Source organism: Malaya genurostris, chromosome 3 (assembly GCF_030247185.1).
Source record: "Malaya genurostris strain Urasoe2022 chromosome 3, Malgen_1.1, whole genome shotgun sequence".
Taxonomy (NCBI): Eukaryota; Metazoa; Arthropoda; class Insecta; order Diptera; family Culicidae; genus Malaya; species Malaya genurostris.
Genome location: NC_080572.1, coordinates 96,133,433 through 96,277,611, shown reverse-complemented (window position 1 = coordinate 96,277,611; position 144,179 = coordinate 96,133,433). Strand labels below are relative to the sequence as shown.

General features: G+C 36.9%; 3 protein-coding genes across 3 annotated transcripts; all 3 read left to right on the top strand.

The window, feature by feature from the left end:
- Nucleotides 1-5,846: 5,846 nt before the first annotated feature.
- Nucleotides 5,847-6,825, top strand: LOC131436605 (putative uncharacterized protein DDB_G0271606; the record flags this gene model as incomplete). Its single annotated transcript, XM_058605421.1, has 1 exon — nucleotides 5,847-6,825. A coding segment is annotated over one exon (969 nt), but the record flags the coding sequence as incomplete, so codon positions are not given.
- A 22,335-nt stretch (nucleotides 6,826-29,160) lies between these two features.
- Nucleotides 29,161-30,487, top strand: LOC131433893 (uncharacterized). The gene is made up of 2 exons (XM_058600500.1): nucleotides 29,161-29,193; nucleotides 29,282-30,487. Exons 1-2 carry the CDS (start codon nucleotides 29,161-29,163, stop codon nucleotides 30,485-30,487), a joined length of 1,239 nt encoding a protein of 412 aa, XP_058456483.1.
- Nucleotides 30,488-32,654: 2,167 nt separating this feature from the next.
- Nucleotides 32,655-97,806, top strand: LOC131433892 (craniofacial development protein 2-like). The gene is made up of 4 exons (XM_058600498.1): nucleotides 32,655-32,904; nucleotides 87,509-88,383; nucleotides 88,510-88,705; nucleotides 97,718-97,806. Exons 1-4 carry the CDS (start codon nucleotides 32,655-32,657, stop codon nucleotides 97,804-97,806), a joined length of 1,410 nt encoding a protein of 469 aa, XP_058456481.1.
- Nucleotides 97,807-144,179: the final 46,373 nt, after the last annotated feature.

The window sequence follows — 144,179 nt, the reverse complement described above, 5'->3', positions numbered from 1 at the left end:
CATTCTCAATGAGAGAATCCAATCCAACAGCCTCATTTTCAATATTTTACTGTCTCATTCGTAAATGACCGACACCAGAACAAACGAAGAGAGACGAAGCATTTTCGGTCTCATTGAAAAAATAGAGCGTATAATTGCCAACGTCACTCTTTCTTCTATGTCAAGACGAAACCAAACTAACGTCTGCAGGGAGCATCAACAGAATTTCAACTCTCATTCTTTCACCGATGTATTGAAAATCTGTGACGCTTGGCTATAAAAATTGACTAAAAGATGACAAATCGAGGTAATTACACCCCAGAACCTCTTTGGAAACCAAAACTACTACAGATTCGAGCACCAACAGGTAAAAGTCATTGTGAAACATTTTTCTGTCATTTTCGATTCTCAATTCTTTGGTTTAATATCGACACTGCAAATTATGGGATTTTCACTGAAAACCGCAAATGACTGAGAAGGCAAAAGAAAGAAAGAACACCATTTTGAAACTACTGTTCCACTTATATAATTGACTGGACATGGATTTCGTTCTCATAGTTTGCATGCAAAGCTGAGAGTGATATTAATTTCTCGTCATTTTCGTCGGTTTTAAGTAAACGAAAATTACTTTTACTAGCTCTGGTGTACACACTTCCGTATGATATCTTCAAGATATCAGTTATCTCACGCCATTTTTGATTTGCGGTTTTCAAAAACGACCTGATGGACGATTCTCACAGCTTTTGGCGCAATTACCTGATTTAAAGCGTTCAGAGCCATCAGTGTCAGTACGAGCACGTTCAAACTCAGCAAACCATTGACAAATGGTTCTGATATAGCAGAATCCCGCAGCACTTTTTAAGTCCTTTCTGAACTAGCAATGAGTTTTTTTTTCAGCTAAAACAATGAACAAAAAAAGAAACAAATTGTTTCGAATCCGTTGTATGAAGAATATTAAGACTAGCGTCACTTAAATCACTGTACCGCGTGGATCAAACATCGGAATGGTAAAAAATGTTGACAGTTACTCTCTGTGTATCAGTCTCGGAACTCCATTTAGATCCCATAACACTATAGTTGTTTTAACCTTGATTTTCGGAATACATACATTCCGTAGCTCCGTTCCGAAATACTATGGAACCGTTAGAACCAGATCAATTGTATAGGGGTTTTTCACGGTAGAAAAACAAGTCGGATTACTGGGATAAAGAACTGTAAAGTAACCAGCAGAGTGTTCATTATGAAGTATTTTTTCCATTACAGTTATTTTGCCTACAATTGCACTGAACATACTTTGAATTTAGGTCCCCTTTTACGAAACATGTCGGTCGATGTCTTGTAATTTGAAAGGCAAATATGCTTCAGCGGTAAAATAAATTCCATGAATTTCGTTTCCCACACTTTTGATAACTACAGTATTGAAAGAAGGTAAAACTAGATACTTGATTTACCGTTGGACAAAAATGACAACTCCATCACCCATTCCTATAAACCTGTCAACATTTGGTTTAAGAAATATTTCTGTCACAATAGCAATACGAATTTCGCGAACGTTAAGAATATTAAAGAATTCATCTTCACTCGATTTTCAACATCGAGCATTCCAATTTAAAAAAGTCAATAATTAATTAACATCATTGTTAAATTTTAAATTCATTATAATATAATTGGCAAATTACCCTCCAACTTGAAATGCTGCAAAAAGTGATGAAGTCGAATTCATTCGGATGATCATTTGAAAAAGCTGACTTTGTAAGTAGATCATTTTATTTTCCGGCAACTTCGCCTAAATCGACTTCGCTTAAAGAAGCAAATGGTATTGAAGGATTATTGGTAGGTAGTTGTCTACCTGTCACGATAGCGTAACTGTTGCCAGAAGAAGAAGATGACGTGACCGATCTAGCTGATAATAAACTGTTTTCGTTAGAAGACGAATTGGTAGCCGTACCTGTTTATTTACACTCGAAGAAATAAGTGCATTAAAAGACTTCGGCATTTGTACCGTTTTGCGATTTTCAGATATATTCTGTAAATTTAAGGTGATTCATTAGACTAAGCGAACGAGCGGGTAATTTTTTCCATGAATTACATTTCAGATAATTGATTTTATGATTTCCATCACAATTAGAACATGAAAATTTCTCATGGCCGGAGCCTTGGCAACGAATGACAATGTTTTTCAATACCATTATGTCGTTTATAATGTTCTCAATGAATTTCAATGTGGAACGTGAAACGCACTCGTTCGAAGTGTATTAGATAAAGTTTCTGGGAGATCCCAGAGCATGACTTAGAAATACCATAGGTATTACTTGGGAAGGGACAAAACTAAGCAATTATTTTAGTTCATTTTAGATTTCTTTAGTATTTTGATCATTTGATAAGCTTTTGATGACAGCCTTGAAAGGGCTATTGGATTTTATATCACATGAATAACGTCCGATTTTAAATTAGACTTTTACTTCCGGGAGAAAAATAGGAAGCTCAGTACGGTATGCTTTGAAGTTGGAGATCATCCCCGTCACTTAAGACATAGTTTGTTGTGTTTTCTCAGAACTAGCTGATTAAGAACATTGTCAGCTAACATAAAATAAATACAAATAACTAAAAAATGAGTTTTGATCATACTTTTCTCTACCAGAAGATGACATAACTTAATTCGAGGCTAGCAGCATAGTATGTTTAAGAAAGTTGTGTAGTTTTTAATGATAAAAAACTTTGTAAAACATGAAAAACTCATATAAATTGAAAATATATGTGTTTTCGTACAAAAACTGGTTTTAGGACACCCTTTTCAGAAAATACATTATATCATAAATTACATTCAAGTTACGGGAATAGTACGTTCCGCAAATTTGTTTGAAATAATGTTCTGAACAACTTTGCCGAAGTAACTTAGCTCCTATATTGACCCTGAGGTAAAATAATATTATTATCTCACTTTTAGGGCGATTAAAGTGATATTGGGCTTTTGAACCACTGTGCGGCGGTAGCTTTTGTTCGTTTGGTTCACTCATTTCGAGATCGTTCTATTGTTCACTACACAATACTGTACTTGGTTTCTTTCGTCCCGAACGTAAGCAGTTTTGTTTTATCGACTGACTTGGATGAAATGTGAAAGCAAACTGATCGTAGTAATTCTTGACATACCTCGCAACTTGGCAGCACATAAGAATTAACGGCTATCCGCATTATGCCGATCCGAGCTCTCCGGCGTTGACTTTTTCTCTGCTTCGGCTATGGCTGAGCTGCACATGCACACAGCTGCATGTGCAGCTCCGCCATAGCCGAAGCAGAAAAAAGGAGACGCCGGAGAGCTCGGATTGGTCGGATTGGCCTAATGCGGACAGCCTTTGAATATCTGCTTTTTTGTCTCTCTCTTTCTGAGAGAACCCCGCTAAATGGTAACACCGATGCAAGCCGCGTGAAATTTTCGAGGGCAGCCAACGCATGTCCACATGGTTGCGTCGACGGAGGTATCCAGTGCACAAATTTCGCAACTCATACTGATTACACAAACAAAAATAGTTAAAATAAACAAGCAAAAATATTTCGCGCGCGGCACTGGGAGCAAATGAATAACACTTGAGCTGAGCTAAATCGTATGGTTTATGAAATTCGGTCCTTCGGGCCTGGGTTGAAAAGTCGATTTTCACAGTGATTGCATAGCCTTTTTATATGAGAAAGGTAAAACAATATGTCTCCGAAGTGAGAGTCGCGTTTTCTTATAGATCGTTACGTTGACTGAATTCTATACATTGAAATTCGAATTCGCTAACATATCCACCATATTCGCCAGGTATTGCCCCTAGCGATTGTTTTCTGTTCTTAGATTAAACACAAATGTTTGCTGGAAATAGATTAGCATCGAATGATGTGGTCATCGAAGGGACTGAAATGTTTCTTTAAACTGAGGAAAAATCGTCGTATAAAATAGGCGTAGTTGACAGCCAATGCTCTTCAAGATGAATACAATGATGAATAAAATCGTCATTTGGAGTTTTGTTGTATATCGTGTAAATCAAAATGTCCGTGCAGTTGTTGATTGTTGACCTGGATAAAATAGCGCTAAAAACTGGAAAGTATGCTCTTTACTGGAATTTGAGTTGTTTCACGGCCCACTGCTGAAGGTTGATTTAACATCCAACGCTGATAATCGCATTGGCACTAATGCAACGAAAACCCCTCAGGAACGCACGGAATCGTCAGCAAATAGATATCTCCATAAAATACGATTCACTTTTTGACCCAGTTTCAATCAAAGCATTGAATTCATTCCTCGTTCTGCGAAGCTAAAACGGGTGGATCAACTTTTTCTGTAACGCTAAAAACTACGCGCCAACGGATGAAAAGTAAAGGTTACAATAAAAAGCTCACCAGTACTTTTATAATCCCATCCATCAATTCGATTCCGGCGTATTTCCGCCCTCGCGTCACCAAGAACCAGCTTGGATCTGCTCCAATGGAATGTAGATTTCATTTTTATTTGCTCCAAACCACGCTTCCGCTGCTTCGACACCGGCGGTGCTTCCTTCGGCACCGATGCATACATCGCCGAACTGTGCATGCAACATCTGGATCCTTCCTCGATTTCGCATTCCCACATCCGCTTTTATCCCGAATGCTTTGTCTCAATATTGGTTGAACCTTCCACCCGCATGGCTACCACCTTGAGAGGCGGAATAAAACACTAAATGGCATTATTCTCGACGGTTTTTCTGCTTGGCAGGGGAATAGCCGAGAAGCTGCACTTCGAAGTTTCGAACGTCGCTTGACGGAAACCGGCTTCCAATCGCACTTCTGGCACTGCTAGGTAGTTTCACGTGGAATGGTTTTTCACCGGCAGCCTGGCAGGAATCGCGATCCAGCAGATATCCGGCGAAGCTCGTTGGAGAGTATGTAAATTTTATAATGATATAAAATGGAAATCAATTCGGGTGCTGCTGTTTTATACTCTCACCCTGACTGGGGATGCGGATAGCGATCGGAAATGGACTGTTATATGTTTCTTTACCTATACAGTAGTTTGCACTTTACTTACCTTGAGCGAAAAAGTGTCTCATTGCTTGTTTTTTTTTCTTGTCTTCATCGTTTCGCTTTTTGCAGCTTGCAGACTTCCTTTCCAGTTGGCACTGGAGCCTGCCAGAAATTGGCGGGCGCAGCTGTTGCCGAGGTGCAATTTCGGGAAATGGTGTATTATTTCTTCATATTTTCTTGCAACAGTTTCGTCAGCTTGCTAGACAATATAAACGGAAAAGGTTTTCGAATGTATTCGTGCATGAACCTGTGTATCGTGACTAACAGGTAAAATTGGTTCTTTTGGATTTGATCCAATACGGAGCTGTTGCTCGGCTCTCTTAGTTTCAATGTAAACATTAATACATGCAACGCGGCCAGTAAAGTCATAAATCGCATTTCATCACTTTTGAATGAACGCGACGAAACTTTTTTAGCTGACATAAAAACCGCCAACAAGCAACTGTCCACTAGGACAGAAGTAAACCTTGAATAAGTGTTTACTTTTTTCGAAAACAAAATTGACGGCGTGCAAACAAATATTAATGAAATAAAAAGTATCGACCCACCATGCAGCTTATCATCGAAAGAATTTTTGGACGACATCAAAGCACTGTGCAATGAAGCAATAATGAAGAAAGAGCAAGTCCCTCAAGCTCATACATGTATTGCTGAAGAAATGGGAATCAGTGCCCAGTATGCTAAACCTTCACCGGAATTAAAAGCTGACTCGGAAGTCACGTCAGGCTGGCGCTTCATCGGCAGCAAAAAAATATGGAAATGCGACTGGAGCAAACCTCAGACGAAAACATCGGAAGCGGAAACAACAAAATAATACAAATTACAGTATACAACAACAACAACCACAACAACAACAACAACAACAACAACAACAACCACAACAACAACAACAACAACAACAACAACAACAACAACAACAACAACAACAACAACAACAACAACAACAACAACAACAACAACAACAACAACAACAACAACAACAACAACAACAACAACAACAACAACAACAACAACAACAACAACAACAACAACAACAACAACAACAACAACAACAACAACAACAACAACAACAACAACAACAACAACAACAACAACAACAACAACAACAACAACAACAACAACAACAACAACAACAACAACAACAACAACAACAACAACAACAACAACAACAACAACAACAACAACAACAACAACAACAACAACAACAACAACAACAACAACAACAACAACAACAACAACAACAACAACAACAACAACAACAACAACAACAACAACAACAACAACAACAACAACAACAACAACAACAACAACAACAACAACAACAACAACAACAACAACAACAACAACAACAACAACAACAACAACAACAACAACAACAACAACAACAACAACAACAACAACAACAACAACAACAACAACAACAACAACAACAACAACAACAACAACAACAACAACAACAACAACAACAACAACAACAACAACAACAACAACAACAACAACAACAACAACAACAACAACAACAACAACAACAACAACAACAACAACAACAACAACAACAACAACAACAACAACAACAACAACAACAACAACAACAACAACAACAACAACAACAACAACAACAACAACAACAACAACAACAACAACAACAACAACAACAACAACAACAACAACAACAACAACAACAACAACAACAACAACAACAACAACAACAACAACAACAACAACAACAACAACAACAACAACAACAACAACAACAACAACAACAACAACAACAACAACAACAACAACAACGACAATAATGTGCACTACAAAAGCAACTTGAACACTAATAGTAACAATACCTGCCACAACAATTACAATAATATGTCATTACAACATACCTTACCCTTGGACAAGGACTTACTAGCAGCTGCACGGGTTCAATTCTCCGGACATCCAGGCGCAGATATTGCCTCAAAATTCATAAATTTTCAAAAAGGTGAAACAATCAACCCTTACAAAGGAACAAAAAGTATTCAAAACAACACTACTCCGGTCTTAGGAAGTAATGACATCGAAGCTGCACCATCCACTAACTATGTGAACACATCTTCTATATCACAGAACATAAATACATCTACAGTATCACAGGACATGAGTACAGACAGCCAATTCGAAATTGATCCAATGCGTCCTCCAATTGTACGTCTTACTTCACAATCTGCAAATGGCGACGAACGCTTCTTAAAAGCAAGGCTTCGTGACCCGAAAATAATGCACGTCGTCCGTCTGTATTTGTCATACATGAAAAATCAACAACCTACAGTATGCATCGAGGGTATGACACCAACTAGTATAAAAATGCTATTAGCATCAGAAGGCCTTCCAACAACACCTGACCACCTCCTACGAATCTTCATCGAAGTGCATCAGGAATATGGAATGAAACCTAAGGATGCGCTGGCCGACCTGGACTCTTATGGGAAATTTTTGACAAGTGAACGTACCCGCCGACTCCAACTAATCCGGGAAGCCGAACACAATTTTACAAGGCCGAATTTTCGGAAATAACGACCCCCTTTGACGAAGGAATAGAAACAGGAATTAGTAATGTAAGTATTCCAGAATTCTCAAAAACTTCTTCGCTTCATAGACAAAATGTGACTGAAATTTTGGTCTATTGCCAAAATTTCAACCGCATGAAAAGCCCGGCCAAAATAAAAGAAATTCATCAAAATTTAATAACCTCCTCTTTCGACGTAATCCTTGGAACTGAAAGCAGCTGGGATGAAAGTGTTAGCAGCGAAGAAGTCTTTGGAAATAATTTTAACGTATTCCGGCACGACCGAAATTTATCTCTCCGTCAGACAAAATCTGGAGGTGGAGTCCTCATAGCCATAAACTCTTGCTTTCCTTCTGAAGAAATTATTACTCCTAAATATAAAGAATTTGAGCATGTATGGGCCAAAGTCTCAATATTGGGAGAAGAACATATTTACTGCTCTGTCTACTTCCCACCCGAAAATGCGAACAAATTCTCTTTTGAATTATTCTTTCAATCTTTAGACACAATTATTTCGAATATGGAACCTAAAGTAAAGCTTCATATTTTTGGCGACTTCAATCAACGTAATGCGGACTTCATTTCTGACATTGAAAATGAATCAATCTTACTTCCAGTCGTAGGAGAAAACGCAACATTGCATTACTTTTTCGACAAAATTTCTAATTTTGGCCTGCATCAAGTAAACTACGTAAAAAATCAACAAAATGCATATTTAGACCTTCTTTTCACAAATTGCACAGAAGACTTTTGTGTGAATGCATCAAACCTGCCTTTATGGAAAAATGAAGCATTTCACACCGCAATTGAATATTCATCATTTACACACAATGCATCCCTTCCCTACGACTTGGAATATGAGGAAGTGCCGGAATACAATAAAATTGACTTTGAAGAAGTCAAGTGTAGACTAAGTATAATAAATTGGCGGAACATACTGAGTACAGACGGAAATGTCGACGTCGAAGTAAACAAATTCGATCACATTATAAACAAAATATTAGCTGACACTTTGCCTACGAAAAGAAGAAGAAAAGAAGAATAACAGCAAATTACCTGTATGGTTCAATTCACAACTAAAACATTTGAAAAATAGGAAACAAGAAGCACACAAAACTTACAAACAAGAAAAAAGTGACGCTCATCTTCAAAATTACTTAAATCTATGCAATCAACTCAGAATAGCCATTAACACAGCACACGAAGAATACAACCGCAAAATTGAAAACGAAATAAAGGCTTGCCCTAAGAACTTTTTTAACTACACAAAAACTAAACTAAAAAGCAACAATTTTCCATCTCAAATGCACCTCGACGAACATGTAGGGAAAAATAGCACAGAAATCTGCAATCACTTTGCAAATTTTTTCCAAGAAGTATATACATCTTATTCAGAAATTGACCGTGATCGTGAATACTTCTCTTTCATACCTGCATTTTCCAACTCCATCTCTGTAAACTATCTATCAGAACATGACATTTCGACAGCACTGAAAAACTTAGACGCCTCAAAAGGGCCTGGACCTGACAGTATACCACCAATATTTTTAAAAAATCTTTCTGAAGAACTTAAACTACCACTACAACTACTTTTTAACTTATCACTAAATAAATGTACTTTTCCTAAAGCATGGAAATCTTCTTTTCTTGTATCAATATTTAAATCTGGTGCAAAATCTAACATTCGGAACTACCGTGGAATAGCCATTATCTCATGCATTCCAAATTATTTGAAAAAATTGTAAACGAAAAACTTTTTCATCAACTTAAAAATGTAATAACAAACAAACAACATGGCTTTTTTAAAGGCCGCTCAACTACAACAAATCTCTTAAAATTTATGACATTCACACTGAATGCAATGGACGCCGGCAACTACGTAGAAACTCTTTACACTGACTTTAGCAAAGCCTTCGACCGTATTGACATACCTTTACTTCTATACAAACTACAAAAATATGGCATAAAACATACTCTTCTGGAAATCATACTTAACGAATCGTGTACAGGTAGTCCGCTTCCAAAACATTCTGTCTGAACCAATTAATGTAACTTTTGGCGTACCTCAGGGTTCTCACTTAGGGCCTCTCCTTTTCATTTTACATATAAACGACATTTCCTTCATACTCAAAAATCTGAAAGTGCTTATATATGCAGACGACATGAAACTCTTCATGGAAATTAAAAATATCAACGACGCTGTAATATTCCAGAACGAAATCAATCTATTCCACATTTGGTGCTGCAAAAGTCTAATCCAACTCAATGTAAAAAAATGTAACTCAATAACTTTCAGTAGGAAAAAATGAAACTTTATCCACAAACATACATCTAGGAAATCAACTTGTAGAAAAATGTAAAATTGTACGAGATTTAGGCGTAATCTTAGACTCCAAGCTCACTTTTGTGGAGCACTACAATACCATAATCAATAAAGCTAATAGCATGCTGGGCTTTATTAAACGCTTCAGTCATAACTTTCAGGACCCATACGCAATTAAAATATTATACAGTACCAGAGATGTCTATCTCCTCTGTGTGACGAAGAGCAAGCAAAATTTCTCCCCTCGCACTGACAACTTCAACGAGAGCTCTTCTCTTTCACATTTATACACCACTGTTGTGTAAGTGTGCACGCATCATGAGTGCGTTTGTTTATTTCCTTTTACCTCTTCCACTGAATCGCACCAAAGTGCTAGAGCATTAGCTAATAAATTCTCTGAGGAGGATGCAGATACTTTCACAGAGGTGTATACGCCGATGAGCACTCTGCTGTATGGTTTTCGTAGATGAAGCGTGGACACGCAAAATCAGCAAAATAAAAAAAATTATCGTAAAATTTTCGGTTTTCCTTGCAAATTTTTCATAGCAAGGTCAGATCTACTCTCTATTAATTGAAGTTCACAGAAGTGTTCGCTCACAATCACGCGCCAGTGGTCACTTGGGTGTATTTAGACGAGAGCGCGTGTGAGCGATTCATGCGAAGAGAATGTGTTTCACTCGCGCCAGCTGCTTTAACCACAAGCACACACTCAAATGCTGTCTATTCGACACTGAGAAGAAGTGCGCTTTCCTCTTTGTGCGGTGCTTCGTTTTTTTCATCCTCGGTGTGGCAAAAATCTGACTCTAGCGTGTATAACTCTGGTGAAATGCCATCTCTGTACAGTACATATGTCAGACCTATTTTGGAATATTGCAGCCTAGTATGGAATCCATACAATATTACCCACGAAGAACGCATCGAATCTATTCAAAAACCAATTTCTTTTATATGCACTTCGTAAATTAAACTGGACAGCATTTCCTCTACCATCATATGAAGCACACTGCATGCTCATCAATATTCAAACACTTAAAGAACGCCGCGACCTTGCAATGCTTTATTTTATCAGCGACATTATTTCTCAACGCATTCAATCACCTTCTTTATTATCGCAACTAAATTTTTATACACCTAGCCGTCAATTACGAACCAGGAAATTATTTTTAGAAAGAAACACTAGAACAAATTATGCAAAATATACCCCAATCAATCGTATAATGCGCCACTACAATCAATATTGCGAACATCTTGACCTTGGTATGTCCAAAAATGAAATGAAATTCCAGCTTAGTCGTAGAAATAATGCGTAGTATCTAAGTGAACATTGTAAACCATTAATATGTAGTCTGCATTTGCTTGACGAAAATAAATAAATAAACCGAATAACCGACATCTGGGAACATTTGATCGAAAGGAAACTAACAAACTGAGCACTGTGATGGCATTATTGAATTTGAAACGGTAAATTAAATGATTTATTTTTACCTTTTTTTATTGATATAAAAAATAGGTATAGAATTCGCTCAAACTTTAGAAAATTTTTCCGAGGCCCGGAGGGCCGAATGACATATACCAATAGATTCAGCTCGACGAACTGAGCAAATGGCCGTGTGTGTGTGTGTGTGTTGTCAACTAAGAGGTCGAGATCTCAGAGATGGCTTGGATCGATTTTGATCAAACTAGTCGCAAATGAAAGGTCTTCCCGTCACCCAAAACGCTATTGAATGGTTTTGAGATCGGATGTTTACTTTTTGAGTTATACGAAGTTTTATGTAAAAATTTTCAGTTTTTTGACAATATCTGTCACAATTGACCTTGAAAACGGAATATGTTTTCAGACTTAGATTTCGCACGGTAATATCTATCCATCAAGCCATAGATTGTTAGAATCCATCCATTTTTAACGGAGATATCGATATTTTTGGGTAAGTGACTTTTTGCCTTATTCCAGTAGTAAGTGTTTTGAGCGCTGAATGACAAAGTAATGTTTGGGAGCAACGTGGAACACGATTTTTTATACAATTGTTTCGAAGTACATAATGACAAATAATTTCACTCAATTTTTTTCGGAGATGACTCAACCGTGTTCTACAAACTCAGATTCATATGAAAAGTCGTATGCTCCCTAATAAGGTTCCTGAATTACGTTTGGATCCGACTTCTGATTCCGGAGCTACAGGATGATATGTGAAACGAAATTAAAATAGTGTTACTCATTTTTCTCGTAGATGGCTAAACCGATTTAAGATTCATATGAAAGGTTTTAAGATCCTATTAAACATTAGTCAGATCCAACTTCCGGTTTCGGAGATACAGGGTGATTAGTATAAAAATATAATATATTTCACAGGTTTATTGGGTTTGTAGATTTGGATAGTCCATAACCAAATAAACTAATATCAGTTTTAGTGGCATTCGGCTTTCGATTCGAAAGGTATTTAAAAATTTAATTCGCGCTACGATTTTTCAAAGATGTTTACACTGATTTTTAAATATTTTGAATCAAATGTGAACTATACAGCTTCTCAGGTGAATTTAACTGACTTCGGCTACACCGATTTTTTAATTCCGGTTCCAGTACCCGAGCAAAGTCAAACATCAAAACGAGAGCAAATTGAAATCTTATTATGATAGCAACATCACATTGAAATCTTAATTTGATCTCAGCTCATCAATTTTTCAATTGATATCTCATTATGTTATCTGTTTGCTGTTACTTTTGAAATAAAAACTTGGTTTTTCAAAAGCAACAACTTAATAACTGCATCAAAATAGGATTAATTCCATTAGGCGATACCAAAATGCAAAAATAAATTTTAAAGGAACAATTATTCCTTTAATTCTATGTTGCGTTTTACAAAAATTCTTCCTCTGGCAGTTGTCCGGAACCATAACCGTGATCAAGGAAAAGATTTTTGTCAAAACTTTTGCTGCTTTTACACCAATAATCCTCTATATTTTTACTTGCGAGATTATTGTTGTAGCACCACACATCTGGAGGACATTGGCTAGGTTGGTGATCATTGGTGCCACGTTTATCTGAAGTTAGCGATCTCCTGGGCATTCTCATCTCGCTAATCGTCAGCCACAGAAAGACCGTCTTCAGGAACTTGATATCAAAAATACATTTGACGTCAACGGTTTCCTTCTAGTGGGATACGTTAAATATCAGATTCTCTAACAGTTTAGAGTTTAGTTAAAAAAAGATGTTAAATGTTCTGACTATTATTTTTGGTCGTTGTTTTGACCGTTATTGTCTGTGGTTCAGAAATCGACGAACGGCATTGCCAAAGTAATTGTTTTTCCGTGCATCAACTAACAAGTGCTTTGAATAATACGCTCTTCTTTATATCATACTAGCTGAATTACCCGGCGTTGCTCTGAAATGTTTCGTGAAGGCAAGGCCGCAAAAACAGTTTTAGAAATTGTTCTGACCATTGAAATACTCAGAGCGTAATAAAACACAACTTATTTCCACACAATTGCTCAAGATTTTGATAATGATTATTGGATCACGAAAGGCTGTTCATAACTACGTTAGATAACACTTTCGTTCTATAGAATAACGAGTCAGTTAATTCAAATGTTATCGTAAACTTATTTTCATCAGCTCGGTTCGACAGTTTTCTCAATTTACATGAAAAAAATGCACATTAATTTTATGATTTCTTCGTCAATTCAGATCAATTTTACCTCCCTTGGTTAGGAATGTTTATTCCCCCTGCCTCTTGTAAATATTTTTGTGACCCTCACTTAGTTACTAGAAATATGCAGTACTGGTCAAGAAGTACCATTTTTTTCGTAAAATCCGATCAATTCACTTTATACTTCCCATGTTTGGGGCACTTGCTACACTCCTTCCCTTTAATTTATTTTGATGTGAAGGTATTAATCTTTATTAATCAAGAAGTATCGTTTCTCGTTGAATGAATTTTACATTGAGCTCTCTGTTCTCTGAGGAATGTGAAAAGTATCTGTGCTCGTCCAAAAAAGAGAGAGCGAGGAGGGGGGGGGGGGGGGGGGTAATTAAAATTGATTTTCAAGACTCTTTTCTCCTAGTCTATATCCTCCCTCGTTTGTCGACGAATAAGATAAATTTAACAATAAACCTCTTTTTAGAGGCACTTGCTACAAACTCCAACCTTTTGTTCACCTGTGCAATGAATATCTGATCTCGACAAAAAAAAAATAGCTTTATTACCACCTCTGAATTGCAAAAAGTACCTCTGCCAAGTTTGGTGATAATTTACTGAGTTGTTATGGAATTATTCCGATATTTACAAACAATTCATCTGAGAGCTTCTTCAATAGACTTGCTATCTTTTCACGCGTATAAATATCCTAACGATCATATTTGTAACATTTTGCCTTAAATTCCCCCTGTTAGCAAACACCTACGGCAACCACCACCTATCCCACCCCCTCATCTTTAAAATATCTCTAATAAAAACCTATGAACAGCAAGAATTACTTGTGCCAAGATAGTTAATAATCTATTGAGTTGTTTTGGAGTTATGTTTGATCATATATACAATTTATCCTTTACATGTTTCAAACCAACAATTTCAAAAAGTCTTCAAAAAGTATCAATACTCATCCTTCAAAATGGTCTTCAAAAAGTATCGATACTCATCCAGTTAGATCATCTTTTTTATGATCTCCTGTTAAAGACCCTTGCTAGGCCCCCTTCCCCATAAAAATACACTTATAACCATCTCTGAAGAGCAAGAAGTATCTGTGCCAAAATTGATAGCAATCCGTTCAGTAGTTTCGGAGTTATACCGTTAGAAACATTACACCCACTTGCTGCATTCATTTTTTTTTTGGAATCGGAATAATATATGATTTGGGATTGCTTTTTGTCAGATTCCTAATTCACGTCTTCAGTGAGCCTTTGCTGTAAAAGACTTCACTCTGAAGCGCTCGCTCTTGTGAGCCTCGAAATTCGTATGTCAAAGTGATTATACACTCGAGTAGAATGAGATCAAATAAATAAATCAATTTGATATTATGATGTTCACATGCTACAGCTTCTGGGAGCGAGAAAAAAATGAGCACATTGTCATACCTGTCAAATAGCCGCACTGCCATATACGTCGGTTGCGGGACGGATGCGACGAAACGAGTGTACATCGGCTAAAACTACCTGTATACAGCTTTGCGAATCAACACTGCTTGTCATATGATCGAAAATTCTCCATCCGCTTACAGCTTAACGTCACAGTCCATAGCATTCGCAGAGAGTTCGAAATCCAAATCACCTAGGTTCGAAACCCAAGTCTCTCTCTGTGGAGGTGTTGTGCTTTTTGACGCTTTTTTATTGTTGCAAGTAATATCGCCTAAAGGTATACTATCCCGGGTCTGTTGCCCAATCTATTTTTAGCTTATGCTCGCGACTTGTTTGTTTTCAGTAATGTCTTTTTAAAGCAAATCAATAACTGATTATGCATTCCAGTTTTGTTTTCGTTATTTGATAATAACTTCAAATTGAGAACTAGTTTCGCTATCAACAAGAAAAATCTATATCTTATTTAGATTTCAGTTTGCTTTCGCTGTTAGCAAAAATAGTTTTCTGTTTGATATCATCGGAATATCTTTTTGCTTTCGATTTTGATGTTTTGCCACTTAAAACGACCAAAACATCAGCAAATTGAGTAATCGATAAATGCGAACATCACAACATCAAAATGAGTTTTCTATTTGATCTCACACTCTGCTCGGGTATCGAATCGTTTCTCAAAGCTCAATCGATTTCTCAAAAGAGGCCAAATCGAACTTCAAAAACAAAAATTCAAATTAAAGGATTTATGGTCCCATACAAAATTAATGAATTTTATCTGATTCTGGAATCACAGGGTGATGAGTTTTAAAAATTTATACTGATATAAAAGACGACAATCTGACAAGCTTCAAAGTTGGACTCAAAGCTATTGCAATGTATTCGTCATATTAATTTATGCCATACGAATAGTTTTCGATTATGCTGGTTTCTGAATACCAGTTTTGAGAGTACCGTAAATTACCGTACACTCTAAAGTGGAACTTATTTCGACATCTCATGGAATATTCAATCGATTGTTATTCGTTCAGTTTTTGAATTCAATTCGATTTGCAGTTTCGACACTACAGGATAATGAGTGATTAAAATCTGAAATTTGCGCTTGAAACAACGGTCATTAAAATAATGTCACGAAAACTGAAACACCGAAGAATATTCATGCAAAAAACACATGCGGATTGATAAAAAAATGTATCATCTCACTGCTAGGTGGGTTTAGCACGTTTTATATTGAGAAGCTGCCCGGTCCGATACAAAAATTGATTTTATTATATTCATTCGTTGCTTCAGAAACTTTACTAATTTAGAAATGAAAACTTGCACAGCAACTGTGTCATGCTTGAAGACATCTGATATAATATCTAAACTCAAACTTTTAATCGTGTTTGATTCTTTATAATATACAACAAATGGATGAATTCAGTTCGCTTTCACATCTCATCCAAGTCAGTCGATATAACAAAACCGTTTACGTTCGGGACGGAAGAAACCAAGTACAGTATTGTGTAGTGAACATTAGAACGACCTCGAAATGAGTGAACCAAACGAACAAAAGCTACCGCCGTCACGAAAGAATACAACTGTTGTTGACTTCAGGTCGAATTTTGCACTGCCTGAAGTCAACAACAATTGTATTTTTTCGTGACGGCGGTAGCTTTTGTTCGTTTGGTTCACTCATTTCGAGGTCGTTCTAATGTTCACTACACAATACTGTACTTGGTTTCTTCCGTCCCGAACGTAAACGGTTTTGTTATATCGACTGACTTGGATGAGATTTGAAAGCGACCTGAATTCATCCATTTGTTATATATTATAAAGAATCAGACACGATTAAAAGTTTGAGTTTAGATATTATATCAGATGTCTTGAAGCATGACACAATTGCTGTGCAAGTTTTCATTTCCAAATTAGTAAAGTTTCGATACGAGAACTTGAAGGTTTGCTTAAGGAGAAAATGCATCTTGACATTAAACGTGTGCATTTACTTCAATCCAATAAGACAAATGATGTTGCTTACATCCAGTTTTACGAAGAATTGGTTGCAATTCAATTCGCAAAAGACAATAGCAATGTGCATTATGTGGAGTACGAGAACATTAAGTACAACATTCCAATAAATATGGATGATAGTGCTATAGAAGTGCGTGTGCATGATCTTCCCTCAAGCGTCACCGATTCATATATTCGCAAAACTATGTCCCAATACGGAGAGATTCTCTCTATCGAAATAGAAAAGTGGAAGAATTTTTTCCCCGGTATTCTAAATGGCGTACGTTTGTTACGCATGCACTTAAAGAGGCCTGTACATTCTTATGTGACATTCGGTCAAGATACAAGAATTCCGTGCAAACCACTTGTTACCTATGACAATCAGATACAACCACACCAAAGGACAACGATGCTTTCTTCACACCAACCCCAAGCAACCCCAGTACACCTTTGACGGTTACCAACAACAGTGAAGCATCCCAACGAAACCATCCAACGTATCCCCTATAGAACAAAGTACACCAGCTGCAGTAAACAACTTACCCTCCAACCAACCAGCAATTGCAACCAATGTACAACAAGGTGCATCACAGCAACTCTCAACGAGCCCAAGACTACGATCAACAAGGACAACGACAAGAAAACGGAAATCACACACAACCAGTGCGGTAAAATTTCATTTTCAATCGAATAATTTAAGATGAGAATGAAATTTATGGCCGCTGACCGTCAGCATATCCCTACTAATTCATTTGACTTTTGCTGCCATTTTCAAGTGAAGTTCCCGGAATTCATCATCAGTTGATTAATCGTACCTAGTCATTTGAAGTTTTGCTTGCTCAGTTTCGAGTGCCAAGTAGTGTAGCTCCTTCATTGCCTTCGCTCTTGGTAGTAAGCAATTTCGAACGAATAGAATTATAAATAAAGTAAAGTGTAAAAAATGAAAACTTAAGGAGGAAGCAATTAATTTATGTGTATTCTGTGATTGATATTTCAGCTATCTGATTAGTTTTTTATCTATTATCTTGAACCAATTCGAATGTTTACATGAACCTCATTTGAAGGCCGCTCTCACACTATTGAAAGAGATATTTTGTTACTTCAAGAGATCAACTGACGGTGGTTAAACTGAGCCTCGATTGAAGAGAAACGATTGATGACTGAATGCTGCCCGTTCGGGCCGTCAGCAAACATTGTGTGTGTCAGAGAGTGAAGTTTACTGCATTCGAGAGATCGTCAATGTGTTCCACATTCAGTTTCAATTGAAATGAATGAAGTTTTACAGCACTGCACACAACACCGACGATGAAGCAATGGATGATGTGATGAGCCGCGGACGAAGTGACCCCCGATCCTCGTTGGATGGAAATGGAAACTCATCTCCCACTAGAAAAAGGGTGACAACGAGATCCAATAGCAAAAAAAAAAAATTAAGTAACAAAACTGTAAGCCAGTCGGCCACGTAAAGCTTTTACGCAAAAAGGGCAGAATAAAAATTGTATTACAAAACAAAAAATGGATGAATTGTTGTTGTTGTCTCCATATATCTCTTCTTTCTCAAGAGATGATCATTTTTTAGTAACGCGGTAGTTAAGTAAGCACTTTTCAAGTGGGATATAAATTAACACCTATTAGTTTTATATATGTTTCAGTAAAGTAATTATTTCAACCTCCTCTCAAACGTTAAATGGTAAATAGTAGATAAATTTTTCCGCTTCTTATCATCGAATCCTGAATCCTTTCCGACACACTTTTATCCAATCTTTCCTCAATGTTTTGACGTTCTACCTCAATCGGCACAACAACAGCGTTGGCTTTGCGTAATGGCACAATGCCAAATCTTGCCTAAACAGAGTGTCGCTATCTTCGGATCGGAGTAAATAGGCAGTAGGCGTTTCCTGGCGCTGGATTTGACTAACGTAGTCTGTTTAGCGGTTCGGTTAAGCGCCTTCCTCACTTTGAAGACTTGAAGTCCTGTCTATTTTATTGTCTGTTAGACGAACCAGAGGGAAGAATCGACTTCCTTGGCCACGTTCCGAGCGCTCTGAACACCTATCGAACGCCTGAGATTTTTTGTCACTGCGCTGCGCTGGGTCGTCTGAGTTTTCTTGAACCCAGAACCCGGTAGAATAGTCGATTACCATTTGTTGTGAGATACAACTGCGGGAACGATCTGAATTTTCAATAACTCATTCTTTTTTGGTCTAAACACTGCTTGCTTGGAAGTCATCACGAAAAACAACATTTTTCCCCAATTAACATTACATTTCAAACAGTACAATCATAAAACATGCTACATGTTAAAACTACGATCACACTATTGAAAATAAATTTATGGAGATCATAACCAATCAATTTTTGCTAAGATTTGATTTTTGCATAGAATTGATCGAATTTTGAATGTTTTAAAATTGTTTCAAGATTATCTGTGTTTGGTTATTATTTTATTCGATTTTCATTTCCAACAGTTAAGAGTCTCAGACAAATCCAACACAATGCCAACACGCAAAACATTATAATTAATCGATTTGTTTGTGGTATAAATAATTTTCAGAAAGGCTAAGATAAGAATGACAACGTGTACGTGTTCCGAATGGATTCCATTCCATCCAGTAGAAGCAACACCAAGCCGTTTTGTATCGAGAAGACAGTATTTATTTTTATATCCCTGGGCTTGGTCCATTCAGTTTCCATTATTGAATAGAGCTATCGAATAGCTCCTTGAAACCCATCACTGCAGAGCGGAATTCAATTTTCTAATCTAAATTGACCCAATTTAAATCTAGCACAAATCGTTCGCTCAGTAAATTATGCGGCACTGGCCCATAAACATAGAACCAATCCTCACCAGGGAGCGCATATTGAATTGAATTTGTTGTGGTCCTATCGTCGATCAGCCATTAAAGCCTGTGCTATTTGCAAACGGCGGCCGGGCCATCTTCTTCCCAGTCAGTCGGGCGCACTTTGCAAGCTGCCAGCAGCCGTACGAGTGTGAGTGTGAGAAAGAACCCAGAAGCATAATTCTTATCTGCAACTTCATCGCCCTAGCATCATCACATTCTCTTGCTCGGGCGGCTGGCTGGTGCTACGGAGCGCCCAGAGTTATGAAGTGTGTTGCAGCTTTATGCCGTAGGTTTCCTACAGGCCCGAATGCGGATACTGCCTCCCGATGACATATAGATATGGGCGCTTTTTTTTCTCGATATTCGAACACAACACACACTGCCTGTAGACAACCTGGCACCGTCGGATGCCTTCCTTTGCTCGTAGTCTTTGCAGTAAAATTTCCACATGGTTTGAGTACGGTACTCATACACTTGGAAATGCCAAGCATCAGAGAAAGTCTAAAGGCGGTGGAAAAATATTTATCACCTCCCATTGGCATCGAGGGACCTTTCGGCGAACCCGAAAGATTCCGACATTTGTGAAAAGGCACCGAGCCCAGAGGTTGAAAGTTGCCATAAACCGAAGTAAAGTTCAATTCAATTAAAACTCAATATCAACGGTGATATTTGTATATACATGGGAATGAAGTTGGAAACATTTTCTTTCTCTGAATTCCACGATTTAGATGATTTGCGACCTGTAAAAAAAAATTTTCTGTAGCTTTCAGCTTAGCTTCAATAATGCACTGTAAAAAAAGTCATTCAGTTGACTTGTTTTATTTACAAAAGATCTCTTCTCATTTCACCTAGTTGTGTGATTGTGTCTTATCTTTGCCACTCAAACAGCCTTATTAAATATATTTTTTCATTGTCCCTGACTCAAATTTGGGTTGGTTTTGGGCTCAAATTCATCCCGATTGATTCGGGTAGTTCACATAAACGTGTTCCAACGATTACGTTGCTTTTTTGATAACATTTCCGAAACTATAAGTATCAGTAATAATACAACGAGACGCATACGGTTTGTCGTTTACGTCAATTGTGCGATTATATCTAGAAAATCGGAAGTGTCAACCACACGATCTTCGAATTTGATTCATAACCTAAAAGTAGCTTTCAAACGTTTCTAAGCATGTTGAGTGCGTTTTACTTTGCTATTGTATCATTTTCACACATTCGATCTCGGAAGCCCTGTACGTAATACTCAAATATTTCGAAAATAGAAACTAGATGTTTTAATCCACCTAGTGATGCCTTTCACATGTCACTCATATTCTCATATATAGTACTGCAAATGTGGTAATAAAAAGCGACTTTTCCGGTTTAAAAATCTTTATGTGCGAAGATTCTAAATTACCTTAAATTACTGATTTTAGTACAGATAGTTCTAGATGTTTTAAAATCTTACGTTTAGTACCTTTAAGTAATGTAGCGTATTGTTAGCTTTAATTCCACATAAAGCGATTGTAGCTACAGTCTGTTACATAAGAAAATGAAGAGTCAACACAAAAATACTTTCGAATATTGTTTTATTAGATCAAATACTATGGAATGTATCGAAAATAAACTATCCACAAATTTTTCTTTCAAATTATGATAAAAACGATATTTTACACAAACTAAAAATTGATCCTTTACTATACGAGGTTAAACTTAAGTATAATGAAAACCGAATGAAATTAAAGTTATTCCTTCAAGAATTTTCGAACTTTTGATCGAACGCTCTTCATCAAGTTCCGGACAAGTGTTGCATCGCATTTTTTGGACGCTTGAGCCCAAATTTTTTTGAATTCTTGCATGTTTCTAGCTGCCTTACCATTCTTCTTGAAGACCCTCTTCACGATTGCCCAGTAACGTTCGATGGGTCGAAGCTGAGGGCAGTTTGGTGGATTGCTATTTTTCTCAACGAAATTTATACCCTTTTCCATAAGCCAATTGGCCAATTTGGCATAGTGAGCCGATGATAAAAACGGCTAAAACATTGGAGGTGTACTATGTTTCTTACATAAAGGCAGCAATCTCTTCTGGAGGCACTCATATCGATAGATTTCTGCATTCATAGTTCCGGTAGTGTAAAAAATGGTTGACTTCAAACCACAGGAACATACCTTATGATCAAAAAAGAACCGGAATTTTCATTTTAAAATTCCCGCGCTTGTCCAATCGATAAACTTTTATTCTCTCAACGTTGGCAACACTTTTATACACATTCTGTCAAATTTTGACGCATATCGTACGATTAGTTTTCGTTTGGCGTCTATACAAAGAAGTTGAAAAATTTTCGTGTGGCGATTTTTATAATGGATGGTTTCGGCTCGCCTTCGAAGCGCCATTCGGTCGATTGTTGTGCGGTGTCGACGTCATATTCATAGATCCACACCTCATCACCAGATATGATGCATTCGATGAATGTGTTTGCGTTGGAAATCATTTCTTTGGCCACATCAACACGACGCTGTTTTTGAATGAAATTCAGCTTTTTTGGCACCAGCCGAGAAGCGACGCGTTTCAAACCCAAAATATCAGTTAAAATGTGTTCGGCTGATCCATAAGAGATGCCAAACAACACAGCAATCTCTCTAATCGGTACAGAACGATTTTGCAACACGATTTGCTTCGCCGATTCAATGTTTTCTTCAGTAAGAGATGTTGTTGGGCGGCCAGGGATCTCATCATGATCCAAGCTTGTACGACCCCACCACCACGATTTACCAATGGCCTTTTCTAACATTTTCAACGTTTCGGAACACTTAAATCCATTTGCAACACAAAATTTGATGCACGCACGTTGTTCTAAATTTTCATCCATTATAAAAATCGCCACACGAAAATTTTTCAACTTCTTTGTTTAGACGCCAAACAAAAACTAATCGTACGATATGCGTCAAAATTTGACAGAATGTGTTTAAAATGTGTTTTAAAATGAAAATTCCGGTTCTTTTTGATAATAAGGTATTGCCATACCAGTATCTTTCGACCGAATTTCTCCACTTGAATCGGCCTGTCCTCATCGCTCACGTCCTCTCCAACGACGACAGTGAAGTGTTGTGGCCCTGGAAGGGTTTTTGAGTCCTCCTTTACATGAGTCTCATCATCCATCAAAACGCATGCATCCGGACACTGCAAAAGACGCTAATACTGCTCGCTTCTTCTGTTCTATACTTTGTTTCGATATTTTCTGCTTCTTGTAGGTCTTCAGGTGATTTCGCCTCTTGATAGACTACATCATTCCGACACTCTTTCCTGCTTTTTTGGTCAAATCACGTATTGTATAATACCCTTCTCACTGCGCCATGTGTCCAGAACCTTAATTTTCACTTCCTTTTCAATACGCGACATTTTGAAAACGCGGAATTTCAACCGCACAAACAAGTAAACAAACGAAAGCTAACAGCCAAACGCACAGCATGCTGTGATCTGAGCATAAATAACCATCACAAATACATGCGTACAACATAAATGTATGTGGATAGCTTATTTTCGATACACTCCTTAACATGCAAATACACTAAGGTCTTTTTTTATGCGACTTTTTTATGCGAATTTTCAGAGTTATGCGGTTTTTTTATGCGAAGTTTCAGAGTTATGCGGTTTTTTATGCGGTACGTAAGCTCGCAGAAAACAAGACTTCAGTGTACATTAATAGCAAGTCCAATCCCCTTCAGCGTTAATAATGGCATGACACCTTCAAGGCATACTTTGAGTGAGATTTTGCGCGTATTCTGCTGAAAACGACATCAAAATTTGTGAATTCGGCGAACAAGCTGTTTCAAATTGTGTGGTCGGTTTTTCACAAGCTTCATCTTCATTTGAGCCCAAACGTTCTCAATTGGATTGGCATCGGGTTTTGCGAAGTTCTTCGAACTTGCAAATTAATTGCGAACAGTTTCGTACGATGTATTTAAACATTTCTTGGTCAATTTTGAAGCACCTTCGCGTACAGTTAATGTCGGATTCTTCAAAAACAGTTTTTGAAATCACTTTTTCACCTTTTTAAAACGATTCACCCACTTACTCACAAACTGTTTCGAATTTTTCTTGTGTTTTGCCGCGGAAACTTGGATCATTTTGGGACCTTTCGGATGCGTGTTTTTTTATACTGCTTCGAAGCGCGTAGCGTACGCGGTACTCATTTTGGACAAATGCTGAAATCGAATTGTAAACAATAGTCAGCTGATTTATTCTCGCATTGCATCAAAGACACTACTGCCCTCTGTGTTAAAAAAAAAAAATATCACACCGTTTCACTTTACCGATCGCGAGTAATCGTGATCACGCTCTTATGCAACAGATTGTAAGTTAGATTTGAGCTACTCAAAATATTCGCATTCAATTCTATGTAACCTTTTGTCTATGAATGTACTCATGTACTCATCAAACTCGTTCCGAAAATAAAAATATTGTAAGGGTTTTCAAAGAATACCAATAAACCGGAAGTCGCCATCTTGGAATTCACAACCATCTCAAACATCGTTTTCCGACACCTACTCATCAAACCCGTTCCGAAAATACCCATATTGTTGTTATTTCCTTGAAATGTAAATGAGCCGGAAATGATTTTCCTAGTATGCAAAATCCGCTTTTTACAAAGTAGATTCGTAATAAATGTTTCCGGGATTTGGTTCGTAAAAAAAGATTACGCTAGTTGAGTGGCTGTCAACTGTATTTTACGTTCTGATCGATTGAGTTTGACATGTTACTAACACAATATTATTGCGTCGCTTCTTGCACTTGACGTTTCCCTTAAAAGTTCGAGTAAGAAATATTCTAAAATTTTTAACGATATGCAATATTTAGATTGGATATAAGTCACAAGAAGTGAGCATAGAAAAACAGTAGCGAACAGCTAAATACGAGAGTACATCGCTGTCTGAATCGGCCTTAAATAAATAAATTTTTCATCTAATGTTACCATCTACCATTGAACATAAAATCAATTGTAAAATTCAAAAAACATTTGCATTAATGATCCGAAAATTTGATCAGTTATTATTACGTATTATGTTCACATGCGTTTTATGTTCACATGCTCGAGTTTTCTTATAACGTGTTAATTTACTAATGATCAGTTTCCTTCATGTAAATTTAAACCGCAGCAGCATTCAAGTAAATTTCATATCGCACGTAATGTTTTGTTTTATATCATGGATGCTTTTTGTTATAGTTGTTTAAATGAAAATTCAATGTTTTTTTGGGACTGTGTAGTATACTCAATGGGTACAAAAAATAATCGAAATAGTGGACTTATCCGTATTTAACAATAGTAGGTCTTACTGTTAGCCCGGGTCGGCGGTTCAATGCATAGGACACTGGTCTCACAAGCCGGTTGTCGTGTGTTCGAGCCTCGACCTGGAAGGATTCTTAGTGTCAGTAGGATCCTAGCACTTGCCATGCAATGATTCTGTACGCTATGAATCGTCTGCGAACTCTGTTGAAACAGAAAGGCCAAATTCCACGAAAGGAATGTAATGCCAGGAAAAGAAGGTCTTACTGTTAGTTGTTAAAAATTCATGAAAGCGCATGCTGATGCAACATCTCTGATAGGATATTCATTGATGACCAAGAAAACTGATGTCATTTGGTCTTTACGAGTAAATGACATTTTAATTTCTTTTAAGAAAAACGCAAGACAAGGTATCTAACTGTAATTCATATTCACACATAGACTATTTTTCTTTAATAATAGTTCACAAACGACTTTAGATATCGAAAATAACCTTTAATAAAATGTCAATAAAATATAAATTCTCGATATTCGACCCTCAGCCTGTCTAGAAATAAGTGGAGATATCGCTCTGCTGTCGAGAAAGGCATATGCCATTCCGGTTTGCAGTAGCATTTATGCATCGTACAAAGGTTCCTGCAGGCGAAGTAAATTTGAACGATCTTCGGTGGTCGATAAGTGAAAATGTGTGAACAATTGGATGATGAATAGCGCCTAGGTTTGAAAATGAGTGTTTGCAATAAATCTTCGATTTGCGCCCGAAGCGATCCATCGATTATCAAACGGTGGAACGAAGAAGCTCGGCTTTTAAGGCAACTCAACGGCGATGCTGAGCTACCAGGGAATTGTTTTACTTCATTTCTTTGGAATGAACTACGGAAATGAAGGAAGATTTACGATAAACTCATGCAGCTATTATTCAAGTAAATATCTTGAAAAACAAATGGGATAGAATATCACGTCTGGCTTTGAAAGGTTGCAGATAAAAATAATGGTTTTGCTGTACTATCTTTGATGGAGCACTATATAATAGGTGAGACCGGAAAGAAAAATGTTTTCTGGGGCAATGTAGGTTAATGCACACCGCTCAACGACATGTAACCTTATTTCACCCGATTGGGTGCAAACTCTACTAAACCTTACTGAAAAAAGCTCGAGGCGCGAAAAGATTATTTATTTACTTTATAGTAATTGTAATTGTTTGTTTTTAGTTGATTTTTTTCCTCGACTGAACGTACGTTAATTTTCTACTCCTTATAACTTTTGAATTTTTCTTGAAAAAAAAAAAGATTTTCTAACTATCAGGGGCTGGGGTCTTTAGGAGATTGACATTCCTTAGACAATCTACGTTCGGGCCTGGCCGGCGCCGGTACTGATCAATGAATTTTGGGATTACCAGAAGATGTACATTAAAGGATGATTTACCAGTCCCAGTAACGGAGTAGCAACCAGGGGTGGTCGCTCAAGGTAAAGCTCAAGCTAAAAAAATGATTTTCTAACTATCAATTGTAGACGAAATATTTTCGCTATCAATATTCATAAATATTTGTTAATGTAAACGGCATTATAATGAGATTTCTTAAAGTACACCGTTTTACCCATGGCCAACAAAAAAAAGTTTAATCGTTCTAAACAATTACCTAACGTAACAAATATTTAAAATAAAGATAGTTTTCAGTCGGGTTACAAGTCACTAGAGACAGCGCAAATTTTTATACGCAACAAATATCTCATTTCAAAAGTGAAAACAATCATTAGAGAGGTCTAACGTCTTCAAAGAATCTGAATCTGCAGCAGATTCCATGCTAATGGACGAGTTTTGTTCGGGGTCAATCTGCGACAAATTCGGTTAAGAACTTTAAATGCTAAGAGATCTGATGGCGTTTGATTAATAAAATATAAAAATCATCTTTTTATCAACAATTTCCAACTTTTAATGATTCCCATTTCTTATTTCTTGTTTTAACAAAATTAATTTACTTGTATCAATATCGATTAACAAAAACAAAAGTAAAGTTAAACCGTGAACCGATTTACCGTTGTGTCGAGTTTTGAATACCTTTTTCGGTGGTACCACAATTTAGAAAATCGAATGCAAATTGATTCGCGTTACATTTGTAACAAAAAATATAGTTTATCAAGGATAGCTTTTATCGTATCAAAGAACGCTCACTAGCAACTCTTCACAAGATTCCATCAGTGCCATCAAAGAGAGACGGATATCATCGCAGCAACAAAAAACCAGCAAGGTTCATTTAACATAGAATAGACACCAGTGCGAGATCGAATTTCTCTCGGTGACCTGTCTGAGAATCAAAGGTTAGCTCGCTGCTGTGGGGATTCTCTCTAAAGCAACAAACGGTCGCTTATTCTCGTTTCGCGATCCGATTCTGTATGGGCAGTGGATAATTGCGATATAATCATTTTACTATTGCCGTTTATTCTAACTACACAGATAAAAATATTTTGTGGATTTACATTAATTTTCATGCACATATTTGGAGCAGGCTATTGAATGGAAAGTTTCTTTACAATTCTTGATTTTTCGATGTACTTTGAACGCAAAACTAAGCGTTTTTTGAAACATACAGTCATGTTTATTGACAAATCAATGCATTACAATTTAATTTCACATCAATCGTGGTTTTAAATCAGATTCTCGATTCAACTGATGTCTATTTCATAGTACTATTGAATTACATGTCGTTTAAATTTCATTATTTTTTCCTGTGTATGTGCATATAACCTCAGCATAAGTTTTGTCTATGAAAATGTATGTGAATACTCCACACAAGGGTTTTGAAATATTGCAACCTAGTATGAGAATCATCAAGTCGAATCATCGATTCGATTTTCTGCGATAATTGTCAACTTTTGGTAAATTCAACATAGCACCAATCATTAGCAGACTGTATTTTTTTAAAAAGACCATGAAATACTCAGAGTATGAAGTCAAGCGAAGAAATGTAGAAAAATTCTCTCGCGGTTTATGCATTGAGAGACTCGAGTTCTTGTAGTATCTTCTACCGGATTGAAAATGTTGTATACGAGTTTGAGCCTGTTCATAAGCTATTTGGCGTTAATTCGGATAAAGTTTTTATTGTTTTGGCGCCACATTGATTGTTAGAACCAGTACCTCTTCTTTTGTTCATTTACTTGCTGCTGTGTGTTTGGTGAACCAGAACAAAACAAAAATGGAAAAAAGCTTTGCGGAGAATGCCACTTGCTGATAAACGAATTGGAACCAGTGCGATGTGGTTTTTGTGATGCATTCTTTCACATCAGCCAGCAATGCTGTGGTTTTAATAACCGTTCAAACAGGGATCTGTTTACGCAAGGAAAAGCAATGTACGTTTGCTCCAAATGTAAAACTGAACTGAACGGCCGCAGTGTGTCTTCCTACATCAAGGATGTGCTAGGTTCAGAGCAGTCCCATCCAACGAATTTTGATAGTCTTTCTGCTCTTTCGATCTGATCGAAGCGCTTGGCAAGCAGGTCGAAAATTTAGCAAATAAGCGATCCTCTCCCAACTCTATGAACACAAGCGGCTGACCAAAATTAGGAGTAAAACGTCGCCGTGGAAACAATGGACAAGCCGTGCAAGATGCTGCTGTACATGGAACCAAATCTATCGATCTGAGCGATTTATCTGTTCCGTTCATTGTTTCTCCAGTAGCATCACACAAATTTTGGCTCTACTTATCTGGATTTCAACCATTGGTGACCGTTGAAGATGTGCAAAAAATTGTCTCTCGCTGTCTCGATGTATCTGACACTGTCGATGTCGTACGGCTTGTTCCAAAAGATGCGGATCCAACCAAATTGACGTTTATATCGTTTAAAGTCGGACTAGACCCATCTTTAAAAGAACAATCACTTGACGCATCGACTTGGCCCAGTGGACTTCTCTTTCGCGAATTTGTCGATCACGTTAAAGTGCGTACTGCTGAAAGAGGAGCACTTACGACCCCTTTAGACAACGGCACTCCTCAACCATCGTCGTCGCAGCCTCGGATCCGTGACACCCAGTAACAAGCACTAAGGAAGTCTCCCTACCACTCCACCCAGTCGTGCTCTCCGAAGACATCCATCATCGTCATCGTCCCGGTCCTGTGGTCGGTGATGGTAGAGAAGGCTTCCGACATGATACTCCAGGCGAGTATAATGAGCTACTAGAACCCGCTGTACTTGACCATTTTCCGCTAGTGTTACTTTTTCGAATGGTTTACGCATTTACTACCAGAACGTGCGTGGATTGAGGACAAAAATTGATGCATTCTTCCTAGCTGTTTCGGATGCCGAATACGACATTATCGTCCTAACGGAAACCTGGCTGAATGATCAAATTTTCTCTGTGCAACTCTTCGGTCACCTGTATGCTGTTTACAGGAGTGATCGCTCCCCGCTGAACAGCCACAAAACACGCGGAGGAGGCGTACTGATCGCAGTATCGAAAAAATTTAGCAGTTCAATTGATCAAACATTCATATCTGTATCCCTTGAGCAGTTATGGGTATTGGTTGAACTCCCACGAGATTCGCTTAACATCGAAGTAATCTACCTGCCCCCTGATCGTAAAATCGACTCGGTGAGTATCAATGAGCACATAGACTCCTTGAGTTCGATATCTTTCCGATTAAGCCCCCGCACTCCTGCGCTATTGTTCGGTGACTATAATCAATACGGTTTACGATGGTGTTTTCCTGAAGGCGGATTACCTTTAGTTGATCCACTGCTGTCGCAAATTCCGACTGCCTGCAGCGCTCTTCTCGATGGGTTCAACCTGAATGGATTTACCCAGATTAATACATTGCTGAATCGAAACGATCGTCTGTTAGATTTAATACTCGCAAATGATGTCGCTTTACCGGTCACAAACGTTTTCTCGCCAGTTGAGCCACTGATTGACCTTGACGCGGACCATCCCGCTCTAGGCGTTGAGTTTAGGATACCAACGCCAATTGAATACGACGAACCATCTATCTCACTCTCTCTTGACTTTCGTCGAGTCGATTATGCCGAACTGAACGATCTACCTTCCGTTATCGACTGGCGATTCATTGAAAGGACTGCTAATGTCAGTGACGCTGTTGAATGTTTCTGCGATGCTGTAGAAAGTGTTGTTTCTCACGCTGTTCCAGCTAGTCGTCCACCGCTAAAACCGCCGTGGTCTAATCCACGTTTACGTGCTCTTAAGCGAACACGTTCTGCCACCTTACGAAAATATTGTAACACTCGTTCGCAGTACATCAAACAACAACTGAATACAGTAACTAGACAGTATCGTCGTTACAACATTTTTCTATATCGTTGCTATATTAAACGTATTGGAATGAATCTTCGTCGAAACCCTAAACGTTTCTGGTCCTTCGTTAACTCAGAAAGGAGAGTGGCTGGCCTGCCGCCCTCTATGTACTTAACCGATGAAACGGCCCGCAACGAAAAGTAAAAGTGCGATTTATTTGCCCGTCATTTCAAACAAACATTCAACGAAAGTTCTGCTACACTGATGCAAATAGACGAAGCAGTCACAGATGTGCCTCGTGATATTTTTAATTTCAATATTCCGCTTGTAACCGAAGAAATGGTTAGAGTCGCATTGAACAAATTGAAGTTGTCGTTCGCTGCTGGACCCGACGGTATTCCCTCATCTGTGCTGAAGCGTTGTGCAGGCGCTCTCAGTTATCCACTAGCAAGACTGTTTAACCTTTCAACTCTACAATGAGAGTTTCCTTCACGATGGAAGTTCTCCTATCTGTTTCCTGTTCACAAAAAAGGTGATAAACGCAATGTCTCCAATTATCGAGGAATAACGTCTTTGTGTGCTTGCTCAAAGCTGTTCGAAATTATTGTGAACGATTCCCTCTTTGCCAGCTGTAGGAACTACATAGATAACGAGCAGCATGGGTTCTATCCGAAACGTTCGGTGTCATCTAATCTCATGTTGTTCACTTCGAAATGTGTGCAGAGTATGGAAGGCGGATGGCAAATCGACGCAGCATATATGGATCTCAAAGCAGCATATGACCGAGTGGATCACGGAATTCTTCTATCAAAATTGCAACGACTGGGAATCTCATCGATGAGCGTGAAATGGTTCAGATCCTACCTAACAAACCGTTATGACAGTGTAAAAATTGGCTCCTCGACTTCAGAAGTTTTCTCAAACCTGTCCGGAGTTCCGCAAGGCAGTAATCTTGGACCGCTGCTGTTTTCGATTTTCATGAACGATTTTCTGCTACTGTTACCACCGGAATGCAGACTCTCCTATGCCGATGACACAAAAATCTTTAAAGTTGTCAAATGTCTCCTGGATTGCATTGAGTTACAGGAAATAATTCAAACGTACGTTGAATGGTGATCAAAAAACTATTCATGTTTAGGTATCGAGAAATGCTGTATCATCTCCTTCCATCGTAAAACTGATCCTGTCATGTTCGATTATTTCATTGCGGGAAGATCCATGACACGAGTGGAGAATATAAAGGATCTTGGTGTCATTCTGGATCAAAAAATGACTTTTAGACTTCATTATGACGAAATTTTAGCCAAAGCCAATCGTCAACTCGGTTTCATCATGAAGATTGCCTCAGAGTTTCAGGATCCGTTGTGTTTGAGATCTTTGTATTGCTCACTTGTACGCTCTATACTCGAGTCAAACGCTGTGGTATGGTGTCCTTACCATGCTCTCTGGAAAACTAGGATTGAAGCTGTTCAACGAGAATTTGTGCGATACGCTCTGCGCCTGCTACCGTGGCGTGACCTCATGAATTTACCGCCCTATACCGATCGATGTCGTCTATTGAATCTTGAGCCATTGGAAACACGACGAATCATTGCTCAAGCTACATTTGCTGCTAAACTGCTTTTGGGGGATATTGAAATGGCGGCTATTTTTAGTTTTTTTATCCTTTTTTGCACATTCGTTGTCCCATGCAAAGTATTCCCCATTGACTGCAATACACTTATGCTAGCGCTTGATCCAATCCTCGAAACATTTTTTATATTCAATTTTCGGTATGGCCATCAGAGCCATCAGCGATTTACCCATAATTTCATCTCGGGCACTGCTACGCGTTCCACGGAGCGGTTTCTTGAGTCGTCACTATACAAACGTTACAATACAGATACGCGTATTTCGGAATGTTACTTACATCCTTCTTCAGTGTATCGGTTTTATAACGTTTGTAGCGTTTGTTATGCTTCATTAAAGTATAGTGACTTTGTGAAAGTGTAATAACGTGACAGTGAAATAGTGGAACTAAATGGTACATAAATAGTGCAACTATTGACAATATTCCGCTAACAGCTCCAGGTAAAAATAGTGTACTTTAATATTGTAAATATAGAGCAGATGAAATGTGCAATTTAAGTTGTAGTGGCTTCAATTCCCATGTACCTGTACTTAATTTCAAAGCTCGATTTACTAAATTAATCAGCAATCAAACCAATCCATCGTCATAACTTAACACATTACCGTGTCAAATTTCGGATTCTCAATATCAGATTACCATTCGAACCATTGTTCAAAAGTTTCCCTCTAGCTTTTATCTCTAAACCGTAAACCCGGCCAACACTTTCCCAAAAATCGGAACAATCGCCGCACGAGGATTCACATGCAAAACCGGAGCTCGGATGTGTCGAGCGAACTGCAAACGTTCGTGGTTTCCAGCAGTGCAAAATTGACTACCACCAAACGACCGCAAGCTAATTCTTCCGATCGATACGTGCAGGACTGCGCTGGCGAGCGGACGACGCCACATGCATTGATTAGTTGTTGGAATCGAAAATCACGCCTAACGGATCCGTTGGCAACCATCGCGAGTGAGGAATCGAAACGGGAAATCAGTTTCGGACATGTCACGGGTCAGTAGGCAGAACGTTCGAGACTTTGGCCATCGGATGAGTGCAGGTTTTGAGAGGTGGGATACAAACTAAATGTAGTGGGAAAATTCCTACCGCAGGTAGGATATCGTGCCAATAAATACTTTTCGCTTTTCAACGCCGCTTCGTAGTGATTGTGATATGTGTGCGACTCCGATTGTTTCTTTTTTCAATTGTGCGTAATAAAAGTAAAACTACTTTTAATTTTTCAGTTGTGATACCAGCGAACTATTAAAAACCCGCCGAACTCGAGTTTAACTGTGCGAAGAAAAAAAAAAAACCTTAGGCCCTTGCTTTACTGTAAAATTCCGCCATAAATTTATGCCAGAAAGAAAAATGCGTGTCGACGACGGCGCAAGTGAAATAACTCATTTTTTAATGATTCTGTCTTCGAAAAAATCGGCTCCCATTTTTAACGGCCTCAGTCGCCATCGTTTTATCCCGCAACCCGAGCTTGGTATACGTAAATGACTGCGTATGTACTGTGCTATCCTTTTTTCTTAATTCCGTCGTCGTTTTCTCTTTGCTTACCATTATTTATTTATAAATTTATAGTATCACAAATGGTAAAGATTAAAATCGGGGCACCCGACTACTGGCATGAAAGACCACACGCCGTGAGGGTCACGTAAAGGCTTTCGTATTTGCAGCCACCGATGGCTTCTTCAAGCTTTCAAGTTTTGCGAAAAAGGAACTGGTTGAACATGAAATTTTATTCGTTTTATTTTTGGGTTTGATTTATTACCTCGGGTACTTGCAAAAACAAAATAAAGAACATGAATCGATAGCGTTCTTTGTGCGACATGAAAATGGGTAATACCTTTCATGAGTTGAAGTAATTAATCAAGAAATCAATTTGCTTCTCATCGTCCTCTGGGGAAGGAAATAATTACACCGCCGTATGCCAGGGTGCTAAAATCGCCTCGGGTGATGAAATCAAATATTTGCAATGCCACAAAAGATGCCATTTCAGACCCGATCAATTTAGTTTATCGTTCAGCTTTCGTATCATGAAAGAGTATGAAATCAGCCTTAAAATTTGCTAGGAAAAAGTATGACTGTTCAAATTTTTGTAATTTACACGCTGACCCCCCCCCCCCCCCCCTGGAATTTTTCTCTCTACATTAGTCATAATCTTGGCCTCGTTAATAGTTAAAATAACAAAAATTATTACTCAATTTAACCTAGGTGATAACAAAATTGTTACAAACCTTGATATGTAAGTATCAATATTATATTTAAATTTGTTACAAATTTAGTACAACTTTTCAGCTGTTATTACCCATTTTTTTGGGGGGGAAAGGCTTTATCGTGCAAATCTAAAAATAGATTTAGATTGCATATCTTTAGGTGATTTGATTTGCGATAAAAAAACATGAACAGTTAAGCGACTGGTTTCGAACCGGGAAGTTTTGAGTATACGCTACGATTGCATCGAGGCATGAGAACCAACTGAGGTTGGGAGGATATATTGGCATCATATAATAACTAGTGTAATACCGCTGACAGACATGTGATTTCCGTACAATGATTTCTGTACAACGTTGTACGCGTACAACGTAGAGGTGACAGAGGTGTTTTGCGCACAGAATGAATATACTGTGAAACGTAACAACTTAAAATTTAGCCTAATTTCCCAGCTCCGATGATCGATAATATAGAAACCAAAAATTTTTGCTGTTTGAAGTGTATTCCTAGTAACTGATTTATAACAGATTTAATCAATGCCTTTCTGAATTATTAAACTAATTTTGTGTGTGAGTGTTCTTCGGATGACAGTTTCACTCATATCAAATTTTAGGGTACATTTATGACACGTTTTTTCTGGGATACCTTCATTATTTAAATGTAACTAGCATAAGGGAAAACTTGATGTCCATAATTTTGATGTTCTACCGAAAAATTCACTGACATTAAAAAAAAATAGAAAATGTAGGAAGCAAGGATGGCTTTTATCGTATCAAAGAACGCTCACTGGCAACTCTTCAACGATTGAATCAGTGCCAAAGAGATACGGATATCATCGCAACAACAAAAACCCGGCATGGCTCATTTAACATAGAATCGACACCAGTGCGAGATCGAATTTCTCTCGATGACATTTCTGAGATTCAAAGGTTAGCACGGTGCTGTGGGGATCCTCTCTGAAGCAACAAACGGTCGCTTATTCTCGTTTCGCGATCGGATTCTGTATGGACAGTTGATAATTGCGATAGAATCATTTTATTATTGCCGTTTATTCTAACTATGTGCATATAACCTTTGTATACGTTGTGTCTATGAAAAGGTCTGTGAATGCTCCACACAAGAGTTTTGAAATATTGCAACCTAGTATGAGAATCATCAAGCTGAACCATCGATTCGATTTTCTTTGATAATTGGCAACTTGCGATTCTTTTTTGGGAAATTCCACACAGCAACGATCATTATCAGACTGTAAATTTTTTAAGGGTGTGAAATACTCAGAGTATGAAGTAGGGCGAAGAAATGTAGCAAAATTCTCTCACGGTTCATGCATTGAGAGACTCGAGTTCTTGTAGCATCTTCTACCGGATTGAAAATGTTGTATACAATATAGATAGCAATATAGCAGCTTCTGTCAAATTATCGGCAATCACCACTGGGAGGAAGTATGAAAGACTTTTAGAACTAATTTTCGGAACACTAGCACTATTTTGTATGCAACGAAGCTGACTTCTACCAAAAAGGTGAAGAATCACCAAATTTTGTTTGTAAATCATGCCTGACTTTGCAAAATCCGCAAAAATTTCAAGTTGTTCAGTAATAATTTTTTTTTTACCCGCATATTCACAATAAAAATAAGAGCACATAAACTTTCAACATTGAGCCTCAAAATTGTATATTAATCTAAGATATTCTTAATATGTAACCATGTATGGCGCACACATATTACAAAAAAAAAGCTTTCAACGAAACAGTTTATTCATTACGAAATTTTTAACCTTCTTGAATTTGAAATCATTCCGAAATAGATTTGACATAGGTTTGATGCTTTATTTTGCTTCATAATGCTTATGTAAAATGGTCTACTAGGCTGTAATATAATCTCATAATCGTTTCATTAGGATTTTGAGGCGTTTAAAGTTGTGACTACATAATTAGTTTATTGATGCATTGGATATTTATCGTTTATTATTACCACATGTGCATTCAAAATATGAATCATTATGTGTTCTAAATCCATTTCAACAATAAATTCACTTGTTATTGAATAGAAAACAATAACTTAATAGTGCTGATTTTATGTACAAATATTAATATATTGTTTTCCTTATTTGTATTTCAAAACTTCACCAACATTTCTTTGTTTGGCTACTTTTTGGAAATAAGCTACAACGTTGATAAAGTGTAGTTTTATGCTGCTTGTTAGCATTTCACAGAGATTTTTTTTTTCAAAATAAAACGAAGGTTGTTTATTATTCAATACTCAGAAGAAGGAAATATTGTTTCGTGAGTTCACCATCGCTTGCCAATGGCGCTGATAGCAGTAAACAATGATGTGATTTTGTGCAGTACAACGATAAATGACCGTAGTACGGAAATCACCGTTGTATCATGATGCTCGCGTGATACCCACGTAATTTATGGTGACAGACATGTGATTTCACGGTGTACAGTGATTCCGATATCACATGTCTGTCATAAGCATAAGTTCATATTGCTACAAAAATAATCTATCGCTCTCCACCTCTTTCGTCGTTTCCTTCCAACCGGCATAGAACTGGCAAAGGAGCTATTTTAGAACTATGAGCAAGCTTTTTTTGGTACTGAAGAATAGTTGTAAATGAACGGAAATGATTAAATTCAGTGAAACAAAACTACCTTATAAAATCTGAGGAAATTAACTAATGAATGATAGTTTTTCAGTTTTTTCTTCTTTGTACCAAGATGGCCGAATCAGTTCAGTTGAAGTAGTGAATTGTCTGTACGTGTATGTATGTCGATTGGCGGGCATATTTGATTGAAATGTGCACTTAAGGTCTGAGGACATAGGGCCACGTATTGAGTTTTAAATCGAATACGTGGCTCGCTCAATTCCCTTTGCACATCGTAAGATTGAATGTCTGTGTGTTTGGCAGCCTTGTCGAGCCAATTTTACTACTCTCTCCTCTTTCAGAATGCTATCAGGAAACCAAAACGAAAAAAAATGGCGGATGCATTGAAACTGACTTTGTTTTACAGAAAAATATAAGACTTTATTTTTATCGCGATAACATATATGTTTTTATGTACTAATCGCATCTAAATTAAATTATCTAGACTTTGTCACGGTAGATTTATGATACAAGCCTTGAAAGCCGAGATATTCTATGAACAAATAAAGGTATGCATTTCCGAGCGTTCCAATTTTCAGCAGTTCTTCAGTCAGAAAAAAATACAACACGACCGCTAAACTCAATGAATCATTCTGAAAATTTCACAGAATATTCTCAATTAAATTTCGAAGACATTGTCAGGTGGGATTTTCTATATTCTGCACCGTTTCCAAGAAAATTTAATTTGAAACGGGAAAATATCAAAAACCTACCACTTTACGGTACTGTCCTCAGCCCTTAATTTTCTCGGAGATGGCTGAATCGATTTTCGTAAATTTAGATTAGAATAAAAATTCGTTTGAAAGTCAGTGAAAAAACAGAAGTGTATAGAACATCGATTCGAATAGCAAGTTTTTATGATTGATGACCAATCAAATGCCTATTAGTCACATTATTTTGCGATATCCGCAGCCAGAAGCCCCGCAAGTATTGTTCAAAAACCATCAAAATTGAACTTTCATTCCGGTTTGATTGTTTGATATCTACCTAGATTGACTCACAGAAAGATGATTCAAATGAAAAGTCTCATAATGCGGGTTGGTCGCTTTAAAATTTACATTGCAAATTTAGAATCCCAGCTGATGGTTCCGGATTGGAAGTAATCAAAATACTACGAAATGCGACTATCATAAATTTATCAGATATGGATAGATTGAACTTTAAAATCGAAGGTATTTAGTGCAATAAATCGTTTTTGTCTGATTCATGAATTTGAAAATGTTCATGCAATGATGTAGATGACAACGGGCAAAATTCGATATCTGCAATTCGTAGATCTTATAAATTGATGACCTGATGAACCAACTCATTTCGATTGTACTGATTTTTTATTCAAAAATTGTGAAAGTGATTCGATATTACTTCAGTCTGCTTTAGGCCATGATAACATCATCAGCACCACCAGTGAACATTTTTCAATGTTATATTAACAAAGTTTTTTTTATTTAGAACTACGTAGAAAATCTTCAGATCAACATAGTTTAAAGTACAGCAAGAACTAAACATAAATCAATACGAATTTTTTAAGATTTTTTTGTCGTGAATACGACTTACTTTACTATGGGGTGCCTTATCAAAATTTACCATCTGAGAGAGTGATAAGTTTTGATCGTGAATATCTCTTGGTGTATCTAACGAATCAACATAATTTTTGCTACATACCATCGGAAATATGATCACAATTTTATGATAAAATATTCAGTTTTGTGACATAATCTCAAATAATTCAAAATTAAACTTTTCTGGAATGTTTGGTATAAACGAGTATCAAAGAGGATAATTCATAAGGAGCGTTCGCTTTCTCGAATTTTCAAAGCTCGTAGCTCAGTGATCTGTGAAAGGACTTATATATTCTTTCTACCAATAGAATCGAAACTTTTCTACTTAAACGTGTTTAGCAACAGCATTGGAGTATTTCCATAGTACACTATTGAAAAACCTGTCTCATTTGACCCATGTCAACACCAGCCAATCAGAACGCGTTCTGAGGAAGAGAACAAAATATCTGCTGCTGTACAACAAATCGTTCGAAGAAAATGTTCCAAACAGTGCTTAATATCGTAGTGAGTTCCACAATTTGGTCCTTCTGAGAGGCATGAATGAATCCCGTACAGCATCCGGATAGTTTCTTTCAATGAAATGCAAATCCGAAATGAAATTTTTTTTTTTTCCATTAATACGTTTATTTCTTAAGGCAGTTTACATAAGTTTTTCTTCGCCGTAGCATCACTTTTACATAATATTCTTATCCTAATTTAATTCTAACATAGTCACAACGTTTTGAATTTATTAAAACATATTCTCTTATAGCTTAAATATCATCTTAGGTAACTCGTCATTAATTATGAAATCTACTCGGAAATATTATTTGAACCAAACGATTAACTTCTATAAATTATAAAAAAAAGCTGTTATTTTCAGACATTTTGTTGATAATTTCATAAACTGTTTCGAGTTTGTTTGTATCATTACATAATTTTTATTCTAATTTAGCTATTGGTTGAACTCATGGACGCAGCTGGGATCAGAACTAAGTCTTAAAAGGGGCCTTTATTAAATTGAAACTCCAATTTTCTTTATGAAATGATAAATAAGTTTCATGTATGAAAGGTCACGACAAGCAAGAATGTCTCGAACTGGGATATTGGATAGTCTACCTTGGGTACGCAAAGAATTTATTAGTTGAGATCTGACATCACGATACTCCACGCATGTCCAAACGACATGATCAATATCCCGATAACCTTCTCCGCAAGCACAATGATTAGTCTCGGAGAGCCCAATTCGAAAGAGATGTGCATCTAACGTGTAGTGATTGGACATGAGTCTGGACATCACACGAATGAAATCCCTACTCACATCCAGTCCCCTGAACCATGCCTTTGTCGATATTTTCGGAATAATTGAGTGCATCCACCGACCCAGATCATCTCTATCCCAAGATGCTTGCCAGCTGGCAAGTGTTCTTTGGCGAGACGAGCTATAGAATTCGTTGAAAGCAATCGGTCGCTCATAAATTTCACCCTCAATAGCACCACGTTTGGCTAAAATATCGGCTCTTTCATTGCCAGGAATGGAGCAATGAGCCGGGACCCAGACTATAGTGATTAGATAATTATTGTTCAATATGTCGTTCAGGCACTGTTTTATTTTGCCCAGGAAAAACGGTTCATTTTTGCCAGCAGCGTTTGAGCGAATGGCTTCAATTGCACTCAGACTATCTGTGAAGAGGAAATAATGGTTTGGAGATAATGTGACGATTACACTCAAACTATAATGAACTGCTGCTAGCTCTGCTGTATAAACAGATGCAGGTTCATGAAGCCTAAATGAGGCCGAAACATTATTGTTGAACATACCAAACCCTGTCGCTTCTTCAATTCGCGATCCGTCCGTATAAAACATTTTCTCAGAGTCAATATGCCTGAACTTACTTGAAAATATTTTTGGGATTTCCGTCGAGCGTAGATGATCCGGGATTCCATGCACTTCACGCTGCATGGATGTATCGAAAAATAAAGTTGAGTCAGGGGCACTTAGGATGCTGACACGGATAGGAATATATCTTGAAGGGTTGATTTCCTGTGACATATGGTTAAAATATACTGTCATAAATTTTGTTTGAGATCGAAGCTCGACTAGTCGTTCGAAATTATTAATTACCATGGGATTCAGCACCTCACATCTTATTAGCAGGCGTGATGAAAGCTCCCAAAATCGATCTTTTAATGGAAGAACTCCCGCCAGAACTTCAAGACTCATTGTATGTGTCGAATGCATGCAGCCTAAGGCAATTCGCAAACAACGGTACTGAATTCGCTCAAGTTTGATAATATGAGAGTTTGCAGCGGAACGAAAACAAACGCATCCATATTCCATCACTGAAAGTATCGTTGTTTGATACAATTTTATTAGATCTTGCGGATGAGCACCCCACCAAGACCCTGTTATTGTTCGAAGAAAATTTACTCTTTGTTGGCATTTCGTTATCAGATACCTAATGTGTCCTCCCCACGTGCATTTGGAATCAAACCACACCCCGAGGTATTTGAAAGTCAAAACCTGTTCGATTATTCTTCCCATCATATGAAGCTGAAGTTGCGCGGGATCATGCTTTCTTGAAAAGACGACTAACTCTGTTTTCTCCGCAGAGAATTCGATACCAAGATGAACAGCCCAAACGGACAAGTTATCTAAGGTATCTTGCAATGGTTTATGCAGATCAATAGCTTTGGGCCCAGTAACTGAAACCACGCCATCATCTGCCAATTGTCTTAGTGTACATGGGGTTACTAGACAGCTGTCAATGTCATTCACGTAAAAATTATAGAGGAGCGGACTGAGGCATGAGCCTTGCGGTAGACCCATGTAGCTAATTCTGAATGTTGCCAAATCGCCATGTGAAAAATGCATGCGTTTCTCTGACAAAAGGTTGTGCAAATAATTATTTATAACCGCTGGGAGTCCATGTTGGTGGAGCTTGTCTGAAAGAACATCAATGGAAACTGAATCAAATGCTCCTTTAATGTCTAAAAATACAGATGCCATTTGTTGCTTTTGAGCGAAGGCAATTTGGATGTCAGACGAAAGTAATGCAAGGCAATCATTCGTCCCTTTATTTCTACGGAAGCCAAACTGAGTATCTGACAACAAACCGTTCGTCTCGACCCAAGTGTCGAGACGTCGTAGAATAATTTTTCCGAACAATTTTCTGATGCAGGACAACATCGCAATGGGTCTATATGAGTTGTGATTGGAAGCTGGTTTCCCCGGTTTTTGAATGGCGATAACTTTCACTTGTCTCCAGTCAGGTGGAACAATATTTTGCTCAAAAAACTTGTTGAACAATTCCAACAAACGTCTTTTTGCGAGGTCGGGCAGATTCTTCACCAAGTTGAATTTAATTCTGTCCAACCCAGGGGCGTTATTGTTACAAGACAAGAGTGCTATAGAAAATTCCATCATTGAAAATGGGTTATTAATAAAACCATTATTTGGAGGAGATTCCCGTATAATGCTCTGCGTAGGAACAGAATCTGGGCAAACTTTCCTAGCAAAGTCATATATCCATCGGTTCGAGTATTCATCACTCTCATTGCCCACGTTACGATTCCTCATTCGTCTGGCCGTATTCCAAAGAGTGCTCATTGAGGTTTCTCTTGACAAACCTTCGACAAAATGTCTCCAATAGCTACATTTTTTGGCTCGAAGTATGCTCTTGTACTTGGTTTCTAAAACCATAAGTTTTTCAAAATTCTGAGGAGTTCCTCCTCCCCGTTTTAGAAACGTCTTGCAAGCATTTTGTTTTGCGAGTTTAGCCTCTGAGCACTCTTTGTCCCACCAGGGGTTGGAAGGCCTTCTGTTAGTCGTTGGCCCAGGAAAGCGTTTAGTTTGGGATTGTTCTGCGGCCTCCAGAATCGAACAAACGAGGAAGTCATATTCTTCAAGTGGAGGGAGCTCTTCCATTGAATTCAAAATATTAGAGATACTACTTTGGTATTTAATCCAGTCGATATTTTTTGTCAAATCATATGGAATACTAGCTGAAGTAGCAATGCAATTGCTATTGCTAATTGAGATGATGATTGGTAAATGATCGCTACCGTGTAAATCAGGCAATATTTTCCAGGTGCAATCTAGTCGAATTGATGTTGAGCAAAGAGATAGATCTAATGCACTTGGGCGTGCAGGAGGTCTTGGGATCCGTGTCATGCTACCCATATTTAATACCGTCATGCTAAAATTGTCACAAATGTTTTGTATTAAAGATGATCTGCTATCATTGTAAACGGAACCCCACATCATTCCGTGCGAATTTAAATCCCCCAGAATCAATCGTGGAGCAGGAAGGGCTTCAACCATTTCATTAAGCTGTCGCTGTCCAACTTGTGCTTTTGGAGGAATATAAACCGAAGCTATGCAAATATCTTTGCCTTTAATGTTTATTTGGCAAGCAACAACTTCTATACTAGAAGTTGAAGGGATGTTTAATCTATAAAAGGAACAGCATTTCTTAATTCCCAAAAGCACTCCACCATACGGAGAGTCTCTATCGAGACGTATAATATTAAAATCATTAAAATTTAAAGCTATGTTTGAAGTAAGCCATGTTTCGCATAAAGCAAATACATCACATTTTTGACTATGCAATAAAATTTTAAATGAATCAAGTTTTGGCATGATGCTTCGACAATTCCACTGCAGGACAGTGATTGTATCATTTGCGGCGGGTGATAAATTATCCATCAAAAGATACAAAACCTGAGACAATTGGCCATTGAGCTGATAACTGCTTCAAAAAATTTCTAGCTATTGGAAGGAATGCCATTATGAGGGTCTTTAAGGGTTCAGATATATTGAATGCTGAGAAAATCCATTCAACAATTTCCGAAAACTTCAGTAATCCTGTTGGTGGCTGTGAAATGGAGCCCACAGGATTATTACCTTTTTCTGTGCTAGATCCTGGATTGGTTTTTTTTTTTTTTTTTTTTTTAATAACTATTTATTGGAATATGAGTTAAAATTAAATTATTAAGATTTAAATTGGGTGTTCAGCCACAAGTGGTGACTTTTCAGCCCTGTTATATATATATGATTTGGTTATTACCATGAAGACATCATTTGCTTCCGCAATTCTGAGATTTTTGTGTAGGGAAAATTCTAAACCTACTTGTATTGTGTAATGGGGAAAAGGAACTTATATACTAACTTACTAACTAATACAGAGAGCGAATCGATTCAATTGAAGATTGCATCGATTTTTGTCGGAATTTGCTTATAATATTATGTGACATTACATCTAATGGTTCTATATTTGTGAGTCTGTGTAACTCATTCATACTAAACCAGGGAGGACGCTTCAGAATCATTTTCAGAATTTTATTCTGAATCCTTTGAAGCGTTTTCTTCCTGGTGGAACAACAGCTTGACCAAATTGGTACCGCATAAAGCATGGCTGGTCTGAAAATTTGTTTATAAATTAACAATTTGTTTTTTAGACAGAGCTTAGAATTTCTGTTTATAAGAGGATATAAACATTTAATATATTTATTACACTTTGCCGGGATTCCTTCAATGTGATCCTTGAAAGTGAGTTTTTTGTCATACGTTAAACCTAAGTATTTAGCTTGATCAGACCATGTCAATTCCAAGCCATTCAATTTGAGAATGTGATTATTGTTTGGTTTTAGAAAAGAAGCTCTTGGCTTGTGAGGAAAGATAATTAATTGCGTTTTTGCTGCATTTGGTTTAATTTTCCATTTTGACAGATAATCACTGAAAATATTTAAACTTCTTTGTAGGCGACTGCAGATCACTCTTAGATTTCTACCTGTGGCTAACAGACTTGTGTCGTCACAGAATAGCGATTTCTGACAACCAACGGGTAGATTTGGAAGATCAGAAGTGAAAATATTATACAAGATTGGAGCTACACTCGAACCCTGCGGAACACCGGCTCGTACGGGTAGCAATTCAGATTTACAATTCTGATAGCTAACCTGAAGAGTACGATCAGTTAAATAATTTTGAATCATTTTGATCAAATAAATAGGAAACTGGAAATCAGACATTTTTGCTATTAAACCTTTGTGCCAAACACTGTCGAATGCTTTTTCTATGTCTAGAAAAGCAACTCCAGTGGATAACCCAGAAGATTTATTTGATTTTATCATGTTCGTTACTCTGACAAGTTGATGAGTAGTTGAATGTTCATGACGAAATCCAAACTGCTCTGGTAAAAAAATTGAATTCTCATTTATATGAGTCATCATTCTTAACAAGATAATTTTTTCAAAAAGTTTACTGATAGAAGAAAGTAAACTAATTGGGCGATAACTTGATGTTTCTGCTGGGTTTTTATCAGGTTTTAGGATAGGAATTACTTTAGCGTTTTTCCATCTTTTTGGGAAGTAAGCTAATGAAAAACACTTGTTGAAAATTTTAACCAGGAGTCTCAAGGCAACATCGGGAAGATTTTTAATAAGAATATTAAAAATTCCATCATTACCAGGAGCCTTCATGTTTTTGAGTTTCCTAATAATTGATTTAATTTCATCAAAATTGGTCTCAAGAATGTCATTTGGTAATAACACTTGGGTTGAAATATGATCATACTTCAGTGAGACTTCATTTTCAATAGGACTCACAACGTTTAAATTAAAATTGTGGACACTCTCGAACTGCTGAGCAAGTTTTTGAGCTTTTTCACCATTTGTAAGAAGTATTTGATTTCCTTCCTTGAGAGCAGGAATTGGTTTCTGAGGTTTCTTAAGAACCTTAGAAAGTTTCCAGAAAGGTTTAGAATATGGTTTAATTTGTTCAACTTCTTTAGCGAAATTTTCATTTCGCAAAAGAGTAAATCTATGTTTAATTTCTTTTTGTAAATCCTTAACTATGTTTTTCATAGCAGGATCACGAGAACGTTGATATTGTCGTCGACGAACATTCTTCAACCGAATGAGCAGTTGAAGATTGTCATCGATGATAGGAGAATTTAATTTAGTTTGAGCTTTGGGAACTGAAAGATTTCTAGCTTCGATAATATAATGATTCAAATTATCAATTGCTGTGTCGATGTCCGCAGAATTTTCTAAAATAGTTTCATGATCCACATGATTTTCAATGTGAGATCTGTAATCCAACCAATTAGCTCTATGATAGTTGAAAATAGAACTAATTGGATTAATTATAGCTTCGTTGGAAAGTCTGAATGTTACAGGAAGATGATCTGAGTCAAAGTCAGCATGTGTAATCGGTTCACTACAAATGTGACTTTGATCTGTTAGAACCAGATCAATTGTAGACGGGTTTTTCACGGAAGAGAAACAAGTAGGATTACTGGGATGAAGAACTGTGAAGTAACCAGCTGAGAGTTGATTATGAAGTATTTTACCATTACTGTTATTTTGTCTACAATTCCACTGGATATGCTTAGCATTTAAGTCCCCTATTACGAAAAATTTCGATCGATATCTTGTAAGTTTTTGCAAATCGCCTTTAAAGAAATTTAATTGTTCGCCGGTGCATTGGAATGGCAAATATGCTCCAGCGATGAAATGAATTCCATGAATGGTTTCAACTTCGATTCCCAAGCTTTCAATAACTTTAGTATTGAAAGAAGGTAAAATTCGATGTTTAATTTGCCGTTGGACAAAAATGGCAACTCCACCACCAATTCCAGTAAACCTGTCAAATCGATGAACCACATAATGTGGATTACTTTTCAATTTTACATTTGGTTTAAGAAAAGTTTCTGTCACAATGGCAATATGAATTTTGTGAACTTTGAGAAAATTATAAAATTCATCTTCACTCGATTTCAAAGATCGAGCATTCCAATTTAAAATATTCAAATAATTATTTAACATCACTGTTAAATTTTAAATTCATTATAATATTATTTGCAAATTTCCATCCGATTTGAAATGCTTCAAAAAGTGATGAAGTCGAATTCATTTGGATGATCATTTGAAAAAGTTGATCTTGTAGGTAGATCATTTTATTTTCAGTTATATCGCCTAAATCAACTTCATTTAAAGAAGCGAATGGCATTGAAGGAATATTTGTAGGTAGACTGCCATTAGAAGAAGATGATTTGGCCGGTCTACCTATTAATAAATTGTTTTCGTTAGAAGAAGAACTGCAAGGCACTCCTGTGTTTTGATTATTTACATTAGAAGAAATAGGAGATAGATTTCTACCTAATATACCAGCATAACTGACATTAGAAGAAGATGATGACGAGGTCGATCTACCTGTCAATAAATTGTTTTCGTTAGAAGACGAATTGGCAGGTGCCTTAGAAGAATTTTCAGGTATATTCTGTAAATTTAAGGTCGTTGATTTGACTTGTTGTCTAAGCGAACGAGCGTTTAAAATTTTTTCCCTGACAGGACATTTCAAATAATTGGATTTATGATTTCCATTGCAATTTGAACATGAAAATTTATCAGTGGTTTCATTCATTGGACAAACGTCTTTCGAATGCGATTTACCACAATTCAAACACCGTATATCCATATGACAATTTTTGGTTCCATGACCGAAGCCTTGGCAACGACGACATTGCGTTAAGTTAGCAATACGATTATGCCGTTAATAATGTTCCCAATGAATTTTAATGTGGAAAATGAAACGTACTTTTTCTAAAGTTTTCAAATTGTTTACATCACTTCGATTGAAGTGTATTAGGTAAAGTTCATGGGAAATTCCAGAGCGTGGTTGAGAAGTACCATTCGCTCTTTTTTTCATAAGTATTACTTGGGAAGGGGCAAAACCAAGCAATTCTTTTAGTTCATTTTTAATTTCATCAATACTTTGATCATTTGATAATCCTTTCAAGACAGCCTTGAAGGGTCTGTCTGATTTTATATCATATGAATAAAATTTATGAAGTTTTTCGGACAAATATCGAATAAGACGTTCGTAATCTTCCAATCCATCCACCAAGACTCGACATTCTCCTCTTCGTCCGATTTGAAATGAGACTTTTACTTCCGGGAGAAAAGTAGAAAGCTCAGTACGGAATGCTTTGAAGTCGGAAATCATCACCGTCACTGGTGGCATAGATTGATGTTTCTTCCCAGAACGACAAGCGTCCATTTTGGGAATTTTTGAAGAATTTTCTTCTATGTCGCTACAATCGGATTCAGGAAGAATCTCGTAAATATTGTTAGACGGCATAGGATCAACGGAAGGGAAATCCGTCCGTTGTCTTTTATTTTTACATTCAGATTCTATAAGATCGTGAATGTTATTAGAAAAATGTTGAATAACGGATTGTGATTTATTCCGTATTGAATTATTTTTAGCCTTAGGCTTGTTGCCTTTCCGGTTGGACGCAGGCATTTTTGAAATTAATGAAATTTTAAATTAAATTAACTAGGCTAAATTAGTCTTCGATTAGACTCCTAGCTAGCCTTAAAAAAGGCTGATTAATTTCTTAGTCACTCTAATATCACTCTTTGTATCACTTAGTCACTCTAATATCACTCTTTGTATCACTTAGTCACTTAGTTAGTGATTCAGGTAGCCTTGAAAAAGACTGAAGCCTTGAATCAATGAAACTCTAGGTAGCCAGAAAAAAAATTCCTGGAGCCAAGAGCTATACGCGTGCGGTGCGAACGACTGTTCAACACCGACTGATCCTGGATTGGTTTGTGAATTTGACAAACCAGGAGGCACAGTCTTTGGTTTTGACTTTTTTTGTTTAACACGGGGATCTTTTTTTGAAGATGAAACTTTAGGTGTCTTTTTTGGTAATTTGGAAGAAGACTTCTTTCTCTTAACTGACCCTTGGGTAGTGATAAACGAATTACCTTCACTATTTTCGTCAGAGTCAGAGTCCTCTGGTTCCTCTAGATTTAAAAACCCGTTTTCGGTTTCCAAAGGGGGGACATCAATGACCGTTTTAAGCATTTCTGCATATGTGCGCTTAGACCGTGCTTTTAAAGAAAGCTTAATTTTGTCTTTGTGCACTTTAAATGCAGTGCATACTGAAATATCTTCATGAGGACTTTCCCCACAATAAATACATTTTTCAATTTCCTTGTTGCAATCATTATCTTTATGAGGCCCTTCACACTTAATACATTTTGATTTATTACTACAGTAAGTAGCTGTGTGGCCGAATTTTTTGCAGTTCGTACAATTCATTACATTTGGAACAAAAAGCCGAACAGGGAGGCAAATTTTATCGACATAGACATGGGACGGCAACGCAGACCCGGCAAATGTCACTCGAAACGAGTCTGATGGGCGATAAACTTTTTTTCCCTCTTCATAAACTACTGAGTACAGTTGTTTGCACTCCAGTATTTTCACACCCTCAAGCATAGAGTTCTTGAAACGACCAACACCATGCTTGAGTAAATCATCTACCGAAAGACTCGCTTCGGTAACAACACCGTCAATTTCGACATCTTTGGAGGGTATGTAAACTTTATACTCTTTATTGAAATGTTCCGAAGAGACAATATCATTCGCGTGTTTCAAATTATTTACCACAACACGAATTTTATCGTTATTTACTTTTATGATCTCTTTGATTGAAGAGAATCGTGATGTCAAACCTTTAGAAATTTGGTAAATGTTTAATGGCTTTGATATACGTCTAAAAAAGACTATCCAAGGCCCAGAAGAGCTCTCCTGATATTTTTTCGTTCGTGGGGGTATCGGATTCATGCTAGGATTTACGTCCATGGATTCATCCATCACATTAAAATTTTTAATCAAACTTTAAAATAAAAAATGAAACCAACACTACACAGTACTCAATCAAAAGGAAAAGAAAAAACTTCTACCTTGAAATTGTTGTCTATCTCCGTTGCACTGCCGTGTAGATCCTCGTTGCTCTAGATGTTCTTGTTGGTTGCTGATTGTTGGATGTGATGCTACTGCTACCTGACATCAAGCACCACTCGATTTCCGATTTACTTTTGTCTTCGCCAGCTGTAACCAGCGCAGGTCACCGGTGTATACCTGCGTGTTGTATGGCAGTGGAAAGACCGAGTTGTCTTGTCTCCTTCTTCCTTGTGCTCCGCACCGATATGCTTCTGCACCGAAGTGCCTTCGCACCGGTGTGCCTTTGCACTCTCCTGCTTCTGTGTGCCTTTGCACTCTTCTTCTTCAATGTGCCTTTGCACTCTCCTGCTCAGCACTTGTGGCTGTATATTGTGGCCTGGGTAGAGCTTGGGAAACGCCCTTTGTTGTTTCCTTCACCAGCTTGGCCCAGCACTAGGGCTCTCTTATGCAGCACGACTATACTTTTTAACGGCTGCTGCCAACAGGTCTCTACCTGTAGTTCAACCGTTGTCGTATTTAACGCGTGTAAACTAACCAGCGTTGTTAAACTGTACGCTTCTATACACAACCTTCTCGGTTGAACGGCTATTACTGAATGATCCGAAATGAAATATCGAAATTAAAATTCTATATGCTGCTATTTTTATAGCCGTTAGGACCGCCCATTAGTGAAAAAGCTACAAACGAAATCAGGTAAAAACAAGCCTCTCAACAAAAATTGGATCAGTTTGGATTCTATCGCCACTGCGAGCAGATGTATTTTGTGTCGTTTGCAAAGCAAGTTTCGCTTCCGACAAGAGCGATTACGTCACAGCTTCCAGTCATTTGCATTGGTGAAAAAGCAACGGTGGAGAGCATTACACAAAATGTGTGAAATTCGCAGTAATCTAGATCAAGTGAAACCTTCTTTGTTTTTTGCGAAATATGTGGAAAAGGGGAATGCTTGCATAATTCATACAATTGATCAACTAATTGATATTCGGAAGTGTTAAGAAATATGTCAGTTGTTTTCGTATTCACGACATCCAGTTATGTCTCTGACATTACCCACCCGGCTTTTTTTCTATTTCCAGTACATCCGGGGTTCGGTAAAACTAAAGTCACTATTTTCAATCTGCAACTAAAAGACCTATAAATCGAGAAAGTATTGAGCTGAGTTTAGATTTTGGTTTTGTGCCCAGTTTAGATTTTGTTTTTCGTTTATTGCAGCGTCACTTTTGAATTATTTTCAATTTAAAAAAAAATATGGGAATAAAAACTTTACACAATTTAAGTAGGAATTACTTAGGAACGTTCTCAAATTTAAAATTTAGGCTGTCGTTTCAAAATCAAATATCAAATTATTGTTTTCAAAAGCATCTTCAGGTATGAGAAATTGGAAAAAAATGTTTGTTACCGCTCTTTATTGAAGCATAGCATTTTTCGGGTTGAAAGTCAAAAACATGATCGACAAAAGTGTTTGAACTTTTTTTTTAATTCTCTAGTATACTTTTACCTGAAATATAACGGCCCTTAATATAATATCTGGACTTGCTATAATCCTAATAAAACCTGAATGTTTGCTTCTGATTTGGAATCATATTTATAACATAACGAGGTATGAATATTAAGATCGTATATAATTTTGATAGAATCCTGTTATGCTCTGTTGATCGGGTAATTTCATAATCATGATCGGGATGTGTGTGTCTGTATGTGTGTTGTCAACAAAGAGATCGAGATCTCAGAGATGGTCGGACCAATTTCAATCAAACTAGTCTCAAATGCAAGGTCTTCCCGTCGTCCTGAACGCTATTGAATGATTTTGAGATCGGACGTTTACCTTTTGAGTTATACGAATTGTCAAAATCCGTCCATTTTTAATGGAGATATCTATATTTTTGTGTAAGATTATTTATTATATGTTATTTATTATATATTATTTATTATAGAGTGACTAAGAAATTAAAGATGGAAAAAAGCTAAAGTAATTCCTATCCTCAAACCTGATAAAAACCCAGCAGAAACATCAAGTTACCGACCAATCAGGTTACTTTCTTCTATCAGTAAACTTTTGGAAAAAATATCTTGTTGAGAATGATTCAAAATTATTTAACTGATCGTACTCTTCAGGCTAGCTATCAGAATTGTAAATCTGAATTGCTACCCGTACGAGCCGGGGTTCGAGCGTAGCTCCAATCTTGTATAATATTTTCACTTCTGATCTTCCAAATCTACCCGTTGGTTGTCAGAAATCGCTATTCTGTGACGACACAAGTCTGTTAGCCACAGGTAGAAATCTAAGAGTGATCTGCAGTCGCGTACAAAGAAGTTTGAATTTCAAATTAAATGGCTTGGAATTGACATGGTCTGATCAAGCTAAATACTTAGGTTTAACGTAACGTAATGTTTAAAACTCACTTTCAAGAATCACATTGAAGGAATCCAGGTAAAGTGTAATAAATATATTAAATGTTTATATCCTCTTATAAACAGAAATTCTAAGCTTTGTCTAAAAACAAATTGTTAATTTATAAACATATTTTCAGACCAGCCATGCTTTATGCAGTACCAATTTAGTCAAGTTGTTGTTCCACCAGGAAGAAAACGCTTCGAAGGATTCAGAATAAAATTCTGAAAATGATTTTGAAGCGTCCTCCCTGGTTTAGTACAAATGAGTTACACAGACTCACAAATATAGAACCATTAGATGTAATGTCACATAATATTATAAGCAAATTCCGACAAAAATCGATGCAATCTTCAATTGAATCGATTCGCTCTCTGTATTAGTTGGTAAGTTAATATATAAGTTCCTTTTCCCCATTACACAATACAAGTAGGTTTAGAATTTTCCCTACACAAAAATCACAGAATTGCGGAAGCAAATGAGTTCTTCATGGTAATAACCAAATCATGTATATAATAGGGCTGAAAAGTCACCACTTATGGCTGAACAAACGATTTAAATATTAATAAATTAATTTGAACTCACATTTCAATAAATAGTTATTTTAAAAAAATCACTTAACTCTTTGTATAAAACGATACCCGAAACTTTCAACTTTGAAACAGAATTGTAAAATCCAAGAGATACTATATTATCACGTCACAATAATCGAAAGAGATAGTGAACAAAGTACACATCGCTATGAGAGTACAGAAGATATGATGGTGAAATTTGTCATTATTTTGAGTTGTGAGTTTACATCTACCCGGGTTCAACCGTTAAGCTCACTCGAAAATGACAAAAATCGCTATGGAACTGATACGCAAATATGGGGCAGTATAGCCGCCGCAAATATTTTATCGAAAAGCTGCCCATTATTTTTCCAGTTTTTGGATATTTCGAATGATGATAGAATTGATGTTACGTAAAATATTAAATTTATTGAACAGGAACAGAGAACATTACTTAGGGGAGGTTTTTATGGTACCTTACAAGACAAAAGAAACACTTAAAAAGGGGCAAGCAAAACAGCACGATGTTGTTCACTTGATTCGTCTCACATCACACCGATGGATAAGAGCACACTCCATTTACAAACATCGCCATGTGTAAAGATTTCCTATTTTAAACCGGTACAAAAGAAAGCACTTCTTTGTTGCACTCATCCGCTCTTGGTCCAAGGGTAGGCTCACCTCTGCAATCTACTCCAGGCATAGGTCCGTTTGCGTGTATAACCATTAACGTATCGTTTCTAGCAAGGATGCTTCAGGAGTCAAAGGTGCATCAGAACTGAGATGCATTAATTGATTTTCAAGTTGATTGTTCGCTACCAGAACACAGAAATCCATTTGCTGCCATTGTTAGCTGTGAGAGCTGCTGCGTAAAGTGAAGTGGCTCCATGGTCTTGAGCACCAGTTCAGGGGTGCTTTCACTTTCAGAATTGTTTGAAAGTAAGTTCAACGGTGTAATGATTCAGCAACTAGCAATAGCAATATACATCATTACTGCAATGTCGAAACACTTACAATTAAAAAAAAAAAATTAACGCATTACTATTTTGACAAAATGAACCGCACCATATTTAGATTTGAAAATATGCATATCATACTCACTGTATTGTTGTAGAGACTGTCCCAGAAAGTATGGACGCAACCAAACACCGCTGCCATTTCGCAATGGTTCAGAATTTGTCAATTTTTATGGCTGCGTCCTGTTGTTTACACTCTTCTCTAACCACTTGTGCTGTTGTTTATTCGTTTTCAGACTTCCGGTGAAACTCTCAACGGGTGAGCACGTTGCATCGTGTTAGTCCGGGGAAAATTCGAGTATTTCGCAAGAAAGAAAGGATTTTCAGCCGTACTTTGACGATTCGACGCAGCCACACAGCGAGATTTTCGCTTGTTGTCAAGTGAAAAGAAAGTCCACTGGACTATAAACGAAAATTAACTGGCAATATAGCCTTAGTTGCTGTGCCATCAATTCGGCGTCATCTCAAGTGAGGTGACGCCAACCAGAAAGGAAGAAGAAGAAGAATTCGTTTTCATTAGTTTGTTTCGAAATGCGTGGACTTTCAGCAGAACAATGTCGAAAAATTGTGTACGAATGGTGCACAGAACGCGGACTGTCACTGAGAAAGATAGCAAAAATCGAAGGAGTAAGTGAAAAAGCCGTGCGAAATGCAATCAGGAAGTTCGGTGAGGATAACACCTTTGAGGATAAACCGAAAACGGGTTGAAAAAAACCTGCTAACCCTCAGTTAGATAAACGTATACTGAAGGCGTTCGAGCAAAAGAAGGAGGTTTCAGTTCGGGATGTAGCCAAAAAAGTGGGCACTTCGAAGTCAAAAGTTATTAGTGCTAAAGAACGTTTGAATCTTCGAACCTATAAGAAGCAGAAACAACTAAAACGTAGTCCGAAACAAGAAGTATCGACCAGGCCGAGGGAACGAAAGCTGTATAATACGATTCTTGCTGGAAATTTGAACTGCATAATCATGGACGACGAAACCTACGTAAAACTCGATTACAAATCCTTGCCGGGACCACAATATTATACGGTGCGAGAAAGGCAAGTATTAAACCAGTCCAAGACATCGATTGAAGTCGAAAAATGTGGTAAGAACGCTATGGTCTGGCAAGCAATTTGTAGCTAAGGTAAGATTTCGAAACCCTGCTTCAATGAACAGCGAAATATACATCAAGTAATGTTTACAAAAACGACTTCTGCCCATGATTCGAAGCCATAAGAATTTTGGGCATTAACGAAGGCTTATCTTAGGAAACATGTCTCGGCAGCCGAAACCATGCAACAGTTCGAAAAAGATTAGAAAAAAGTGTCAAAACTTGTCGTCAATAAGTCTGTACGGAATTTAATGAGGAACGTTCGCAAGAAGGTGCGCCAGCTAAGTAGCAAATGTTGAGAATAATATTCTGTTGTTGTAGTCTAATATTATCAGTACATCGAATAAAATTTTAGTATCTAACACTTGTGAATTATTTACAGCGAAATCAAAGTGCGTCCATACTTTCTGGGACAGTTTTTAAAACCTCAATATTTGTGCAGCTTTCTGATGTGAAGGGTCTTGAGTGTTTGAATGAAACGTAAGTTAAGTTTCGAAATTGGAAAGATTCTACATACTACAGATCTACACCGTTAGAGAGAAAGCTGTAAAATTCCATTGAATCAGCTGTAATAAAAGACATTCATCAGAAATATCAGAATTTTACATGTGATTTGAAAATTATTTGGTTAGAAAATTAATAAAATAATATACGAGAATCATTTGATCACAAAGAGCGTTCATGTAGGCCACGTGAATGGTATTTTTAAAATCATACAGTCGTACTAGTTAGCCATTTGAAAGCGATAAGTAGAAATAACGTGCTAAACATGTAAATCTGAATATTTAGGGGTTTTGTTTATTTGTGCAAAAATCACATATTTTGTTTTTTTTTTCTTTGCGTTTCGTCTTCGGCTCATCAGTGCTTAAAGCAGTTCAAATTGAATATAATTCTGTATCAGTCAGGACGGAAACTACAGTTGATAAACAGAAAAATGAGTCCCAAGTAGCACGTTAAGTTGTTTTTTTTTTTTTTTCATAAATACGTTTATTTCATAGGCAATATACATAAGTTTTTCTTCGCCGTGGCATCCACAATACATAGTAGTTTAAACCTAATACATTTCGAATATCATATTAGTATGTTGGTACTCATTAGTTAATCTAAACACTGTTTTTATCAAGCGAGTTGCTATTTTAAATTACATTAAATAAAATACATTTATTTTGTACATGATCTTATAACTATTTCAGGATTGTTTGTATCAGTTCACCACTTATATTCAATATCCTATAGTTGGCTATTGGTTGAACTCATGGAAGAGAAAACAGTTTAACATAAAATAAAATTTAAATTGGAACTCCAATGGATTTAATGAAATGATAAAGAAGTTTCATGTATGGAAGGTCACGACAAGCAAGAATGTCGCGAACTGGGACATTGGATAGTCTACCTTGGGTACGCAAGGAATTTATTAGTTGAGATCTGACATCACGAAACTCCACGCATGTCCAAACAACATGGTCAATATCGCGGTAACCTTCGCCGCAAGCACAATGATTAGTCTCGGAAAGTCCAATTCGAAGGAGATGTGCATCTAACGTGTAGTGATTGGACATGAGTCTGGACATCACACGAATGAAATCTCTACTCACATCCAGTCCCCTGAACCATGCCTTTGTCGATATTTCAGGAATAATTGAGTGCATCCACCGACCCAGATCATCTTTATCCCAAGAAGCTTGCCAGCTGGCAAGTGTTCTTTGGCGAGACGCGCTATAGAATTCGTTGAAAGCAATCGGTCTCTCATAAATTTCACCCTCAATAGCACCACGTTTGGCTAAAATATCGGCTCTTTCATTGCCTGGAATGGAGCAATGAGCCGGAACCCAAACTATTGTGATTAGATAATTATTATTCAATATGTCGTTCAGACACTGTTTTATTTTACCCAAGAAAAACGGTTCATTTTTGCCAGCAGCGTTTGAGCGAATGGCTTCAATTGCACTCAGACTATCTGTGAAGAGGAAATAATGGTTTGGAGATAATGTGACGATTACATTCAAGCTATAATGAACTGCTGCTAACTCTGCTATATAAACAGATGCAGGTTCTTGAAGCTTGAATGAGGCCGAAACATTATTGTTGAACATACCAAACCCTGTCGCTTCTTCCATTCGCGATCCGTCCGTGTAAAACATTTTCTCAGAGTTAATATGCCTGAACTTACTTGAAAATATTTTTGGGATTTCCATAGAGCGTAGGTGGTCCGGGATTCCACGCACTTCGCGCTGCATGGATGTGTCGAAAAATAAAGTTGAGTCAGGTACATTTAGGAGGCTGACACGGATAGGAATATATCTTGAAGGGTTGATTTCCTGTGACATATGGTTAAAATATACTGTCATGAATTTTGTTTGAGATCGAAGCTCGACTAGTCGTTCGAAATTATTAATTACCATGGGATTCAGCACATCACATCTTATTAGCAGGCGTGATGAAAGCTCCCAAAATCGATCTTTTAATGGAAGAACTCCCGCCAGAACTTCAAGACTCATTGTATGTGTCGAATGCATGCAGCCTAAAGCAATTCGCAAACAACGGTACTGAATTCGCTCAAGTTTGATAATATGAGAATTTGCAGCGGAACGAAAACAAACGCATCCATATTCCATCACTGAAAGTATCGTTGTCTGATACAATTTTATTAGATCTTGCGGATGAGCACCCCACCAAGACCCTGTTATTGTTCGAAGAAAATTTACTCTTTGTTGGCATTTCGTTATCAGATACCTAATGTGTCCTCCCCACGTGCATTTGGAATCAAACCACACCCCGAGGTATTTGAAAGTCAAAACCTGTTCGATTATTCTTCCCATCATATGAAGCTGAAGTTGCGCGGGATCATGCTTTTTTGAAAAGACGACCAGCTCTGTTTTCTCCGCAGAGAATTCGATACCAAGATGAACAGCCCAAACGGACAATTTATCTAAGGTATCTTGCAATGGTTTTTGCAGATCAATAGCTTTGGATCCAGTAACTGAAACCACGCCATCATCTGCCAATTGTCTTAGTGTACATGGGGTTACTAGACAGCTGTCAATGTCATTCACGTAAAAATTATAGAGGAGCGGACTGAGGCATGAGCCTTGCGGGAGACCCATGTAGCTAATTCTGATTGTTGCCAAATCGCCATGTGAAAAATGCATGCGTTTCTCTGACAAAAGGTTGTGCAAATAATTATTTATAACCGCTGGGAGTCCATGTTGGTGGAGCTTGTCTGAAAGAACATCAATGGAAACTGAATCAAATGCTCCTTTAATGTCTAAAAATACAGATGCCATTTGTTGCTTTTGAGCGAAGGCAATTTGGATGTCAGACGAAAGTAATGCAAGGCAATCATTCGTCCCTTTATTTCTACGGAAGCCAAACTGAGTATCTGACAACAAACCGTTCGTCTCGACCCAAGTGTCGAGACGTCGTAGAATAATTTTTTCGAACAATTTTCTGATGCAGGACAACATCGCAATGGGTCTATATGAGTTGTGATTGGAAGCTGGTTTCCCCGGCTTTTGAATATCGATAACTTTCACTTGTCTCCAGTCAGGTGGAACAATATTTTGCTCAAGAAACTTGTTGAACAATTCCAACAAACGTCTTTTTGCGAGGTCGGGCAGATTCTTCACCAAGTTGAATTTAATTCTGTCCAATCCAGGAGCGTTATTGTTACAAGACATGAGTGCTATGGAAAATTCCATCATTGAAAAGGGGCTATCAATGGAATCATCATTTGAAGAAGACTCCCTAACAATGCTATGCGTAGGAACGGAATCTGGACAAACTTTCCTCGCAAAATCAAATATCCATCGATTCGAGTACTCCTCACTCTCATTTCCTACGTTACGATTCCTCATTCGTCTGGCCGTATTCCAAAGAGTGCTCATTGAGGTTTCTCTTGACAAACCTTCCACAAAATGTCTCCAATAGCTGCATTTCTTAACCCGAAGTATGTTCTTGTACTTGGTTTCTAAAACCAAGAATTTTTCAAAATTCTGAGGAGTTCCTCCTCCTCGTTTTAAAAACGTCTTGAAAGCATTTTGTTTCGCGTGTTTAGCATCTGAGCACTCTTTGTCCCACCAAGGATTTGGAGGTCTTCTGTTAGACGATGGACCAAGAAATCGTTTGGTTTGGGCTTGTTCTGCGGCCTCCAGAATCGAACAAACGAGGAAGTCATATTCTTCAAGTGGGGGAAGCTCTTCCATTGAAGTTAAGACACTTGAAATATTACTTTGGTATTTAATCCAGTCAATATTTTTTGTCAAATCATATGGAATATTAACTGAATTAGCAATGCCTTTGTTACTGCTAATTGAGATGATGATTGGTAAATGATCGCTACCATGTAAATCAGGAAATACTTTCCAGGTGCAATCTAGTCGAATTGAAGTCGAACAAAGAGATAAATCTAATGCACTTGGACGTGCAGGAGGTCTTGGGATCCGTGTCATGCTACCCATATTTAGTACCGTCATGCTAAAATTGTCGCAAATATTATATATTAGAGATGATCTGCTATCATTGTAAACGGAACCCCACATCATTCCGTGCGAATTGAAATCTCCTAAAATCAAACGTGGAGCAGGAAACGTTAAGTTGTTGTCCTGTATTTTTCTACAGATTGTGCAATTTATCAAATTAGTTCTTTTTTTTTGTTTCGATTGTAGAGGTTTTAACCTTAAGGTCATTCACCTCTTCGGGCCAGAGAAAAACTTTCTGACCCTATGTGCGGGGTTGGGAATCGAACCCAGGCGGGCTGCGCGAAAGGCATCGACTTACCCATCACACTATACCCGTCCCCCGAAGATAGTTCTTATTGCCATTGTAGTAACTGTTGTGTTATGGAAAAAGCGCAATTTTTTCTGTGTTGTGCAACATATCTTTAAGTTCTTCCGTTGTCACGAACATTTATGCACAATTATTGTGCAACTGATACAAAAACTCATGCATCGATCCCACTACAAATGTAGCAATTAAATCAGCGAAAAAGTAATTGAGAAAATCATGGAAACTACTACGTAATGTAAACATGAATTGAATTTATGTTTTTTGTTTTTTGTTTTAAATTCGAAGAAATAAGTGCCTTAGCAGAATTAGGCGTGACATTTGCAACGTTTTTTTTATTTTCAGGTATGTTCTGTAAACTTAGGGTCGTTGATTTGATGTGTTGTCTAAGCGAACGAGCGTTTAAATTTTTTCCCTGACAGGACATTTCAAATAATTGGATTTATGATTTCCATCGCAATTTGAACATGAAAATTTATCAGTGGTTTCATTCATTGGACAAACGTCTTTCGAATGCGATTTACCACAATTCAAACACCGTATATCCATATGACAATTTTTGGTTCCACGCCCGAAGCTTATGCAACGACGACATTGCGTTAAGTTTGAAATACTATTATGCCATTTATAATGTTCCCAATGAATTTTAATGTGGGAAATGAAACTTACTTTTCCTAAAGTTTTCAAATTGTTTAAATCACTTCGATTGAAGTGTATTAGGTAAAGTTCATGGGAAATTCCAGAGCGTGGTTTAGAAGTACCATTCGCTTTTTTTTTTCATAAGTATTACTTGCGAAGGGGTAATTATTTTAGTTCGTTTTTAATTTCATCAGTACTTTGATCATTTGCTAAGCCTTTCAAGGCAGCCTTGAAGGGTCTGTCTGAATTTATATCATATGAATAAAATTTATGAAATTTCTCGGACAAATATCGGATAAGACGTTCGTAATCTTCCAATCCATCAACCAAGACTCGACATTCTCCTCTTCGTCCGATTTGAAATGAGACTTTTACTTCCGGGAGAAAAGCTCAGTACGGAATGCTTTGAAGTCGGAAATCAACACCGTCACTGGTGGCATAGATTGATGTTTCTTCCCAGAACGACAAGCGTCCATTTTGGGAATTTTAGTAGAATTTTCTTCTATGTCGCTACAATCGGATTCAGGAAGAATCTCGTAAATATTGTTAGACGGCATAGAATCAACGGAAGGGAAGTCCGTCCGTTGCCTTTTATTTTTACATTCAGATTCTATAAGATAGTCTATGTTATTAGAACAATTTAGAGTAACGGTTTGAGATTTCTTCCGTATTGAATTATTTTTAGCCTTAGGCTTGTTGCCTTTCCGGTTGGATGCAGGCATTTTTGAAATGAATAAAATTTTAAATTAAATTAACTAGGCTAAATTAGTCTTCGATTAGAATCCTAGTTTGGTTGAGTCTTGAAAAAGACTGATTTTGTGGTAGTCTTAATAAAGACTGATTAGTTTGAAGAATAATTCTTTGAATGGCTAGCCTTAAAAAAGGCTGATTAATTTCTTAGTCTTGAAAAAGACTGATTATATTGAAATATCACTCTTTGTATAGCCTTGAGAAAGGTTGACTAATTGTTAGTCTTCAAATGGACTGTTAGTGATTCAGGTAGCCTTAAAAAGACTGAAGCCTTGAATCAATGAAACTCTAGGTAGCCAGAAAAAATCTCCAGTTCGGAAACCGGCGACTAGCAGTCCTAAAGTAGGTTCATGTATGTCCACTAACTAACAAGACCTGCCAACTAGATGAGTTTACCAGTAAGTTTCATAATAATGTACAAGAAATTGAAAATTAATCACTTCTCACGCTGCAATACCTGAACCGGAAGTCAAATCTGTATCGACTTGTCGGAGATTTTTAAATAATTTTAAGACTTTATAAATAAATGAAGATTTCAATTTTATTTTTTTTTTGCATCTTAGTTTGTGAAAATCGGTTAAGAAATATTCGACTCAATTGAATGCGCAATTTCTCATTCATTTGCACATTCCACCTTATAACCGGACCGAGAGTCGGATAAAGATGAAATTCAATACCAAGCTATGGGACAATAAGACCTTTCGTTTGAATCTCAGTTCGTGAAGATCGGTTAAGCCACCTCTGAGTGACACTATTTTTCACATACACACACACTCATATACACCCAAACCTGCTTTTACGTAATAATCGGGACTACGCAAATCGAATTATGACGTTAAAAAAGTTTACGTTATTTGGAATTTTCAACGTAAAAAAAGATTTTCTTGTGTATATGTATTTTTAGATATGTAAAATATATTGGATAGTTATTGAAATTATGAGTATTTACAGGAAAAGGATGTTCTAAGCTGCATCAATTTCCAAGATGGCGACTTCCGGTTCATTGATATTCCTTGAAAACCCTTACAATATGGGTATTTTCAGAACGGAATTGATGAGTACATGTCGATGGTGTTGCTCGAAACCCGTAGCCAAACGAATGCTTTAGGAACGGGTTCAAAGCACAGTTCTTATTAGACGTTGTTTGAGTAATTATGCCTGACTGTCAAATACTTTATAATATTGTTACTTTCGGAATGGATTTTACGAGTTGTTTCAAATAAACTTCAGGAACTTCATTCCAAATTCAACATACCCATATTGTTAGGGTTTTCAAGGAATATCAATAAACCGGAAGTCGCCATCTTGGAATTCAGAACCACCCTAAACATCGTTTTCCGACATCTACTCATCAATCCCGTTCCGAAAATACCCATATTGTAGTAATTTCCATGGAATATAAATGAGCCGGAAACGATTTCCATTGTATGCAAAAGCTCGTTTTACGAAGTAGGTTAGTAAAAAAGTTTACATTATTTGGAATTTTCAACGTAAAAAAGATAACGTTATTTGGGATTTTTGTCGTAAAAAGAGTTATGTAAAAAGAGGTAACGTAAAAAAAGATTACGTAAACGGAGTTTTGGGTGTACACATACAGACATTTTGTGATCCCGACGAACTGAGTCGAACGATATAAGATATTTGACCCTCCAAACCTCCGTTCAAAAGTCGGTTTTCACAGCGATTACATAGCGTTTCTATATGAGAAAGGCAAAAAATTATTGGAGATTTGTGTATATTTCCTGTGAGCCCTGTTTCCCGGTCGTCAAATGGTGAGATAACTAAGTCCTCACAAGTCCCTATCTCATGCCTCCCCGAGCGTCTATGATGACATTTGGTCAATAGAACGGCGTCGACTGGGTGCTATCGCCTTCTGCGTTAGTAGCAGAATGAGAGGGTGCGAAATGGCTTGTAGGTTGAAGCCCATCCTAAAGTGCAGTGTTTATCATAGTATATTACAACATATAATTGTGTTGTTTATTACATCATGTATTTTTATTATTTTTATTATTATTATTATTATTATTATTATTATTATTATTATTATTATTATTATTATTATTATTATTATTATTATTATTATTAGAAGAGCGTAACTTACACTGCGACATTACCTGTTATATTGTATCATAGCATATTATTTCATATATTATCGTCTTACACTATTTTATGTTATTAAATACTATGTTGTATGGTATTATACTGCATTGCATTATATCATATTATATTGTATTATATTATATTTTATTATATTATGTTATATTATATTTCTATTATGTTATGTTATATTGTATCGCATTATGTTGTATTATATTATATTATATTGTAGGGTTTATTATGAGTAGTACTACGTACCTCTGCGCAAAATATAAATTTGTTTTCCTTATAAGTTATCATTTTTAAAGTAACTTTCAACTAAATATCAAGGTCGTCACAAGGTGAGCTTGGTCCTCACTGGTTCCTGTTTCATGCCTACCCGTGTGTCTGTGGTGACAAAAGGTCGATGGAATGCGTTGATGGCAGAATGAGAGGATGAGAAATGACATATAAATTCAAGTAATATAATATCATAGCATAACGCAACATATCATTTTATTCATTCATATATTTCATTGTGCTATATTATATTGTTTTTTATTATTATTTTCATTATAATATTTATTGTTATTATTATTAATTTGTCATCAATAATAATAACATATATTATTTTTATAGATGTGGATATTATTATTGTTATTAGAAGAGAAATATTCTACTTCCTACAGTATTGCGAAGATAGAAGATCATAACTGACTCTCTACATTGACTGTTATTTTATATTTTATATCATGTTTTATAATATATTATATTATATTGTATGACATTGTATTATATTATTTTGTAATCTATTATATCATTTTATGCTATATTAATTTCATCACACTATGTTTCATTGTATTTATCAATATAAAACATTTTGCACGGGGGCGTAAAGGGGAGGGAGCATCAGGGCATCGGACGAATTGATGACTGGACGAGGGATTGTGGATAGCCAGCCCAAGTCACTTGAAGGAAACTTGTTTCCTTCTGAAGGTTTGAAATGAGTCTGACGCGCCCTTCTCAAACAAACCATCAGGCGGGTTCAAGCATGTATAGCGATATGCTTCATCCATGCACTGGATATTATGGTTGGAAGAGCATCTTTTATTCCCGCGGAATACGAGTAAGTGACTCTACTTTTTGTTCGCTTTTCGGTAACAGCTATAGTAAGAAGGTGAATGGATGAGTCATATCGGGGCTACTGTAAGTCTACCCGCATCCACTGGCAAGTCCTTGAACTGATGGTGGCTTCACTTCACATCACATCACACATCACATTTCCTGTGAGCCCTGTTTCCCTGTTATATTTATTGTAAATTATACAATATCATTTAAATAGTACTGGCAAAAGTATTGTGAACAGGTACTTTTGGTACATTTCGTTCAAAACGTGCTCCTTCATTTTGGGGTTTAGATTGACAACATAATTAATGTATATATTTAAACTGTAATATGCAACTTAGACCGATGTTGTGTTGAATTTTAAATTCATTATAGTATTTTTAACTTTTGTGCTGTAGATTTCTGAAATAGCTCTTACGTAGTGGATTACTTAATTGAGTTGTATTCTTGAATGTGATCTTCACATTCTTCAGCAGTTTCACGGATTGAAGAATGTTTGCAAACTTGAGTTCTACTTCTAGGAGATACTTTTTTTTATTTCACCATTGCTTGTAGGCTAATAACAACATTCATCAAAATGATACATTATCAATAGTTTACGAGAAAAAAGATAATACTCTAAACACAAATCCATGACTCTGACACGTAATCACACCCTTATGATGTCCGTTCAAAATCCCTTTTCCGACTCTGAACCTATTCGTTGCTCAGCCTTTTATCCAACAATAATAAACTGCGATAGACAAATTACAAGTCATGCATCCTGCAAATACCAATCCAGCCCCCGAAACCTATTTCCACAATGCTGCATAATAAATTGTCACATTTCCCAATCTGCCAATCCATTTTCCACCAGGATTCAACCATCGATCCCGACCCCACCACCATCAGAAGTCTCGTTGTCAAATAGTACTAAAACAAAATTCAGATTGCTCTTCAGGGACCCGGAACGGATTCTCCTTATAATCTACGTTATCTTTCCTACTGTCATAAAAGAAAGTTTTTGCTTCTTTGCCGGTTAGACGATCGGCATTCGGTTGAAGGGGAACGGGAAGGCGGCCATCGAATACCGCAACCCTTTCACTCAATTTTGATTATCATCAGAAGCCTAGTCTCTTTATCAATTCGTTTCGGAATGGCTGAGAAAACTCTTACGCTCCCATGGTATGAGGGACAGGAAAGCCAAAAAAAATGGGTCTATAGCTTGATTAAAAGGACAGGTAGCTATCGCAAAATGATTACTGTTGATTGTTTCTTCCGAGGAAGGAAATAATGGAACAGCCGAAGGAAGACACTTTCAAAACGAGAAAAAAAACCTCCCCTTCTGGGAAACACCCTGGGCGATTGGTAAGATTGCAACCAGTGCCAAGAAGAGCCTGGAGAGATTTTTTTTCTCTGAATGGGCCAAGGCGAGAAGTGTTGCTCATTAAAAAAGGGATGAAGTTGAAAACGCAATTATTTTCGTTATTGCTTCGCTCTTATAGGGGATGGAAATTGACCACCGAAGCAAGTGGAAAACCCCGACAGAACCAGATAAAACGAACTAAAATGGACCATTTTCTTAACAAGCCCTACCAAGACGACACCGGCAGGAAAATATAATTTATCCGGTGAACAAGGGTTTCATTAATTGACGGTGCTCAACTGCTCAGAACAAAGTGTTTTTTTCTTGTGACGTAGCCATGAGAAAAACTGATAAATAGTATAAGGTCTTATTTTGGCACTTGTAGATTCGAGTACGAATCATGTTTTAATCATCTGGTGGAGTGAAAAGTATCCTTCTAGGACGCTAATTGCGCTAAAAATGGCTCTAAAAATGGTTTCGAGAGTCTCGTGGTGGCCAAAACTCCACGACCAATAAAGTCCGCGTTACAGTCTTCGACCGGAAAGCGAAAGTGCTTGTAGCTGCCCGAATAATGTTGAGTGCACACGCCATATTTTGGGCGAGATGTTGCGAATGGGTGCCATGCATGTTGACTCTGGACCATAAAACACAAACGCGAACCTACTTCGGAAGCGTGTTTGGCCGTATTTACAGAATCGGATGGACTTCTGGTGACGATTGGTAACTGCTGGTGAATGCTTTATTCACTATCGCACATCTGAGAAATGAATGAAGGTTGTCCCGGGTGGACGGTTCAACGCATAGTACACTACTCTTACAAGCCAGTTGTCTCATGTTCGAGCCCCAACCTGGAAGGAATCTTAGTGTTAGTAGAATCTTATCATCAGCCAATGTGAATCAAGTATGTCGCACCTCATTTCGGTAAAATGACTCAAAAACTATTACATTTATTTCCACATATCTTCTAAAGTAAAATTACATGATTTTGTTGTGAAATGCTTTTGATTCTGAAACGAACCGAAGACTACCATTTCTTTGACTTTCGAAACAGTTATAATTATATTCCCGAGCAATTTTACTTGAATATCAAAAATACAACGAACGTCAATCGTTCGCTTTCCTTCGCCTTTGCTCGTTAATCGCTCAGATGTTCGGGCATGGTCGTACATTCAAATACGAACGAAGCCGACGCTGCTTCGCTACTCGCATGAAAGCCTATTATTTACAGTTGATATTCGCATAAAACAAACCCCAAATGACTATAAGTGAATGCGGAACGAATATTTATGCAGTAATAATCGTCAGAACTCAATTCGCGATGATCGTTCGTGTTGTCTTCGAAGCAAGCAAATTAAGTCGTTTTCTTCTGTATTTATACTATATTTATATGTATGTGTTGAATCATATCCTATCACTCTCTCATTACTGCTACCCACCGAGGTTTCATGAATATGATAGATGAAGAATGCGTTGCGAAGAATGAATTCCAAAGATAATCGCAAATTCAAAATTCGAACAAATTCGAGAAGTGGAAAAAATAAACGAAAGGCGAACGAATGTATGAAACAAACATGCACGATGTATCCCAATTCCCGACAACGTTCGGCTGAAAAGTTGGTATCGTTTAATAGAAACACACATTTTTTTGCCAAAATTCGTTTTTATTATTCAACATAATTGCCATCAGAGGCGATACAGCGATTATAGCGATCTTCCAACTTTTCGATACCATTTTTGTAGTACGATTTGTCCTTTGCCTCAAAATAGGCCTCAGTTTCAGCGATTACCTCTTCATTCCTTCTAAATTTTTTATCAGCGAGCATTCTCTTGAGGTCTGAGAACAGGAAAAAGTCACTGGGGGCCAAACCTAGAGAATACGGTGGATGAGGGAGCAATTCGAAGCCCAATTCGTTCAATTTCAGCATGGTTTTTATCGACTTGTGACACGGTGCATTGTCTTGATGAAACAAAACTTTTTTCTTCTTCAAATGAGGCCGTTTTTTTGAAATTTCGTCCTTCAAACGCTATAATAACGCTATATAATAGTCACTGTTGATGGTTTTTCCCTTTTCAAGGTAGTCGATGAAAATTATACCATGCGAATCCCAAAATACAGACGCCATAACCTTACCGGCCGATTGTTGAGTCTTTCCACGCTTTGGGTTCGGTTCATCGCGTGCAGTCCACTCAGCTGACTGTCGATTGGACTCCGGAGTGAAGTGATGGAGCCATGTTTCGTCCATTGTTATATATCGACGAAAAAAATCGGTTTTAATTCGATATAACAGCTCCAAACACTGCTCAGAATCATCAATTCGTTGTTGTTTTTGATCGATTGTGAGCTCACGCGGCACCCATTTTGCACAAAGCTTTCTCATATCCAAATATTCGTGAATAATATGTCCAACACGTTCCTTTGATATCTTTAGGGTGTCAGCTATCTCGATCAACTTCACTTTACGGTCATTGAAAATCATTTTGTGGATTTTTTTCACGTTTTCATCGGTTACAGCCCCTTTTGGACGTCCACTGCGTTCATCGTCTTCGGTGCTCATATGACCAGTACGAAATTTTGCAAACCACTTACGAATTGTTGCTTCGTTCAGTGCAGAGTCTGGATAACACTCATCAAGCCATTTTTTGGTATCGGCGGCAGTTTTTTTCATCAAAAAGTAGTGTTTCATCAACACACGAACTTCCTTTTTTTCCATTTTTTTACAATAACAAAAGTAGCTTCACTCAAAATGCAATATCTCACAAACTAATAATCAGACAGCTGTCAAATTTATACACGTACTAACTGAAAATGGTATGCATTTAATTCTAGTGGCGCCCTCTCATAGAAACGATACGAACTTTTCAGCCGATCTGTTATGTATTTGTAGATTCAGGCTTCCCACGAGTATAGCGTCGTCATTCATTTTCACGCTTCGCTCTTTTGTGCGGTGAACAATTCAACGTTATTCGAGACGAATGTGAGTTATATAAGAGAGGTCGCACTGAAGATGGATGAATGAATTAGTTACACCAAGAATGTGTGTAACATTGCTCACGAGTGCAAATAATCAGCAAAATTTCAATCGAATTTGTGTTCTTTCTTGTGGCAAACGGCGCCTAAATTAAATACAGATTTGCACAGAACTAATTAGCTTTACTTCCGATTTGCAAATTTCATCCGAAAAATAATCTTTTCAATTCTTTAGTAAACATTTATAGCCCTTAGGGGAGTCGGTTTGTCGACTTTCCCCCATACTTTTCAGTGTATTTTTCTTGAATGCGAACAAACAGCAGCCTAATGTTTGTGAAATTAACAATCCATCAAGTTGATTCACGGCATATTCTTCGCAGTGCACAGTGGTTCAAAAGCCCAATTTAACGCTCTTAAGGTGAAATGTAGTCTGAAAAAGGCGCTCAAAATTTTAACCTCTTGAGTTGACCGAATCGTCGCACAAAGCATAACAAGAAAAACCTACACATAGGAACCAGCAATATTTTCAGTCATTGAGCGCAGTGGGCTTATCACTCGTTTTGTTGGCTTGTAAAAATAACTCATTGATTCGTAATGAATTTTTGAATCTTTCACACTTTGAATATATCCTAATTCAGTCGTTATTGTTAGTGATTACTATTACACTAGAACTATGAATCATGAGTTATTATGATTGACTAACATGAGGTTATATGCATATGTTTTGACTAACTTGCTTTCCATGTATATGCCTGAGTTTAGTAGCAAGCATGGGTTCTCCCATCAAAAGAACGATTGAAGACAAGAAAATATTCAAGTGTTTTCGAAATCTTTGACAGTAGTACACCTAACCCTTCACGCCGTTGAGAGGAAAGTTGTGTAAAAGTATTCACTTGACACGCATGATAGAGCGCGGTCGAATTTCTTTATCAAATAAAACACTGTTAAAATAAATTACTGGACTGGAATTACTGCCAATATATTCAATTCTAATTGACTTTCATTGTCAAGTAGAAAGTGATTATATTGTTACTCTTTTTCGTGTCACTAGCTATGTAATCGTAATCGTAATAATTTTCGCTAACGATAAAATGCCACCGTGCCCACCGTGCTTTTCTCACACCATGTCAATACGAAACAGCAGCGCGCAAGCAATAAAAAAATGCGGAAAAGTTTATGTAAACTTTTTCAAATTTCGGTTGTTTTGGCTAAAGTTATATAATTTTGAGTTGCATTTTCAGATTCTTTGTGAAATTCTGCTACAAACACTACTTTTCAGTTCTAGAACCATCTCCGTGGAACGGAACAGTAAGCGTTTATACATTTCAAAAACCAATTACGGCTCGGCAAAGCAAAATTTCAAAATTCTAAGAATACTTAGTTGTGTTAAATTTAATTGCAAAAACTTAAGTGTTTTTAGTTTTTCGAAAATCGGTCTAGTTTTTGAATAATTGATCGAAAACGCGAAAAGCGCATTCCACTACATTTCACCTTAATTGATAACTTATTAAAACGTGATTTCTGGGGTACAGTATCTTCAGCAAAGTTGCTTAGAATGACAGAAGCCATTTTTGGAAAATTTTATTTATGTTATTAATCCCACTAAAAATGAGATAAAAATATTAGTTTAGCTCATGGCTAACATAGGGACTAAGTTACTTCAACAAAGTTGTGCAGAAAGTTATTTTAAACAAATTTGCAGAAGATACTACTCCCATAACTTGAGTACAATTCATGATATAATGTATTTTCTGAAAAGGGTGTCCTAAAACCAGTTTTTGTAAGAAAACATATATATATATATATATATATATATATGAGTTTTTCATGTTCTACAAAATCTTTCATCATTAAAAGCTACACAACTTTTTCAAACATACTATGCTGCTATCATTTCAGTTTAATGAAATAAAGTCAATTTTCATGTTTTTTTTTCACAAAATTTCAACTTGTATATCATCAAAAGGCGCAGAAAGGTGCAGATGAGACTAGTTACATATAAAACTACTTCAAAAGAGCTTTCATACCGTGGTTAAATTACTCGTCTGCGAGCGTCTGCAGGCGAGATATGTTCTTTTCAAATATCCTTGTCCTTGACATTTGCATTGATAAGGTTCATTGTATGTCAGATCAGATTTCAATATATATTCTTTACCATGGTACTTGCCACAAAATATGATATTTTTTACACATTGAAGTCTACAAATTGAATAGTTTAGTAACTGTTTTGTCACGATTTTTTAAAAAAGCGATCATCAAATCGAATTATGTTATGCATCTCCTGGTAGAGAATAGTATTATCAAAACTCATTTTCTATTAATTTGTATTCATTTTATGATAGCTGACAATGTTCTTAACCAGCTAAAGGACTCTTAGCATCGTCAGATAGATTCTTCTTGGATTGTTTTGGCCATCCACGAATATTTGTAACCACAGGATCCGATGAAACTAATAACCAATTCATGAGATCACGATTCCTAAGTGATCTGGACTGCTTGAGTGTATAATACTCCCGACATCTGTATAAAAGAAATTTCTCAATCGTTATGAACAGTACAATATAGCAAGCGTTTATCTTCACTTTAATTTAGGAATAGAGGATATTTATTCGCAGAGCGTTTCTATAGAAGAAATTACCAGAAAATGACATAACGTAATTCGATATGATGATTGCCTTTTTTTCAAAGTCTTATCTCACCTTTAAAAGACGTCTGTAACGATTACTAAACTTTTCTATTTGTTGACTTCGATTTCCACAAAAATAATTTATTGTGAGAGTTACCATGGTAACGAATATATCCTGAAATCTGATCTGATATACAATGAACCTTATCATTGCAAATGTTAAGGACAAGGATATTTGAAAAGAACATATCTCGCCTGCAGACGATCGCAGACAAGTAATTCAAGCTCTTTTGAATCAATTGATAATGTAACTAGTCTCATCTGCACCTTTCTGCGCCTTTTGATGATATACAAGTTGAAATTTTGTGAAAAAAAACCATGAAAATTGGCTTTATTTCATTAAACTGAAATGATAGCAGCATAGTATGTTTGAGAAAGTTGTGTAGTTTTTAATGATGAAAGATTTTGTAGAACATAAAAAACTCATATAAATTGAAAATATATAGGTTTTCTTACAAAAACTGGTTTTAGGACTCCCTTTTCAGAAAATACATTATATCATGAATTGCACTCAAGTTACGGGAATAGTACCTTCTGCAAATTTGATGACTTTCTGCACAACTCTGTCGAAGTAACTAAGTCCCTATGTTAGCCCTAAGATAAACTAATCTTTTTATCTCACTTTTAGTGGGATTATTCACATAAATAAAATTTTCCAAAAAATGGCTTCTGCCATTCTAAGCAACTTTGCTTAAGATACTGTACATCAAAAAACACGTTTTAATGAGTTATCAATTAAGAGCGTGAAATTGGGCTTTTGAACCACTGTGCAGTGGCTCGATGTGTTGATATTCTTCGCTATCCAATGCTGTTGATAATTATTTTCTAGAAGGTGAAGCACTAGTTGAATAATGCTGGATATAGTTTCATTTTCTTGACGAAGATGGCGATCTGCGCATACTGAAGCTAACAAGTGTGCAATAGGGTATATCTATTGACGATTTTCGCGCCAACTCGAACAAATGTTGGCAGCACCTTCTCAGATAGGAAAAAAAAATTCTGGATATGTAGACTTTGTCACTCTTGGATGATAATGACATTCAGTTAAGTTTAGTTTTCGATGAAAAGACACTGGATAAAAAATCAGATCGTACAAAGATCTTTTTTTCCATAAGTGTCCATCTTTCAATTCGACAATAACTATTTGCCAAAAAAAAACCAAACGGTTTGTTCCAACAAACATTCTAGATCAATTTAGGAAAAACAAAATATGCAAAGTGGCTTATTGTGACAAAGTGTACATGCCCAGAAAATTTCATTCAAACCTGAGAAAGTGTTTCCAACTGCGAATAATGCGAAAATTTCGAAATGCAAAATTTTGAAAATGCATCCATGTGAGCATAGAGAAGAAAAACGTAGTTCAGTGTAAAAACTACAACTTACAAAATTCAATCCCATAGGTAACTGGAATTCCGAATGATCGATATATTCTACTAAACAGCTCAAATCAATCGCCGTTATACTTGAATGTTGATATGCAATTGTACAAACTCCACCATTGAGTTATCCTTGTAGATTTATCAATCGAACGTAATTTTGAAATGATCGTCGACATAAAAGAAGCAAATAATATATACACCGAAACCTACATTTACGAACTAAACGAGAATTCGTAAATGGAGGTATTTCGTAAAAAAAAGTTAATGTTATTTGGTCTTTATTCCGTAAAAAAAAGTTTTGTGTAATGAATGTGGAAACCCTCAATCAGAGCTTAAGATTGTCACTCATTCTCAATGAAAGAATCCAATCCAACAGCCTCATATTCAATGTTTTACTGTCTCATTCGTAAATGACCGACACCAGAACAAACGAAGAGAGACGAAGCATTTTCGTTTCTCATTGAAAAAAAGGGAGAGAATAATTGCCAGTGTCACTCTTTCAAAGACAAAACCAAACTAACGTCTTCAGGGAGCATCAGCAGAATTTCAATTCTCATTCTTTCATCGATTTATTGAAAATCTGTGACGCTTGGCTATAAATAGTGACTAAAATATGACAAATCGAAGTAATTACATCCCAGAACCGCTTTGGAAACCAAAACTTCTACAAATTCGAGCACCAACAGGTAAAAGTTATTTTGAAACCTTTTTCTGTCATTTTCGATTCTTACAGCTTCGGTTGAATATCGACACTGCATACTATGGGATTTTCACTGAAAACTGCAAATGACTGAAAGGGCAAATGAAAGAAAAAACACAATTTTGAAACAGCTTATGTTATTGACTGGACATGGATTTCGTTCTCATTGGTTGCAAGCGAAGCTGAGAGTGACAGTAATTTCTCGTCATTTTCGTCTATTTTGAGTCAATGAAAATGACTTTTATTAGCTCTGCCTCTAATAATGTGACCATTTTCGGAACGGATGTGATGAGTGACTTCCGATTTTTTAAAATTCCTTTAAGAACCCTTACAGATTGGGTAATTTCGGAATAGATTCAGAAAATCTGGAAGCGATATCAAACATGTTGTAATGAGAGTAACAATAATTTTTTAGTAAAATCTAGCGTACACTAAAAACCGTGATTTATGTAACACTATTACAAATAAAAATATTTTAAGAACACTTGACACACATTGACTTGATACAAAAGATTAATGTTTGAGGATGCTTTTAAATATTAAATTAAGAATTTCAGTTGTTCAATAAAACATTGAAATCATACAATACGGCTGTAACAATATAACATTATAATGCAAGGCACTCGAACAAGCTTTTTAGACGTCTACGTGTTACGCTTGTTTCGATATTTTTCATATGGTACATTTCATTGCAGAAATCATTTTGTTAAACACATCTAATTTCCAAGTGGCATATAATCATATCGTAATGGTCTTAATGGCATATCGATACACCTATTTTATACCTCAATATATTGAATTTTTGAAACGCGCTGAAGGGGCTGGTTGGGTCTAACACTTTTGAAAAATCATTTATTATTTTCTTTATATTTTCTTACAGTAAAACATTTCAAGAATATTCTGTGAAATTTTCAAACCTATTGGAACGAAACTCTGGAAATTATGGACCTTTATCTATGGATATCTCATTCTTAGAAAAAGCAAGAGCTCGGCACACAAGACCAAGATTTCTACTTCGATTGACTTCAAAACTTGACAAAACATTCTTGAAATGTTTCATTATAACAAATTATTAAAAAAAGGGTTTTTTTTAGGTTTCCCTATTTCCATCTCATTCCTTCACCCCATAATTTTGAACATTTATCATATCTTTAAACGTACCTGAACAAAACTGTGGAACGTTTTAAAACATTTATTCTAGGTTTTGCCACACTTTCCAATTGAAAAAAAAATAGTTCAAAAACCTTCAACGATCGCTTTATTCATTTAAAATAAACCCACTTTTTGATTTAGGAACCACTTTCTTCTGAAGTTTCACAATTCATCATGTTTCTGAATCAGTTCGTGCTCGCATCTCACACGACGCAGTCGAAAATCATTTACGGTCGCAAATCATATACGGTCGAAACAACAGAAACAAAGACAATACAGTACAGTGAACAATAGAGTGTACAGAATGGTCAAATACGATTTAACAAAGCCGGAATCTTGGCCTACAAGACCAAATTCAATTTGTATAGCTTTCAAGCGTTGCAAAGTTAGACCAGCAGTAAATGAAATTGAAATCTTACTTAAAGAACGAATGCACCTAGACGCTAATAATGTAACTGAGATTCAATTCAACAAGGCGTCTAACTGTGTGTACATTATGTTTAAACGTGAAAGCGATGCACTCGCATTCTCTTCGGTTAACAACGAGGTGCACAGCGTTGAGTGTGACAACATTAAATACAAAGTCCCTGTGCACATGGTGGACAATGCCATAGAAGTACGCGTGCATGACCTCCCCCCGCAGGCCAGCGATAAGTTCGTTCGGGACAATATGTCGCAGTACGGTGAAATCCTTTCCCCGGCATACGGAATGGCGTGCTTGTTGTGCGTATGCAATTACGTAAGGCAATTCAATCTTACATCATTTGTGATCAAAGTGGGACACATCCGTGTAAAACGCTGATTACCTATGAAAATCAGCTGGTTACATGTCAGTTTTGTGAACAACCGGCACACAACGATAAACCTTGCACCGAAACTGCGAAAAGGACATCTTCAACCAAAGACAAGGTCAACCGTTCAACAATGGAAACTAGTGAGCGCAGTACTCCTGTTTCACCATCAAACCAACCAGCAACTGCAACCAATGTACAACAAGGCGCATCTACAGCAACTAGCAACGAGCTCAAGACGGCGAACAAACGAAAAAAAGACGGAAATCAACAACAAAACCATCCATACGGCAATGGATGACGAGACGAGTCACGAACAAAGTGCCCCTCAATCGTCGCAGGAGAGAAATGGAAGCTCCTCTCCTCCTAGAAAAAGAGTGACTACGAGATCCACTTCAAAAAATGCATTATATAAAAAATCGGCTAATTCGGCCACGCAAAGCTTGTACGCAAATAGGCCTGAATAAAAATACCCTTTAAATAAAAAAAAAATCATGTTTCTGAATATTTACTAATCGATTCGTCTCAAAACATGATCACTATTTGACATAATTACACCACTATATAATGTTGGATGACTTTATAGTTAGTAATGTTCACTTTCCACTTGTTTATTCAACGATTAAAGACTTCTGAAATTACCTGATAAGCAATAAAAGCAATGAAAAATATAAGATGAAAATTTGCACTTAATTCAATTGATTGCGCTTTGTTTTCATTTCATTTCGTATCGCAAGGTTGTCAAGTTTTCTCATAATAATAAATAAAAATAAATATTTTTTCTTCTTTAAATTATCATCAACAAGTATTTTTTGATATCCGTGGCATTAGTTTAATTATATCATTGATATTTATATAAAAATAAAACTGTTTCGGATTCAAATATTACCAAATAGAGCGTGTTAAATATTAATGAAATAACATGTGATTTGTCCGTTGATTAATAAATTTTTAAAGAAGTACTGCAATCAAATACTAATAGATACTCAGAGGGAAAAGTCTAACGTTTTACTGCTCACCTTTTATGAACCTTTACAAATCTGTATTAAATTTAGAAAATCTGTAATCTGATTTAACAAACGCGAACGCAAAAATCTACGCAATACAGATAAATCAGTATGAACGGCATCTCTGGTTCTGCATTTTGTTTTTAGAAGGGCTAATGCCTAAATAGAAACGATTCTTTTTTTGGTTTTTAAGTTCTCCAAATTAATTGCGGAGTAAAATTTTAAATTTTAAACGAAAGGTAATAAAAACGATCCCAAAAATTTTAAACGGTGAAATGATTCTCAACTGTTTTTTAAAATATCTTGTGTTGTGTCATAGTTAGCATTATGAAAATTCTGATATTTTGAACCTGAGAGTGTAATAGTGCAATATTTTGGTTTTGATTGCTGTCGCCATTGCTAATTTATGGGATGAATAAAGGACCAACGATAGGATGAATATACAACCTTTGAGATGAAATTGGGAGCACACTAGTGATCATATCAGAAGTGTTTTTTGCTGACTTTTTAATTATTATATTAATTTCCAAGGAATGTGAATCAATTCCCAATGTGGAGCAAGGCGAATTAAGCAGAAATATGAAAAAAATCATAGTGATTTTGGTGGCTGAATCAGGTTTTTAAGGTAACGTCCTTACAAATGAGATGAAATAGGGAGCCCTTACCCTATGATTTTTTGTAAATGTTAGACCCTACGGGCTCTCTTGAGTAGGAAATTGTTTCCTTCGATTGTATAGACAAAAAACTTTAAACGCATTTTTCTCGAAAGCAGGTTTTGAAAGTTCGTGTCCATCGTCATTAAAAAACTACTGCGTTATTTTTTTTTCAAATCTGCACACAGTTTCTGCATATATAAAACCAGACCCCAACGTTTTCCTTTTCATTGTTTGTTACTTTGGAGAGGTTTAAAAGCGACAAAATCAAACCCGTTCCAAAAATATTGTAAGGGTTATTAAGCAATATCAATAAACTGGAAGTAGCCATTTTGGAATTCAGAACCATCTCAAACTTACGTTTTCTGACATCTGCTCATCAAACCCGTTCCCAAAATACCCATATTATAAGGGGTTTCAACGAATATCAATAAACCGGAAGTAGCCATCTTGGAATTCAGAACCACCTCAAACTTCGTTTTTCGACATCTGCTCATCAAACCAGGTTTGAAAAATACTTATATTCTGATTGTTTATAACGAATATCGATGAACCGGAAGTCGCCATCATGGAAATTGATGCTACTTAGAACATCCTTTCCCTGCAAAAGCTGATAATTTTAGTTCCATAACTATCTAATATATTATACATATCAAATAATACATATACATAATGAAAACTTTTATACGTTAAAAATTCCGAATAACATTTTTTACGTCATAATTCGATTTACGAACCCTCAATTATTACGTAAATGGAGGTTTGGGTGTAAATGAGCTGGGAATCTTTTTCATTGCATGCAAAAACCTCTTTTCACAAAGTACATTCATAAAAAAAGATTATGTTATTTGGGATTTGGTTCGGAAAGAGAGTTTCGTAAAAAGAAGTAACGTTAAAATGTGTTCGTAAACGGATTTTTGCCTTTCTCATATAGAAAGGTTATGCAATCACTGTGAAAACCGACTTTTGAACCGAGGCCCGGAGGGCCGAGTGTCATATACCATTCGACTCAGTTCGTCGAGTACGCAAAATGTCTGTTTGTGTGTGTGTGTGTGTGTGTGTGTGTGTGTGTGTGTGTGTGTGTGTGTGTGTGTGTGTGTGTTTGTGTGCGTGTGTGTGTATGTAACGTTTTTTGCACTAACTTTATGGGGTAAAATGTGCAAAAAAATGAAAATATGTGTTCTAACTTTTCTCATAGATGGCGCGACCGATTTTCACAAACTTAGGTTCAAATGAAAGTTCCTGTGGTCCCATACGTAATTCCTGAATTTTATCCGGATCCGACTTCCGGATCCGGAAATATAGGGTGAAGTGTGTTAAAAATTTTATACCATCACTAAAAAGAGCGAAAAACCGTAAAAAGTTTTCTAAATCGACCTCAAATCTTTTCCAATTGATAGTTTTTATCAGTAGACGGTCAAACAAATCTATTTCGATTATTCTTTTAAGAATAGAAGAAAAATAATTTTGCAGAATACCACAGTATTATATAGGTATGATAGTATGATTGATATGAGAAAGGCATCATTACACCACTAGGTAGATTAAAACAGGTTTTTAGTGTATTAAAAAACCGTTTTAGAGATCGCTTAGGCTGTAACTTATGGAGATCATTTTGAGGACATGTTCCAACCATGGCAAAAGAACTCATTTCCCTTCTATTTGCAACGAAGAATCGCCGAAGGTGAATCGAAGCCTAAGAGTTTCTTTACAGTTCGGATGTCATAGCTATTTTTAGTTTATATGTAAAATAGTGTTTGAAGCGTTTTTGGAACCAATGGCATGAAACTTCATATACGTCTTCAGAATGGCAAACCTTTTGCTTAGCCCGAATATAAATACTCATACTGACGCCATTGTCGAAATATTCGGACATGAAAAAAAAATTCACTAAGTTGAAACGCATATTAACTTTTATGCAACATCTAATTTTCACAGAAGGTTTTTCTGTTACATTCAGAATGTAACACCTTTTTATTTAATGCTAGTAGAATTGATTTTAAGTGAAAAATCATTTGAAAACTCTGACATCTAGTTAATACGAAACCGTTCCGATAATTGAAATAAACTCGGAAGTGAATTGAAGTAAATAAATTTCAGTGTGACCTGCATTCAACAATTTATACAAGATAGAACTGCAGACCCGGTAGCTTTACCGGAGCCCGGAAAAGTGATCCAGACTCCGCAACCCAAACCCAAATCGAAATAGGAAGCAATAAAGGACGACCTCCATTCGAGTATCGCTCGCTCCGTTCCTGTTCCGATATTCCATCCGCACCGATCGAAGAATAGACGCGCCGGAAACAAATGAGGCTCATTTCTCGATCTAACCATATAAAATTATCTGCTGCTAATAAATTAGCTCCCATAAATTGCCGGTTCGGTTCGGCCCATCCAACGGCGTGTTGCAACCAGAGCAGTTGGCAACTTTGCCAATCGAACCGGCAAACGGTACATTATTACAGCCGGTTGGTCCCATTTGGCTATCGCTGCTAGAAATGTACAGGATCCGGACCCGGCCGGACCGGAATGGGTAAAGCTTTCGACGAGGCAGGATGAAATGCCGAGGAAATTGAAAGCAAACAATCGCACGGCCGGTGTCGGATGGCTAGAATAATTGAAATGGCATTAGAATGGGATTTGAATTGATTGATTTGAGATGGGTGGAGCAGAAAGCGAAACTGATCAATATAACGCACCGTTGTAATGACTAATCAAATTGTTCTAATTCATAATCATCAGCTTAAATTTAAATCGCGAACACGTGCAAACAGACATCAATCTATCTGACGGTTTCTGCAACACATCAATGATTTGAATCCGCTTAAAACCGTTACTTCGTCTTTTCATACGCCTCTGATAAGTGTATGTGTGTGCGTGAAATCGTGAATCTAATAGAATAGTTACTAACGGCTATTCAAGCTTCAACTAGTATTCGATTGATTTCATACACCGGCAACACGCAGTCGTAGTAGGAAAACCAGAAAATTGAATTAAATAATTTCAAAATTAAAAATTTTCCAGGGGTTTTCTACAAACTAGATTTCTTCAAACTCGAAGTTTTTATTGCACGTTCGAGAATTTTTTGTTGTTGATGATTTGGTTCCAAATAAACTATGATTTCTTCTTGAAATACATCTGCTTGGCATCGCCTAAAAGAACAATGACCGTAAGGCTAAAACCGAGGGTAAATAAAGCTACATAATAATAATAATAATAATAATAACCTCCGCGTAGAAATTACACAGTATTTCTCAATCTGACAAAATTAAAGGCAGTTGAAAGGGTTGATATAATTTTTAATGAAATACAACCTGTTGTAGCGGGGATTGGGTGCTATCAGCTTCTGTGTTAGTAGCAGAATGCAAGAGTGCGGATTGGTTTATATTTAATCACTCATTTTGATAGTATCTTTCACTGAAATATGCAAATCCGAAATGAAACAATCGACATCAAAATTCTATATGTTGCTATTGTTGTGCCGGTTGGGACCGCCTATTTGTGACAAAGTTACAAATCACGTAAAAAGAAAGCTTCTTACCAAAATCGGTTCAGCCTTGGCACTGTGAGCAGTTCTGTTGCGGGACGTTTGTCACCTGGTGCTTCTGGTCGTTGGTCTGCATTGGAGAAAAGTACAACGAAAAGAGGACAAAGATGGGGAATATTATGCTAAATCGGCCCTTCTAATGGCTCCAAATGTTATCCAAAGAACTATAAGAATTACTTATCTGTTGAAATATGCATATCGGAAGTGAACAGAATCAGTTTAGTGAAGGTATACACACTAGTGAATACAGGGTCCGGCACTCGAAGTGTAACCAATTAAAAAGGCCATAAATTCAGTTTGGAATATTACTTTCACTTAATTCAAAGTACAAAATGTGTAAAAATAATACAAAATTCAGAATCAATTCACTTTTGCTCGATATGACCACCTTTTGTCTTGACTATGGCCTTGAGACGGTCAAAAAACGAATCGCAAGCTGCCCGAATGTGACTTGCAGGTGTATTTTGGCCCACTCGCGGACAATAACTTTTTTCAGCGCCTCGAGACTGGTGTATCTTTTAGTTCGGACTTTGCTCTCCAAAATGGCCCAAAGAGAATAATCCATTGGATTCGCATCTGGTGAATTCGAGAGCCATTGTGTGGACGTGATGAAGTTCGGAACGTTGTTTTTCAGCCATTCTTGGTACACTCGAGCTTTGTGAGACGGTGCCGAGTCCTGCTGAAACGTCCATGGTCTGCCACCGAAATGTTTGTCTGCCCACGGCTTCAAAGCAACCTCCAGAATACTTTCCCGATAATATGTCGCATTTACCTTGACGCCAGGCTCGATGAAAACGATTGGAGAGCGCCCATCTGCGGTTACAGCGACCCAAACCATTATCTGTTGCGGGTGCTGCCTCCTGGTGGCCAATCGATGACTCAAATTCTCGTATGAACGGTCGGTCAAGTAAACCCTATCGTTTTGAGAGTTTACGAATTGCTCAATTGGAAAAAATTTCTCGTCAGAAAATACAATGTTCGGAAATTGACCGCTTTCGGCCAAACGAAGCAACTCCTTCGCTCTCTCAAGTCTAACTTGTTGCTGCTTCGGTGTGAGATCATGCGCCTTTTGGATCTTGTAAGGCTTGACCTTCAGATCATTTTTCAGTATGCGGCGAATGCTACGGTCGGATATTTTCAGTTCTTTTGCCATTTGATTGGCACTTCGTCGAGGATTTCGTTCAAGTCGCTTCTTCACTTTTTGAACCATCTCACGTGACGTTGCAGTCTTTTGATGACCACCTCCATGACGTTTTGCGATGCTACCAGTATTATTGTAACGAGATATGGTGCGATAAACAAAAACTTTATTCACTTTAAGGTGTTTGAGCTCACGAACAATCGCTGGTTGTGATTTTCCATCTAAATATAAAGCAATCATACTATTACGTTTTAAATCCATCACTGATTTTTTTTTCGCGTTCACTTTTGGCAAAATGCTTTCTTGCACTTGTAAACAATAAACAATGTAAACAAAATTGCTCATTTAGCCCGTGCGTCAGCTGCGCGAGCGGTCTGAAGTTGGTTACACTTCGAGTGCCGGACCCTGTAGATTGTCATGAAATTTGATATTGGGTCATCTAGAGGCTTGTTCTCAATAAAAATATGAACGATTTGAAACTATTCAATTCTTTTCTGTGAGAGGCCCAGGACTTTTCATTCCATGTAGAATTAAATGTTTTTCAAACTAATTGCACAATTAATTTTTACCAATTCCATCATGTTTTGGCTCCTCTGGATGCTAGCGCCCGAAGCGGTCACCTAACTCGCCTCACCCTCACTACGGCACTGCTATTTACTATTTACAGAATACGTCAACACCGATTAGTTTATCTAAAAGTTCAACCTTTATCGTCAGGAAACAAATTAGGAGATGATTTAATGCAATTGAATATTACTTTGCTTTCGTTTGAATACGAATCAGGAACATAATAAAAATAAATATAACAATTGTGTAACATTCTCTCGAAAACATTTACAAATTCCTTTGCTGCCGATTAACTTATCCAGATATTTATCCTTCATCATCAAGAATCAAGTTTGGATATAACTAATTATAAATCGCGGATCGGACTAATCTGACTTTCTAGCTGATCATTTGACATGCAAATTTTTCAGAAGAGAGCTTACCGTTAATCATGTTTGTGTTAATTCTATGAAAGCTCACAAATTAAACCGAACAAATGGCTAACCTGAAAAGTTTCTTCGCCAAACGCAAAAACATTTATCGTTCCAGCTACTCGGTAAAACCGAAGTTTCCGGAAACCGCTGACCTCCATTACACATGTGGCTAATGGAGCCTATCGCAATGGGAAAACTTATCCACAATGGTGTTCTGCTCCAAACAAACATTTGGACAAATTAAAATTTTATACCGATTAAAGTTCTTTCCTAACGGCTTTCCCATGCAGATTCACTATCCACTTCCTTCGAAAAGAAGGGACCTTCATTACGGACGGTGTTTGAAGGAAAGAAACACTTTTGATTAAAATCTAAATATTTCAGAATGGATCCTCTTCATATGAACGGTATCTACAACATTCGGAAAAGTTTTCTACTTTAAACTTTTGTCATCTTCATACCCGGAGGCATGTCCTCACACTGCCGTTCCGGAAAAACCTGTTTCCACACACACACACGTTCGCCAACGTACGGAGCGTGGTCTAACCCCAATTTTCCCATTATACACAACATTAGTAGTAAAATTAAATGATAAATTTTAATAAGACACGTCTACGGAGGCATTCCGTACGCTTCCAGCCAACCGCACCAGCACGGACGAGTGCTCGGGGATGTGATTCTTGCCACTTGTAAGATGTACGATGTGATATCAACCGAAGGATGCTGCTTCCAGCCGGCTTATTGATTATGCAAAAATATCATCCCGCTGGAAGTTTGTATTTCCCTGCGGGTTGAAACGTGCCGGGGAGTGCGAATACATGTACACACTGTACTTTCGCATCTTTACTCCCATCTTGAAAACTTGATTCCTTTACAGGTGGAATGAAAAGTTTTCTTGTTTTTTTTTCTTACCGTTCACCGGGCTGGAGTGAATAAACAGCACACTTCGGAGCAAGTACGTGTATCGTTATCGGAAGGTGTAAGGGAAAAGTTACTTAATGGAGTAGAGCTTGCAGCGTAGTTCCCAGTGACTTTTCATTGAACGAAAACTTAGCCAAAGTTTATTTAATGCGTTTCAAATATTTCCGAAAAATTTCGTTGGTTTTTATGTCACTGACGGTTTATAAAAGATGCATGTGTCTTTTTAGAGTCGACTACCGGTTTTGATTTTTGGCTTAGCACAGAATGATTTATGCAAGAACTGCAAATAAAGGGTGATTTTTTAAGAGCTTGAGAACTTTTTTAAACAATAAAACGCATAAAATTTGCAAAATCTCATCGGTTCTTTATTTTAAACGTTAGATTGGTACATGACATTTACTTTTTGAAGATAATTTCATTTAAATGTTGACCGCGGCTGCGTCTTAGGTGGTCCATTCGGAAAATCCGCTTTTTTATCGACAAATTTTGTTCAGCGATGAGGCTCATTTCTGGTTGAATGGCTACGTAAATAAGCAAAATTGCCGCATTTGGAGTGAAGAGCAACCAGAAGCCGTTCAAGAACTGCCCATGCATCCCGAAAAATGCACTGTTTGGTGTGGTTTGTACGCTGGTGGAATCATTGGACCGTATTTTTTCAAAGATGCTGTTGGACGCAACGTTACAGTGAATGGCGATCGCTATCGTTCGATGCTAACAAACTTTTTGTTGCCAAAAATGGAAGAACTGAACTTGGTTGACATGTGGTTTCAACAAGATGGCGCTACATGCCACACAGCTCGCGATTCTATGGCCATTTTGAGGGAAAACTTCGGAGAACAATTCATCTCAAGAAATGGACCGGTAAGTTGGCCACCAAGATCATGCGATTTGACGCCTTTAGACTATTTTTTGTGGGGCTACGTCAAGTCTAAAGTCTACAGAAATAAGCCAGTAACTATTCCAGCTTTGGAAGACAACATTTCCGAAGAAATTCGGGCTATTCCGGCCGAAATGCTCGAAAAAGTTGCCCAAAATTGGACTTTCCGAATGGACCACCTAAGACGCAGCCGCGGTCAACATTTAAATGAAATTATCTTCAAAAAGTAAATGTCATGTACCAATCTAACGTTTAAAATAAAGAACCGATGAGATTTTGCAAATTTTATGCGTTTTATTGTTTAAAAAAGTTCTCAAGCTCTTAAAAAATCACCCTTTACATTTATCGAGCATGCAAAGCGTTTTCAGAGACTTTCTTATTGAACAAAGCTTATTATGTCCTCGTCAAGATCAGTTGATGCGAGTTCGAAAAAAATACATATAGTAAGTTTATCAAGTTATAATCACAACACATATAATTAATTCACAATCGAAAAACGATAGTTCCTAATTTTGAATATCGTCATTGGTATGGAAAACTACTGCTTCTCTCGCAATATTGAAGTTTTTCCTCTCTTCCATTTCTCATTCAAAATTCTCTTCAAAACAAAAATCTGGTGGGAAGTGTTTCGGGTCTTTTGGAATATCATTTGATATGAAGTCTAACACTGAAACTAGTTGATCTCTATATTAATTCCGTAATATATTGGATTATAGTTTATAGGCGACACTCCATAGGACGACACATCTGAAATTATCCAAACTCACGTATTTTTTTAGGCATAGGTATTTTGCCTATCACCGACGATTAGCAAAGACTGTTCTGAGACAGAATCGCCACAAAGATTGCGAAAGAATCATTTGATTCGGTTCGGTTTTCGTTACAAATAAGACAATGACATCGGAACTATACCAAAAAGAGTGTCTCCAAAAACGAATTTTGCCGTTCATTCGATCCCACGACCATCCCTTAATGTTTTGGCCAGATTCATAACAGCAAAGTCGCCAGATCATAACAGCAAAGTCGTTCAAGAAGGGTATGCAGAGATAGGGCTCCAGTTTGTTCCGAAAAACCTTAATCCATCCAACTGCCCCCAATTCCGCCCTATTGAGAAATACTGGGCAATCATGAAGAGGAGACTCAAGGCAAAGGAAAAGGTGGAATAAGATAGCTAAAACGATGGACGAAGAAGGTGTGCGCCGCCTAATGAACCTTGTTACAGGAAAAATTCAAGAATCCTTCAAAACCGTGACAGGGGGGCTCGAGAGAAGATAATGTCAGCCACTCATTACGAGTTCTGATTGGTGGTGATGAAATCGAAATGGTTGACGAGTACGTGTACTTGGGCTCACTGGTGACTGCCGATAATGACAGAGAAATTCAGAGACGCATATTGTCGGGAAATCGTGCTTACTTTGGACTATCCACAAGACGCTGATTAGACCGGTTATCCTCTACGGGCACGAGTCCTGGACAATGCTTGCGGAGGATCGACGCGCACTGGGCGTTTTTGAACAGAAGGTGTTGCGAACCATCTTCAGAGGAGTGCGGATGGAAGACGGTACGTGGAGAAGGCGAATGAACTGCACCAGTTGCTGGGAGGACCAACCCTCGTCCAAACGGCCAAGGTCGGGCGGTAACGGTGGGCTGGGCATATTGTTAAAATGTCGGAGAACAACCCGGTTAAAATGATCCTCGATACTGATCCGACCGGTATAAGAAGAAAAGGCGAGCAGCGGGCCAGATGGATCGATCAAATTAAGGACGACCTGCGGACCCATCGCAGCTACCGAGGCTGGCGGCGAACAGCCAGCCTCGGTAGCTATACAGGTATACAGCAGAGACCCGCGTGGTCTACGACTGAAAGAGTAAGAGTAAGAGTAAGTAAACTTGAAACCAAATCTACGGTTTGGGCATGGAAAAGTAACATCACTGAATCGCACCGAGTGCAAGTCAGTTCAATACTGAACTCTGTCAAACGAGCAGTTGACGAGTGGCAAAGTGAATATTTCACCCATCTGCTATGCATGAAGGCAGGCGTTGACTTAACAAAAACGTTACAGGGTTGTGTGCGAGACACGACCGATCACCATGACATAAAAAATGCAATTTTCAAAGCCTCTCATCAACAGATTTTGATTTGAAAAATAGGCAAATAATTATGAAACATTATCCAAGATTCTAAATATAATTTTAATTGGTTAGAACCTTCAGTTATTAATATATCATCGTCAAATGCGTTCAAGAAGTATTTATAATAATGTTCATAGCAAAATTTTTTTTGCAGGCTTTCTATTTCCTTTGTAAATAGATAATTCTATGTGGAATTTGGTCTTTCTGTTTCAACGTTTCAACAGACTTCGCAGCCGATTCATAGCGCACAGGATCATTGCATGGCTGGTACTATGATCCTAATGACTCTAGGAATTTTCCCACGTCGGGGCTCGAACATACTACAACTGGCTTGTAAGACCAGCGCCCTATGCACTGAACTGCCAACCCAAACATAAAATAATAATTTTAATACACCTAGTGATGTGATAATGCATGTCTTTTTTGCCATTCAAATAGTCTCCTTAAAACATTTGTAAGATTTCATCCTCGGCCGTTAGTATTGTGAGCTTATCACATAACTTAATAGTAGCTTTCAAAAGAGTGTAAATCTTTCTAGATCGTTTCTTTTATCTCCGAGAAATTTTTTTGCATTGAAAAATACTGGGATTTGTCGGTTTCGTCTCATATAACATTGTATCTCTCGAAACGGATAAGTTCACCATTACCCTTCTAATTATGATTGACATGTTTAGCCTTAAAATAAGCTTATGTTTATCGATATTGGTTGAGCTATCTTCGAGAAAATTCAGCCGATGAAAAATGTGCGTTAACGCCACTTATAGGGGAGAGTATTCGGTTACCGGCACCTTTTTATTTTAGGCTCAGAACTTCTGACTTAGAGCTAACAACTGATTAAGAAACTAAGTTGATTCATTTGATTGGAAAAAATGTATTATCAATTTAGTAAAGTGATAAATTTTGGCCATTTAATAAAAGGTGTTCGATTACCGGCACTCCAAAAAGTATCGGAAAAATATAAGTAAAGAATGCAATTATTCAAAGGAAAGCCGGAATTAGATCTTTTCGGAAACGTTTTGGACAAAAGTCTCCATTGTCTGGTGGTGACTTCGCCTTGGCTCTCTTGGCCGATGATTTGGATGGTGGCGCCTTTGGTGTTGATTTAACCGGTCTTGCACGCTTTTTCTTAGCCGGAGCATCTGCTGCTAGATGTTTGGCCGATACTTTGGCTAGCTTTGTCTCGACAGCAGCTTGCATATCATTGACGATTTCTCACGGTTTGTCAAAAATAATGGGGGCCGGAAACCGAAATCGGTAGACCCCGGGCCCTGTGGTGGAGGAGGAGCACTATGAGGGAAGCTGAGCTGCAAGCAACCGGGCGGGTCATAGGTGGTGGATAATGCTTAGTCGCGATAGCAACTCGTTGTGACTCGCGACCCGAACCATGTAGCGGGGGCTGACTGCAGGTGTGGGTAGGACGAGGTAGTGGGCCCTACACGTTCTAGGCCTAAAAACCACACGACCTAAAGCAGTTGGCCCTGACAAGGCGAGTTGGAGCCGCCTTTCAATATGCACCTGGCCCAAATCTCTCTCTTCTCGCGGTCCTTCAGCGTTACTGCAAGGTTGGCGCAGGCCTAGCTAGCCGCCCATAAAAAGAGCTTGCTCAGGAAGTTCAACAAGAAAATTCGGATGGATCTAATCGGCTCAGACCTTTGCGACGAAAACGGACAAGAGATTGGAAACGCGGTACGTGGAACTGTAAGCCTCTCAACTTCATCGGAAGCACGCGTATACTATTCGATATAGTGAAAGACCGCAAGTTCGACATCGTAGCGCTGCAGGAGGTGTGTTGGAAGGGGTCTACGGTGCGGGTCTTTCGCGGGAACCACACCATATACCAGAGCTGCGGCAACACACACGAGCTGGGAACAGCTTTTATGGTGGTGGGGGAGATGCAAAAGCGTGTGATCGGATGGTGGCCGGTCAGCGACAGAATGTGCAGTTTGAGGATCAAGGGCCGGTTCTTCAATATCAGCATAATTAACGTGCATAGTCCCCACCTCGGAAGTAGCGATGACGGCAAAGACGAATTCTACGCGCAGCTGGAACGTGAATACGATCGCTGCCCAAGACATGACATCAAGATCGTCATCGGCGATTTCAATGCTCAGGTTGGCCAGGAGGTGGAGTTCAGACCGGTGGTTGGAAGGTTCAGCGCCCACCAGCAAACGAACGAGAACGGCCTAAGACTCATCGACTTTGCCACCTCCAAGAACATGGCCATAAAAAGCACGTTTTTCCAGCATCGCCTCCTGCACCGATACACCTGGAGATCACCCATGCAAACGGAGACACAAATCGATCACGTCCTGATTGATGGACGGCATTTCTCGGACATTATCGACGTACGAACCTATCGGGGCGCTAACATCGACTCGGACCACTACCTTGTGATGGTTATGCTGCGTCCAAAACTGTCCGTTGTAAATAACGTACGGTACCGGCGCCCGCCGCGGTATAATCTGGACCGACTGAGGGACACCGAGGTCGCGACTGCCTACGCGCGGCATCTCGAAGCAGCGTTACTAGCGGAGGAGGAGCTCAATGATGCTCCCCTGGAGGACTGCTGGACCAGAACTAAAGCAGCCATCAGCAATGCTGCGGAGAGCGTCCTGGGATACGTGCCAAGGAGTCGACGGAACGAATGGTTCGACGGCGAATGCCAGGAGATATTGGACGAGAAGAATGCAGCACGCGCAGCGATGTTGCGTCAAGCCACCCGTCAGAACGTGGAATCGTATCGACAGAGACGAAAGCAGCAAACTCGCCTTTTCCGGGACAAAAAGCGCCACCTGGAAGAGTCGGAGAGAGATGAGATGGAGATGCTGTATCGTTCTCAGGATACACGGGCGTTCTACAGGAAGCTGAATGACTCTCGCAACCGCTTCATGCCGCGAGCCGAAATGTGTAGAGACAAGGAAGGTGGCATCCTGACGGACGAACGTGAGGTGATCGAAAGGTGGAGGCAGCACTACGATGAACATCTGAATAGTGCACAGGCGGACAATCAGGCGTTGGAGGAGGAAGATTATGTCAGTGTTACAGCCGACGGAGATGTACCAGTGCCCACTTTGAACGAGGTCAAGGAGGCTATTCAACAGCTCAAGAACAACAAAGCAACTGGTAAGGATGGTCTAGGAGCAGAACTCTTCAAAAGGGGACCGGAGAAACTGACGGAATGCATGCACCGAATAATCGAAGAGATCTGGGACAGAGAACAGCTACCGGAGGAGTGGAGGGAAGGGGTCATCACCCCGATATACAAGAAAGGTGACAAATTGGACTGTGAAAACTACAGGGCAATCACAGTGTCGAATGCCGCCTACAAAGTGTTATCCCAGATCCTGTTCCGGCGCCTATCACCACTGGTAAATGGATTTGTCGGGTTCATCAACGGCAGATCAACAAACGACCAAATCTTCACTATACGGCAAATCCTTCAAAAATGCCGTGAATACCGGGTCCCGACGCATCATCTGTTCATCGACTTCAAAGCCGCATACGACACGGTTGACCGTGTAGAGCTATGGAAAATTATGGACGAGAACGGCTTCCCTGGGAAGCTGACAAGACTGACTAAGGCTACGATGGATGGTGTACAGTGTTGTGTCAAGATTGCGGGCGGTTTCTCGGAACCGTTCGAATCACGTAGGGGATTAAGACAAGGTGATGGGTTGTCCAGCCTGCTGTTCAACATCGCACTTGAAGGAGTTATGCGAAGAGCGCGGTTCAACATGCGGGGCACGATTTTCACGAAGTCCGGACAATTCGTGTGCTTCGCTGATGACGTGGATATAATCGGTAGAAACAAGGAGACGGTAGCAGATCTGTATACCCGACTAAAGCGCGAAGCGGGACGAGTAGGACTGAGGATAAATGTGTCTAAGACAAAGTACATGCTGGCTGGCGGAACTGAACGCGATAGGCAACGTCTGGGCAGCAGTATTACGATCGACGGCGACGAGTTCGAGGTGGTTGACGAGTTCATCTATCTTGGCTCACTGGTGACTGCGGACAACGACACCAGCCGTGAGATCAGGAGGCGCATTATATCCGGAAGTCGTGCCTACTATGGACTCCACAAAACATTGAGATCCAGGAAACTTCACCCCCGCACAAAGTGCACCATGTACAAATCACTGATAAGACCGGTGGTTCTCTACGGGCACGAAACGTGGACAATGCTCGAGGGGGACCTGCAAGCACTCGAAGTCTTCGAAAGGAGGGTGCTGAGAACGATCTTCGGTGGTGTGCAGGATAATGGAGTGTGGAGGAGAAAAATGAACCATGAACTAGCGCAACTCTACGGTGAGCCAAGTATCCGGAAAGTAGCCCAGGCTGGAAGGGTACGGTGGGCGGGACATGTCGTGAGAATGCCGGACAACAGCCCCACAAAGTTGGTGTTCACCTCTAATCCGGCAGGTACAAGACAAAGAGGAGCGCAGCGTGCACGGTGGCTGGACCAAGTGGAGCGAAACCTGGATAGTATCGGGCGCCGACGTGGTTGGAGGCAAGCAGCCATGGATCGAGTTACATGGAGAAGAATTGTTGATCAGATAAAATCTTGAAGGATGTAATATCAGAAATATATAGACATTTTGAAAATGACAAAAAAATCTTTGGTTGCAAAAATTTTGATAGCATCCGGTATAAAATCACGAAATAGACCGATTTCACCTCATAAATATTCAATCCACTCACCTTTCCGATTGATGCTGTTCAATTTATGATACTATAAAAAAAGTCAGTAAGTCCTCCACAGCAAAAAGCTCAACAAGGAGCCCCCTGGTAATGGACGCAACTAATCTCAGTTCATTAACACTGGCAAAATTTTAATATTAACAAAAAAACAAGAACTGAGATTAAAACAATTTATTCTAAGATGTGCAATTATCTAATTTATTGGCGTGGAATCCCAGTGGAAATAAGTTTCCTTTAAGGGATCCACGTTTAATATCTAAAATTGAATAATATAATACTGTTGACGTTTAACTAACATTGATATACAGATAGATTACGATTGTTTAAACTTTACGCTTATTGTATAAAAATTTCATTCAGTCTTTGTCTAAAGTAGTGCTTCAATCTAGATCTAAATATAGTACGGATGTTGATTTGTTGTATGTCAAGAAAAAGTGCATTAAATTTTGTAGGACCAACAAACAGAAATCGCCTTTGGCCCAGAGTTGTGGTTGTTCGAAAGCGTTGCAAGTTGCCATTACGGTGCGTCGCGTACAAATGGTTTGGAGTTGAAAACTGTATGTTACGATGAGTCGTGGCATGCAAGGTGTCAAGAACGAACAACAAGGTTTACATGTCACATAAGTAAGCTATTGGTAGAACATTATGAGCTTGGTCGGAGTACAATGAAAACGTAGAGAACAGCAGAGGTCTATTAAAAATGGTTTTAACACACCTATTCTGAAGAGTTTGTAATTTTTTCAGATGAGAGCTAGCTGCACGGCCCCAGACCGATACAAGATAATTAAGTTGTGAGTGAATATAAGCATAGTAGTAGCTCAAAAGTGCACGCCGAGGAACATATGATCGCACTCTCCACATGATACCACAGGAAGATGCGACACGCTTTTCAACAAAACTTATATTATGAGTCCAAGATAACGTAGGGTCAAGATGTATGCCCAGGTATTTAAAGCATTTTACATTTTCAATCACGTAATCTGTTAGCTTAGGGTTGTCATGAATTGGTAACACTTTTCGCATAGAACGAAAAATATATTTCGTTTTAAGTAAATTCCATGACAATAAATTAGCGTTGAAATATTTGTCAAGGACATTTAGGTCACTGTTCATCGAGCTTATAATGGTATTGATATTATGATGGGGATAGAATAAGGCTGTATCATCGGCAAAGAGTCTTGGAGTACCGTTAAGATTCAAGTTGCCTGAATCATTTATGTATAAGAGAAATAATAAAGGTCCTATATTACTACCTTGTGGTACACCAATTTTCGTAGGAGCGAGGTTGCTACGTTCCCCATCAATGGATACAAATTGTTGCCTATTTGTCAAAGAAACATTCGAGCTTTTCGAGTAAAATCGTGTGGTTTAACGTGTCAAAAGCTTTTTTAAGGTCAAGAAATAAGGCACCGACAATATTCTTACGATCTATTTCACTCATTATCTTGTCAACTAGTTCTATAATAGCAGTTTGTGTGCCAGAACCTTGTCTAAAACCGTATTGAAATTGGTAGAAAACACTATGTTTATTTAAAATGTCAAGCAATCTGGTGACTAATAGTTTTTCAAAAATTTTGTTAAAGACGGATAATGTAAATATGGAACGATAATTATTACAATCACAACGATTACCGGACTGAAATATAGAAATGATTTTAGAGATTTTTAGACAATCGGGATAATAACCGGACAGAATAATTTCATTAAAACATTTAGAGAGAATCCTAGAAAACGTTGTACAATTTTCTTGTAGTAAACTAGCTGATATGCCATCGGAACCACTGCCCTTGTTATTGTCTAGGCTGTGTATCAGCAATGTAACTTCGGCGATTGACGAGAAACGTAAAAATATTGAGTCACGAACACAACGAACATTGCTTGAACCAACTCTGAGAAAAAAAAAGTGCACACACATACAAATACACAAACAGGCGTTTTCCAATCTCGTCAAGCTGAGTCAAATGGTATATAACACTATGAATGTTCAAGGCTCCGTTCGAAAGTACATTTTTCCAGCAATTCTAATTCTAATTTCTACGCCACTTACGTCACTTACACCATCATACCTCCGGAACCTGAAGTCACAGCCATGTGATCCTGAAACAAGTTCAATGGAATTGCTGTTGCAGCTATCAAACGAGCTTAAGCTTGTTGAAATCGGTTTTGTAATCTCTGAGAAAATTGAGCGACAAATAAATAACGCGTTTTGTCGGTTACGTCACTTATACCATCATATCACAGCAAATCCGTTCGATACTGACTCTAGTTTTGTGGGAACGATTTTCCTTTAGGCCAACACACACACATTGAAAATCATTAGCGCTATTGCAAAGCGAAAGGCACACGAAATAAACCGTAAAATGTAGACTTACTGATTCAGCTGTGCCGTTGACTATTTATGCAGCGGATGACAAATCAAATATTTCTGTTTAAAATGTTCAATTCAACCAAATCGTGGTGACATCTGCAAGTATTCGCCATGCAAATTGAACAAATTTTACACACAGCTCATATGTGAGCTTGTACATATATGTTTTCTGTAAAGCAAAGTCTCGGCATTACATTCTGTTTGTGGAATTTGGCCTTTCTGTCTCAACAGACTTCGTAGTCGATTCATAGCGCACAGAATCATTGCATGGCTAGTACTACGATTCTACTGACACTAAGAATCCTTCCATGTTTTCTATGCTGGAATTAAATTCTAAAGTAATCCTTAATCCTTAACTTAATTGCGGTCGTTCATCGGAGGAGGCATTTTTAAATAGAATTCAGAACTTGGATTTTGGTCCACCTGAATTCTGAACTTGAACTGAAACTTTGGAACCGAATCATAATTCCAGATTTGGGAATTAATTTTTTAAAATTGGTTCCTTGACTACATTTTTAACTGAAATAATTCTGTTATTTATGTTCGGGATTTGAATCCAGAACTCTGACATCCAAATTCTGAAACATCCAAATTCTGAAACAAAATTCAGGATATGGATTTTAGATCTAGATTCTTGAACTAAATATCCGAATTCCGAACCTGAATTTCGGAACAGACATCTTCTGAACCAGAATTTAATTCCTGTACTCAGTTCCATAATTTAATTCATGAATTCAGTTCCATAGTTTATTTCCAGAATCCATGTTCAGAATTCAAATCAGCTGCATGCTGCAACCAAGGATGGATTTTATCGTATCAAAGAACGCTCACTAGCAACTCTTCACACGATTTGATCAGTGCCATCAAAGAGAGACGGATATCATCGCAACAACAAAAAACCGACAAGGATCATTTAACATAGAATAGACACCAGTGCGAGAGCGAATTTCTCTCGGTGACCTGTGGGGATTCTCTCTGAAGCAACAAACGGTCGCTTATTCACGTTTCGCGATCCGATTCTGTATGGGCAGTGGATAATTGCGATAGAATCATTTTACTATTGCCGCTTATTCTAACTATTTGCATATAACCTTTGTATAAGTTGTGTCTCTGAGAATGTCAGTGAATGCTCCACACAAGGGTTTTGAAATACTGCAACCTAGTATGGGAATCATCAAGTCGAATCATCGATTCGATTTTCTGCGATAATTGTCAACTTGCGATTCTCTCTTGGGAAATTCCACACAGCAACGGTCATTATCAGACTGTAGAATTTTTTGAAGGGCGTGAAATACTTCGAGCATGAAATGGAGCGAAGAAATGTAACAAAATTCTCTCACGGTTCATGCATTGAGAGACTCGAGTTTTTGTAGCATCTTCTACCGGATTGAAAATGTTGTATACAATATAGACAGCAATATAGCAGCTTCTGTCAAATTTTCGGCAATCACTAACACTGGCTGCAACTACATTCGGAACTTGAAATCTGCACGGAACGACCGAAATTAGCTCTGCGCCTAATTCGTATTACTGTTTTTGAATTAGTTGATTTTAACAACAAAATTTCCAAAATAACTTTAAAATTAGTTAAAATTGAGAATTTACTTTGCTGAAAAAACTCTTATTTTTAGAGAATGTGTTTAGTTGGTAAATATCCTGGACACAAACCAGCAATATTTCAATCCAACACGAAATTCTCATTGACAACTAATTTTGTTATTAAAATCAGAAAATTTGTTTCTATTTATCTATCACCATCATTACTGAAGGACAGCACAAAGAAACCAAACTGAAATGGGTATTATTAACAAGTTTATTAGCCAAAAACTCATGAGAAGTGTCAAAGGAAAACAATCCATTAAAAAGCTAAAAAGGGCAGTTTTGTTGAAACTGCTTGCAAATTGATTAGATGTTTTTCGCATGTGTTGCGATATATCCATATATACATTTCTAAACCGATATGTAAAAATGCCGTAAACTGTTAGTGGAAATCGTATTTATTCAGAATTTGTGCGCACTTGAAGCGATTGTGCGTAATAATGTTTTTACGCGGAACAGTGAAGTGAATTTCGAATGTTTCACTCTAATTGTGATGAAGTTTTTTTGTATCTTCAAACCTTCCGAGCTGCGCCGTCCGGTGTACTATTTGTATTCGGTTTTTGTTTTCCGAGTGCTCAAAGTTTTCAGTGAGAATGAAGAAAGCAGTGATTAAGAAGAAAAAAAATTCAAAACGATGTTTACGTTTCGTTTATGTCTTTTTCTCCAATACAACATCGTATTTATACCTGCCAATATAGAAAAGACAACCGCGTCTGAAATTTTTTCGGCAGTAGTGTGCCATCTAGTGGCTAGTAGTCATTACGGTGTTACCGTTTCGGTGACAGGGCGCCATATAGCTGCAGATTGCAGAAGCCAATTCAACCATTCATATTGGTTGAAAACAACATTATATTTCTTTAATTCAACTAAAAAAATAGTCATTTCAACAAATATTTTATTATTATTATTAAGGGAATGAGAATAAAAAATCTAAATCAGCAAAAGTAAGATTTTTTTAGTTGTCTCAAAAAATAACTAACTAAAATCAGCAAATCAACTAAATTTTTCGCGAAAATGCTGATTTCGGTCGTTCCGTGTGGAACTAAAATTTGGAACTGAATTCAGTTTATTCATTGACGTTCGAGGTTCAAGTTCAAAATTCAGTTGTAGATCTAAATTCGGAATCTGTAAATTGTATTATAAATTGAATAAATTATTTGGATTCCAAACCTGAATTTTGCGACTGAATTCTGAGTCTGTCCTAGATTCCGAACTAAGTTCTTTTTTCTGATTTTTGGTCCATTATTTAAGCTCTGGCCTAGACAAACAAATGAGTGCAAAAAGCACTAAAAGGTTGTAAACATCGGATAAATTCCGTAAATCGGTTCATTTTAGAATCAATAAAATATTCCCAAAGAAATGTGAGAACTTTTCCTCCACTGAGTATGCCAATCTAGATAAAAACTACTATTACAGTTGTTGTAGTTTTTGTTTGATTTATTCCGTGTTATTAAATCTAATGGTAGAATATGTTTGACGTCAATAAGTGATACTTTACTATAGATGAACCGTCACAATTCTGGAAGCGAAGCAGTAAAAGTCGCAACATTCACACAATCAACTAAAACGAATAATTTTCGATATTCTGAAGAATGATTGAAACATAATAGTTTTCCACGTATTCAAGTCCTCCAGTTGAGTCTGTGACATTATCCACTCGCATTTTACGTATCGGGTTTGTGCACTGACTCACAACTAGATGGTAGGGATTACTTCCACAGAGATTACAATGAAAGAGTTAAGAAACAAAGCCAATTACTGTTATGTCATATGTTACCAGACCCTGTCAGCTTGGAGCGAAACCAATCTTCAGTTCAGCAACGCCATTTCACAGCATCATATTCAACGGCGTATACTATTTTGGCGCGCACGAATTTGACATCTCTCTCCCCTACTTTTATGTACGAGAGTCGATGCGGACTCGCCTGAGGGCGTCATGCTCGCAAAAAAGGATGTTGCCAATTATTCGTTCGGGAAATGTAAAAGCTGGATATCTTGTTAATATGCTGTCTTTGATGTTACGTAGGTATATTGACGGTAAAATGTGAGTATGTTTTGTTCGGTTGGTCCTGTCCGGGTCTCCTAAGACCGTGGTTCCGGGGCACTTGCTCCAACTACCCCTATGTAAAAGCGACCCTGTAAAAGTGAGCCATTGATGTATGAAATAGTAATCCAATTATATTATTATTCAATCTACTAGTGAATTAACAATCATCATGCAAAGAAACTAGTAGGTGTGTGATTTTTATATAACGCAGCTCATGTAGTTTTCAACTCTCAATGGCGCATCAAAGACAGCAAGGCTTTATCATCTGATCAATGCTGCAAAAAAAATAGTATTTTATTAGAAGAATTCTTTTTCTCTGATCAAACCTTAGTACCTGTTCTGTCATGGGCAATATCTGCCATATCATGGAGCCATTCAAATTTTCCCCTTTTGTGTATTTTTGTTAGACACCACGCAATCACCACTAAAGTTAATATTTCTCTATTGAGTAAGGAACTATGGCAGTACCATTCAATCTGTCGCATTCTCAAGGAATGCCTTTACCAACGGTAAGTCTGAATTGAGGAAAACATGAGCGTTGGGGTATTTTTTTCTGTATGAAAAACGTATACATAGCTACATCACTTGCAGTACGCGTACAGTGTAGTGCGAAAATCGCATGAGTGTCAGTGATATAAGAACCAATTCAGGGTTGTGGTTGAGTTATAACAACATCTTATTCAGAATAAGGTGACTGAGAAAAAGCTTGAAAAGTATCAAACAATAACAGGATCAAGGAGCAATGCAGATTGTATCGTTTCGGTTGCTCAAGTAGCTGCAACTATCACATCTGGCTATTGCTTGCACCATGATGCTACCCAAGGAAATAATTGCATACCCCTCGAGACACGTTTCGGTGAAAAATGAGCTCGGTCTGGGTGTGCAGGGTGGTGCAGGATCCGTTTGTGAATGCATTCGCAAGCGAATTTACATTTGCTGTTTCGTCGGTCGGGAAGCGCATTGAGAAAAAAAAAGCTCACAAACGAGGTATTCGAAAAATTTATTTTCCACTGCAAGACGTAAAAGTGCAATTTGTTGAATGCATTTCGGAGCTGTAAACTGTACAACCTTATTTATTGGGGTAATTTTTTCCCGTTTGTGACTGAACAAAATCGTTTCGTTCGTCGATTGCTTGATTATATGGTTGAGGATGAGCGCCATGGAGCTCAATATTTCGACCCAACTGTAGAAGTGTAATGGACATCTTCAGCCTGTCAGTATCGACCATTTTTCATTACAGCCGAAATCCCACTTCCAATCCGCCAGATGACGCACCAGCCTTCGCCAAACCGACAGCAGTCCGGTGCAATGTTGACAAGATTTGCATAAGATTTATTATATATGAAGCCATCGGAAGAGTTTTTCGCCTTCAGGGAGAAAATCTTCTTGTTCTACCTCATCCGTATCCGCTACTGGACTGGCAGCATCCCGTGTGGTGAAAAGTTTCTCCAACAACGCGACCCTTCTTCTTTACTGCTTCGAACGCCCATTCTGCCTATACCGACCCAGATCACGATCCTCAGCGGTGGAAGATAGGGAAAACCTTGCTAAAAGGATCTATTTCGATGTTGCTAGGGGAAATCGAACTCGAGTTGCTTCCGGCAAAGTTGTTCATAAGTTTCACACTTTTCGGCCTGGCCATTTCTGGAAAGGATTACCATCTCACTTTTTTTTCATCCTTTTGTTTTGGTGTTCTGCTGTTCAAGACGCTAACGTGCTGAATAAGCAGAAGCTTTTTCGTAAATGAAAACTCCAAGCCACTTGAAAGAAATGCAAGTTAGAATGAAGCTCTCTATTTGTATTAGGATTGCCTGCAGAAGGGACCGAAAGTTCGGATCGATCCTACTGCGACTAGTTTTTGACGAAGATACGTTTCAGTTTACTATGGGGTGCTTTTTGAAAATCTACTCTATACAAGAATGGAAACCTAATCGTGAATATCTCTTGTTTTACTAAACGTAGCTAGATAACTATTCCTCCAAACCATCGAAAATCGATGAGGTGAACTCATGTGGAGTTTCCTGCCATAATTTTGAGCGTCTATACCACAGAGTATTGTAGATGGATTGCTATAATTTAACATTAACCGATTAAAAAATATTTCACTTGAACACATACCACTGAAAAATCAACAGTATCAATTGGTAAAAGCAGGTTCCTGAAAAGATTCAATCGGAGTAGATAAGGTTGGAATATACTATTGATTTGCTCCATTTCGTTTTAATTATGAATAAAAATTCTAAATAGTATTTTACCATTTCACATGCATTTGTGGAGCATTAATGCGAAATTGGTTATTTTATGTTATGAATATTGCTTTAGATACTTTCTGACCAAGCTTGGCGAGTACATGTCTATAATTTAACATATAATTGAATTCTCAAAATCCAAAATGGCGGCTTTCGGTTTGTTGATACTGTAATGTAAGCCTGTAATGTTTCCTCTCATTTGTCTGTTTAATTGTGCGTAATACTTAAGCATAGATGCACTGTTACAATTCTGGACGCGAAGCAGCAAAAGTTGCAAAACTCATACAATCAATCAACTGATACGAACGATTATTGATATTGGGAAGTGTGAAAGAAGTCTGTCAGTCTTGTTCGTATTCACACCCCCCAGTTATGTCACTGACATTATCCACCCAAGCTTTTTTCATCATTAACTAGAAACATTGTTTTTACAGTTATGACTTACAATATTCGAGTTATTTTGATACAAGCTTAAATCCTTATATATAATGAATGTTAAATTTCGAGGCACAATCTCAGCATTAAGGTGTGAGGCCAGTGTGTTTTAGAGGGCTATTTTCACACTTCAAATCTAATTTTCTCAGAAACGGTGACGAATATCAAAAAACCCAACTGACAATCTCTTAGAAAATTAGGTTAGACTATTCTGTGAAAATTTCAGAATGATTCAGTGACTTTAGCGGTCGGGAAAGTCTTTTTTTCTGAAGGAAGAATTGCATAGCGGAAAATGCCGTCTTTCAACTTATTCATTGAATATCTCGCCTTCAAAAGCATGGATCAAAAATCTATCCTAACAATGTCTAGATAATTTAGTTTAGATGCGATTAGTGCATAAAAACATATATGTTGTCGTGATAAAAATGAAGTGAATGTTATTTTTGTGAAGGTAAGTCGATTTCTATGGCGGCGCCATTTATTTTGCTCCAGTTTCCTGGTAACGTTACGAAAAATGAGAGAGCAATAAAATCGGCTCAGCAATGCTGCCAAACAAGCGGTAGCGGTGATGCTTCCTCGGAAAAGCAATGACAAGTAGATCTTGTTAAAATAATGATAATGGGTAGGCGCAAATATAAGGGGAGGCTTTGGAGGTTCAAACCTCTCCCGAAACTTGAAAAAAAATTATATTATGAAAGTACTATAAATATGACGAATTTTGCGCCCACTCGACCAAATGTTGGCTGCACCCTCTCTGATTTCAATGAAACTTTCTGAACATTTAGACTTTGTATCAAAGAGTCACTTTGTATAGTTTCTTTTTCCAAAATTTATCCAGACTGTCTTTTGAAAAGGGCGAAACATTTCTAACCACGATTTGGTAATTTTAGTTGGTTTTACGTAAAGCCACCAAAACTAAGTTCAGTTTTAGCGATGACTGAGTCTACAATAGCCAAATGAATGAAAAACTGAACATAAAAGATGATTTTTTCGAAAAAATACGCTCAGATACAAGACTCGAATCTGCGTTCTTATGCATTCCGTGCATACGCGCCACCCTGAACCTTGCAATAGAGACAACTCTAAAACACGGTTAGGCATGATAGAACGTACATCGAACATGATCTACATCCGGGCCAATTCAGTTTTTCCGAAATCCCAGGTGACGACTTCCGGCTTATCGATATTTCGAACATTGTTTTCTTACATTTAATCATTCAATCCGTTCCAAAAGTATCGCAATTATAAGAGTTTTCAATGAATATCTATAAACCGGAAGCCGCCATCTTGGAACTCAAAACGACCTCAAGCATTTTTTTCGGCATCTGCTCTTCAAATCTATTCCGAAAATACCCATATTATAAAGGTTTCAAAATCCGGAAGTCGCCATCTTGGATTTCGAATCGACTTCAAACATCGTTATTCTGAACCTACCAGTGCAGTAAAACTTCATTCAAATCAATTGAAACCGAATGTGAAACACACTGACGATCTCTCTACTGCAGCAAACTTCACACTCAACAAACAACGTTCGCTGACGTACCGAACCGGCAGCATTCAGTTCTTCAATCGATTCTCTAAAACAAAGCTCAGTTTAACAACCGTCTGCTGATCTTTTGAAGTAATAAAATATTTCTTTCAATAGTGTGAGAGCGGCCTTCAAATGAGGTTCTTGAGGTTAGAAGGAAGAGAATAGATGAAAGACAAACCATATAGCTGAAATATCAATTACAGAATACACATACACTAACAGTTTCTTTCTTCAGTTTTTATTTTTAATACTTTGGTCCATTTCTAATTCTATTCATTCGAAATTGCTAATTACCAACAGCGACTACTATAAAGCAGTTAGACTACTTGGCACTTGAAACTGAGTAAGCAGAACTTCAAATGACTAGGTTCGATTATTCAACTGACAATGAATTCTGGAAGCTTCACTTGAAAATGGTCAAATGAAATTGTGTCGACGGTACTGACGGTCAGTGGCCATAAATTTTCATCTGATATTATTCGATTGAACCTGAAATTTTGCCGCACTGGTACCTACACATCAAATCCGTTCCAAATATTGTGAGGGGTTTTAAGGAATACCAATTAACCGGAAGTCGCCATTTTGAATTCTGGAACAACCCTACCCAGCATTGTTTTTCTGCTCCTACTCAACAAATCCATTCCGAAAACATCTATATTCAAACATTCAGTGCACAAATTTTTTTTTCGATACTCTCTTTCCAAATAACGTGAACTCTTTTTACGAACTAACTCGATTTACGAGCCCCCGTTTGGGTCTTAAATGGAAGTTTGAGTGTACTGAAAAAATAACAACATAAGTAGTGGGGAAATGAAATCCTTCTATTAAAACCGCCGGGTAGGTAATGTCAGAGACATAACTGAACGTCGTAAGTACAGATAAAACTGACATTTTTTTCCACTTATCGGAACATTTTTCGGTAGTTTTAGCAGATTCTATACCTATTCATTATAAAAAAGTAAAACAAACATAATGAAAATACATTTCTGTCCAATCTTACAAAAATTTGGAATAATTGAATTTTTCAAGATACTGTAAGTAAAGGGTGGTTTTTAAAGAGCATGTTTATTTAAAGTTTAAATAAAAGCAAAGTTTTGGCATTGCATTCCTTTTGTGGAATTTAACTTTTCTGTTTGAACAGACTTCGTAGCTGATTTATAGCGTACAGGATCATTGCATGGCTGGTACTACGATCCTACTGACAATAAGAATCCTTCCAGGTCGGGACACGAACATATGACAACTGGCTTGTAAGATCAGCGCCCTATGCGTTGAGCCGCCAACCCGATTAAATAAAATACATGTTAAATTTTGAAATGGCAATTTTTTTTAATTTAGTAGATAATTTCTATGCTTAAAGTGGTACTTTAGTCTAGCCGCAAATATGGTACGGTTGTTTATTCCTTGTATATCAGGTGGAAGTGCATCATATTTAGTTGGACCAACACAAAGGATCCGTCTTTGAGCAAGGCTTGTAACTGCTCGAACACGAAACAAATTGTTACTACGGCGTGTTGTTCTAGAATGGGATATAGTTGGGAACTGTAGGTTATGGTGAACTGTGGAGTTATGCAAACTATCATGGATGAATAGCAACGTTTGGATATCACATAAGTAGAATAGTAACGGTTCATTGAAAAAGATTGTTAGACATCATCGCCTGCCACGTGCTTGGCAACAAACTCTATATGGTGAGCCCAAGTTAATGTGGGGCCGAAATATATGCCCAGATACTTGAAATAGTCAACTTTTTCAATAATATTGTGTCCGAGCTGGGGATGATTATGCGTTGGTATGGTTTTCCTTATGGAACGGAAAATCATATACTTAGTCTGTGTGACTTTTAATGATAATAAGTTTGCATTAAAATATTGATCAAGAATTCTCTCAATCTCTTTCCATTGGTTTAATAATAGCATTGATGTCACTGTCAGGATAGAACAGAGCTGTGTCGTCGGTGAATAGTCGTGGAGTTACTTCAAGCTGTAAATTACCTATGTCATTAATATATAAAAGAAACAATACTGGTCCAATGTTACTTCCTTGTGGAACACCACAGTTTATTGGAGCAAGGTTGCTGCTGTCACTTTCAATGGATACAAATTGTTTTCTATATGCCAAGTAACTACGGATAATTGAATTAGCAATGCCCCTGATACCATAGCAATCGAGTTTGTCCAAAAGTATACTATGATCTAATGCGTCAAAAGCCTAAAAATTATGCACCAACTATATTTTTACTAACGATCTCACTTCTAATTTCGTCAACTAATTCAATTATTGCGGTGTGTGTGCTAGAATATTGTCTGAAGCCATATTGGAATTTAAAGAGGATATAATGCTTACTTAGGAATTCGATAAGTCTAGTGACTAGAAGTTTTTCAAATATGCTGTTAAATACGGACAATGTAGATATAGGACGGTAATTATTACAATCACAGGAATGATTTTAGCCACCTTTAGGCAATCAGGGTAGTAACCGGTCTGAATAATTACGTTAAAGCACTGATAGAGTATTTTAGCGAAGGCATATGAATTATGTTTCTATACACGATGACGTGATCAGGGCCGTTACTCTTCTTTCTATCCAAACCTTGTATTAACAGTATTACTTTATTTATAGATGAAGGATGTAAAAAAATAGAATCACAAGCACGACGAACATTACTTATAGGTTATTCATATTGAACAAACAAACCTAAAAAAAAAACACCCATTATTAATATGTTTATATGTCGCTAAACATTCACATTTCAATAATATACAATAATATACACGCACTTGAGACAATTTTGCTGATAAATTTGACATGTAAAAGTTCAACTTCGGACAATATTGTGTGAGAAAAGTCGACTCCTTTTAAAGCATTTTAAGTTTCGAGATGTGCTTGAAATGTCCGCCATTTTAAAGTATTTTCACTCTCAAAAATTGTTTTTCTTTTTTTTGTCCTACTGGCTTTTAAAGTATCATTTGGGTGTTGATAATTCGTTTGTTCAGAAGATGGTAAGACTCCACGCTTGCTGAAGACAGAATCAATTAATTGAAACATCAGTGGGCTTTTCCCTATCATTGCTGTTACTGCCAGCACTGCTCTACCGGATGTAATGATGCGTCAAACGTTCACGTTTGACAAGTTGACGTGCACGGGCGGAACGATTTATTTGCTGTAATGATCAGAGCTATCTATTACGTTTTCGTTTTTGAACCTAGACGCGGGCGACTCTGACTCCGAGTAAAACGAACACGTGGTACGCGCCCTAAACAACAACTTATGCAAAAAGAAAAAAGAAACAAATTCGCATGGATGCGTGGTGGGACCCGAGAAAATTTTCAGAGCGAAACTACGCGATTGGAGTCCGACCTAGAGCGACCTCAGGTTGCTAAAACAAACATATCAAACGCTGTTTGGGCGACACTGGATCAGCTTTCGGGGTGCTCTGATCAATAAACGAAAACGGTATATAGCTATCATTGTCATACAATGCGATAATTCCGCCTAAATATAAATTTCAGTGCAGTAAATTCATTATATACCTAGCTTAACCTATTATCACAGTTTGTAAACTTAACCTAAAATTGTATCACAGTTTGGAATTTGAAGAATCGAGGCAGTATTTCTTATTCGGTTAAAAGTGGTTAAAAACCAATAATTGTGAGAAAAATAATTGAATTATAAGAAAAATTTATTAAAAAATGAATTTTAGCTTAAAGCTTTCTCGCACCAACGAGTCTGTGAATTGCTGAAAAGAGTCGGTAAAGAACTCCTCTTTGTTCTCTTAACAGTTGTCCACAATATATGGGGCATTCCATGCAAAATCAGTCACTCAAATTATTTTTTCATCAAACTATTTTTTTTTTCAGTAAAGAACTAGAAAATATTCGACACTTTTTTTATTTCAATATGTTCCGTGGAATTTTCGAGATATGATTTTTTAAAGTTTTGCGTTTTCAAAAAAGAGCCATTTTTCAACATATAGACAAACTTCTGCGCAGAGTTTCGAACATTTGACAACTGATGCGTCATGCTCTAGCAATCAATCGAGACAAGTTTGAGTTGCCAAGTTTGCTGAAGTTCGAGTTCGGTCTCGGTCCGGTACGCAAGTGATTTTGTAATCTTTTCAAACATGGCGTTTCGCGGTCCCCGTGTACTAAAATTCCATATTATTGGAGTAATCGCGTAATACGATTACAAATTTCAAGTGTATAACTCAAGCACGTATTGCGAGGTTGTTTATCTTTTAGCGAGATGTTATTGTTGGAAGGGATTCTCGTGACATAAGCGTAAACACTTCTACTTGCGGCTCCTTCCAACCCTTTTTATCTTCTTTTCAGTGCCAGTAATAATGTGAAGGTTACTCAGTGGATAATTTTGAAGCTACGGTAAGCCTGTCCTTGGTGAATCCTTGAACTGATGGTGGCTTCTCATGCATTTATATTTAGAAATTCTGCAGCGTAAATATAAATCAAAGCAAATGATTTATTTAGTAAGGTGTGTGAACCATTCGAAGCAAATGCTTGACGCAAGAAAAAACCGTCCAAAACATTCTTAAGTAGTACTTCATTAGCGAAATTCCGTATCGGTTGTTCAGTGAAATTGAATTGAACGAAGCGAAGCGAAGAGAAGAAGTTTGTACGAAGAAATAAACAACTCAAACAAACAAATGAAAACTGCATTCTTCTGCGAGGGTTCCATTCTTTCGCAAACTTTTGCAGCCGGTGCGCGCGTATCCTCTGTGGTTGTCCTACGTTTACTCCCAGGAGCAACATTTCGGTTCGGTTTACCAAAACTGAAATAATGTCATCGTAAAAGGAGTTTATTTGTGTATCAGATTGAACATTTCGATGCAAAGATGCTAGCACAGAAGAACTGTAACCAACAATCACTAACTAAGCACACGTACGTAGTTTGGTTTCGCCGGAGTGCCTCCTCAAGGGACCCCATCGGATGATGTCTTGCCCGAAAAGGAGTAACTCTGTACCGATGCGAGTTGCGTCGATCTTGGCGACCATAGCCTTTAGAGGCAGTAGCAACAACAGCAGCACTTAGCTGTTGCGGTTTGTCTCAATTTAGTTAGGACAAGAACTTAGTTACCCAGAATGTGCCTAGAAATTTTAAACGTATGTGCATACATTATTCCGATAATCGCTCGAGCGCACTGTCAATGTAGTTCCTGTTTCTTCTCCAACCTTCTGCGAGCGGCTGGGACACACAGAAGAAGGTTTCCCGCTGGGAAGACTGACGTTAAGAACAGCACATTTACGGACCACATATCATGCAATTAATGTATGTGCATTTAAATCAGCATAATCTTTATTCTCTTCCTTCGCCGCCTTCTCGGGGGAGCATGCTGCATAATTTTTGTCGCTTTAGAGCGTACGATTGCGTTCGTCTGTCTGTCCCAAACCGAAATCCGTTCTTCTCCAATCACAACCGCGATGGCAAAGGACATCGGAATTGGTAGTGTGTATGTGTATGTGTGTGTGTGTTATTCTTTTCACCATCGGACTGCAGATGATACTTCCCCATATGTAGTATGGCTGTCTCGGGTCATCTCCTACTTCAATGGCTTTGAAGTGTGCTGATCTTGACTTGGCTTGCTGACCACAGGGCACGTACTTATTCCAATGAGGTAGAACGCTTCTCATGATATCCCTTGGAAAGACGAAAAAGATTACCATCTACTTTTGTTGGGTTCTGTTAGGCAATGGAGCTCAAGTTGTTTCGCACTTGTCTGTATGCCACTGTACGAGAGAGATGAACTTAGGGTATTCAGCTTTACCATCGATGGTATTTTAGTTGGAGAATCAAACTCGATGCGCCTTAAGTTTTTGGCTTGAGTACAACAGTTTTCAAAATATGATTCCTTAGTCACTTAAACAGAAGAAAAAGAATTTGGAGCAGAAGATCATGATAGGTCGAAAACAACCATATCGAATTCGTTCAGCATTTTATCAACCTTTCGGTAAAAATATTCTCTTTTAAAGATAATTATTGGTGATTATTTTATTATTAAATTCCCTGAAGTTATGCCGAGTTTGCGCCTCATTGCAAATACAATAGTTGTGATAGCGTTTATAACTTTAGCGCCATCGTCAGGAAAACGACAAAACAGAACACTTTGAGGCAGGTGTGGAGAAAACATTTTTTTTATTCACAGTAAATAGAATGATTTTTGAGAAGGTAAATTTTGGTTTTACTTAGAGTTTAAAAAATGTCTTCATCGTTATCAGTATCACTGTCTGATAACCGGAATCAACATTTCAACAAATTTAGGCTCGTTTTAATTCTGCTCTGTGTTCATTAAACAGGTTTGAAGTTCAAATGGCTGTCTCTTACGGTTCCGGTGATATGATGGTATAAGTGACGAAAATGTCAAAACTGATTAGCGATTTCTCTAATATGAATTATCCGATATAAACCCATTATGTCCTAGCGTATGATATATCATACGCAAAACTTCCTATATTTTAATACATGTTTACTTTGGAAGTTTAATACCTAACGGCTTTACTGGTTTTATACTGAAACGTCGAAAGACAAAAGGTCGAATGACAAAACGTCGAACGACAACAAGTCGAATGACAAAGTATCGAAAGTCACAAAACGTCGAATGTATCAAAAGGTCGAATATAACAAAAAGTCGAAGTACCAAATAGTCGAGATACCAAAACGTCGAATATAACAAAAGATCGAATGCCACTAATGTTTGAATACGACGAAAGGTCCAATACGACAAAATGGTGAATGGTGAGAGAGTCTGGAGTAGAAATACTGTCGTGAAATGCAAAAAGGAAATGGTGATACATGCTTATGAGGCGAAACCGGATACAGGAGGGCAAGTAACCGAGGCGGCACTAAGCCGCCGAGGCGGCACTAATCACAGAAGAAAGACATTCATGAATCAGGAATCACAGAAAGAAAGACATTCATGAAACAAAATGAATATAATTATTGTAATTGATAGCCTTCTAATATTAATGCAACATCTATAATGTAATCAGAAATGTTGTAAATTACTGCAAACTTTTAAACAATTTTAAATAACTTGTCATACTTTTCAGGAATTCAGGAATAAACACTTTGCATCATTTTGCTACTACATCCATCATCGACTTTTAGAGCCGCATACTTTGCCTCGGTTTAACCCTGGCGATTAATTTGTTTTTTTTTTTGTTTATTCAATAGTAACATATTTGAAGGCACACTGCTTAAGCTCTTAGATGCCAAGGGCATTTTCTTATTTTAAATTATAACTAACTTAAAACTAGGGTATTATCATTAGGGTAGTGGCGAATTCCAGTCGCAATGGTCGATTCTGGCAGATTCAGTCTGCAGCTGGCGATCGGCAATGGTCGGTGGATTAAATATGCAATAGTGTCTTCCAGATGACGATTATACGTTTCAATGGGTCCGCGGGAAACACCCCCAGGTCCCAGAGAGCCAGCGGGTGGCCCGCATGTTGGTCATCGACTGAAGCAGTTTTCCCGTGGGCGATAATTTTGCCTAAGAGAATGAAAGAAGTATAGAGAAGTAATTTTGTGGATGATTAATTTGGTTTAACAGTCGATATTCAGTGGATATATTCCATTCAACACACCCAGAATTCACCCTTACATTGTATTCGACTTATTGTTGTATTCTATCTTCCGTTATGTTCGACTTTTTGTCCCTTTCGACTTTATGTTGTATTCGACTATTTGTTACACTCGACCTTTCGTTATATTCGACGTTTTGTTATTTCGACTTTTTGTCGTATTCGACTATTTGACGCGTTCGGCCTTTTGTTCTTTCGACCTTATGGTGTTTCGACCTTTTGTTCATCGACGTTTTGTCATTCGACATTCTGTCATTCGACATTTTAGTATATATTCTATTCGGTGGGATAATACGGCAGTATTTTTTCCAAAGCGTATCGTTAGCCGATAAACTCGAGCATCGGAAGTTTTTGATTTGTTGAAGTCTTTCGAAAATCTTTGGCCAAATCAAATAAATTTTTTTTATATCTTCGAAATGTGGAATATTCAAAAACATGGCTGCAAAAAATAGTGATAAGAATAGGGACCCTTTATTATTTGACGAACACGTGAACATGGAGTAGAACGCTAACTTAGAAAAGAAAGTATGAATACCTCTAAAACTTATTAAACATTGGAAAAACTCTATCAAATGAGCTTACAATACTTTCAATAAATCGAATAAATATCTCAAATATCATACAAATACAAATAGGTAATCCATTTGTCTAAAAATGCAGAAATGGAAACAAATGAAGCTATTTTTTATTTTCGATTACACAGGTTTTAACCTTAAAGTCATTCACCACTTCTGAAAATAAAAAAAAACCTTCTGACCCTGTTGCGGGGTTGGGAATCGAACCCAGGTAGGCTGAATAAAAGGCTTCGACAAATTAAGCTGTTAATTGCAGCTTACAATACAATATATACAAATAATTATATTATCAATAACAATCCGCTAAAAACCGAAACGAAGGTATATTTAGGACAAAATGCACCAAATATTTCTTCTTATATTGTGTCTTCATTTCCGATAGTACTTCTACCAGTACTATTTAAAAGACATTGAATATTATATACAGGGTCCTCCTTACAATCCTTCCGCTTAATTGTGGAGTATAATTTCATTCAAATGGCTGCCATTCAAATGGCCTTGCAGTAAGCCATACGGTCGGTTCAGTTTTTTAGTACATTTTCGATTGTATGCAGCTTTATTTCAGTTATGGCTGCACGAATGTTGTCCTTCAAGGCTTGAATTGTCGCTGGCTTGTCCACATAACACTTATCTTTGACAGCCCCCCAAAGACAATAGTCTAACGGCGTCAAATCACAGCTCCGAGGCGGCCAAACAACATCCGAATTTCGACTGATAATTCGATCTTCGAAGACTGTACGCAGGATCGTAGCGTTGGCTGTGTGGCAAGGAGCGCCGTCTTGATGGAACCAAATGGTGTCAGAGTCTTCCTCTTCAAGTAACGGGAAGAACCAATCGCTAATCATGGTGCAGTAGCGCTCGCCATTGACCGTGTCGGCGGCTCCTGCCTCATTTTCAAAGAAAAATGGCCCAATGATGCCGCCAGACCAAAATCCGTACCAAACCGTCACTCTCTAGAAGGATAAAACTAAGTTTCTGTCAAATCAGAAGTGACATTAAGGTTACCGCTAACGCTAGGTAGTTAAAAACATGTTAGATGGCGGACCTTGTATAAATACCACTTTAGACATATCTCTTATAATTTTGTTGCTACTGTATTGTCCCAGCGTATGATATATACATAAGATAATTTCGTTTGGAAAAGATTTTTAATAGTGATTTGGCATTTCTCAATATCTTCAACACAAAATATGATGGTATTGATGATATCGGCTCATTTGGTTCAAATTTGGGAACCTCTGTGTTATAATGGGTTATAATAATTTTAGGCTCCCCGATCAACAAGGGAGATTGTACAAAATTGTATCTGGGGTTGTTTCGTTTTTTTCTATCTAAATTAGTATAATCTTGGACTCGTTAATAGTTAAAATAACAGAAATTATAACTCAATTTAACATAGGTAATAACAAAATTGTCACAAACCTTGATATGTGAATATCAATATTATATCTAAATCTTTTCCAAATTAAGTACGACTTTTCAGCTTTTATTACCTATTTTTTGGGGGGAAAAGCTTTACCGTGCAAATATAAAACTAGATTCGTGAGGTAAGATGAAATTGCATACCTTTAGGCAATTTGATTTGCCATAAAAAATCATGCAGTTACGCGACTGGTTTCCAACCGGGAAGTTTTGAGTTGCTAACATACGCTACGATTGCATTAGAGAATGAGAACCCACTGGCAGGATATATTGGCATCATATGATCGATATATTGGCATCATGAATCGGATAAGTGCAACTTAGTTTAGAAAACCCGTTTAAGTATTTTTGAATGCAAAAATCGGATAAAAACATTGAAGGCAAAAACCAGATATGGATTTTGCAATGCAAGAATCGTTTAATAACATCTTTTCTGCAAGAACCGTACAAATTAACTTTGAATGCAAAAACCGGACAAAAACTAAACCAATTCTTCCAAAACAAATGTATTTATTCGGTTTTGCCTTTCTCATATAGAAAGGTTTTGCAATAACTGTGAAAACCGACTTTCGAACCGAGGCCCGGAGGGCCGAGTGTCATATACCATACGACTCAGTTCGTTGAGTACGCAAAATGTCTGTGTGTGTATGTGTGTGTGTGTATGTGCGTATGTGTGTATGTAACGTTTTTTTGCACTAATTTTTCTCGGAGATGGCTGAACCGATTTTCACAATCTTAGATTCAAATGAAAGGTCTTGTGGTCCCATAATAAATTATTGAATATTATTCGACTTCCGGTTCGGGAGTTATTGGGTAAAATGTGCAAAAAAATAAAATATGTGTCCTATTTTTTCTCATAGATGGCGCGACCGATTTTCACAAACTTAGGTTCAAATGAAAGGTCCTGTGGTCCCATACGTAATTCCTGAATTTCATGCGGATCCGACTTCCGCATCCGGAAATATAGGGTAAAGTGGGTTAAAAATTGTATACCATCACCGAAAATGGGGAAAAACCTTAAAAAAATTTCTAAATCGACCTCAAATGTTTTCCAATTGATAGTTTTTATCAGTAAACGGTCAAACAAACTGATTTCGGTTATACTTTTAAGAATCGAAGAAAATTATTTTGAAGAATACCACAGTATTATATAGGATAGTATGATTGATATGAGAAAGGCATCATTACACCACTAGGTGGATTAAAACAGGTTTTTGCAATATGCATTAGTTTTTGTGTGTTTCATTTCTCGAAAGGACAATGTATGGAACATTTGTAAAACTAATTTGATACTATTATTTTGCTGAAGTTGATACGTAAAGACGTTATGCAATGTTTTTGAGTTTTTTGAAGGTATTTTAAAACTAATTTAAATAAGTTAGAAAAATAACACCCTTCCAATTTTCTCTTAAATTTTTACTTATATTATGACCTTCCAGGAACCGCATAGGATACATTGTGATTTTTCAGGAGCCACCCTACTTTAATAATTGATGTAACTCGATCAAATGAAGAACTAGGGAGGTGCTTTTTTCAACAAACTTGCTCAAAATAAAATTTCCTACAACTTTATTGTACAACAAAATCACTTTTAAGTTCAATTAAGAAAGTTAGATTTCAGTTTTCAATCTAAATGAGGACCACCCTAGTAACTTTTTTCATCAAAAAGCGCGCCAGTTGATTATAAACAACTTTTGTTAAGACACTGACTACAAAAAACTGTTATTTAACAGTGAAAATATTTTTGTCACGCTAATTTCCCGTTTAGGACCACAGTGCAGTGTTTAGTGTCGTAGATAATTTCACAACTTGGCCCCTCTGAATGCCAGAAATTAATCTCGTTCAGCATTTTGATAGCTTCCTTCACTGAAATAAGCAAATCCGAAATGAAATAATCCACATCAAAATTCTGTTTGTTGCTATTTTTGTTCCGTATTATTTAAATGTGTGGTAGAAAACATTTATCACCAATAGGTCAATCTTCAGTATAAATGCACGGTTATCAAGTTATAAATAAAAACGCGGTGAGCGACACTCCAGTGCTCCATAATGGAAAATTACTAGACGAAAATCTTCATTTCTTTACTTTCCGAAGCCGTGTTCGATTTCTCCCTCCCTTGTTTGGTTTCAGTGCAACATGTATCTGTATCTCTCATATTTTCATAAATATTACCAAGGCAATTTTCAACAAATACTTTGAATCTAAAACCGGAAGTCGCCATCTTGGATCTTGAAACAACTTCAAACATCATATTTTTACCCCTACCCTTCACATCCGGTCCGAAAATACCCATTAGAATAAAGTTGTTCATATTCATTACACAAAACTTTTTTTTACGAACTAGTTAGTAAATGGCGGATTCTGTGTATTAACTCAAAATAATTTAGATTTTTAGGTTATACTTGTTGACGCTCGTTAAAATTGGCATGTTTCTATTTAATGAATAGCTTTTTATTGTAATGCTTCAAGAAACTTAAGTTCTATTTCGAATGACACGAAACTTTGTACATAAATAAACATTTATTTTAGCTATAAAATAAAGGAAATTTTTTCTTTTAAAGTTTAATTATTTCATAGTTTGTATTAATTTCTTTCGGAGAAATCGAAATTAAAGTACCTTTTTACGCGATTTTTGTTACGTTTAAATGTTAAAATGTTGCAACTAGATTTTCAAAACCCTGCAACAAACAATGTCTGCAGCACTACATACGAAATCTTTAGATTTACAGACAAATCTGTAGACCTGGCATCTCTGCTACCCTACCGAACCCTACCTGACCATGCAATCTCGCTCACGTGGTGCGCGTTGCATGGAACGCCCATACAAAAAATCAAAAATTTTGAAAACCCCAATCGAGCACAAAAATTTTTTTGCTGGATCTGAAAGCTAATAAAATATATCGATATATGAATATCGACGAAATATTTTGCAACCATGTTCGTAGATACTAGTACTACAAAACAATAACTTTTAGCGAAAAATCGGTTACCTCGTTAAAAATGGGGGGAGGGCACTTCAGAAATTTTTACTTCACAGTAATAGTTATGAGAATATGAGCAATAAAAACAAAGGCCCGGAAAACCGAATGTCATATACCATTCGACTCAGTTAGTTGAGATCACAAAATGTCTGTGTATATATGACAAATATTGTAACTCAATTTTCTCAGAGATGGCTGAACAGATTTTCACAAACTAGGGTCTTCATATGAAAGCTCTCATGATCCCAAGGTGATATGCACCGAAACATGGAAAATATTGTCACTCACTTTTATCAAAGTTCCGATATTCACAAACTTAAATTCAAATGAAAGGTCATATAGTTTCATAAGTTACTATTGATTTTCATTTCTATCCGACTTCCGGTTCCGGAATTACAAGGTAATATGTGCCAATCTATGATAAAATGCGTACCCAATTTTCTTGGAAATTTCTCAACCGTTTTTCACAAACTAAGATGCATATGAAAGTTCTTGAAATTTTTTAAAAAGTTCCCGAAAAATTTATCCAGATCCGACATCCGGTTCCGGTAGTACAGAGCGATAAGTGATTTTTTTTTAATTTCATGAGTATTTTGTGATGGCAAAACGAATATAAATCCTACTATACACATTTTTATAAATCCTACTGGTAAGTTCATATTGTTAGACGATTTTGTAAGTTTGTAGATATATAAACCAACTTCGGGAATGGGATATCAGATCACTGGAGAAGAAAACACAGTGCTTCTGTGTTGCTCTAATAAAAAGTGTTTTTTTCAGTGATTTTAGAAAGTTCTAGTGAAATAAGTAGTTCAATTATTGATTTTCAGTGATGGTGAAGTCGTGCTGAATAAAGGTTTGGTTGAGGGTGCGACTGGCGTGGTTGGAAGGATATATTTTACCACACAGGAATGACTGCCGCCATACAAGGGAGTATTTTTTTCTAATAATATATTTCTAAAGGGCTACGAAATGTATCCCTAAAGGGCTGTCATGCCAGATCTCTCTCAAACAGCGCTGCCAGTAATATCAATTTGTCTTTGTGCTATTTCCAGTAGTTTTTTTGTGGAATTATTTTTTATTAGTAGCTAATATTTTCCACTTGTTATAGCTTAGATTAAAACGACATTTATTCTGCCGTGTGTTGTCCAATCATGCATATTCCGGACAACAAGCACGTAGTCGTGATGGACGCAAACGTGTTGATACTCGAAGGGGATGAGAACTAATGCGTTGTCGGATATGATATGTCATTTGGTATTTTCTAATCTTCTTTGTTACTCTCCGTTTTTTATTTTTAGCTTTGTTATTCTACGGTTCGCGTTTTTAGCGAATTTACTGATCTAGGCAAGCAAGAAGATAATTTTTCGGTAAAAGATACAAAGTCTACCGAAACAGTTAGAAAATTTAAAAAAATTAAAAATTCATAAAACAAGTTCTACAGATTGAATCTTTCATATGAGTTGTAATTCAAATTGCGTTGAATACTTTAATCCTCCCTTTCATTCCTGAAACATTGGCCGATTCTTCAAATTCATCACAGGTAAAAAGTAGGAAGATGCATTTCTTTCTGGACAGGCCAGTTTTCAGGCTCTGTCCTAGGGATTCATAACCTAACATAAAGCACGTGAATTATGCTCGAACAATAGGAAATATTTAGCGTTTGAAATATTCGTTTGGGAAAGCAGACTCGACGTGGTTCAGGATCGCGTTTGGAATGGGCGCTCGTCTAAATGTGCGATGTCTACATGTTACACTTATTTCTAAAAAATTCGCGAAAGGTAGATGCATAAACGAGTGATTGCATACTCGACAGCCGTCTGTCCGGAGTTTTGTCAATTTCGGAGATTAACTGTTTCGTGCATTATATTTCCAGCACAAAGTAACACTTAAAATGATAACACTTTAAAACATTCTTGGTAGCCGGCTACCCAGAGCAATAAACACATGATAACATTATTAAAACATTTACTAACAAAGTATCCTCTCCTGTGATGCATGTGGGAATGCAGAGGATTCCTCGGTTCCTAGTAGCAACATGCATCGAACTAACAATCCTTCCCCTCCCAAGTAGATCTGCATTCGGACGTGGCCGGCGTCGGTATTGATCAGCATGCATGCATCAATATAGTTTGCACAGTGTGAAACAATGTGTTATTCCCAAACATGTTGCTTCAAAAAAATCATTTTGCAATCTCAATTGGTCCAGATCAATAACGGAGTAGCAACACACGGGCGGTCTCTAATGCTAATGCTAATATAAACCAACTTCGGGAATGGTCGTCAAATGGTGAGATAACTAAGTCCTCACAAGTTCCTATCTCATGCCTCCCCGTGTGTCTATGATGACATGAATGAGAGGGTGCGAATTGACTCATAAGTTAAAGCCCATCCTAAAGTGCAATGTTTATCATAGTATGTTACAACATATGATTCTGTTGTTTATTACATCATGTATTATTATTATTATTATTATTATTATTATTATTATTATTATTATTATTATTATTTTTATTATTATTATTATTATTTTTATTATTATTATTATTATTTTTATTATTATTATTATTATTTTTATTATTATTATTATTATTATTATTATTATTATTATTATTATTATTATTATTATTATTATTATTATTATTATTATTATTATTATTATTATTATTATTATTATTATTATTATTATCATTATTATTATTATTATTATTATTAGAAGAGCGTAACTTAGGCTGCCACATTAACTGTTATATTGTATCATAGCATATTATTTCATATATTATCGTCTTACATGTTTTTTTTTTGTCTTTTATGTTATTATATAATATGTTGTATGGTATTATACTGCATTGCATTATATCATATTATATTGTATTATATTATATTATAGGGTTTATTATGAGTAGTACTACGTACCTCTGCGCAAAATATAAATTTGTTTTCCTTATAAGTTATCATTTTTAAAGTAATCTTTTAACTAAATATCAAGGTCGTCACAAGGTGAGCTTGGTCCTCACTGGTCCTTTTTCATGCTTACACGTGTGTCTGTGGTGACAATTGGTCGATGGAATGCGTTGATGGTAGAATGAGAGGATGAGAAATGACATATAAATTCAAGTAATATAATATCATAGCATATCGCAACATATCATTTTATTCATTCTATTAATTATCATATATTTCATTGTACTATATTATATTGTTTTTTAATATTATTTTCATTATTATATTTATTGTTATTATTATTAATTTGTCATCAATAATAATAACATATATTATTTTTAAAGATGTGGATATTATCATTGTTATTAGAAGAGAAATATTCTACTTCCTGCAGTATTGCGAAGATAGAAGAGCATTACTGACACTCTACATTAACTGTTATTTTATATATTGTTTTATAATATATTATATTATATTATGTTATATTATATTATTTTGAAATCTATTATATCACTTTATGTTATATTAATTTCATTACATTATGTTTCATTGTATTTATCAATATAAAACTGGAATGGATGGAATGAATGGATGAGTCATAACGGAGCTACTGTAAGTCTACCCGCATCCACTAGCAAGTCCTTGAACTGATGGTGGCTTCACTGCACATCACATCACATATAAACCAACTTCGGGGATACTAGTACCCGGTTTCCGCTTCCGAAAGCACCGGAAATAGTGAAGAAAAGCTCCAAAAACGGAACTCACTTCGATTTCTCGGAACGGTTAAATCGATTTTCACAAATAATAATTCAAATCAAAGCTACCAACGTCATTAAAGATACTGTGAAATTTCATCCAGATTCGACATCCGGTTTCGAAACTGTGTGCAATGAATATCAAAACTTTCAGACCGTCATACAAAATGACTATGCAAAACCGCTACTTACTGGTATGGAAGAAGAAAACACCACAGCGTTTCGAACGAAGCACACAGCGTGCTTTGTTCAATTTCGTATAGCGTGCATGGTTGCCACATTTCAATTTATATTTTCCAGGAGAAATATCTGTTTCGGGGGATGAAAATTCTGTATTGAAACTTTGTATATATAGTAGCGTTTATTGTAATGTGATTGCGTGTGTATGTATGTATGTACGTTGTTAAATTTCATCCGGGTCCGTCTTCTGGCTCCGGAACTATACACGGAAAGAAATCCGTTACTACTGTTATGATTAGAAAATCATGAAACCAATAATTTTAACTTATCATGAAATCATGAACAATAACTCTTCTCCCACGAAAATTAATCATGGTTCGAAAATGCGTTACTTGAAGAATGCATTTCTTCCAAAGCCTGTAACTTTAATTTTCTACCCGGATATCACTTTGAACCCTCTAACTCAAGTGATGTGATAGATTAATAGATTAATGGTAAAGCAAAAAGCAGACATTGAAAAGCAAGACCTACTGAAAATGTTTACTTAAAAGATAATGAACCGAAAATTGACATCATAAGAGACTAAGCACGGCTACACTCTTCATTTGACAAACATCCATGTCTCACATTTTGTTCGAATTTATTCTTACATATTTGATGTGACCGTTGTTGCTAGAATAATATTCCGAGAGCTAGCGTTTAATTCGATTGTGAATTTGGAACACCATCTAACGAAAATCAGAAAAATATTTTGTTCAACCACTTTGACTAATTTGTTTCATAGATGTAACAACACAAGCTGTATTGATGCACCTAAGTATTATGAATAAGAGATTTTTTTGCAAGAATTCGACATAGAGTTTCTTTTTAAGAGGCTTGATTCACTCGTGTTTTCTCATGCACTTCGTTTAAGTGTTTAAATTCTGAAACACAAAATCAAAACTGAAGTAATGAACGCATGTAAACACGTTATCTCTTGCGTCGTCGTTTTTCAAAAACAGAATATTTTCACTTTAAAAGATGTTCGTCGTGCTTTTCACTGAATTTATGTTGCAAAAAAGCAGAAACACGCCTGAAGTTATACCCAACTACTTTAAGTGCGTTACGTTTAAATTTCATCGAAATCAGTCCGAATAGATCATGATCCGAGAAATTTTAATCATGGTGTATTATCATAACATGAAAATATATTATTTTCCCCTAATCATCACTCGTTTTGCTCATTTCTAGAATCGCCCGTGTAGATAAAGTGTTTAAAATTTCAAACCGTCATTTAGTGCGATGATACGAAAATAATAAAAATTCTCATTAACTTGACATAACTGTTTGAAAATGGAAAAGGCTATGTTAGTTTATACCCAAAAAACGTTTCTAATTTTATTCAAATATTTTATTTTCAATAATTTCTTTATAAAATCTTCTAATGATATTTTTGAAAATATGGAAAAGGCATCAGCCTAGTACGGTTTACTTAATTCAAAATCGTCTTATTGCTCACACATTGTTCTATTATTTGTTCCTGTTGTCCCGGCCTTAAGCGGTTTACATATTTTGTCGACTGTGTTGAACAAGGTGCGAAACTGCGTAAACTGCGATAGAATGTTACGCAAGACAGAACTCGTATACTCCACTCCTCAATCTGACCCTGGCAGAAGCGTTCTCAAGCAACAGCAAGATAACAACCGCCCAGCAGATGTCGAGATAAAACGAAATAAACAAATAATACCCCGAATGGATAAATAAACGGTCGCATCCCAACAGGACACACTCGACGGGAGCGATCCAATCCGATCGTTCGACTAGTCCATTTGCGCGAAAGGCTCCGGGATTCCAAACCACAATAACAGGGACCGGTTCGGAACCGCAAATAGAAAGGAGTGAAAATTTATTGAACATCAAATGAAATCAAATTGATTCAAATTTATTCCGCAAAATAACCCTTTCTCCCTGTGGACGATGTTTGATTACAGGTCGCAAAACGGTTGCATCCTCCTATTTAATTCACTGTCCTTTGCAACCAGTTCGCCCCACGCGGGTGGACAGACATCAAGATAAATCCGCAAACTGGCCAGTGGCACGCCATCGCATATGAAGTCACTGCTACCGTGTTTGTCTGCTGATGCTGCAAGTGCAAATCTTGTCGATCTTCGGTACCCTCACCTCAGTCGCGTCGTTCCGATTCAGCAAATATCCACAAAAGGTAGGGCCAGCACATATAAACGATCGTCGTAAATATTGGTCGTAATCGCGCTATTCACGGAAAAAGAACGGCTTTCGAGGAACGGGACGCTCTCCCGTTGGGCCAACAAGAGTACCTACCATAATGAATTAATGTACAAATCGGGAGAATCGGACTACTGCAAACTGCTGTCACAAATCGCCGATCTTCTGAAGTGTGGAATTTTGTCGTTTTAATCATGCCGGTCAGCGGGAGGCAGTCTACCGTTGGTTATCCGTATAGATTTCACCGTAAAACTTCATCTGGGACTCTCACCGCTCCTCTTACCGACAATGTATTTAATTTGCATTGAAAGGCCCATCGCAAATGAACGCAGCACAAGTCCTTTAGAGGGCTGATTGGAGTTTTGTTCTGTCGCGTAAAGACACATTTCGTTGCATTATGCATATCCAGCCAGTCGAGTTGGGTGGAAATCCTGCATGACCGTTGCACTGCAATGCAAATGCGAATACGAACGGAAAAAAGAGAAGAAAAAAAAACCGATGCAAAAAGGCGTGCACCGATGGTGGCAATGTCAGCGTTAAAAACATATCCGATTGTGACTCGATATCAGCGACCTTTACCTCTATCATACACTTCCTCGGAAGAGAAAAAAAAACTTCTGAGCTCGTACACAAGTGCAGCGCTTCTGCAGTAACTACCTTCAAGTGCACCGGCGATGTATCGAAAGTTAATCCGATTGGCTTCACTTGCGGGATCGAGTGGAAATAGAATGCAAACGTGAAAAGCACTCTTGATCCGCTGCTACCGGGATGGGAGTTCCTCGAAAAGGAACGGAGAGAAAATTAACAGACGTTTACTTAAATTGGTTTTGATAGCTGACTGATAATAAATGGGAAAACGGTTCGTACGGTGTAGGAAGTCATGCTTGCCTTCGAACGATGGCAAAGAATTATGCAGATTACAGTACGAGCTGGTTGAGTTTTCTCCTTACACATGATGTAGCTGCATTAAGCTAATTGACAAACTTCATGGTAGAAGATAGACAGAGTCAAGCAATGCCAGAATACATTTATTTCTTTCGTTTGAACAGCGTGTTTTTTCAACAAATATGTATCGTCATCCTTACTATTGATGTTTTAAAACTACATATGCTAATTTATCTAAAGCATGTCGAACTTTGCTCAATCGCACAGAAATATTTTGCAAGACATTTGAAGTAGGGATTATTAACATCAGTGCGAATGCTACCGCGCTGGTTGATCCAATTTCATCAAGAGAAATACTCAATTCTAATGCTGCTTTTGACAGTTGATAAATGAATTTTCCAAAACTGTAAACTATTTTTCTATATCTTTTTCATCTGGATCCTGTAGCGTTCAAAGGAACAACCGTGTTTACTTATGTCGTTTTCGCTTGAGGAAACTGAAACTGACCCAAGGTAGTTTCATCGAACAAACACTTTTAATGAAACTGTGTTGATTTCGCACTTAGCAACGGGGGTTTGAGCAAACCTGATATAAAAATCAGGTTCGGAACTGACTCGATTTTCAGTTCAACAACGTTGAAACTAGGTTCAAAACTGGCCTCACAAAAACGGTTTGACAGCAGTTAGAGTGAAATCTGGGTTAGGTTTAGCATCAAGCAAAAACGACATTAATGTGAGCTTTCTTTTATTGAGAGTCTGGAATCACCCAGCCAAGCTAAGACAATTTGATAATGCGTGTTACCTGTTCAAACGACCAAAGAAGAAAGAGGACGAGTTAGTTCGTTGATCGCTTACTACGATTGAATAATAATAAGCGTGGTATCACCATGGATACAAACAACACATTACCATGGGTACAAACATCACACTACCTCGTGTTATTTCCAGGGGTGTATTGTTGTGACTAGCTTGCTTCCAACGAATGTCTAGATATATTTAGGAAGGTATCCATAACCCCACAATTAATAATCATTTATTACCAAAGAGATATTCTAAGCCTACTAGATCATTATATATTTAAACTACAGATCCGACTTCCGGTTCTAGAGTATAAAAAATTTGAGGAAAAAGTGCAATCATATTTCTTATGGACGAATTTCACCCGAGATCGTATTCGCAGTTGGCAGCACTCTCTCTCGGGTTCGAATAAAACTTTCTGAACATTGTCCCAAAATGTCACTATGATTATTTTGTTTTTCCAGATTATTTGTTGAAAATGGTCCAACTTTTTTATACATTTTTTTTTCTTCAAATAGTTATTGTTGAAAAATGACAAAGCATACAGAAAAGTGTTGTCGTAATTATTTTCTCAAAATCAACCTACACTGAAAAAAAAACTTTAAAAAACGTGATTAATCCACCTAGCAGTGAGATGATACCTTTTTTATCAGTCCGCATGTGTTTTTTGGATGGATATTCTTCGTTGTTTTAGTTCTCATGACATTATTTTAATTAACGTCGTTTGAAACGGCAGTTTGAGATTTTAATCACTCAATACCCTGCAATGTCGAAGCTGCAAATCGGATCGAATTTGAATCTAAACGTGTGACAATCGATTGAACATTCCATGAGATGTCGAAGAAAGTTTCAGTTTAGAGTTTACGGTACTTCCAGAACAGGAACCAGCATAACCCAGAACGATTCGTTGGTCAAACAATAAATATGAAGAAATTGCAATAGTTCTCAGTCCAACTATGAAGCTTTTTAGAATTGCCATCTTCTATATCGGCTTGAATTTTGAAAACTCATCACGCAGTTATTCCAGAATCGGATAAAATTCATTATTTTGCATGGGACCATAAATCTTTAAATTTGAATTTTTGTTTTTGAAATTCATTTTTTTGAAAAACGATTCGATATTGGAACCGAAATCCGAAAATAGGTGTAGCCGGAGTCAGTTAAATTCACCTGAGGAGTTGTAAATCAGTACAGACTGACTAGAAAGAAAGATGTTTTATAGAATCTTAAGAACTTTAAATTGAATCTTAGATGGTTCTTAGATTTTATTTGAATCTTAGATCGTTTCAGCCATCTATGAGAAAAATCAGTTACACTATTTTAAATTCGTTTGACCTGTAGCTCAGGAACCAGAAGTCGGATCCAGACGTAATTCAGGATCTTTGTTTGGAAGCAGATTCATTATGAGTTTGTAGAAAATGGTTTAATCATCTCCGAGAAAATTGAGTGAAATTATTTTCCACACACGCATTTGCTGATCTCGACGAACTGATTTGATTGGTATATGGGTGTTATGTTCATTACTGTCAGTAGTTTGAATCAATATAATTATGCAATAGTTTTAACTCGAAACTGCTGCCATCTTGGCCATCATCTGATTTACATGTCATATTCGAACGATTATGTTGCCAAAAACGAAACGTGCTAAAATCGGTCCGAGTCAAAATGTCATGAAAAAGGATGTTGTACACAGTCTTTTTGGTATTTAGAAACAATTGTATGTAACAGTATAAAAAATCGTGTTTCACGTTGCTCCCAAGCATTGCTTTGTCATACAGCGCTCAAAACTCCTACTGCTGGAATAGGGAAAAAAGTCGCTTACACAAAAATGCCGATATCTCCGTTGAAAATGAACGGATTTTAACAATCAATGGCTTCTTGGATAGCTATTACCGTGATGAATCTGAGTATAAAATTCTGTTTTCAAAGTCAATTGTGACAGATATTGGCAAAAATCTTCGTATAACTCAAAAAGTAAGCATCCGATCTCAAAACCATTCAATAGCGTTCAGGGTGACGGGAAGACCCTTCATTTGCGACTAGTTTGATCAAAATCGACCCGGCCATCTCTGAGATCTCAACCTCTTAGTTCACAACACACATACAGACACACACACATACACAAACGGACATTTGCTCAGTTCGTCGAGCTGAATCGATTGGTATATAACACTAGGCCCTCCGGGCCTCTCAAAATTTTTCTAAAGCTTGAGCGAATTCTATACCTATTATATATATTTATAAAAAAAGGCGAGTGGGCGGGTAGTTATGTCAGAGACATAACTGGATGTCGTGAATACGAAAACAACTGACATTTCCGAATATCAATTAGTTGATCAATTGTATGAATTATGCAAGCATTCCCCTTTTTCACATTTTTCGCAAAAACGAAGAAGGCTTCACTTGATCTGATTACTGTGAATTTCACGCGAATACGAAATCCTAATCGTTCTTTAGAAAACTTTTAGAGCCATTAGAACGGCTGGTTTTGTGTGATGCTCTCTACCGTTGCCCTCTTTGCGTTGCTTTTTCACCAATGCAAACGACTAGCAGCTGTGACGTAATCGCTCTTGTCGGAAGCGAAACTAGCTTTGCCAAAGACACACAACACATCTGCTCGCAGTGGCGATAGAATCCAAACTGATCCAATTTTTGTTAAGAGTTTTCCTTTTACGTGATTTCATTTGTAGCTTTTTTTACTAATGGGCGGTCCTAACGGCTATAAAAATAGCAGCATATAGAATTTTAATGTCGATTATTTTATTTCGAATTTGCATTTCATTGAAAGAAACTATCAAAATGTTGTACGCGATTCATTCCTGCCTTTCAGAAGGACCAAATTGTGGAACTCACTACGATATTAAGCACTGTTTGGAACATTTTTATCAAACGATTTGTTGTACAGCAGCAGATGTTTTGTTCTCTTCCTCAGAACGCGTTCTGATTGGCTGGTGTTGACATGGGTCAAATGAAACAGATTTTTCAATAGTGTACTATTGAAATACTTCAATGCTGTTGCTATACACGTTTAAGTTGAAATATTTCGATTCTATAGGTAGTTAGATTATATGCATCCTTTCACAGATCACTGAGTTATGAGCTTTAAATATACGAGAATGGCAAACGCGCCTTATGAATTATCCTCTTTGATACTCGTTTATACCAAACATTTCAGAAAAGTTCAAATTTGAATTATTTGAGATTATGTCACACAACTGAAAATTTTATTCTAAAATTGTGATCATATTTCCGATGGCATGTAGCAAAAAAAATGTTAATTCGTTAGATACAGCAAGAGATATTCACGATCAAAAACTTATCACTCTCTCAGAGGGTAAATTTTGAAAAGGCGCTCCATAGTAAAGTAAGTCGCATTCACGACAAAAGGTAAATTTATGATCGATTAACAAATAAACTCTTTCTTAATTAAGATGAAATTCCAAGATGGGTGATTATGTTCCCTCCCAACCGTTCATACATTGCAATATAGGTACTTTCAAGGAAAAAAAGTTGTTCTGACATACACTTGTCTTGTCCAAACTAATTTATTTATCGAAAACTAAACTAAACTGAAAGTTACTGTCAGCCAAGTCCAATGAAACTCAATTCGAGTAGAGATATCCCATAATACCCTATTGTTAGTTGGCGATATTTGCAAGAAGTATCAGTTCTGGACAACAAAAAGATTTAGTTAGAAACACTTTTTTCCTAACAATGCCCGCCTTACAATATATGAATGGTTGGAAGGGAACATAAAAACCTACCTTGAGAAAAAATTTTAATATGTTCGTAAATGGTGCTTATTTTGTAAATCGATTTTAGAATTTCGATTTATTTTATTTCTTTAGTGTAGAATTCAAATAGACGAATTTCGCACCTAATCGTATTCGGAGTTGGAGTCTTTGCCTTTCTCATATAGAAAGGTTATGCAATCACATCTTTTGAACCAAGACCCGGAGGGCCGAGTGTCATATACCATTCGATTCAGTTCGTCGAGTACGCAAAATGTCTGTCTGTGTGTATGTGTGTGTAAGTGTGTGTGTGTATGTGCGTATGTGTGTATGTAACGTTTTTTTGCACAAACTCTTCTCGGAGATGGCTGAACCGATTTTCACAAACTTAGATTAGGGGACGGGCATAGCGTGATGGGTAAGTCGATACCTTTCACGCAGCCCGCCTGGGTTCGATTCCCAACCCCGCACATAGGGTCAGAAAGTTTTTCTGGTCCGAAGAGGCGAATGACCTTAAGGTTAAAACCTCTATAATCAAAACAAAAAACAAAACTTAGATTCACCTTGAAAGCTCTTATGGTCTCATTCAAAATTCCTGAATTTTGTTTGAATCTGAATTCTGGTTTTGAAGCTAAGCGGTAAAATGTGCAAAAAATCAAAACATATGTGTACTAATTTTTCTCCGAGATGGCGTGATCGAAACAACGATTCAAATGAATGGTCTCATGATCCTTCATAAAACTTCTGAATTTCATCTGTATCCGATATCCGGTTCGGGAATTATAAGGTGATTAGTGTAAACATTACAATTTAAGTTTACTTACTCGCTGTCACTTGCACAAAGCGCAAGTGTGCGCACCTTCATCAACTCAGCCTTACCTGGAAATGTGGACACCGTTTCTATATATCCAGAGACTTACACACACCAACTCACCAACGACGATAGGCCACCTATGCTGGTGGCGAATTCGCTGCTGTCATTGGTGTTAAGAAGAAAAATAATAGTAAAAACTAGTGAGTTGCTAACAAAAGTCCCTATAACAAATCAAACTCTAATAAGACTATCTTATCGCTAGTGCTTAAACCTAACTTATCGCTAGTGCTTAAAACTACCTTATCGCAGTGCTCTTATCACTAAATAACGCGAATTGGTAAGAAATAATGCAAAATAGCCGTAAATTTTCCTTGGTAAGAAATAAAGCAAAATAGCCGTAAATTTTCCTTACAAATTATTCTTAATATTGATTGATTGAACAGAACTTGTTCTTGATCTCGTCAAGATATCCGTATCTTAACAGAATAGGCGAAATTACGAGGAAAACTAAACGTAAGTAATTTATATATTTGCAAAGATACTATGTTCATATAATTAAATGTTTTGAATTAATTATTTGTTACATACCATTAGCTAAACTGAACTTTAAATTTTTTCAATTTATACTCGATAGGAAAATTATAACTTCTCATCACCAAACACCTGTGTTTCATTTGAGCATTATCGTTTCGGAATGGTTCTGTAGAGAAATCGTTGAACGGAGTCAACACTCGCTTTTCTCTGAGATGGCGTGATCGATTGTAACGAACTTTGATTCAAATGAATGGACTTATGGTCCCATACAAAACTTCTGAGTTTCATTTAGATCCGACTTCCGATTGCGGAATTATAGGGTAAAGTGTGTAAAAAATTTTATATCATCACTTGAAGGGACGAAACAAAAAACGTAAAATTCTAAACTGACCCCAAAACTACTCCATTCGATAATCGTTATCAGCAGACGGCCAAACAAACTGATTTTGGTTATCAAGGTACCCAGTTTCCGATTCCGGAGGCACAGGAACTAGTGGTCATATTTTCTAGAATGGATCACTGAATTTTCTTAGCGATGATTTAACAAATTTTCACAACTTAGTTTTTAATGACGGTTCCTGTGATCTTGTACGGAGCTCCTGAATTTCATCCGGATACAACATCTGGTTCCGGAATTACAGGGTACAGTGTGTTGAAAATTTTATACCATCACTAAAAGCGGCGAAACGAAAAACATGAAAAAATTCTAAATCGGCCAAAAAACTTCTTCAATCGGTAGTCATTTTCAGGGTCGGGCAACTAAACCAATTCCGGCCAATCTTTCAGGAATCGAAGAAAATTATTTTAAAAAATAACACAGTATTATATATAATAGTACACCGAAAAAAATTATGAATTTTACAGGTGACATAATTCTACAAACGATACAATTCATAACTACTTAACTTCTCAAATGACGCAATATTCCATTCGTACAGAAATTTACTGGTTCCGAGTGTAATTTGCACTCGGTTAGCAAGTGAGACTGTATTAATTTATATGCACGATTTACCAGCCAAGCAGATATGTGCTTCTGTGGCTCAGTCGACTAACTGGTGTGCTTCGTGAACTAATGTTTTTCGGTTCATGTCGCGTTGTTGCTGTTGATCTTTTGATTTTTATTCTATTCGTTTTGAAGCCATGTAATTTTCAAATCACACAATTTTACATGTTCTTGAATATAAATTTGTGTGAAATATGACGCTCCATTTATGTGCATCTGATAAGATGAAAAATCACAAGAATTTTTCGAACTGTGTATATTTGATATGAGAAAGGCATCATTACACCACTAGGTGTATTAAAACAGGTTTTTTTGATAACTTTCAGTTTATCTTAGTTTTTATCGAAAACTAAGCTAAACTGAAAGTTATCAAAACAAGTTGGGCCCTTTTCAAAAAACAGTCTTGATCAATTTTGGAAAAACAAAGTTAGTTTTTGCGATATGCGATATTTTAAGGCGGAAATTGTTTGGAAAAAAGTGTTTCTAAACTTAGCTTTCGATTAAAAAACACTGGATAAAAAAATCAGTTTGGACAAGAAATAGTTTTTATCTGCAATTTGTATTCTTTGAAAGTACCCATCTTACAATGTTAGCAGCGTTACTAACTAACTTGGCATAAAATTTCAATCAAAATTGGGGTTTATTTGTATTTTAAAGTCAAGTTTTTCCAGTGGATAAAGAATTTTCCCAATTTTTTTTATTGGGAAATTTTACTGATTTTTCAGAAATTAATGGCACAGCACAGTTTCGAAGAATTTGTAATTTTAGGACTTTTTAAAATGGGCCCTTTTCAAAGGCCAGCCTAGATCAATTTTCCAAAAACAAAGTATGCAACGTAGCTTTTTGTGATCAAGTCTACATGTCCAGAAAGTTGCCAACATTTGTTCAAGTAAGCACCGTTCGTTCATAAACCTCAGATTTAAAACAAAGGATCTAAAATTTAAGAAAATACCTAAAAAATGTATTAGAATCCGATTTCTGGTTGCGAAATTACAGGGTTTATAAAAACATAAAAGCTAAAATATTATAATTCATGCTGAAAAATTTTACAAATTTACCTAAGCCAATTTCGACAAAATTCATTGAAATAGAAGATCTTAGAATTTTAAAATTAAAATTTCTTCTGCCCTTGAAACTTAAAACTCCAATCTGAGAAACGTGTTGATGACCAGACAGACCGATTTCGATTAAATCAACTTCCGGTTTCCGGATCTAGAATATGAGGAAATTGTAAAAGTGTGAAAGAGTAAAAGTGTAAAAGTGTAAAAGTGTAAAAGTGTAAAAGTGTAAAAGTGTAAAAGTGTAAAAGTGTAAAAGTGTAAAAGTGTAAAAGTGTAAAAGTGCAAAAGTGTAAAAGTGTAAAAGTGTAAAAGTGTAAAAGTGTAAAAGTGTAAAAGTGTAAAAGTGTAAAAGTGTAAAAGTGTAAAAGTGTAAAAGTGTAAAAGTGTAAAAGTGTAAAAGTGTAAAAGTGTAAAAGTGTAAAAGTGTAAAAGTGTAAAAGTGTAAAAGTGTAAAAGTGTAAAAGTGTAAAAGTGTAAAAGTGTAAAAGTGTAAAAGTGTAAAAGTGTAAAAGTGTAAAAGTGTAAAAGTGTAAAAGTGTAAAAGTGTAAAAGTGTAAAAGTGTAAAAGTGTAAAAGTTTTAAAGTGTAAAAGTGTAAAAGTGTAAAAGTGTAAAAGTGTAAAAGTGTAAAAGTGTAAAAGTGTAAAAGTGTAAAAGTGTAAAAGTGTAAAAGTGTAAAATATCAAAATGTTTGAAACGAAAAAATACAAAACGAATAGAAATCAAATGATATACAACAACAATATTCTAATCCCATTTCAGTCGGTTTCGAAGACCACCCCGACATGTTTGAACAGAGCTGCCGCCTTAATCAATCCTTTTTGTGACAATTTTACATAAATATCAACTCCCACTGGAAACTATGAACGCTCTGAGATTTAATTAAATGCAATCAAGACTGGGTTTCTTGACAAATCATCTTAATTAAGAGCAACTAGCAACAAGAAATGAAACATTCAAAATTTATTAGCCAGTCCCCTCGGACCGGTCCGAATAGAGATAAGCTTATGCAGCTGCAAGTAGTTGCCGACGATTGCTGAGACAATATCTGTCACTATTGAAAAATATGCACCATTTTTGCTACATGCAAACATTGAAAGTCCGATATACACTTATCAGACTCCTCCAACTACAGCAGAAAAGCAGCTGACGGCGCTATTTCAAACCCACAGACGTGGAAAACGCAAAGCGATCATTGAATATAATGTTGTAAATCGAACGGAATAAATATTCCGATTGGCACACGGGTAAATACATTCAATCCGATTTCAAGCTACGACGGAGTTGAATCGAAGTGCCGCTTTCGGTGCATTTAAACTGCGCCCATGAAAGATAAACGGTAGGAATTAAGTTATTCTGAACGCTAGAAACGGTGTTGGATGCCGTTTGCATGCTCCATCCACGACTTCGGAAGCTTTCTTGCATTATTTCAGAAAGTTACAACGTGCATTTGAATTGCTTTCGAGTGGCTTCAGTTTGGAGTTTGTTCTACACTCATAGAAACGCTGGGTGTGATTCGATGAGACTTTTTGTAGGTTTTACTAACACTAAATATTTTTTTATTAATAGCTTGTTTAGGTATTATTTCGCTATTTAGAGAGGATATAATTTATTTTAGTTCAAGACAAACAAATTTGATAAGTTCGTAGCAAGTTTTACTAACTTCTAGAGAAGTTTGATTCAATTTTAGTGAACCATTAGTGAATTATAAAAGAAAAAATCCAATGTTGCACATTATTCATTAAAATTGTAAATTAAAAAATATGAGGTTTCAGACCGATCAGACCACTTGTTGAACACATATTTTGTTATGCGGACGGTTCTCTGTTGAATGGTAGTGCTGGTGTCTACTGTCGTGAAATGAGACTAGAGTAGTCTTAGCATCTCAAATGCTGTTTACTTATTATGGGTACCCGGCCATCATTTCGCCGAAAGAGTCATTTTGCCGAAAGGGTATTTTCGCCGTAAGGGTCACATCTCCTGCATGTTATGTCTCCTGTATAACTGATGTGGCGCAACCACATAACCGAAGCCAAGATGGCTCGGCGGCACAAAGCCGCCGAGCCGACGACAGCTGAGACGGCCGCCGACCCGCCGTCGGAAGCGGCGGCCTGTTGCATACAAACCTCTAACCGCCTCGTTTACGCGGTCTACTCAAAGCTAGGTTTCTTTGCTTTAGTTAGGTTCGAACGAGCGGTAGCGAGGTCGGACAGCACATGAACCAAAACGATGTGGCGTAGCCGCATTAGATATTTTTTCATTTTCACTTAATAAACGGAAAATACCACCTACATTTGCCTGGCAGATACACCTATGCAATTGCTTTGATTCTTACTAGCTAATAGTCAACAAGTTTTCTTGGGAACTACTTTCTGAGGTTCGTGAATCAATCTTTATTCAAGAGTACAACAATCAATCATTATTCAAGAAGTACAATGGTAGGTCAACAAAACGGGCGTTAACGCTATCATCTTTCGTTTGTCTTTAATTTAAATCAATTCTAATTACGATTTCAAAACGATTTCAGGATTCGGCGAAATGACCCTTTCGACGAAATGGCTTTCGGCGAAATGGCATTCGGCGAAATGGCATTCGGCGAAGTGACCCATTCGGCGAAATGACATTCGGCGAAATGACTTTATTATGTTAAAGTATCTTATTGAACTATGTAAATGAAAAATAACGAAAAAAATAAGTGCATAAAGTGGTTTTTGCGGTTCAAATTTGGGAATTTTTTTATGGACTACAAGAAAGTTCCGGAGAACAGAAAAAGTGCATGTGGTGGGATCAACTGGACGCTATTTATTATGAGCTACTCAAATGCGTTTGGACAGAGCATTGTATGAAAAGCGGACGCAATATGATGGATGATCCGATATCAATAATTTTAGGCTCGTTAGATGAGTTCATTTCATCCGTCGCATCAAAATTCCATACTTCGTTATGTATTAGAAATTTATTCACCAATGCCGTCGTGATGGAGTAATATAATCAATATAAGCAGCTAATAATATTGACATACATGCTGTTATTATTATAATAATTATAATAATAAGAAAAACACGTCCAATCACAAAGCGTGCTATGCAGCTGATTAATATTACCCTATTTAGCGGGAATATCGTACACAAAAGTAACAGGAATGCAGGATTTTGCTACGCCAGTTCAAACGCACCATTGAAACACTGGGCGCAAATGCGGCGCTCCTGTTAATTCTATAAATCAAATTCATTTCAAATAGCGTTTTATTGGGTTTAAACTAAATAGTACACGAACATCATCCTCAGCATCAACCAGCTGAAAGTAAATCAAAGTCTTTTGTCGCTATAATCACTATTTGGTGTGGTATATTTTTCTACTAATTTTGCATTGCGAATTGCTTTTGCGCAGTGAAAACTGTTAAACTAACATTATCAATGTGATTACCATCCAAATTGATTTGAATGATTTTCATTAAACCTTCAACTAGCATACATCTCCCTTCATCTAGTGTTCATTTTATTACAAATTAAACAATAGGTTGCAAAAGCGAACACGGATTTTATCGAACGAGAACATATGTTGAAACGTCATAAACCGTGCTGTAGCGAAACCGGTATTTTTCCCCACTCTGGTAAAAAAGACTGTTAAAAGAGCATTCCTGAAAGTTACAAATTGACCATTTGTTTTTTTTTTGAGCACCCTCATTGACAAAAATCATTGATGTACATTCTCCTTTAATATTTCTATTCACCCGTCACTAAACTTCCCAAAAATACAAAATTGGCACTTTTTCTACGATTTTAAAATTCTCCTTGATACGCGTTATCCTTAGTTCAAAATTCCTGTTGATTACTGTTGTCACTAATTTTCATACTCATCGGGATCAACGATATTAGACGTAAATCAATCGGCACTCATGTCTGATCTTGTTCATATATGATTTTCTTCCACAATGCTCATAGCTGATCGAATCGTCTAGTGATTTGATCTTACCGGAATCTGTGCTAATAGCTCAAAATCACTACTGATTTTGTGTGACGGAAGATCAGTTTTGATTTTGATCGATGTGATTCAAAGATCACTGATCAACTGTTCTTAAAAGGATTAAATCAGTAGTGATCTTTATTGGGAAATATTAGAGGCGATCATCTTCGCTAATGATAATGGTTTGATGATTTTTTGATCTTGATTTTTCCAGCCCTGATTCAAGAGTATCTTCGAAGTTAACAGTGTCACTGCCTGTAAAGTTCAAGAATTCAACTGCAGGATCTTTTACATATGGGTATAGTTTTCTAATTAGATGCAAATATTTAAAAAAAATATATGCCTAAAACATTCGTAGATTTTCAGTAAAGCGTTTTATCAAATGAGCATAAAAATCAAACTTGCCATATTTTTTGAATATATTCCTGTTTCTGTTCATATATTCGGCATATAGGGTAACTAGAAATGTATGTGCAAGACCAGTTTTAAAGATTTATAACATTTTTGTGTTCATTTATTTGCCAATTTTATTTTCTTGGTGGAGTTTTCTGATCCGGAGAGGTTAGTATCCATAATTCGGGAAATGCAGAATCGGAAGTTTGATCGGAATGAAATTCAATTCTTAATAGCTATGATTAGAATCTAAGTTCGTGGAATCGATCGATACTTGTTCCATATTGGCGCTATATACACAATAATTTTAGATTTTGACATCGTGATTCAAATGAGCGACAACAACAAAAAAGTTTTCTGCGGTCTAATACACATATTCAAGTTAACAAGAATACACATAAATGAAACATTAATTTCCAAAGCTTTTTCATCAAAAAATCGCTGTTAGTGATACTGTTTGAAACATAGCAGATTCCAAAAAGTGATTGAGCGTTATATGAACGGTTGATATGTGCAACTTATCGTTGGAACCCCCTCTAAGTAGTTTTGAATAACCGAACCGAATTAATATTTTGTGTGGTAAAACTGAACTTGAACTTTCCTGAGCAGAAAACGTTTAAAGATATTTTTAATGCAAGAACCGAGCAAAAAACTTTGAATGTGATAACCGGATAAAATCTTAGGCGGTACTTTCAGAGCAAATAAGTTGATTTTTGCATGGAAACTTTCTACGTGCTTCCCTCGGCTGCGGGATTCATTCGACGTATTGAATGCAATTGATTTTATATAACAAATTCAAAGTCATTTGTTGTATTAATAAAACGTATGCGCTTGAAACCCACTATTTAATCTACAAGTTGTTTGAGATCTCAAAGATTTTTGAATACTGGATATTGATGACGAATCTTTTATTTTCATCTAATTGTTTAGAAATCAGATATTTTAAGTTCGATAAAATATGTCTATTAAAATATTTTTCGGAATCAAAATTCATTAAAAATTACTCCCATTATCGATATGGTCAGGTTTAAAAAGTAGTTTAATATGAATAATATTACTAACGTGATTATTAGATTTAATTCTACATTATATTTAAATGGTTTTTATGTACGACCACGCAAACAATTTTGAATAAACTTTAAGGTGGTGTTGAACAAAATCGCACCAGGGTTTTCAAAAATAGTTAAAATAGCTTTAGAATGATTGAATAGTTACAGCTACTTTTCCCCGCTTTTGAAAAACTAACTATCATCAATTGTGCCGTACGCAAAGGAAAGTAATTAAACAGATCTCGGAAAACACAACTGCCAAAAAATGTAGAGTTTAATATTCTTATAAAATTGTATAAATGTCATATTGTTATCGGGGACTTATCGGAGAGTTAATTAGCACAGGTTGCGACGCCTATTGTACTGCGACTGGAGCACTCGAACCTCGTTCTTTGCTAAATGAACTGAGAACGTACGAAGCGTTGTACATTCATTTCTGTCGCGGTACTAAAATGTGCGAACGAGTTTTAGTGAGAGCAGTTAAAGCTCTCCGCTCGCGCATGGTCGTCTTCCGAGAATGAGACAAACATGTTCTCAGCGTAATAAAAAGAGTGCGTATGCATAAAGGCTGCTGCTACTGAGTTCCTTCAATTTAAAAAATAATCGCAATTTTAGTTTTGTCACACGATTTTTTGTTTCACGTTATTCGGTTTTATGATTCACAATCAGAAATCTTGATTTACATTTTCGTGCGCAAAATGGGCTTATTTCAACCTCTGCTTCGAAAAACGATGGACTATGCTTTGAAAAACGGTACCGCAATAATACTCTCACTGAAAATCATGAAACTTTAATAATTTATTCCAACGCCTGATATATTATGAATAGATTCATATAACGACATTTATATAGGTGTTTTATGTTATGTATGTTATAAATATTCTGATTTTATTTATCATATAGCCGTTTATTTAAATTTTGTTCACACCGACTTCATTTACAAAAGTTGTCTTTGTGATTTTTATTGTCGACCCCGCAAACAATTGAAAATAACCTTTAAGGTGCAGAAATGTGCAGAATCGCATTTATTTTTTGGATTTCTGCTACCTTAGCATCACTGGCGAGGGTTCGAAAGCTGTACAATACGATTTTTGCTGGAAATTTGAACTACATAATCACCACAATATTAGTGTTAAACCAGTCCGAGACATCGGTTGAAGTCGAAAAATTTGGTAAGAAAGCAAGCAATTTATAGCTGCCGTAAGATTTCGAAACCCTTCATCACCACTGCTTCAATGAACAGCGAAATATACATCAAGGAATGTTTACAAAAACGACTTCTACCCATGCCAAAAGGATCCTGTTGTCTTCTGGCCAGGTCTTGCTTCTTGCTACTACTCGCAATCAACGGTAGAATGGTATACTACCAAAACTGTCACTTTCATCCCAAAAGACATGAATCCGCCAAAATGCCAACAACTTCGACCAATTGAGGAATTTTGGGCATTAACGAAGGCACATCTTATACCGTTTTCGTTTTTGAACCTAGACGCAGGCTACTGTGACTCCGAGTAAAACGAACACGTGGTACGCGCCCTAAACAACAACTCATGAAAAAAAGAAAAAATAAACAAACTCGGCTGGATGCGTGGTGTGACCCGAGAAAATTTTCAGAGTGAAACTACGCGATTGGAGTCCGATCTAGAGCGACCTCAGGTTGCTAAAACAAACATATCAAATATTGTTTTGGCGACTCTGGGTCAGCTTTCGGGCTGCTCTGATCAATAAACGAAAACGGTATTAGGAAACATGTCTCGGTAGCCGAAACCATTCAACAGTTCGAAAAAGATTGGAAAAAGTGTCAAAACTTGTCGCCAAGAAGCCTGTACGGAATTTAATGAGGAACGTTCGCAAGAAGATGCGCCAGTTAGTCTAAGCAAAGTCCTGGCATTACATTCCTTTTGTGGAATTTGGCCTTTCTGTTTCAACAGACTTCGCAGCCGATTCTTAGTGTACAGAATCATTGTATGGCTAGTACTATGGATGCTACTGACCCAAAGAATCCTTCCAGGTCGGGGCTCGAACATACGACAACTGGCTTGTAAGACCAGCGCCCTATGCATTGAACCACCAACCCGGGCCAGCTAGTCTACAATGGCTAAGTAGCAAATGTTGAGAATAATATTCTGTTGTTGTAGTCAAATATTATCAGCATATCGAATAAAATTTGAATATCTAACACTTGTGAATTATTTACAGCGAAATTAAAGTGCTTCTCTACCTTCTGAGACAGTCTTTATTATGTCCATTGAAGTAATGAGGGTTGAACGTCGGAAACGATTGCTATGATGGAGATGTACTGGTTGCTAATGATCGCGGATTGCAGTGACACCTGGCAGTGACACGTGGTAACTAAGTTGTGGTCTGGAACCACACAATCCAGGAATCAAAGATTCCAATATGCCCAGCTACAATTGTTGAACGAGTAGAATTTCATAATACTCGAACATGATAAGAAAAATACACATATGCACAGAAATGTATCTCTTTGTTCATTTTATCTTCCAATTACAACGGCATATTCCCATATTATCCAATAAACTTTTCAGTGCAGATCGAAACTTGATACTTTTAGTTGTCATTCTATGTAAAGTGTTAGAGAAAAGGATTACCGTTATATTCGAAGGAGCAAGAAAACAAAGGGAAACTGTCATTTACACTTCAGACTTTTACCAATGTTCGTCTTCATTTAGGATAATGTCACACTACTGACAATTTTATTATGAATTCCTGATCATATATCCGATTATATGGAGTAGAATTTATGTTATTACTTTAAGTACAACAAACGATATTCACAATTAATTATTGAGCTCTCCAAATTCTCGTGCAGGGTGAACAATCGAAGCATGCCTTGACTATCATGGCGTATAACATTTCTATTTGGCAACACGTTATGGATAGTAAAATAGGAAATGCTCTTCAACCAGGTTATTATGAGAACCACGTTGTGTATGTTGCATGCTATCAGAAGTTTTATGGAACATCACGCACCCCCGGGATATAAATACGAACAGGATACGGTCCTGTACCGTCCTGGGAACCGAGCTCTAAAGAAAGTAGATAGTTGGATAGTCACCTATCCTTTCTAACTTAGTTTCGTTTCAGCATGTCCCAACAACTAAAACACTGGTGTCTCATAGCGTTTCAAAAGGAAGGTGAATACAAATGAGCTTGAGACTGCTTGCCAAAGAGCAATTCACACGAGCCGCCAACTATCCGTACTTTAGTTTCACAAAATTAAAACAAATATTCTATTGGAATCGAGTCGTGTAAACCATGCTTAGGCCAGCACCCAACTGAGAACGGATTGAGGAGCATGAAGTTTGCTCCTTCGGCGATTCCGGATAGCAAGAAGGATTTGTCGCGGCACACAGTCCGAAGATGGCAAAAGAAGTTGAGTGTTAAAAAAGTTTTTCGCTCCCCACGGCATGCAGTCGCATTGAAACACAGTCAACGAGACGAGGGTAGTCGCTGAGGAAATCGCATCGGAAGAATGTAACTTTGGTTCGCATCGGTGTAAAGTTACAGAAGTTACGATCAAGCCGACAGCAGCTTCAACGAAAGGAATAAAATATTCCCGGAAGTAAAGTGGACTTAGTAGTGAAAAGCGAATGTGCTAAGGAGGTGCAGTGCAGGAGGAATGCTAACAACTTTACACAATTGAAGAAAAAAAAACTGCATTTTTATGTCACATAAGAATTACGATTGCAAATGTACACAGATACAAAATTTTTGTGAATTTACATCTTTCTTCATGCATATTAAGTCTTGTTAATCGAAAAATCAATGCAATCAAATTAGCTTTCACATCGACGATGGTTTTCAATCAAATTTTTGATTCAACTGATGTCAATTTCCTAGTACTACCGATTAACATGTCGTGTAAATTTTATTATTTTTTCTGTGTACGCGAAGAAAAAATAATTATAAATAATATAGAATGTTGGAAACAACTTTTGATCGAAGCCACGAAGCCACGAAGACCCGTAGTGTTGTAGATCATTCGACGCCATCCGACGAGATCAGAAAATGCATGTACGCATGTGTGTGGAGTGTTTAATTTGATCGGAGATGGCAGCAACAATTTTTGGCTCCACACCAAAAAAAAATGGAATTTTACAGGTTCAATGAATTACATATATGGAGTTTTAGACACAATATTAAATGTTCTTCCACGTAAATTTTCGTCAGTCGGTGTTGAACAGTCGTTCGCACCGCACGCGTATAGCTCTTGGCTCCTGGAATTTTTTTTCTGGCTACCTAGAGTTTCATTGATTCAAGGCTTCAGTCTTTTTCAAGGCTACCTGAATCACTAACTAAGTGACTAAGTGATACAAAGAGTGATATTAGAGTGACTAAGTGATACAAAGAGTGATATTAGAGTGACTAAGAAATTAATCAGCCTTTTTTAAGGCTAGCTAGGAGTCTAATCGAAGACTAATTTAGCCTAGTTAATTTAATTTAAAATTTCATTAATTTCAAAAATGCCTGCGTCCAACCGGAAAGGCAACAAGCCTAAGGCTAAAAATAATTCAATACGGAATAAATCACAATCCGTTATTCAACATTTTTCTAATAACATTCACGATCTTATAGAATCTGAATGTAAAAATAAAAGACAACGGACGGATTTCCCTTCCGTTGATCCTATGCCGTCTAACAATATTTACGAGATTCTTCCTGAATCCGATTGTAGCGACATAGAAGAAAATTCTTCAAAAATTCCCAAAATGGACGCTTGTCGTTCTGGGAAGAAACATCAATCTATGCCACCAGTGACGGTGATGATTTCCGACTTCAAAGCATTCCGTACTGAGCTTTCTACTTTTCTCCCGGAAGTAAAAGTCTCATTTCAAATCGGACGAAGAGGAGAATGTCGAGTCTTGGTGGATGGATTGGAAGATTACGAACGTCTTATTCGATATTTGTCCGAAAAACTTCATAAATTTTATTCATATGATATAAAATCAGACAGACCCTTCAAGGCTGTCTTGAAAGGATTATCAAATGATCAAAGTATTGATGAAATTAAAAATGAACTAAAAGAATTGCTTGGTTTTGCCCCTTCCCAAGTAATACTTATGAAAAAAAGAGCGAATGGTACTTCTAAACCACGCTCTGGAATTTCCCATGAACTTTACCTAATACACTTCAATCGAAGTGATGTAAACAATTTGAAAACTTTAGAAAAAGTACGTTTCATTTCCCACATTAAAATTCATTGGGAACATTATAAACGGCATAATCGTATTGCTAACTTAACGCAATGTCGTCGTTGCCAAGGCTTCGGTCATGGAACCAAAAATTGTCATATGGATATACGGTGTTTGAATTGTGGTAAATCGCATTCGAAAGACGTTTGTCCAATGAATGAAACCACTGATAAATTTTCATGTTCAAATTGCAATGGAAATCATAAATCCAATTATTTGAAATGTCCTGTCAGGGAAAAAATTTTAAACGCTCGTTCGCTTAGACAACAAGTCAAATCAACGACCTTAAATTTACAGAATATACCTGAAAATTCTTCTAAGGCACCTGCCAATTCGTCTTCTAACGAAAACAATTTATTGACAGGTAGATCGACCTCGTCATCATCTTCTTCTAATGTCAGTTATGCTGGTATATTAGGTAGAAATCTATCTCCTATTTCTTCTAATGTAAATAATCAAAACACAGGACCGCCTTGCAGTTCTTCTTCTAACGAAAACAATTTATTAATAGGTAGACCGGCCAAATCATCTTCTTCTAATGGCAGTCTACCTACAAATATTCCTTCAATGCCATTCGCTTCTTTAAATGAAGTCGATTTAGGCGATATAACTGAAAATAAAATGATCTACCTACAAGATCAACTTTTTCAAATGATCATCCAAATGAATTCGACTTCATCACTATTTTGAAGCATTTCAAATCGGATGGAAATTTGCAAATAATATTATAATGAATTTAAAATTTAACAGTGATGTTAAATAATTATTTGAATATTTTAAATTGGAATGCTCGATCTTTGAAATCGAGTGAAGATGAATTTTATAATTTTCTCAAAGTTCACAAAATTCATATTGCCATTGTGACAGAAACTTTTCTTAAACCAAATGTAAAATTGAAAAGTAATCCACATTATGTGGTTCATCGATTTGACAGGTTTACTGGAATTGGTGGTGGAGTTGCCATTTTTGTCCAACGGCAAATTAAACATCGAATTTTACCTTCTTTCAATACCAAAGTTATTGAAAGCTTGGGAATCGAAGTTGAAACCATTCATGGAATTTATTTCATCGCTGGAGCATATTTGCCATTCCAATGCACCGGCGAACAATTGAATTTCTTTAAAGGCGATTTGCAAAAACTTACAAGATATCGATCGAAATTTTTCGTAATAGGGGACTTAAATGCTAAGCATGTCCAGTGGAATTGTAGGCAAAATAACAGTAATGGTAAAATACTTCATAATCAACTCTCAGCTGGTTACTTTACAGTTCTTCATCCCAGTAATCCTACTTGTTTCTCTTCCGTGAAAAACCCGTCTACAATTGATCTGGTTCTAACAGATCAAAGTCACATTTGTAGTGAACCGATTACTCATGCTGATTTTGACTCAGATCATCTTCCTGTAACATTCAGACTTTCCAACGAAGCTATAATTAATCCAATTAGTTCTATTTTCAACTATCATAGAGCTAATTGGTTGGATTACAGATCTCACATTGAAAATCATGTGGATCATGAAACTATTTTAGAAAATTCTGCGGACATCGACACAGCAATTGATAATTTGAATCATTATATTATCGAAGCTAGAAATCTTTCAGTTCCCAAAGCTCAAACTAAATTAAATTCTCCTATCATCGATGACAATCTTCAACTGCTCATTCGGTTGAAGAATGTTCGTCGACGACAATATCAACGTTCTCGTGATCCTGCTATGAAAAACATAGTTAAGGATTTACAAAAAGAAATTAAACATAGATTTACTCTTTTGCGAAATGAAAATTTCGCTAAAGAAGTTGAACAAATTAAACCATATTCTAAACCTTTCTGGAAACTTTCTAAGGTTCTTAAGAAACCTCAGAAACCAATTCCTGCTCTCAAGGAAGGAAATCAAATACTTCTTACAAATGGTGAAAAAGCTCAAAAACTTGCTCAGCAGTTCGAGAGTGTCCACAATTTTAATTTAAACGTTGTGAGTCCTATTGAAAATGAAGTCTCACTGAAGTATGATCATATTTCAACCCAAGTGTTATTACCAAATGACATTCTTGAGACCAATTTTGATGAAATTAAATCAATTATTAGGAAACTCAAAAACATGAAGGCTCCTGGTAATGATGGAATTTTTAATATTCTTATTAAAAATCTTCCCGATGTTGCCTTGAGACTCCTGGTTAAAATTTTCAACAAGTGTTTTTCATTAGCTTACTTCCCAAAAAGATGGAAAAACGCTAAAGTAATTCCTATCCTAAAACCTGATAAAAACCCAGCAGAAACATCAAGTTATCGCCCAATTAGTTTACTTTCTTCTATCAGTAAACTTTTTGAAAAAATTATCTTGTTAAGAATGATGACTCATATAAATGAGAATTCAATTTTTTTACCAGAGCAGTTTGGATTTCGTCATGAACATTCAACTACTCATCAACTTGTCAGAGTAACGAACATGATAAAATCAAATAAATCTTCTGGGTTATCCACTGGAGTTGCTCTTCTAGACATAGAAAAAGCATTCGACAGTGTTTGGCACAAAGGTTTAATAGCAAAAATGTCTGATTTCCAGTTTCCTATTTATTTGATCAAAATGATTCAAAATTATTTAACTGATCGTACTCTTCAGGTTAGCTATCAGAATTGTAAATCTGAATTGCTACCCGTACGAGCCGGTGTTCCGCAGGGTTCGAGTGTAGCTCCAATCTTGTATAATATTTTCACTTCTGATCTTCCAAATCTACCCGTTGGTTGTCAGAAATCGCTATTCTGTGACGACACAAGTCTGTTAGCCACAGGTAGAAATCTAAGAGTGATCTGCAGTCGCCTACAAAGAAGTTTAAATATTTTCAGTGATTATCTGTCAAAATGGAAAATTAAACCAAATGCAGCAAAAACGCAATTAATTATCTTTCCTCACAAGCCAAGAGCTTCTTTTCTTAAACCAAACAATAATCACATTCTCAAATTGAATGGCTTGGAATTGACATGGTCTGATCAAGCTAAATACTTAGGTTTAACGTATGACAAAAAACTCACTTTCAAGGATCACATTGAAGGAATCCAGGCAAAGTGTAATAAATATATTAAATGTTTATATCCTCTTATAAACAGAAATTCTAAGCTCTGTCTAAAAAACAAATTGTTAATTTATAAACAAATTTTTAGACCAGCCATGCTTTATGCAGTATCAATTTGGTCAAGTTGTTGTTGTTGTTACACCAGGAAGAAAACGCTTCAAAGGATTCAGAATAAAATTCTGAAAATGATCTTGAAGCGTCCTCCCTGGCTTAGTACAAATGAGTTACACAGACTCACAAATATAGAACCATTAGATGTAATGTCACATAATATTAGAAGCAAATTCCGACAAAAATCGATGCAATCTTCAATTGAATCGATTCGCTCTCTGTATTAGTTAGTAAGTTAGTATATAAGTTCCTTTTCCCCATTACACAATACAAGTAGGTTTAGAATTTTCCCTACACAAAAATCTCAGAATTGCGGAAGCAAATGATGTCTTCATGGTAATAACCAAAACATATATATATATATATATATATATATATATATATATATATATATATATATATATATATATATATATATATATATATATATATATATATATATATATATATATATATATATATATATATATATATATATATATATATATATATATATATATATATATATATATATATATAACAGGGCTGAAAAGTCACCACTTGTGGCTGAACACCCAATTTAAATCTTAATAATTTAATTTTAACTCATATTCCAATAAATAGTTATTGAAAAAAAAAAAAAAAAAACGTAAATTTTCGTGAACTGCGACTCTCCATTTATGTGCATCTAATAACATGTAAAAATTTTTAAGTATGTGGGATGTGTTTCATTAAAACCTAATTTGTCAAAAATTCCATTTGTGATGACTTAATGTTAGATGAGACTGAATTTTATTGGTTCCGATTGTTATTTCGATTTGGCTAGCAAGTGCAATTGCATGAATTTATATGCACCACTTACCAGCTCAGCAGATGTGTGCTTCTGTGGCTCAGTCGATTAACGAACGTACTTTGTGATCCAATGATTCTCGGTTAAAGTCCCCGCTCTCTCGCGATCAGTATTTTTTTTTAATTTCAATGAGTTTCATGTCATGCAATTTTCCAATCACACTCAATATTACATGTTCTTGCACAAAAATTTGAGTGAACTGCGACGCTCCATTCATGTGCATCTTACAAGATGTGAAATCACAGGGTGTGTTTTTTAAGTGTGTAAGTGTCTGTTAAAGAAGATTAAGAAGCAAGACACTCGTTCAAGCTACTTTGATAAACTGGTTGCACTGTATATGTGAACACACCCAAACCTCCGTTTACGTGAACTTTTTTTACGTTAGCTCTTTTTACGAACAAAATCCCAAATAACGTTATCTTTTTCTACGAACCTACTTCGTAAAAAGATGTAGGGATAGATGGGGTAAAACGCACCCTCTAAGGAAATGTTGCTATATCTTAACTATAGAGAAAAACAAGGAAGAGTTTCATGTATGACTATCTTCCGTAATCATTATTTCTCAAAATTACGTATAAATACTCGCTGAATACATTGAAAAATATATGAAATATCTTATTTTCTAAAACCTTTAAAAATTGTCTATTGAAATATATGCGGGGCATGACGCCCGATCGTGGAAAACATGAAAAATATACAATTTGAATTACGCGAAGTGACGATTATCACGACAACGGGTAAACATCCATCAAAACAACGCATTAAAGCTCATGACAACCACGGGGCAATATGCACCCTCATAAAGCTTCTTCTTCTTCTTTAAAGGAAGCTTTAGACTTTTCGTTGACGAATATTTGCCAGATGGAAGATTGTTCACTATTATTCATTAAATTGATAACTTATGGATATTGTTGTAAGCAAACTCTTGAGCTTTTTGCCTCACACAATTCGGGTCGTTTTGCCCCCAAAAATATGAGACGATAAATTTGACGATTTTTCTATAAAATTGCAAATGCATCGTCTGTATTAGAACTAATTTTAGAAACCCGAATGATTAGCAAAGGAGTTCACTGGTTACAAAATTAAAAACGTCTTCTTCACCCCAGAAAATTACTATGGAATGAACATCAAAAATTACTTATAACAGAGACATTATTGTTTTTTTAATAATTTTTCCAGACATGATTGAACCATCGCTACCAAAGTTTTATAGTAATCTTTTGTTATGGCGGACTTTCAGTTATATTAAAATTTCAGTGAAAAAAATTGGTAACTTTTGAGAAAAGCAAAAGGTGCATTATGCCTCGGGGGTGGGTTTTACCCCATTTTCCCCTAGCATTACCGAATAA

Excerpts from the sequence above, each read along its gene's own strand:
- LOC131433892 (XM_058600498.1), top strand. The coding sequence starts at position 32,655 with ATGCAAAACCGGAGCTCGGATGTGTCGAGCGAACTGCAAACGTTCGTG. Across the intron at positions 88,384-88,509 it reads CGGAGAGCGTCCTGGGATAC|AGACGAAAGCAGCAAACTCG; the intron begins GTGCCAAGGAGT and ends TCGTATCGACAG. Across the intron at positions 88,706-97,717 it reads TGGCATCCTGACGGACGAAC|CCGAAATCCCACTTCCAATC; the intron begins GTGAGGTGATCG and ends TTTTCATTACAG.
- LOC131433893 (XM_058600500.1), top strand. The coding sequence starts at position 29,161 with ATGGTAGAGAAGGCTTCCGACATGATACTCCAG. Across the intron at positions 29,194-29,281 it reads CTTCCGACATGATACTCCAG|AACGTGCGTGGATTGAGGAC; the intron begins GCGAGTATAATG and ends ATTTACTACCAG.